At 44.9% G+C, this 140,539-nt stretch overlaps 1 protein-coding gene across 1 annotated transcript; it reads right to left on the bottom strand.

Annotated features, from left to right (window-relative positions):
- Window positions 1–19,678: 19,678 nt before the first annotated feature.
- On the bottom strand, window positions 19,679–118,065 carry IPO5 (importin 5). The gene is made up of 26 exons (XM_074989418.1): window positions 117,891–118,065; window positions 112,297–112,377; window positions 105,353–105,545; window positions 103,290–103,392; window positions 102,861–102,957; window positions 101,662–101,766; window positions 93,212–93,334; window positions 93,006–93,126; window positions 80,208–80,295; window positions 78,752–78,858; window positions 74,759–74,883; window positions 74,578–74,667; window positions 74,328–74,501; window positions 73,795–74,013; window positions 69,749–69,832; window positions 60,557–60,689; window positions 60,343–60,464; window positions 59,334–59,430; window positions 56,966–57,138; window positions 56,334–56,445; window positions 55,576–55,631; window positions 39,169–39,291; window positions 38,289–38,508; window positions 30,973–31,201; window positions 22,901–23,042; window positions 19,679–19,830 (listed from the first exon to the last, which is right to left on the bottom strand). Exons 1-26 carry the CDS (start codon window positions 117,981–117,983, stop codon window positions 19,744–19,746), a joined length of 3,297 nt encoding a protein of 1,098 aa, XP_074845519.1. The 5' UTR covers window positions 117,984–118,065; the 3' UTR covers window positions 19,679–19,743.
- Window positions 118,066–140,539: the final 22,474 nt, after the last annotated feature.

The raw sequence follows: 140,539 nt of genomic DNA, 5'->3' as shown, positions 1-140,539 counted from the left end.
GTTGACTCATATCCAGCTTCTCAACTACTGTAATCCACAGGTCCTTTTCTGCTGCACTGCTAATGAGCCAGTTGGTCCCCAGCCTGTAACAGTGCTTGGGATTCTTCCATCTCAAGGGCAGGACTCTAAACTTCTCCTTGTTTAAGAGTCTCTCTCTCCTCAAATCTCCTATTGCCTAATCCTCCAATTTGTCTAGGTCACTCTGGATCCTCTCTCTACCTTCCAATGTATCTACCTGACATCTGCATGCATCTGACAAAGTGGGTCTTTGCCCAAAAAAGCTTATGCTCCAAAAAATCTGTTACTGCATGCAGAGGTCACTGTTAGGAATTAGCAGTCCACATGAAGTGCAATGTTTGAACACTAGTCAGGGGATAGCACTGAGGAGCAGTCACAGGTACTATTCTACATACTAGGACTTTGAATTAATACTACTGACTACTAAGTGTGTACAGTAACCACAGCTAAGAGATAAATAGCAAGGTTGTGAAGTAATAATTACACAGAGCTCTGATTTCACACCTGTCCACTAAGCCACTAACTCTGTCAAAGATAGAAATTAGGTTCATTTGATATTTGTCCTAGACAAATCTATGCTGTCTATTTCTTAGCTCTATTATCCTCTAGGGCTAGGTGCTTAGAAATTAACAGTTGACAGACACTCAACTATAAGCCTGCCTGTTCTGAAATTCAAGTCCATGTCTACCCTTCTCCAGGTCCTTTCACCTGCCTTCACAAGTTACCAAAAAGTAAGTAAGTAATTGCTAAGGGTTTCAGCTAGTTCTTTTAAGTACCATATTACGAATTTCATTAAGCCCTTGCAACTTCAATACATCCAACTTATTTAAATATTCTTTAACCTATTCTTTTCCTATTTTGGCTTGTATTCCTACCTTGTTGGTAATACCGGCTATGTCTACATTACAAGATAATATTGATTTTAAGGCTTTTAGCCAATTTTACCACATGCCTGTCTTCACTGTAAATTCCATTAGCTTGATTTATGGAGCACTAAAAATCGATATATCAATATCATATCTTCATAACCTGGTGGGTGTACATTCAGATCCAAACTTAAAATTCCAAATGAAGGGTAATGAAGAAGCGCCATGTCTTTAAATCAAATTCATTAGCCTCCACAGCTGTCCCACAGTTCTTTGCTCTTCCCTCTTCCATCTCCACTGCGCTCAGGTGCACAGGAATTAGGCAAAACAACCACTTCAATCTGGCACCTGAAAGCCTGTGGCTGTAGGGTCATGCTTGTATGAGAGGCTGAATTTTTTTTTAAAAACTACCATTAGTGTGCTGTGCAGTCTGTGGTTCTGTGTCTACCTGTGCTAGCTGTCTTTTTCCTGTGCTACCTGGCGCCAGCCACTGGAACCCCCTGCACCATGCAACAGCTTTTCAGCTGTTTACATTTTGTCCTGCACCCCCTCTCTACTCTCACCTAGAGGCACCACAAACTCGGGAACTTTCCCACGCCCAGCTGCATCACGTGGCTTGATCACAAACCAATAAAAGAATGTGCTAAACATGCTGCCATGCAGCTTGTGCACAGTGACGGTCCTGGAGCTGCCCTGGGAAGTCTCCATCAGCGGCTAAGATATTGGGGGGGTGGCAGCTATTTGGGGTCCTTGCAGCTGGCTGTGGGAAGTCACCCTTGGCAGCTACAATTTTCATGGGCTGGGGAAAGTCTCCAGTTGGGAAGCCTGAAATTTTTTTTCTAACTGCTTTACTACCTCTCCCCTCACTTATAAAAAGCACATTTGATAGAATAACGAGCCTTGTGGATAAGGGAGAAGCGGTGGATGTGATATACCTAGACTTCAGTAAAGCATTTGACACAGTGTCACATAACATACTTATCAATAAACTACTCAAATACAACTTAGATGGGGCTACTATAAGGTGAGTGAACAACTGGCTGGATAACTGCACCCAGACAGTAGTTATTAATGGTTTTCAATCCTGCTGGAAAAGTATAACTAGTGGGGTTCCGCAGGGGTCTGTTTTAGGGCCATTCTGTTCAATATCTTCATTAACGATTTAGATATTGACATAGAAAGTACCCTTATTAAGTTTGCAGATGATACCAAGCTGGGAGGGGTTGCAACGTCTTTGGAAGATAGGGTCATAATTCAAAAGGATCTGGATAAACTGGAGAAATGGGCTGAGGTAAACAGGATGAAGTTTAATAAGGACAAATGCAAAGTGCTCCACTTAGGAAGGAACAATCAGTGTCACACATACAGAATGGGAAAGGACTGCCTAGGAATGAGTACAGCGGAAAGGGAACTAGGGGTTATAGCGGACCACAAGCTAAACATGAGTCAGTGTGATGCTGTTGCAAAAAAAAAAAGCAAACATGATTCTAGGATGCATTAACAGGTGTGTCGTGAACAAGACACGAGAAGTCATTCTCCCGCTCTGCTCTGCGCTGGTTAGGCCTCAGCTGGAGTATTGTGTCCAGTTCTGGGCACCGCAGTTCAGGAAGGATGTGGAGAAATTGGAGAGGGTCCAGAGGAGAGCAACAAGAATGATCAAAGGTCTAGAGAACATGACCTATGAAGAAAGGCTGAAAGAATTGGGCTTGTTTAGTTTGGAAAAGAGAAGATTGAGGGGGGACATGATAGCAGTTTTCAGGTATCTAAAAGGGTGTCATAAGGCAGAGGGAGGAACTTGTTCTTCCTTGCCTCTGAGGATAGAACAAGAGGCAATGGACTCAAATTGAAGCAAGGGAGGTTCAGGTTGGACATTAGGAAAAAGTTCCTAACTGTCAGGGTGATCAAACACTGGAACGAATTGCCAAGGGAGGTGGTACAATCTCCATCACTGGAGATATTTAAGAAGAGGTTAGATAGACGGCTTTCAGGGATGGTCTAGAAAGTGCTTGGTCCTGCCACGAGGGCAGGGGGCTGGACTCAATGGCCTCTCAAGGTCCCTTCCAGTCCTACTCTTCTATGATTCTCTCTCTTATACAAGCTAGCCAGATGCCCCCTGGAAAAAAGGGACGTTTGGGTAACATGGCAGGGGAATGAGGGAAATTAAATGTAGGAAATAAAATGTAAGATGTTGTCAGATACCTACAGCCACTTGCTGGGCATTTTTTCCCCCATGCTGAAGAATTGAAAACACCCAGAATACGAAAAGGCTCAGGGAACTGTGGGATAAGTTCCCACAAGGCACTGCTGCAACAGTCAATTTTGGTGATGTGGGTGGCAGCAATAAGTCAATTTTGTGGGGAGCCTGGGGGAAGGCAAGGATGCTCAAAAAAATCAAATTTATAAAACCCACTGTTAAAAAAAATCTATTTTAAAGTTGATTTTAGCTCTGTGTAGATGCAGTCATTGTGTCATCATTAGCCTTTTTAGTGAAGACAAATAAAAACAGGCATTAAACATTGCAGCCTTCATGATGTAATGAATTAGCTTTCCTTTGCTCTTAATGAAAGGACCTATACTTTCCTTCATCTTTCTTGTACCCAATGTATGTACACAACCCATTCTTATTGGCTTTTAGCTTGTGCTAGCCGTAACTCATTCCGGGTTTCAGCCATTCCAATCTGCTACTAATTTCTTTGTGGTAGTCAGAATCAAGTCTAAAATTAACTTTCCCTAATTATTTTCTCTGTCTTCTGAAACAAAAAAACGTTGTCCAATACATTCTCAGACTGCATTGGAAATGTGCTATGATATTTCTCAGTAGAGGTGTGGGTAAACGCCCCCATTACTATGTCTTCTGTTCTGGATATTTGTGATTTATTCTAGAAATGGCTGGTCCATCTCCTCTTCCTGATTTTCTGATCTATAGCAGACTCCCTACTATGACATCACCCCTACTGTTTTCCCCTTATTTTCGCCCAAATGGTTTCAGAGTAGGTATTATGCATAATTTAATAAACCTCACAACGTGCTAGGCACTATTTATAAGGGAAATACCAGTTTTAAAATTACTGGTTTAAAATCAGTTAGCAGGAAATCTTGATTTTAAAACAAAACATTTTAATCATGTTTCGCATTTCTACTTTAGGTATTTTCCTAAAGAAAGGTAGATTTGAAATTAAATGGAGCACTTACATTTATGGAGCACTAAAGAAGATGGAGAGATGCTGTTCACAGTAGTGACCGAAGGCACAAGGAGCAATGGTCTCAAATTAGAGGGGGTGGTATAAGTTGGATATTAGGAAATACAATTTCAGCAAGAGAATGCCGAAGCACTGGAATGCATTACCTAAAAAGAGGTGGTGGAATCACCATCCCTAGAAGGTTGTAAGTCCCAGCTTGACAAAGTTCTGGCTGGGATGATTTAGTTAGGGGGTGATCCTGCTTTGGACAGAGGGCTGGACTCAATGACCTCCTGAGGTCCCTTCCAGCCCTAGGATTCTATGATTTAAATTAAATTTGGTGCTTCTTTGTCGTAAACAGAATATGCTATATCTGTAAAAATTTCTTTAAGCAGTTATATAGCTTAATATAGGTTATGACATTTAGATTCTTGATTTTTACATGTGTATTATCTTAGAAAGATGTATTTCTTATTCACTTGATTAATTTTTGCAAGTGATTTTAGTGATATAGCATTAAAAGTTATTTCCGGAAATCTGAATTCAAGCAAATACACATAAAACAGCATTTTTAGTAGTTAAATAAAAATACCTCAAAATTGCTGGATACCCAAGGAAAAAAAAAGTGAAATTTAAATGCAAAATGTAACAGACAAAAGTATTATCTCTAGTTAGTAAGCTGACCAGTTTGTTCCCGGTCACCATGTCCTTCAAGATATTAGAATTAGAAGTCAGTGTCTCACACCTAGATTTGTTTTTATGTAGAAAAACAGAGGCAAATAAGCTCTCAAAGGCCTTGTCTCCACTATGTGGCTAAATTGGTGTATCTGAGATTCATGTAGCATTCTCAGTTTAGCAGGTCAGGCGAGGACACAGTAAGTGAATGGGAGAGCACACTTCAGTTGATTTAATTAATCCACCTCAATCAGAGGTGGAAGTCATGTTGACTAGAGAGCCATCTCCCATTAACACAGCAAAGTGTAGGTACTACTATAAAGTTGATAAAAGTGATGTCAGCTTAACTAGTGTAACTTACATCAACTTGCACCATTATTACAGACTAGAACTTAGTCTATGCTCAGTTGCTTTCTTAACTTCAAATGAAGCAGTCATTGGACTGAACTACTTGAATAAACAGACTTCCAGAAGGTGCTAATTGCTGTCAAAAATTAACTTAGCAAGAAACTCTGGTTACAAGCTTTTCAGCAGTGATTCCACTCCCCACCCCCTTCCATCAGTAGTTCTACTTTCTTTAAAACATTGGCAGAAAGCATGTACAGTACTGCTTAATATTGATTTTTTGTATACTATGATCAATTAGAATATTCTAGATTAAATCTAGGGTTTAACATAGGCTTTCAATTTCAATTTAATTTTAAATAGTCTTATTTTTAGGTGCAAACTTGCATTTAAAATCTGATTTAAATTAGATTTCTTGATTGCAATAAAAAAAGAAGTTACTCACCGTAGTAACGGTGGTTCTTAGAGATGTGTCCCCGTGGGTGCTCCACGTTAGGTGTCGGGCTTGCCCCGGTGCCGCAGGTCGGATCTTCCAAGCAGTTTCTGCCGGACCGCGCATGCGCCAGTGCGCACTGCTCCCTTGCGCGCTCCTGGCCACGTGCGCGATCCGGTCCCCGCCAGTTCCTTGACCAACTGCCTCGGATGCTCCTGCAAAACACTAAACAGAGATCCGAAGCGGGGAGGATGGGCGGGTGGTGGAGCACCCACGGGGACACATCTCGAAGAACCACTGTTACTACGGTGAGTAACCTTTCTTTCTTCTTCGAGTGTCCCTGTGGGTGTTCCACGTTAGGTGACTACCCAGCAGTAACCCAAAATAGGAGGTGGGTAATCGGATCATGTGCAGCTTGTCCCCGAGAAGACCGCTGTTGAGAGCTGGGTATCCTCTTGGAATACCCTGTGAAGGGCATAGCGCTTGGCGAAGGTGTCATAGGATGACCAAGTTGCTGCTCTGCAAATGTCTTTTAGCACAACGCCCTTGAAAAAGGCTGTTGATGCTGCCACTGCCCCAGTGGAGTGAGCCCTGGGCGTGGCCAGTAAAGGAGTCTTTGAGTTCGTAGCACATTTTTATGCAGGATACGATGTGCTTCGAGATTCTCTGTGAAGAGAGACCTTCTCCTTTTGATTTGGGAGCTAGAGAGACTAGGAGTCTATCCGTTTTCCGGAAGGACTTGGTCCTGTCTATATAGAAGGCTAGCGCCCTCCTCACGTCCAGGAGGTGTAGGCGCGCCTCTTTGTTAGAGTTATGAGGCTTTGGATAAAACGAGGGTAAAACAATAGGTTCGTTAATATGAAACTCAGGAGAAACTTTAGGAACAAAGGCTGAATGCAGCCATATGGTTACCGCCTCCTTGGAAAATACTGTGCAGGGTGGCGTTGCCATAACTGCCGCAAGCTCGCTCACCCTGCGAGCTGACATGATTGCGAGAAGGAAGGTCATCTTTATCGTAAGGAGGCGGAGGGAAACCGTGGCTAAAGGCTCAAATGGTGGTCCCGTTAGCGCACTAAGCACCAGGTCCAAGTTCCACGAAGGTGGAATCGGTTTCCGAGGGGGGTATAGGTTTACCAACCCTTTGAGGAACCTGGTAACCATGGGATGGGCGAACACCGTGTGCCCTTCCTCTTCGTGTCTGAACGCCGAAATGGCGGCGAGGTGGACCTTTAACGAGGATAGTGAGAGTCCTCCTCTCTTGAGGTCCAGTACATACTCTAATATTACAGGTATAGGCACCGAAAGGGGGGCTAACTGTTTGGTAGAACACCATGCCGTGAAGCGAGTCCACTTCTGCTTGTAGGTCTTCCTGGTGGAAGACCTCCTGCTACTTTCTAGGACTTGTTGCACTTCCTCCATACATGTGCTCTCTAGGGAGCTGAGCCATGAATTAACCACGCTTGCAGTCTCAGGCCTTGGGGGTGTGGATGCACTATGGACCCCTGGGCTTGCATAAGCAGATCCGGCGCCACCAGGAGAGCATCGGTGGACGGTCCGACATGCGAAGGAGTAGGGGGAACCATTGCTGTCGATCCCACGTTGGGACTATCAGGATCATTCAGGCTCCTTCTCTCCTGGCTTTCTGCAAGACTTTGTGGATCAGCACTGTGGGAGGAAAAGCGTAAAGCAGGGGGCCCCTCCAGGAGATTGCGAATGCGTCCCCCAGGACCCCCCCGTCCCAGTCCTGCCCTGGAGCAGTATCGTGGGCACTTCTTGTTGTGTTGAGTGGCAAACAGGTCTATCTGGGGAAAGCCCCATGCGTGAAAAATCAGTTGTAGCAGATCGGGACGGATCTGCCACTCGTGCATGAGTGCGAAACGCCTGCTCAGCTGGTCTGCCTTCACATTGTGAGCGCCTGGTAAGTACGAGGCTTTCAAGGTTATATTGTTGGCGATGCACCAGTTCCACAACCGGACTGCTTCCGCACATAAGGCACGGGACCGAGCTCCTCCTTGCCGATTTATATAAAACATGGTGGAGGTATTGTCTGTACTGATTCTGACTACTTTGCCTTGTATATGGTCTCGAAAGTGTCCGCAGGCGTTGAACACCGCTCTGAGCTCCAGTATATTTATGTGCAGTGACTGTTCCGTGGAGGAACACAGTCCTTGTGTCACCTCTTCGCCCATGTGTGCTCCCCACCCTATGTGGGAGGCATCTGTAGTAAGAAAAACCGATACTTGTGGTTGGTGGAAGGGTACCCCTGTTAGCATGTTCTTGGGGTTTACCCACCATCGCAGGGATTTGCGCACCTCTGTCGTGGGCGACACCACCCTGTGAACGGTGTGTGCTGCCGGTTTGTATACGCTCGCCAGTCAGTGCTGCATGCTGCGCATGTGTAACCTGGCGTTCTGTACTACGAACGTCGCTGCTGCCATGTGGCCCAGCAGCTGTAAGCACGTCAGAACTGGCACCGTAGGGCTGAAGGTGATGACTTGCACGAGGGAGCCGATGGCCCGAAAGCGTGTCTCTGGTAGATACACTCTCGCTGTAATAGAATTTATGCGTGCCCCTATGAACTCTGTCTTGTGTGGGGTCTATCTTTGATTTTGCCAGATTGATAACCAAGCCGAGCGAAGAGAACGTGCCTGCTGTGATGCGTATCATGCGTAGTACCTCCTCCTTCGAGGCCCCTTTGAGTAGGCAGTCGTCCAGATACGGGAATATAAATACCCCCCGTCTGTGCAGGTAGGCTGACACCACTGCCAAGGTCTTGGTGAAGACTCTGGGGGCCGAGAAGAGGCCGAACGGTAAGACCTTGTATTGAAAATGTTCTTTGCCTACCATGAACCGGAGGAATCGTCGGTGAGCCGGATGGATAGTTATGTGAAAACACGCGTCTTGTAAGTCAAGGGCTGCGAACCAATCTCCATCGTCCAGTGCCATAAGGATGGAGGCGATTGTGATCATCCAAAAGCGTTGCTTGCGCAGGTACCGGTTGAGGCCTCGAAGATCTAAGATGGGCCTCCAGCCTCCTGTCTTTTTCTCCGTGAGGAAGTATCTGGAGTAGAACCGTTTCCCTTGCAGTTGCTCTGGCACTCTTTCCACTGCCCCTATGAGCATAAGATGGTCTACCTCCTGGTTGAGTCTCGCTTCGTGGGAGACATCCTGCAGGTGGGGCCTGGGTGGAGGTCGTGGCGGTGGGACCGACTGGAAGGGGATCGCGTACCCCGTGGCTATGATCTCCAGCACCCATTTGTCTGTGGTGATCCTTTGCCACTGGTCGTAGGCGATGGTGGAATAACAGCTTCGGATGACATTGTGTGATGGTAGTGATGGCGCAGCCCTGGATCTGTGTGTCACACTTGTGGCCTTTGGCCCTGCCCCGAGGATGCATGGCTCTGTTGGGAACGTCACCTGGGAGTTCTATATTGTTGATGCTGTTGATGTCGCCCTTGCTCGTAACCCCTGTGCTACTGGGGACACTGTGGCTGATACTGGTACCGTCTTTGCTGAGGGTAGTACTTTTTCTTTCTGTATGGAGGGGTGTAGATCCCTAAGGTCCTAAGAGTGGCTCTTGAGTCTTTACTGGAATGAAGGACCGAGTCAGTTGATTCAGCAAACAGCTTCTGCGTGTCGAAGGGGAGATCGACGATCTTCGCCTGCAGATCCCTCGGTATACCCGATGTTTGGAGCCAGGACTCCCTTCGCATTACCACTGCTGTAGCTGTTGAGCGTGCTGCTGTGTCCGCAACATCCAGGGCGATCTGAACTCCTGTCCTCAAGGCCGCGTAGCCTTCTTGCACGATAGCCTTGAGCAACGGCTTCTTGTCCTCTGGAAGCGAGTCCATGAGGGAGGTTAACCTAGAGTAGTTGTCGAAATTGTGGTTCGCTAGATGCACTGCGTAATTCGCCACTCTCAACAGTAGGGTGGAGGAGTAGAAGACCTTTCTGCCGAACAGCTCTAGCTTCTTGGCATCTTTGTCCGTTCCCCGTTTTGAACTGAGACGTTTTTGATCTCTGTTGAGACGATTCTACCACCAGAGAATTTGGTTGCGGGTGGCTGAACAGGAACTCCATGCCCTTCGCCGGCACGAAGTATTTCTTGTCCGCTCTCTTATGGACAGGCGGAATAGTCGCAGGGGTCTGCCATATCATGGTGGCGGACTCCAAGATTGCTTCGTCAAGCGGTATGGCTACTTTAGAGGAGGCCGGAGGTCTCAGATTTTTAAGGAGCTTATGGTGCTTCTCTTGCCCCTCTGCTGTCCGGATGCCTTGTGTGAAGGCCACCCTTTTAAACAGCTCTTGGAACTGTTTGAGATCGTCCGGAGGACGGATGTCCCCCGGGGCCATAGCCTCATCCGGGGAGGACAGTGAGGAACCGCTAGGGTATGCCTCTCTGGACCCCTCCGGGTCCTGTTGACGGTGGTACATCCACTCGCTAGAAGCTTGTGAGGGAAAATCCCGGGGTTCCAGAACCAACTCCCCCTGAGATATCTGAGTCTCTGTCCCCGTTCGCGATTGCCCTCGGGGATACGGAACCGTCTGTGGGGATCTGTCCCTGGTAGTATGCCTATGGTGTCTATGCCCCGCATGATAGGGGTGACCATGGCAACACGGGCACTGCTCCTGGGATGGTGACCTGGACCACTCCCTTGGTGCAGACCCCTACGTCTGGGGGAGCGAGATCTTCTGGAGACATGGGATGCTGGAGAGGCCGATTTGTGATAGTACTCAAGTGGCTCGAAGCCCAAGAAGAGCGAAGGTGGTCCAAGCCATGGGGAGGCTGGCTGTAGAAATGGAGATGGGGGCTCCGGATAGGCTAGGGGTGACCCCTGCCTTCTCGGAGTCCGCAGCACGAGCGGAGGGCTCAGAGAAAGCAGCTCTGCAGCCCCGTCTGGAGAGGGACTGCGGTGCCGTGGTTTCTGTGCTGCCTTTCCCCTCCCCTGTGGGGGTGGCTCCGCCCCGACGCGTCGGGGATCTCGGCCCCGTAGTCTGCACCACACTCGGCACGCTCCTCAGCGGTGCCGCGCGGGCGGCCTCCCCCGGTGGCTGCAGGCCACCTGCCTGCGCGCTCTGCACCGATGGCGGTTAAAGAGGAACTGGCGGGGACCAGATCGCGCACGTGGCCAGAAGCACGCAAGGGAGTGGCGCGCACCGGCGCATGCGCGGTCCGGCAGAAACTGCTTGGAAGATCCGACCTGCGGCGCCGGGGTGAGCCCGACACCTAACGTGGAGCACCCACGGGGACACTCGAAGAAGAATTGAGTTTTATTTGGAAAAAACAAACTTACCCGCTTTGTGGACAGGCTTCAGTCCAGATAGCTACAGGAGAGCTGTCACAGGAAAGTATATTAGCTCCAGATTAAATAGGTCCCTTTTTATGGGGTAAACTAATAAAAAGGGTCCAATCCAGAATAAGAAGGAATTTGCCAGAATCAATTAAACCAGACAGGCCAATTAAGACACGAAGTCAACTGGGAGTTTTCCAGAACCAACTGAGACAAGCTAATGGAGACACCTGAAGCCAACAAAGAACCAGTTAGTGCTGGTTAAAAAGGACTTCCCTTCACTGTGCACAAGGAGGTGGGGGTGAGAAAGTGCTGTGGGAGATTTGGTAGAGGCAGGTGTTAGCAGGTACCAGGAAGAAGAGCTTACAGTAAAGAAGGTGCTGGGGAGGTTTGTGGGGAAGAAGCCCAGGGAATCATGACTGTGACACAGCTGACACTGGAGACATTGTAGACAGCTGTTATCACAGGGTCCTTGGGCTGGAACTTGGAATACCGGACACATCTGGTTCCTCCCCTGCTCACCTCCACAGAAATGAATTGATCTGGATAGTGGGATGCCCCAGAGGGGAAGGAGTAACTTGGAAAAGAGAACTGCCCTATTTCTGAACCACTTGAAGGGGCAGCCCCTCACCCATGCCCATCCTGGCCAAGGAGGATGCCAGCTACATAAGTAACAAGCTCTGCCCTCAGGTAAGCATCTAACCTGAGGGACATCATGACTTTCAGGCAGACTGCTCACCTCAGGAAGCGTGGGATCCACAAAGGCAAAGGAGCATTGTCACGCCACTCACCCAGTTTTCTCCTGTAGCCAGTTGCTTGTTCTCAAACATATGCCATGAAGACTAGTGAAATGACAAGATGCACAGAGGATACTGTACTACACAAAGTCCCTAAATCTGGATCAGGGCTACACTGTGGTAGGCACTGTATAAAGTAACAGTAAGACAATCCATACTCAGAAGAGCTTACAATGAATGTCAGACAAGACAGATAAACGATGGGGGTTGAAAGCAGGTAGCAAACAATCAGGATAATACGTGAAAGATGACATGTTAAGTTCCTTGATGCCTTCTAAAACAGCTAAACCAGAAAAACCAAGACTGCACCCTGCATTGACAAGAACAGGATCCCAATAGGTATGTGAATACATGCTGCTAGGAATGGTCTGATTCATAAAATCTGGATTTCACCTAACCTCTGAAGTTTGATTCTGGCATTTTTGCTTTGGACCCACCCATATCTGCCAGTTTGTCAACAAGGTCAGTACAAAAAAAACCAACACAAAACAAAAAGCTTTCCCCCAACTTATTAGGCATTGCTTGTCTGCCCCCTCCCTCCTTTTCTTGACTTCAAATTTCATATTTATTCTTCCAACATCCTTAAGATCTCTTTCTAAGTTCATACCCACAATGAAAGTGAATAACCTTAACCTTCTCCTGCAGTCTAGAGGCAAATGGAAGCCCACATGCGCACACAAATCAAAGTCTGGTGCACATAGCAATGGTTACTTCAGCAACTCACGTCTGACTAGCTGTTGAACAGAGCTCCAAAGTGACAACTCCCTTTTTACCCAACAGATGTCAGAAGAGTCAGCACTAAAAACTAGACACTCCATTTAGGATGTTGGAACTTGGAATTCATGCAATGCACTTCCAGGCACTTTCTGAAGAAGTGTCATAGCCATAGCCACTTGGTCTTTTTTGTCTAAATTAGGCAAAGATCAACTTAAATTGGTGTGAAATAGATCAAAAACAGGCTACTTTTCTTAGGTTGGGTCTACACTTGCCCCCCACTTCAAAGGGGGAATGTTAATCAGGACAACAGGAGATTACTAATGAAGTGCTGCGCTGAATAAACCTAATTCTCCCCTGTGGCAACTTTGAAGGACCCGTAGCTACACACATGCCAGCACGTCGAGTTTGACACTTTGAAGTTGCCGCAGGGGAGAATTAGGCTAATTAGGTGCTGCGTATTCAGCGCAGCACTTCATTAGTCTCCAGCTGCCCTGATTAACATTTCTCCTTCAAAGTGGGGGGCAAGTGTAGACCGAGCCTAAGAAAAGTAGCCTGTTTTTGATCTTTCATACCAATTTAAGTTGATCTCTTTGCCTAATTTAGACAAAAAAGTGGTAAATATGGCTATGACGCTTCTGCAGAAAGTATCTCAAAGTGCGTTGCATGAAGTTCCACCATCCTAAATGGAGTGTCATCTAGTTTTTAGTGCTGACTCTTCTGACATCTGTTGGGTAAAAAGGGAATTGTCATTTTGGGGTTCTGTTCAACAGCTAGTTGAATTCCAAGCTCAGCTACTTCAAACTGCTTTTACTCCTCAAAATTTTGGGGCGTAAAAGGCAATTCAAAGTGCCCAAGGCTGCATGTATGCCAGCACTCAAAAGTTGGATACTTTGAAGCTGCCGCAGGGGAGAATTAGCCTAATGAAGTGCTGTGCATTCACCACAGCACTTCATTAGTGATCTCCACCACCCTGATTAACATGCCCCCTTCAAAGTTGGGGGCAAGTGTAGACAAGCCCTTAGTGTAGTTGTAGGGTAATCCCATTTGATTCATATTTAACTTTTTTTATGAAAAAGGTTAAGCTAAAGGTGTTAGCTCATCCTGATTTAATCTTAGCTTGCTCAAGACATGACTTTTATGAAACTAATCCTACAAAAATGTGTACCCTGATAGAGGCAGAGAAAGAATCCAATATTGTAGCAGATGCATTAATAGTCACAAATTGATTCTTTCAGAGTTCAAATTTGTTCCTGTTGTGATCATGTCTAATTAACAACCAAACTTTCTGCAAGCATCCTTTGAAAAATAACTATCCTCTGTAGGCACCTCTGAAGCTGACAAAGGCTAACTTGGCCCTGATGTACAAATCTCAAAAGGCACAATTTCAGTAAAATGAATAAATGTTGCCTTGATTCAGACTTTTCTCTCTTCCATTCTGAACGGAGGCAATCCATGGACTGAACTAGCTTTTCAAATACAAGTGACAGTGTAATGTGCAATTGTACTATCTCCATCTACTGGCCAGAAGGGACTGTACTTGACTAGCAGAGTACACACAAGCATTGGCACCATGTGGAAGTGGGGTAAAAATTCTGAAGGCTTACCTTTATCCAGCCCCTGAGATCTGCAATTCTGAGATTATAAAATCAAAAACTAGAGTCACAGAAAATTACGGTTGGGAGAGACTTCAGGAAGTGATTTAGTCCTAGCACCTGCTCAAAGCAGGACTGGCTCCAATTAAATCATCCCAGCCAGGGCTTTGTCAAACTAGGCCTTAACCTGGAAGGACAGAGATTCCATCACGTCCCTCCCATCGCTTCACCACTATCCCAGTGAAATAGATTTTCTCCTAATATCCAGTCTATATCTTCCATCAAGATTGTTATATCCTGATTCTGAAGTGAAAGATGCAGTGTGGCAGACAGCAAAAGTCAGTCTCAGAATGGACACTTTTTTCCATTGTTGATTGTGACACATTCCTCACTGCTTGCTGTGCTTCAGATTGGGAAAAGATGCTCCTCCTGGGGTTTATCAGTAAAGCGGCAGGTACCGGAGATTTTCTTCACAGTAACTGATGTCTTTTCTGCTCATTTCTTTACCCCCCACCAAGCTCTTCAGAGTTTGGGTAAAACAAAACAATTATTTTCAAGTAGAAGGGAAAGCTGGTCATGGTACTAAATACCTCTGAAGCAGTGTTTCTCAAGCAGGGGTATGAGTACCCTTGGGGGTATATCTACTCATCTAGATATTTACCTAGTTTTATAACAGGCTATATAAACTAGTAAAGTCAGTACAATCTAAAAGTTCATTCAGTTAAAGACTTGTTTCTACTGTTTCATATGCCTTATGCTGAAATGCAAGTACAGTACTTTTAACCAAATTGATTTATTTGATAAGATGGTAGAAAGTCAGCAAGGTTTTCAAACAGTAGTGTGATCTTTTTTGGAAGGTGTTTAAGTGAGGTGTAACTTGGTGGTATGCAAAACAAATCTGACTCCTGAAAAAGGTACAGTAATCTGGAAAGGTTGAATGGCACCTTGTTTCAAGACCTCCAATTACCTTAGGACCACGTTTTTCCACTGGAGATACACATACCCTTAGGGGTACATGAAATAAGCTCAGAGGTATGTATAATTTTTTGAAAAAGGGGTAGTTTTTTTTAAAATAAGGTTGAGAAACACTGCCCTGGAGTATCTTCCATTCCAACAGATTAGAGTTCATAGTAAGGTACCTGCAGTGATTTCACGGCCTCTTCTTGTTATTGGACTCAGAAGAACATGTAAATTGGATGCATTGTGAGTTTGTATCAACACAGGAAGATTTCATGTCATGATAGATGTTAGTTTGGACTATTTTTTCCCCTAAGGAACCTTGAGGCCTCTAGCAATATTTAGAGGAGCCTACATTCGGTGTCAGCATCAAAACTAAGTTGCAGGAGTGGGAATCCTCAATACACAGCTATAAGAAATCCAGAGGAGTGGGACTGTGTCTTCCTTCTTCAAACAAACCTCTTCTATTTTGACATCACCAGAATAATCTTGTCCATACTCATGTAGGCCAAAAGGGCAGAAGGCCTGTTGGATGTTACATACTACTTTGGAAAAGTATTCCAACTTGGTTAGGGCTTACTGCTCCTGCTGTGAGGTTCAGCTAACCTGAGATGGGATTCTACAAGCAAAGATGGATTTAGTCTGTGGCAGCACTGCAAATCTGAATAGCCTCATATTCCTGAGCAATTTTGGGTAACATGATGTGTTTTTGATAAGCCAGTATAGTCATTTGTGAACCACATTCTGTTCCTAGTGATCTGTCTTCCCTAGTGAGCTTTCACTAGATGCAAAAACAGGTCCAGCTAAGATAGCCTAGCTCGCAGGACCACCACCAGAAACCCTGGTTTAAGAGCCACTACACATTGTCTAGTGATGGCCTGTCCTGTTTATGATCAGTTTCTTATCTAGATCTAATGGAGACCAGATGAGCTTCTGCCTTTTGCATTTTCTTGCTGCTTTTTTTGGTCAGATTTATACTGTGACTGGATAAGGAAGAAGCACTTCTTCCTCCAAAGATTCTGGCAATATGAAAGGTGAGATTTTACTGCTCTTCTCTAGCTAGTTGCTGTGAAACCTTCCTGGACCTTGACCATGCCAATGGCATGTCGTGGAGCTCATGTACAACTCTTCATTATGAAAAACTGAAACTCAGCCAGTACCTTTGGTGTTAAAATCCTTTTCATTACAGGGGCTTCCTGCTTTTGCCACTTAAGGGCCGTGTCTACACGAGCCCCAAACTTCGAAATGGCCATGCAAATGGCCATTTCAAAGTTTACTAATGAAGCGCTGAAATGCATATTCAGCACTTCATTAGCATGCGGGCGGCCACGGCGCTTCAAAATTGATGCGGCTCACCACCGCATGGCTAGTCCCAACGGGGCTCCTTTTCGAAAGGACCCTGCCTTCTTCGAAGTCCCCTTATTCCTATCTGCTCATGGGAATAAGGGGACTTCAAAGTAGGCGGGGTCCTTTTTGAAAAGGAGCCCCGTTGGGACGAGCCATGTCAATTTTGAAGTGCCGCAGCCGCCGGCATGCTAATGAAGAGCTGAATGTGCATTTCAGTGCTTCATTAGTAAACTTCGAAATGGCCATTTGCGTGGCCATTTCAAAGTTTGGGGCTAGTGTAGATGTAGCCAAGGATCTGAAATGTTAGATGTTACCTTTCCTGCTTTGGAAAGAGAGCTTGGATTAGAATTTTTTGGGTCCCTGGATTCTCAAAGTCCACAACTGAACAATCTGAATTTTGAGAATTTTTCACTCCCCCATAAAGTAGTCACATAAGGTTTACAAAGGAATATTAAAGAGACAGTCACCAAGACAAAATTTAAGTACAGGTTGATCCCCTCTACTACCCCACCCTCAGGACCTGAATGATGGTTGATGAGAGAATTTTCTGCTAGGTCAATATAGCCTAGCAGCAGTACCAACACTTCCACTGCTTACTGGGATCTTGGACAGTTAGGGGTAAATTACAACTAAACAGCAGCAAAGAACACAGAGCCAAAAATGATGACTGAAAAAACTATATGGGACCACAGAAAACTTAGACATTCACTTATGGGTGTGGCCAACTAAAATCATGTCAGATTACAGATGTTGCCAGACAAGGGTGTTCTGGATTAGTGAGGTTCAACCTGTATAGAGGAGGAAGATCAAAAGCTTTTAACTTTTGAAGTGATACAGGAAGAGGTTTCAGGGATGTTGGACAACCTCCCAAAATTATTAGTGAGGTCAGTTTAAACACAAGTTCCAGGATGGGCCTGATCATGTCCTTGCAACCATGTCAAGCTGATATCAGGTGGATATGGAATCTCAGAAGGCTGTTTAGCCTAATTCCCTTGCCCTGACAAAATGAGGGTCAACAACATGGAAGTGCACCAGAGCCCCCATTACGTGACTCATGAGAAGATCTTACCAATAGCGCTCACCTACTTGATTCAGTTGGCCTCCACTGCTGTCATAAGGAGGGGGGAAAAGAAGAAAGGAAAATCAGAGTGAATGCTCCCTGAGAAACACTGATTTTGGTCCCCTATTTATGGGTAGAAAAGATTTGTTTACTCTTGTTTGAAAAGTCAGCTTTCAAGTTAGTAGGCCAATAAATTGGGAACTTTACTGCACTACCAGAGAAAGAATGTGGCTTGAGGGCAAAAGGATTGTGTTCCAGATCTGGACTCTCATGGGCAAGTGTGAAACACATCTAGTATTTGACAGAAGTGACTGAGTTCAAATGTCTCAGATTGGGGATACAAGGTGAAGATCCATAAATAAATGGTAGAGACTGTTTTAACAATTTAAAGGCTTATTCATCATAGAATCCGATTTTAGAGTTAAAAGTTAATATTTTGGCACAAAGATTTTTATCAGACATGAAAACCAACGACCGTTGTTATAGCCAAATACTTGTACTTTTGAGACAACCAGATTTACTAAGAGACATGAGTGAAGCACTCTCTTTTAATTGGGTTAACTTATAATAGTGAGAGACAAGCTTATTCATATCTCAGTAAGGCGTGAAAGCTCATCTCTCTCAGTAACAGAAGCTGGTGCAATAAAAAGATATTACTTCACCTACCTTACCTCTCTAATATTCTGGGATTGACATGGCTACATCATCAATGCATACAGATTTGATGAAATATTTTCTCCACTGATGGCTGTAAATCCCCTGTCCTCCATTTAGCAGTGTGTAGACACTTGACTCCTGGAAAATAATTGGAGCTGTACTCAAAAGACATGAGAACACTACTTTAAAATTTGATTTGGGATAGAATATTCTTCCACAAGTGCAGCAAGTTATATTTTTATGTAGAGTTAAGCCTTCAAACTGTTAAAACATATTCATAACAGAAAGTGGATTTAATAATTAAGCATAAGATTTTGGCACAAGAATTTTTATTAAAATTCACGGGCACAACATGGGCAACAAAGAATTGGCAACTGCCCAAGCCAGAACTGAAGATGAAAGTAATGGAAGATTGTTAATGTCACAGAATCCATGACAAAATTGTATCCTTATTTATAATACGTAGGGCAGTTTTCTCCCCTCTCTCAAAGCACCAGTCTTGTACTCTTCCAGTTCACTTTAATGCATTTACACTGCTGCAAATCACTTACTGAAAAAACTAATTCTTAGGTTAGCCTTCTGGTTTAAATTTAATATTTATATAAAAAATATTAGTACAAACTGCAACTTCACACTTAAGTCTATATTTAAAGATTTTAGAAACTGTATCTCTTAGTAAGCCATATATTGCTAGTATGAGATGAACCAATAAAACATATGTGCACAAATTTTTTTCCTTTCAGATTTTTCTCGTACTAATTCTATCTCCACAAATACACCTGCATGTATTCTATTTATTCTTATTCAGTTTGCCTGGCTATCACAGACCTGTTGTACCGCTGCAATGAACAATATTAGCATACTTTTCACATCTTAAAAATACACAATTCAATCTTAAAACGAAACAGTTTATGGTAAAGATATGTAAACTCGCTGTACCAAGGGGCATGCCACTAACTTTGAGTTCTATATAATATGTACTTCAAGTCAGAAAACAGCTGAATGGTTAAAATCCAAGAATGAAGAACCAGGAAAGCAAGAAGTTACAGAAAACTTCAAATATCTTAAAATGACTTGTAATGCTTCTTCTTGAATCTTTTCACAGGAGGAAAAACAATGAATAAGAACCACACAGCACTGAACTTTTACACAAGCTTCTTATTGTATTTCAATGTCATTTATTGACAAGTGAACAAGATACCGCCAGACATGCCAAAAGACACTTCACATTCAAGGGCTGGAAGCTGAACAGCTCTTCTCATTGAGTCACTAGACAAGCCTTTTTTGGAAATCAGTGACATCAGTGAGGTCTTCGTGCTTGATAGTCATCTTCAATTTTTCATCTTTTGATCTAGTGGCTTGCTGGGTAGAAGGGCACTTTCTACCCTAAGAAAGACTCACTCCAATTAACACAATTAACACTAGATGTACAAGAAATGTTATTTGCTATAATGTACATTACTGCTGAATAACTGGTCTTAAAGCTGTTTCTTAATTCATTATATCTAATGAGAAAATTCGATTTGTTTCCTTTTCACCATCATACAGGTGGCTTATACCATTAGAAAAATACTCTTCAGTGCTATTGTAGAGTTTACAGGGAGCATCTTCAGTGTTGTGGGATAGAAACTGATTTAAACACCATACTGTAAGAGAGCTTCTTCTTGCTGCCAATGCCTGCAGGTTGCAAAAGAATGGCCTACCCACTCTACGGTTCTTTTTTGCTCAAAAACAAAACAAAAGAAACCTAAACAACAGGGTAAATGTTTATTTGGAGTTAGTTTTCTTGCAGGTAATAACTGAGGCCCTTCAAGCAGAGTTTAGGAGCCCCTGTATAGCTGCCTGTTGGTCTGCACTGAGCTGTGATATGCATTCTGTCCATAGTCCTCCAGAGGTCTGGAAAACAAATGAAAAATAAAGGTACTTTCACTGAATATAGATGTTAAATTATGTGTTAGCCATGTATTTTCATTAGTCTTTCAAAGTCAACACCTATTAAGCATATATACTTCAGGAAAGTAATAGCCATACTGACAGGCTGATAGCAGAAGGACCACAAAAGCCCCTTCTTTGGGACGATGGGGAGCTGAAGGTCACCTCCTGCCCAAAGAACAGCAATTGTGTGTGTGGTGGTGGGGGTATAGGGTCTCTACTGCTGGAGTGACAGGAGGATCTAGAGGAAGGCTTGCCTCCACTATCCCTGCTCTAACTACTGCCATTCTACTGTACTGGACCTGGCTGCTCACTCGGCCCTACAGTTTCTGCTGCAGCATCACAAGATGTGTGCACTGCCCTACCCCACCCCCTTCCTGTCTCTAATACCAAACCATTTACCCCTAACTGGATTTGGCAGGCAAAATAAAATAATCTGGCAGACACAACATGATGCCAGTTGCCTATCCTTGCTCTAGGTTATGCCAAAGAGAACAGGTGGTCCTTGCTTACACTCAGATCTGCATTGGCTTAACAAAAGCTTTTTTTAAAGCTCTATTTTAACATACTTGACTTGAAAGTCCTGGTGACTTCCTAGAATTAAAGAAGTAAAAATCATAGCCAACTAGATGGAGCCCTTCATTCTTCTAAAGGTAAGTGGCATGGCAACAATTTATACCCTACCCATTATTGTATTTTGCATTTTGATATTTAAGTTCTGTATTACTCCCAGAATCAGAGAAAACTTTTAATTTTAAATTGCTGTTCTCATATTGTTTTCTCAGGCACTCTCTCTGTCCCTCCTATTCCTGGGAGAATTCTGCACCACCACATAATACAGAATTTAAAAAGAATTCATGTCCCTCACAAAAATTTCCTTTTTCCCCCCACCACAGTACCAGTGATACAAACCTGCCTACTGCCACTAAGGGCCACAAGATCCAGCTGAGCCCAGTTCACAAATAGAATTCACTACTAGGGGAAGGAGCAGGAAGTTGAAGGGTTCCCAGTGATTGCAGTTCCTGGCATACCCTGAAGGAAGGACGCAGCGTGCAAGAAATTCCATACTGGCAAAGGACCCAGCATAATGCTATTTGTTCCTCTGGAACCCTGGGCTCTGTGCGTGCGTGCGTGCGAGCAACTGGACTGGGTGCAACTCTGACTGGGCTCTGAGGGGGGAGGCATGCAGGTGTCTGGCCCTGCAGCTAGGCTCTTGTGAGGAAATGCAATGTGAGTGATTGGGCTGGGGCTGCGCTCTGAGGATGTGGGTGTTTGGCCTTGCAGCTGGGCTCTGCAAAGGGGAGGAGGGAAACTGGAATGTTGTAAGGATTTCTTTAACTTTTTTTGTCCGTATTGTTACAGGAACACTTCCTGATGGGTATTTTGTAATAAATTGCCAGCAATTGAAATTAGCATGATTATATAGTGTTATTTTGACAGATTTTTATGTGAAATTTTGCAAAAATTTAAAATTGTTTTCAGTATTTTTAGATGCAGAATTCTCCTGGGAGTAATCTCTGCTCTTGATATTCATTGCTCCTCCATGGGAGTAGTTTAGAATGATGTAAATTTACTAAGAGATGCAATTTCTTTATAAAGTAACGTCTACTTTTTATTTTATTTTCCCATAATTCTGAAGGTGGAGGAACCTTCCCTTCCATTCATAGCTCTGCTTCATCAGTCAGCTGTATTATCAAAAATGTTCATCTTTGCCACCTGAACACAAGTTGGACAAGGTTATTGGCAAGGAATAAATTGTGTATCTGGGAGTAATGACAGACTTAGTTAAATGTGATTATATTTTCTATATGCCAACCAGAGTTTGAAGTATATTATCTACAAAACCTAATACATTTCAGGACTGCCCATCTTCTAATCCCCTACAAGTTGCACCTCCAAAAACCCAAACTCTCTCATCCAGCAACATCCATCCCTCAGCAGGATCACGGACACTGCTTGATGGAGACAGCCCCGAAAAGGAAGGGCAGGTTATCAGCTGCAAAGAGGTGGACAGCTCAGGGCTAGAGCCCTGTGGTAGCCCAAAGCAGCAAAGGGCCAGAGCCTGAGTCAGAGCCCCCCCGAGTGGTCAGGGGCCAGAGCCCTGCTACAGCCCAGGGTTGGAGCCCCAGGAGTGCGGGGCTGGAACCCTGGGGCAGCGCCAGCTGTCTGGAGTCTTCCTGAAATCACAGGGAGCCCAGGACCAGGGCTGGAACCCCATGCACGGTGCGGACCAGAGTCCAAACGCAGCCCCGGGCCAAGGCTGGCAACTCCATGTGTGTGGGGCTGGCCAGAACCCTGCTATAGCCCAGCACTGCGGCTGCAATCATGCAGCAGTAGTGCAAGGGCTGAGGCCAGAAACATGTGAAGCTGGGGCCAGAGCCTCCCAGGAGCACCGGTCCAGAGCCACATGGCAGCCCTGCTGCAGCACGGCCACAACTGCAGGGAAACCCACAGGCAGGTGGGAAGGATGGTGGGGAAACCAAAGCAGGTGCGTGGGGCTGTGTCAGGGGACTTCTAGTCCAACAAATTTTCTCATTCAGGATGGGTCAAGTCCCGACCATGCTGAGCCAGGAAGGTGCAACCTCGTACTAAATGTACAGCCTTTGCTTGCTCTTTTTATAAGACTCCCTTACACAAGCAATTTCCTCTGGCGCCCACAATGCAGTCAATGACATTGTGTAGTAGAGGTAACTAGGCAGCTTTGGAGCTGGCACTCTCACTCAGCTGAGTCTTCAACATAGAACTCCCAAGGTGGTTCTTGAACGAACCTGGGTATCATTGCTATGTAGCTGCCCAGTTTCTGGGTTATTCTAATGTATTTTGTATCTTACATAGAGTTACCAAAATTAATCTAAATTATATTTGCATAATCTCATACCAGAAATCAAGTAGGTATATTTCTTCTTGGATCAACACTGGTTGCAGCATTATGCTTATTGCACAGACTAGATTCTGAACACTAAGTTCTTACAATTCTTGCATTGGAAAAGAGCAACCAGAATGACTCCTTTTACATCAAAAAACTTGCATTCACCTGCACTTGACGAACAACATTAGCCAACCGTTTGGTGCATGGATCTTCATGTTTTATAGCTTCATGAATTTCACCATCCGCAATTATACTGAATATTCTGGGAAGATTAGAGTTGTTGTGACCAAGGACAATAGGGTTGTTACTGAAGGAAAAAAAACCCAAAAAAGTATACATATTACAAACAGGCCAGGGTCAGTATTCTAATTAAACACAAATGCTGATTTTTTGCATATAAAATAACTGCATTTCAAGACACTTCTGGTTTTTAGATTTGCACAATCATACCTGAAGTTATTCAGCATCATTAAGTGCATCTATTCTAGAAGGAAATTCTATTTTTGTCATTTTAAAATATGGCTAATTGTACAAATGCCACAATAAAGAGGACTCAAATATGAAAAGCATTAATGCTAGTCAAAAGAGTTGAGGAGATTAAAGGGAGTTATGTAGAAGTCAGTGAGAATAAGAAACGCAGATGGTACTGAAGGCAGCTGACAGGTCTAATGGTAACAGCATGGGCACACAATTATCCATCATCAGGATATCTATTAATGTCACTAGTACCATTTTCCTTTTAAACTCTGGTTCATGCTAAGATTTGATGATGAAAGGTATTCCATGAACCATTATAATCCGCTCTATGACTATAAAACAAGAATGAAATTAATCACAGAGCTGCAAGGGCCCTCAAGTCTAACCCTCTGCATTGAGGAAGAACAAATCCCCCGAGGTCAGCCCAAATAAGCTTGGGACATCCCTGACAGGTTTGTCTGACGTGTTCTAAAAAACCTTCAAAGATGGGGGTACCACAACCTCCCTTGGAAACCTGTACCAGTGCTTAACTAACCTTTTACTTATACAAAGTTTTTTCTAATATCTGGCCTCAATTTTCATTACCGCAGATTAAACCCATAACTTCTTGTCATATCTTCAGTGAATGTTGAAAACAACTGATCATTATCCTCCAATAGCTCTTAGCATATTTAAGTACTGCTCTCAGTCCCCATCCTGTCTTTTTTTCCCCAATACTAAACATGCCCAACTTTCTCTTTTTTTCCATTTTTCCTTATAGGTGTGGCTTTCTTAATCTTGTAGCATTTTTGTTGCTGTCCTCTGAACTCTCAAATTTGTCCACATTTTTTCTAAAGTGTAATGCCCCAAACACTGTACTCCAGTTGAGGCCCCACCAGTGCAGTCTTAAATTGGACAAATTACCCATCCCACTCCAGTCTTTTGTATAGCACACCTGTTAAAACACTTCACAGTTATCAGCCTTTTTTTGCACCTGAAGAACAATGGTGCCTCGTTCCATACATGATCCATTATAACTATGAATTCTTTTCAGCTGTACTACCACCATGCCAGTTTAATTCCCTATTTTGTAGTTGCACAGTTGATTCTTCCTTCTGAAGAGTAGTACTCCTCCCTTGTCTTACTGAATTTCACCTTGTTGATTTTAGGCCACTCCTTCAATCTGTCAATGTTCTTTTGAATTTAATCCTATTCTCCAAAGTGCTTGCAATCCCTCTCAGCCTCTATACACACTCACCACTCCAAGTCATTAATGAAAATACTGACTAGCACTGGACCCAGGACTTACCCCCGAAGGATTTCACTAAATATTTCCCCATGATCCTCAGTGTGACAGCAAACCACTGTTAATTACTCTGAGTATAGTCTTTCAACCAATTGTCTAGTGTTCTAGATGAATTTACATTTCCCTAGTTTGCTTATTAGACCGTTGCATGGGATTGTATCAAAAGAAAGACTTATTAAAAACAGGACCTGTGTCTACCTTTCCCCCCTGCATCCTCTAGGCCAGGGGTCAGCAACCAAAAGAGAAAGAGACTTTTTTCAAATTCAGTAAAAACTCAATTCAAGAGCCAGAATATGTGAAAACACAAGGTGGTCTGTAATAAATAACGTCAAACCATAATTTCTGTAACCCCTATTTTAATAACAGTGTATACACATATCCCACAATGCACTGCACATAAAGGCAAAGTTATCCAACATTTCAAGATCACACATTGTTTGCTATTTAGAAACAAGCTGTTCTTTGTTGGGCTTTTAGAAGTTCACCAAAAATATCTAAAATGATCGGTAGGTTGTTTTTTTTTTAATTAACTTTGCAATTATAGCATTGGGAGCCACCAAGAAATCCATAAAGAGCCACATGTGGCTCTGGAGCCACAGGCTGCAGACCACTGCAGTAGGCCAACTTCTCTCAAAGCTTTTGAATAGCAGGGACCAGCTTGCTGATTTCCTGAACTGTGTCAGGGTTATCTCAGGAACCAGAAGCAGTCCACAGACTGGTCACAGAGAAATTCTGACTCAGCAAAAGGAAATTAAGTTGATCTGGTATGACTTGTTATTGACAAATTCATGTCAGATATTCCTTATATGACTATTACCACCGCTGTCTCCTCCTCTTCCTCGACGCTTACAAGCTAATTGTCCAATATTTGTTTCAGTATCTTTTCAGTTATTGAAGATATGCTGATTGGTCTATAATTCCCCAAGTCCTCTTTGTTCCCTTTTCTAATGATAGGTACTAAATGTTTGCCCTTCTCTAGTTTTCTGGGATCGCAACAGTCCTTTGGGACCTCATCCACTCTCCATGAGTTCTCAAAACAAAACAACAAAAAACAAAAACCCTGCTAATACTACTGAGATTGCTTCAGCTGGTTTCTTAAGTACTCTACTATGAGCTTCATCAGCCCCAGCTACCTTTATTATATTGATCTCACTTTATCTCTACTGTTGCAGAGATGCTAAATTAATTCTTCACACTACTCTTCACTACAGAGGATGCAGGAGAGATTCCTGCAGCTGAGCCACTCTTCAGGTGACAAACCTAAGGAACTGCCCCCCCAACTGAAGTATCAATAGAGAATTTGGAATAACTTGTTAAGTTAGACAATAAATCACCAGGAGCAGATAGTATTCACCTAGGAGTTCTCAAGGGAATCAAATATGAAAAAGCAGAACTATTATGGTATGTAATCTATTGCAAGTCAGCCTATGTATGAGACCACTGGAGGACAGATAACACCAATTTTCATAAAAGATTCCAGACGTGATCTGGCAATTACTGGCTAAAACCATAGTAAAGGATTAAATTATCAAACAGCTAAGAGAAGAGCCAAAAACATATGGCTTTTGTAAAAGGAAGTCATGCCTCAATATTAAAATTTTTCCAGTGTGTCAATGAGCATGTGGACAAAGATATAGTGCATACAGTGTACCTGGACTTTCTGAAAGCCTTTGACTAGGTCCCATATTAAAGGGTCTTAAGTAAAGTTAGCAACAACAAGGTAAGATGCAAGGTCCTCCCATGGGTCAGTAATAGATAAAAGGGTGGGAATAAACAGTCATGTTTCACAATGGAAAGAGGTAAATAGCAGAGGCTCCAAGAATCTGAACGGGGACCTGTGCTGTTCAACATATTCATAAATAGTCTGGAAAATAGGGTGAACAGTACAGTGACAAGATTTTAAGACAATATAAAATTCCTCAAGATAATTAAATCCAAAACGGACTGCAAAAAGCTAATCAAAGGATTGCCTAAAACTGGGTGATAAGATCAATAAAATTGCTGATGAAAATCAATTTTGATAAATTTAAAGTTACACATTTTGATAAACGACCCTGAGCATACATTCAAAATTTAATTAGCTGTTTTACTCAATAGATCTTGCAATCATTGCAATAGTTCCCAAAAATTTTGCTCAATGTGCAGTGGCCCTCAAAAAAAAAAAAAAGCTAACAATTTTAAGAACCCTTCAGAAAGGGATAAACAAATACAGAAAATGCAATACTGCTATAAAAATCCATGGTACATCTACACCTTGAATATAGTGTGTAGTTTCAGTTGTCCCATCTCAGAAACAACAAAATGTGATTATAAGTAGCACAGAGATAAGCCAACAAAAATTAGGTGTATCGAACATCTTACATCTGTGGAAAGATTAAAAGACGAACTGTTTCATTTGGGAAAAGACGACTACCAGGGTGTTGGAATATGATGGAGGTATACAGAATCATGAATAGAAAAGAGTTATTTACCCCTTCATGTAACAGAACACGTAACATTAAGGGTCACCATATGAAATTCATAGGCAGCAGATTTAAAACAAGAGAAAGTACTTCTTTCATAATTCAATCAACTAGTGAAATTCATTCCAGAAGATGCTATGAAGGCCAAACATGCAACTAAGTTAAAAAAATAATTAAGTGTGGAAGATAGGTCCATCAATTAGCTAAGATGGTCAGGGACATAACCCCATGCTGCGGGTGTTCTTAAACCGCCAAATGCCACAAGTTGGGACTGGAAAACTCAATAGCAGCTATGATCTATGCATTCCCACTCCAGAATCTGGGTACTGTTGGAAGATAGGATAGAAGCCTAACAGACCACTATTCTTAAATATTCTTTAACCACTTCTTTTGGCTTGTTTTTCTTCCCTCCTGTTAATATTAAATTGTGTTGAGTATCTAGTAACTAGTATCCATTTTAGTGAAGAATGATGAAAAACAGCATAAAATACCTCAGACTCCTTGACGTAATTAATTAGCTCTCTTTTCCTGCTATGCAGAGGACCTATTACTGTAAAGGTCACCAGTTTTGCAACTTTAACATTCATGAATTCAATTATTCGTGAGCAGATGGATCACCTGGCCCCGCTGCAGCAGTAGCTGCTGGAGCTGAATTGCTTTTTTCCTCCCTCTTCACAGGGGGAATCGCCTGACCCTACCTGGACACTGACTGCTGGAGCTGAGCCGCTCCCTCTCTCCGCCTTGACGGGGGATCACGTGGCCTCACCGCTATCAAGGGGGAGGGAAGGGGCAGCTCAGCTCCAGCAGTCGCTGCCTTGGCAGGGCCAGGTGATCCCCCCATCAAGATTTCTGTCTCCCCCACGGGGAGAAAAGCTATTTGCCAAATTCAACATTTGCAAGGGTTCTCAACAATGTGACCTCACAAATGTCGAGATCCAACTGTATTTTCCTTCCTTCTAATGTATTTAATCTCCCACTGATTCAAAGAATAGATTCATAGAATCCAAGGCCTGGAAGGGACCTCAGGAAGTCATTGACTCCAGCCCCCCAAAGCAGGCTTAATCCTAACTAAATAATCCCAGACAGGACTTTGTCAAGACAGGACTTAAAACCTCTAAGGATGGCAATTCCACCACCTCTCTAGGTAATGCATTCCAGTGCTTCACCATCCTTCTGGTTTTTCCTAATATCGAATTTACACCCCTCCCCTGTAACTTGAGACCATTTCTCCTTGTCCTGCCATACGTAACTACAGAGAACAGCCTCTCTCCAACCTCTTTAGAGCACCCCCCTTCAGGAAGTTGAAGGCTGCTATCAAATCATCCGTCAGTCTTCTCTTCTACACAAATAAGCCCAAATCCCTCAGCCTCACCTCGTATGCAAGGTGCTCCAGTCCGTTAATCATTTTTGTTGCCCTCTTGTGGGCCATCTCGAATGCATCCACATCTTTTCTATACTTGGGACCCCAGAACTGGATGCAATATTCCAGATGCAGCCTCACCAGTGCTGAATAGCGAGGAATGATTACTTCTCCAGATCTGCTGGAAATGCTCCTCCTAATGCACCCCAATATGCTATTAGCCTTCTGGCTGACTCGTATCCATCTTTTCATCCACTGTAATCCCCAGGTGCTTTTCTGCTGCACAGGCAGCCAGTCCCCAGACTGTAACAATGCTTGGGATTCTTCCTTCCCACGTGCAGGACTCAGCACTTGTCCTTGTTGAACCTCATCAGATTTCTTCTTGACCAATCCTCCAATTTGTCTAGGTCACAGGGGACCTTATCCCTACATTCCAATGTATCTACCTGTCCCCCTAGCTTAGTGTCAACTGCAAACTTGCTGAGGGTGCAACCCATTCCCTTATCCAGGTCATTAATAAAGATGTTAAACAATAATGGCCCTAAAACCAATCCTGGGGGCACTCCAATTAAAACTGACCACCAACCAGTCAGAGCCGCTGATCACTATCTGTTGGGTCCAATCATCAAGCCAGCTTTCTATCCACCTTAGAGTCCATGTATCCAATCCATACTTCCTTAACTTGCAGGCAACAATATTATGAGAGACTGTATCAAAAGCTTTGCTAACGTCAAGGTCTATCACATCCACCACCTTCCCCATATCCACAGAGCCAGTTACCTCATCATAGACTCTAATCAGATTGGTCAGGCATGATTTGCCCTTGGTGAATCTATGTTGACTATTCCTGATCATTTTCCCCTCCTCCAAGTGCTTCACACCAGACTCTGAGGATCCCCTCCATGATTTTTCCGGGGACTGAGGTAAGGCTGCCTGGTCTACAGTTCCCTGAATTATCCTTCTTTCCTTTGGTACTACATATCTGATATTTCTGTCCTTGGCAGCCTGTGAGGCTAGTCCAGATGTAGCCCATCAGCTATATTCTCATGACGAGTCAAGCATCTGAGTTTAACAAAAACTGTTCTTGGCCCCGAAAGGTTCTGACAGTGTCTGCAGATGGGGTGGCAAAGGGTGTCCTATTTGTCAGGAAATGATTGTACCTTTAAGTCTTACCCATTAGCTCCCAAGCTGGATAAAACCTTCTGTAACAATTGTTTGGAAGTTTGCAACCTCTTGAGATTTTGGAGCAGATCACTACGGAATTACTTGCAACAGAAAGGTTTAATTATACCTGTTAGAAGGGGTCTCAGGTAAATGGATTATGGGTTATCCTGCTTGCAAGTCAAGGATTCAGACCACAGTATGACTGCATGTGCAGTAGGATGAATGTGACTGCACCAGAGAAGACTAAGGCTGAGAATTCAGGCAGCAAATTTTTGGCTCTCTCAGAAATAGCAAGCTTTATCAGTGACAGATTGTAAATGATTTCTTGACTGCAAGCCTTACACTGATCAGCATGAGGACAAAGATCTGTTCTCCCAGTTTTGTGACAGTGAAGTAGACATCTGATGAATGCACGGATTGTGGGCTGCCTAGCTATCTTTGAAAAGATACATCACTCAATGATCAAAACTTTCCAGAAGATTCTGGGCTTTCACATAGCATATATGCACTTCCAAGATTGGGTATCTACACTGAAAACACTGGAAGGAGAGAGAACCTATTTAGGTAGTATTAGAACTCACTGCTGCACTTCAATGATTGGGATACCTGCCAGTACTGCAAGACTGCACCAAGGGAGACACTACTATAGCAAAACGTTATTATCTGCATTGTATCACTCTTTTTCTTACACAGCTGCACTGCTGCTTCACAAACACCTGAAAGATCAAAGCACATCAAGGAACAAAGCTTTTATAATGTAAGACAAGCTGTCATTTGTTTAGCGTGTTGCTGGTAATTACAATGTCTATGCATGCTGCAATGCAGGTTAGTGATCATAGGAACAACATCACAAAACTTCTGGGAGTTTTCTTAAGGTCTCATGCTGATATGGTATCAGCACAACTTGATGTAAGATATAAGAATATTCTGAACAAGACTACTGAAAACTACTTGTCACTAATAGATAAGGAAACAATTTTTTCCACAGAAGTCATGGGAGATCCTACCACATTCCAAAATGGCAGGGAGCTTTCAGGTAACCCTGCCACCTGAGGCAGCAGGGCTCCCAAGCTCCAAATCTCCGTTAGCGACAAGGTATCCCCACAGCTCTGCAGCAGGGCAAGATGACCCTAGAGCTAGGAGCCTCATGGATATAGAGTGGCTGTGGTCCGCACCACCCACCAATCATGTACCTCCTTCCCATTCTATCATGGAAGTTTTTAGTTGAAGTCAGACAGTTAACCTCCATGAATTTTTCCTTTACTGACCTAAACTTGACTTTTACCAAAAATATCAGTGACAAAATCTCAGCCTTACTATGGGTGTAAAATAGGTTAATTTCCATACTCAAGATAATGGGTATACATCTGCTAGAGTAATACCACCTTGTGCAAGGTTATTGGAGAATGTGTATAAGAAAAATAAAGCTGACTTACCAGATATGCTTATTTTATTCATTATATCAAGACACATTTTAAAAAAAACTTACCTCTCAATGAGGTCACACAGGTAACTGAAAGTATGAACGGCTTCTTCTTTGTCTTCATGTAGTGGAAGCCATGATAACCAGTGTGGCAGGACTTCCTCAACATTTACACAATCAGGCTTGAATTTCATGATCTTCCCAACTGCTGAAATGCAGTTCTCTGTTGCATTGACATTCTCTTTGGTTTTGGCATCTGGTGATTGAATAACTCTCACCAGCAGTGGAAGTGCCTCTGTAACAGTGCAAAATTAAAAAGCCTTCATGTACAGCCAAGTTAAATGCTTGCATTTGAGCAACAGTAGTGTTTTACACTAGGGCAGGCACATACACTTGTTGACATCTCCCAACTTTTTCAGTTGTTTTCCACTCTGCATTATAAAGCTGCCGAAAATGAAAAGTTAACCTTTGAATGAAATATTGTCTATAGCCTGTCAGTTGTGTACTTATTATAGGGTAGAAATTTTTAGCTACAATGTACCATTTTAAATTACCTGTACTTTTACTAAGCCATTTTGAGACACACTGCAAGTTGTCTATATTCTCCCTCTCTCTCTCATCCACACATACACGCGCGTGCTAAAATAGACAACAAAGACAGAAGTTCAGAAGGCCAGATTATCCTATCTGCTAGAATGTTATGGATACCAAGGTGGTCTATGCAGGAAACACCAACTGTGAAGGTCAGTCTCTCAAGCACTACAAATCTCCATACTGAGAATCAATATTGAGTTTTGCTACCTGTGACTACATGGCAATCAGTTAACGAGGCATCAGAACTACCTAATTGAGAGCATGAGCTTCTTTGGGCCTGAGGGGCATGACCTCACACAAATAAAAACCACCAATAAATATGGAATTTTTTGGACAAATGGATCTTCACAAGTAATTACAGCACAGGAGGATAAATGTATTTTTAGATGAAAGGCCAGAATCAAATCTTAAATTTAGCAAACAGTTTAAGGTTCATTGTGATAATCGAATCTCTCTCTCTTTAGGCTTATCGATATTACATACATTTATAGGACTTCTTAAGAGTGGATGAACAGCATTGTTCACATATATTCACTAAATCTACAAAAGATTACTTAAGAGGTTTTCAAAGTGAGAAAATCCACCTCAAGCTGTACCGAGCATTTCTGGCTCTTTTCAATGGAATGTTAATTTCACACCTTAATGTGAAGTGCATGCAAAGGTTGAACTCTCATAGTGCACCTGTTTCTATTCACTGTCAGGCTCCAAGACAGAACAACATTTATGAACATGTGCTTATTTTAGAATCAAAACTCAAGTGAGCTATCTGGGCCACAAAGCTATATTTATAGAAGAGGAAGTTACTCACCCTGTGCAGTAATGATGGTTCTTCGATATGTGTCCCCATGGGTGCTCCACGCTGACTGTCAGCGTGTCCTCCTGCTGGCACTCAGATTCTTCTACAGCTATAGTTTCCTGCACAGCATACACTTCCTCATGCTCTGTGGCATGCGCATGGTGTGGACCCTTCCATGCCTCCTTTATCCTAGAAAATAGAGCATGAGGCTCCAAAGATGGGGAAGGAGGGAGTGAAGTAGCACACCCACGTCTCAAAGAGCCATTGTTACTGTACAAGGCGAGTAACTTCCTCCTCTTCAAGTAGTGTCCCCCGGGTGCTCCATTCTAGGTGACCATAATGTAATAGTCACACTCTGGAGGTGAGTTTGGAGCCCAGTAACAATTAGAGTTGACACAACTGCTTGATCCACTTGAATGGAGGAAGCAATCGAAGACAGAAGAGAATAGTGCTGTGCAAATGTGTTGCTCCAAGATCACATCGCCATCGTGCATATGTCCGTAAGATGTACAATTTGAGAAAGGTGGTGGAAGACAGATCTGGTAGAATTGGCAGTGACACCACCAGAAGATCTTTCCGATGAAGGGCATAAAAGGCATGTGCAGGTAGAGACCCCCCTGGAAAGCCATTGAGACGAAACGGGATGGCCCCTGAAGCACTATGTGGAGATGAGTCAAGGAGACTTGCGACAAGGCTTTAAGCAATCAACGTAAAAGGCTAATATCCAACAAACATCCAGGGAATGCCACCCCATGAGTACAGCTTCGGGAAGAATGCAGGTAAGTGAATGGGTTCATAGATATGAAAAAGGACATGAAACCTTAAGAAGGAACTTGGGATGAGGTCAGTGTGACCCTGTCCCTTGGTAAACATGGTGTAAGGAGATATATGTATCATATGATTTAGCCATTAGTTCAGCAAACCCCCCGACCCACTTGGCTGATGTGATGGTGACTAGGAAAAAAACCTTCATTGAGAGATGAAGCCAGTAACACACTGCTGGGAGCTTAAAAAGAGAGAGGTCTCATGAGGCAGTGGAGTAGATGGTTAAGATCCTAAATAGGGACCAAGGGATGTACGATGGGGGGGAAGCATTCCGCAGACCTGTCAGGAATCTTTTAGTGATAGGATGGGGGAGGAATGCCATGAAAGCCATGGCGTGCATCTGGATGGTATTAAGTGTCAGGCCAACCCTCACAGGTGCAACAGATAGTCAAGAAGGATGGGAAGAGTGTGTTGTGAGGCATAGGATAATTCATGCCCAGCCACTGGGAGAACCTCATCCATTTGCAGAGATAAGACTTACGGGTGGACTCCCATCTGCTGTCAACCAAAACCTATTTCACCCCCTTGGAGCATGCGATTTCCACATCCTGGAGGAGTTATGCCTGAAGATGCAGTCTGGGTGAACTGGGGTGAAGGATGCGGCCAAAGACTTGAGACAAGGTTGCTACAGGGAGGAAATGGATATGGATCTGCTACGGACAGTCTGTAAATGTAAGGATACCAAGTTTGTCTCAGCCATGCTGGGACCATTAAGCTCAAGCAGGCCCAGTCCAGTCTGACTGCAGCCAGGAGTCTGTGGATAATGGGAAGGGGGGGAAAATGCATAGAAGAGGGGGGTGTCCCATTTGATCGAGAAAGCGTCCCTGAGGACCAAGCTACTGAGAATATCAGTCATGACCGACAAACCACAGAGATGGGTAGGCAAGGCTGGCTGGCACTTCCTCCCAGTTAGAATGAGTAGGGCTGGAGCGCTGAGATAAGACACTCCTGAGATCAGGACTGCACCCTCCTGGGTAGGGAAGCCTGGTGTCCGAGAAATGGAAGGAACCCTGACTTCGAGGAATACCTTGACTTCAAATCTTTTGATACGCTCTCCCAGAACATTCTTGCCCATAAGTTAAGGAAATATGGACTGGATCCTTGGACTGTAAGATGGATAGAAAGCTAGCTTGACAGTCGAGCCCAACAGGTAGTCATCAATGGCTCAATATCTGGATGGCGGTCAGTTTCAAGCAGAGTGACACAAGGCTCGGTTCTGGGGCCGGTGTTGTTCAACATCTTTATTAATGACCTGGATGAGGGACTGGATTGAACCCTCAGCAAGTTTGCAGGTGACACAAAACTAGAGGGAGAGGTAGATATGTTGGAGGGTAGAGAGAGAATCCAGAGGGACCTGGATAAATTGGAGGACTGGGCCAAAAGAAATCTGATGCGGTTCAACAGGGAGACATGTAGAGTCCTGCACCTGGGGCAAAAGAATCCCAAGCATTGTCATAGGCTGGGGACCAACTGGCTCAGCAGCAGTACAACAGAAGGGGACCTCAGGGTTATGGTGGATGAAAGGCTGGATGTGGGTAAATAGTGTGCCCTTGTAGCTAAGAAGGGTAATGGCATACGAGGGTGCATTAGGAGCATCATTTCAAGCCGATCTAGAGAAGTAGTTGTTCCCCTCTATTCGGCGCTGGTGAGGCCACATCTGGAATATTGTGCCCAGTTTCTCCTCTCCCACACCCTGCCCCAGTATAAAAAGTATGTGGATGTACTGAAGCAGGTTCAGCAGAGAGCAACAAAAATGATTAAGGGGCTGGAGCACAAGAACTATGAGGAGAGACAGAGATTTGGGCTTGTTTAGTTTACAGAAGAGAAGACTTAGGGGTGATTTAATAGCAGCCTTCAGCTTCCTCAAGGGGAGCTCTAAAAAGTACGGTGAAAAACTGTTCAGTGGTGTCAGATGGCAGAACAAGGAGTAACAGTCTGAAGTTGAAGAGAGAGGTGTGTAGGTTAGATATTAGGAAAAACTACTTCACCAGGCGGGTGGTGAAGCATTGGAATGCGTTGCCTAGAGAGGTGGTGGATTCTCCATCCCTCAAGGTTTTCAAGTCCCAGCTTGACAAGGTCCTGGCTGGGATGACTTAGTGGGGGTTGATCCTGCTTGAAGCAGGGGGCTGAACTAGATGACCTCCTGAGGTCCCTTCCAGCCCTATGATTCTGAATGAACACTGCGATGAGCATAGGGACAGAGGAGGTACTGATGACTTGCAGCGCAGCAAGAAAAGCAGAGCTGTGGATAGTGCAGTTTGGGTGGCAAGTCCACATGGGTTCTCTTCGGTGCCGTGCATTCCAGTGCCAGGGACTTGGGGGAACCGGTGTCCCGGTGCTGCTTCAACTCCTTGTCCAGCACTACACAGGAGTAAGGTGGTGCCTCAGCCCTGAATGTCCACAGTGCTGAATCTAGTGTTATCTCCAAGCGAGGCTGACAGCTGGAACAGTGCTGCTTCGACGCCAACTGACTCTGGCAACAAGGGCGGGAGTCTTTTTCATTGACCTCTTATATCCAGGCATCAATGAGGGCAGAGCCAGAGGAGCTGATGGGCGAATGCATCTGTTTTAGCAGTGCCATCTTGGATGGTTATGGGGGTGCCGTAATCAACTTTTCTACTGGAGTTACCAGTGACAACAGTGCTGGAAGCCAAGAGCATGCAGGAAAAATATTCACTTTAGTGGTCAGGGTGTTGGATGAGGTAGAAGGACATGCAGAGCTTGTATCTCTGGGCTGTGGTACCAATTTGGAGGACAACGACTGCTCCTGGGCTGTAGGGACTTCTCATACAAATAGGTTTCCGGCCTGTTGGCCCTGCCCTGCCTAGCCCTTGCAGTGAGTGCAAGTTTGAGTCTGATGACCCTCAACCAGGCATACTTAATACACGATGCATGACTGTTGGAGACACGCATGGTCTTCCCTGCACACTGCAGATCACCTGAAGCCTGGGGAGCCCAGCATGGAGATGACACAGCAACTAAAACTACTAACATTAACAAACTTTAAAAAAAAAAACAAAAAAACTTGGAGTGAACTACCTACAAAGGGTAAAAAGTAAAGTAATTAACTATTTGTTTCTTCCAGAGAGAAAAGAGCTCTTTTTGAAGTCAAGAACAGTAGAACAGGAACTGAGGGGTATGCGCGGACCAGAACATGAGGAAGTGCTACTGTGCATGCATGGCAAACCACAGCTGTAGAAGAACGTGAATGCAAGTGTGAGGATACAACACCACCCAGGAATGGAGTACTCACGGGGACGCTACTTGAAGAAAAACATACATGCATTTTAAAAAGATGTAATTATATTCTGGCTTGCTTTGGGACTTACTTCTCTGCTCCACCCCACCCCACCAAACTATCACACAATCAGATGCAGTTTTCACAGTTTGCTGCCAGACTTGTTCCTTATAGTCTCTTCTCTTGTTTCCCCCCTTCTTTATTCATCTTGGATTTCCCATGCTCAAGTCTTCTTCCTCTCTAACACAACCACCCTTGTCATTTATCGGGATGTCCCAAATTCCAATCCTCGGTCTACTCTTAGGAACAAAATATGCAACTCTAATTTACAACAGTTACAACGTCTATACCAGAAAAATGTTTATTGCAAAGGTGGTCTGAAAAAATGCATTTCTGTAGAATACAGCAAAATCTATGGAAATACTGAATTTTTGAATTTACAGATTCTCCTGCAAACCATTTCCATTAATCTGAGTTATAGCATGACATTGGACCCCACACACATTAATTGTACTTGACACATCTTGAAATACCTAACAATTAGTGGTCATGGACCATACGATACTCAAATGAAGTAAAAATAAAAAGCCAAATCTGATCAAATAATCTAGACCAACTCAAACTAAAGAGACAGCCAGATGCCTGCAGGCAATGTGACTGACTGACAAAAAGGATCAATTTCTAAATTCAAAGAAGAATAAAAGACAGCCATTTCTTAAAAATAAGTCCAGGATATGAAAAAAAAAAAAAAAAAACCAATAGTATTTGTATCAATCATTTAAAAGTAGCTGAAAGGAAACTAACAAAAAGTTAGATTTCATAGATTTGGGCATTGAACTTCCTTTGTCTTAATTACAATTCAGTCCTACCTCATTCTTGTGAAACAAAACTCATCTGATGGATTCACATTACATCTTTCTGCACCCACAACAATTTCTTAATACTTGAAATGATACAGACTGCCATTTATACAGGCACTTTATCATTAATACTTCTCCTTGAGTGCTATAGGATGGAAAATTTCATTAAAAATTATGTAAACCATTCAGGTCATTGACCATTGTTATGCAGAGTAGATATGCAAAATGGCAATTGGCTTGGAATATTTCAGTAAGTTCAGAATGAGCCATATGACATTTTGTCCATACAATATTTTTGTTATTTAAACCAACTATCATATTATCTCATTTAAGCAACTTGTCTAAGGAAAGATACTTGAACTTGACCGAAACATTAACTTAGAGAAAGCACTATCCCCATGCTACAGCACCACTATCTCCAAGGTAAAGCATCTGAAAAATTGACTGCCTCTAGTGTGAAGAGGACCAGCAGATATACACTATGGTTGAGCTACAAAATTCAAAATGCAGCCTAGAGTTAGAGAGCATAGATTGACAGAAAAATCACCCGTGATCATTTTTCCTAATTTATTCCTCTCCTTTAAACAAGCAGAGAAGTGCAGATTACTTCAGTCATCATATTTACTCTTTATTACAGATTTCTGTACCATTTCTTTAAAACATACAAAACAAAGGGATCAATCTTTTAGACTTGTAGCTGCGCTCATCTTTTATAAAGTCAGTTATTGTGTTCAAGTCAGCTATTAGATACATAAGTGTGCTTATTTAAGAGCAAAATGTTTAATGAATGCATTCTTTTACACTTTTCAATGCAAATGTAAGTCGCAAAGAAAAATGTGACTAAGCAGGATATGTCCACAAATCTTGATAGCTTAGATCCCTTCCTCCATTTTTTTTAAAATAAATACTAACCACCACACTGACTGATATTTTATTCCATTACTAGAGAGAAGAGAATATGATCATTCATTAACATGATGTTCGCATTTCCTGGCAGAATATCACAATTACAATTACGTTTCTGAAATTAGCTTTACAGGAATAGAAAGATATGCATGAATATACATACCTGTGCAAAAAGGACGATAGCTCTCCCCACCAAATTGTGCCATAACTCCAACACCGTAAGCAGCTGCTTGCCTAACCTCTGGGCTGTTGTCACATATTGACTGTAGCATTGGCCTCAGGAAGTATTCAGCATATTTGAATGAGGATGGGCTGCAGTGCTCTACGATGTCATCAAAAATGCATAATCCCCACTGTCTATCTGGCCATGGCCTATGTGGACACTACATCATAAAAAAAAATTAAATTGCAAGTAATCTCAGAATGTAACTGTCAATCAACTGACATGATGTATACAAAAAGATGATTGCATACAAATGAAATGTTTATAATTACAGAATTTAAGTTCTGTTTCGAGAGTTATGTGGGTTGACCTGAATTTAACATTTAAAGAGAAATTTTGGGGGGATTGCAACACCACAAAGAAAATCAAAAGGCAAATTTTGTTTGAGGTGAACAGTTAGACTAATAAATGAACTCAGATGACTATGTTAATATAGAAGTTCTACAGCTCCACATTGCACATCTAACTATTCCTACTAACTCCCCCTCTTTTTTAGGTCTTGTTCCATGACAAACCCTTCTTCACTGAATCACTTTCTCTTTTGAATTTCAAATACCCCTCCAAAAACACTTCTGTGAAGCCTGTCAGTAACAATCTACTATAGAGGGTTAATGAAGAAATAACTGAAATAGCTGTGTGATAAAGTATCAGGTGACAGTTTGTTTTGACTATTTCTCTAAATTATAAACTTCCTGGGGAAGATCATGACTATGTTTTACACAAAATTCTCAGGGCTCTAAAAATTTACAACAGTATTATGAGATCTTATCCAGGTGCCATAAGAAATCAGAGTTAAATGGAAAGAATACAAGATACTTACAATTAAATTGACTATTAGTGGTAGTAGCTGTTCAAACCACGGCAATACCTTCTCCTGGTAGCTGCTGAATATCGAGTGCAAGATATCCGACACTTTAGTCAGAATATAAACATCGCTGTCATCCTAAGAATTAAAGATAGCAATAATATCAGAAGTCTCCTTTTTGATCAGCACTCTAAGATAAAAACACATTTCAACCATCTCTGAAATTTTGAGCTGAAGCAATTTATATTATGACACTGATAACCAGAAATGCAAATAATTTAAACAGATTTATAGCACTCTCGAGTATGTATGCTGATAGAGCTACTTGACCTTGGTTCCCAGCTATGTTATAGCAGAAGAGTTTGTTTCAAAAGTGAGAAGGGAATAACGCACTATCAAAAATGGAAGGAAAAGAAATATCCGCCATGGAATGGAAAGAAGCTACTCACCTTGGCTGCATCTACACAGGGACATGGTAATCAGCAGCCCGGAAAGAAAGGTTACTCACCGTAGTAACGGTGGTTCTTCGAGATGTGTCCCCGTGGGTGCTCCACATTAGGTGTCGGGCTCGCCCGGCGCCGCAGATCGGATCTTCCAAGCAGTTTCTGCCGGACCGCGCATGCGCCGGTGCGCGCCGCTCCCCCGCGCGCTCCCGGCCATGTGCGCGATCCGGTCCCCGCCAGTTCCTTGACCAACCGCCTCGGATGCTCCTGCAAAACACTAAACAGAGATCCGGAGCGGGGAGGATGGGCGGGTAGTGGAGCACCCACGGGGACACATCTCGAAGAACCACCGTTACTACGGTGAGTAACCTTTCTTTCTTCTTCGAGTGTCCCCGTGGGTGCTCCACATTAGGTGACTACCCAGCAGTAACCCAAGATAGGAGGTGGGTAATCGGGTTATGTGCAGCTTGTCCCCGAGAGGACCGCTGCCAAGAGACGGGTATCCTCTTGGAATACCCTGTGAAGGGCGTAATGTTTGGCGAAGGTGTCACAGGATGACCAGGTCGCCACTCTGCAAATGTCTTTTAGCGCAACGCCCTTGAGAAAAGACTGTTGATGCTGCCACCGCCCTAGTGGAATGAGCCCTGGGCGTGGCCAGTAAAGGAGTCTTTTTGAGTTTGTAGCACATTTTTATGCAAGATACGATGTGCTTAGAGATTCTCTGCGAAGAGAGACATTCTCCTTTTGATTTGGGAGCGATAGAGACTAGGAGCCTATCCGCTCTCCGGAAGGACTTGGTCCTGTCCATATAGAAAGCTAGCGCCTGCTCACGTCCAGGAGGTGTAGGCGCACCTCTTTGTTAGAGTTATGAGGCTTTGGATAAACAAGGGTAAACAATAGGTTCGTTAGTATGAAACTCAGAAAGAAACTTTAGGAACAAAGGCTGGATGCAGCCGTATGGTTACCGCCTCCTTGGAAAAACAGCGCAGGGCGGCGTTGCCATAACTGCCTCAAGCTCGCTCACCCTGCGAGCTGACGTGATTGCGAGAAGAAAGGTCGTCTTCATCATAAGGAGGCGGAGGGAAACCGTGGCCAAAGGCTCAAACGGTGGTCCCCTTTTCGCATTAAGCACCAGGTCCGAGTTCCACAGAGGTGGAAGCGGTTTCTGAGGGGGGTATAGGCTTACCAGCCCTTTGAAGAACCTGGTAACCATGGGATGGGCGAACACCGTGTGCCCTTCCTCTTCGTGTCTGAACACCAAAATGGCGGCCAGGTGGACCTGAAACGAGGATAGCGAGAGTCCTCCTCTCTTGAGGTCCAGTAAATACTCTAATATCACAGCCATAGGCACCGAAAGGGGGCTAGCTGTTTGGTAGAACACCATGCCGTAAAGCGAGTCCATTTCTGCTTGAAGGTCTTCCTGGTGGAAGTCCTCCTGCTACTTTCTAGGACTTGCTGCACTTCCTCCGTACATGTGCTCTCTAGGGAGCTAAGCCATGGATTAACCACGTTTGTAGTCGCAGGCTTTGGGGGTGCGGATGCACTATGGACCCCTGGGCTTGCGTGAGCAGATCCCGCGCCACCGGAGGGGACCTCAGTGGCCGGTCCGACATGCGCAGGAATAGGGGGAACCATTGCTGTCGATCCCACGTTGGGACTATCGGGATCATTCAGGTTCCTTCCCTCCTGGCTTTTTGCAACACTTTGTGGATGAGCACTGTGGGAGGGAAAGCGTAAAGCAGGGGGCCCCTCCATGAGATCGCGAAGGCATCCCTCAGGGACCCCCGTCCCAGTCCTGCCCTGGAGCAGAATTGTGGGCACTTCTTGTTGTGCTGAGTAGCAAACAGGGTCTATCTGGGGAAAAACCCCATGCGTGGAAAAATCGGTTGCAGCAGATCGGGACGGATCTGCCACTCGTGCGTGAGTGCGAAACGCCTGCTCAGCTGGTCTGCCTTCACATTGCGAGCGCCTGGTAAGTACGAGGCTTTCAAGGTTACATTGTTGGCGATGCAGCAGTTCCACAACCGGACTGCTTCTACACATAAGGCACGGGACCGAGCTCCTCCTTGCCGATTTATATAAAACATGGTGGAGGTATCGTCTGTACTGATCCCGACTACCTTGCCTTTCAGTTGGTCTCGAAAGTGTCTGCAGGCGTTGAACACTGCTTTGAGCTCCAGTATATTTGTGTGCAGTGACTGCTCCATAGAGGACCACAGCCCTTGCGTCACCTCTTCGCCCATGTGTGCTCCCCACCCTATGAGGGGGGCATCTGTAGTAAGAAAAACCAATACGTGTGGTTGGTGGAAGGGTACCCTTGTTAGCAGGTTCTCTGGGTTTACCCACCATTGCAGGGATTTGCGCACCTCCGTTGTGGGCGACGCCATCCTGTGAACAGTGTGTGCTGCCGGTTTGTATACGCTCGCCAGCCAATGCTGCATGCTGCGCATGTGTAACCTGGCGTTCTGTTGTACGAAACGTTGCTGCTGCCATGTGGCCCAGCGGCTGTAAGCACGTCAGAACCGGCACCATAGGGCTGAAGGTGAAGCCTTGCGCGAGGGAGCCGATGGCCCGAAAGCGAGTCTCTGGTAGATACGCCCTCGCTGTAATAGAATTTGTGCGTGCCCCTACGAACTCTATGTCCTGTGTGGGGTCTGTCTTTGATTTTGTCAGATTGATAAGCAGGCCGAGCGAAGAGAACGTGCCTGCTGTGACACATATTATGCGTAGTACCTCCTCCTTTGAGGCCCCTTTGAGTAGGCAGTCATTCAGATACTGGAATATAAATACCCCCTGTCTGTGCAGGTAGGCTGACACCACTGCCAAGGTCTTGGTGAAGACTCTGGGGGCTGAGGAGAGCCCAAACGGTAGGACCTTGTAAGTGGAGGGCTGCGAACCAATCTCCATCGTCTAGTGCCGTAAGGATGGAGGCGTTTGTGATCATCCGAAAACGTTGCTTGCGCAGGTACCGGTGAGGCCTCGAAAATCTAAGATGGACCTCCCCGTGAGGAAGTACCTCGAGTAGAACCCTCTCCCTTGCAGTTGCTCCGGCACTCTTTCCACTGCCCCTACGAGCATGAGATGGTCTACCTCCTGCTTGAGCCTCGCTACATGGGAGGTCTCCTGGAGGTGGGGCCCCGGGTGGAGGTCATGGCGGTGGGAGCAACTGGGAGGGGATGGCGTACCCCGTGGCTATGATCTCCAGCACCCATGTGTCTGTGGTGATCCTTTGCCACTGGTTATAAAATGGTCGGATGATGGCCTTGAGCACTGGTTTCGTGCCCTCTGGAAGCGAGTCCATGAGGGAGGTCAACCTAATGTGGTTGTTGAAATTATGGTTCGCTAGATGCGCTGCGTAATTTGCCATTGGCAACAGTAGCGTGGAGGAGGAGTAGACCTTTCTGCCCAACAGCTCTAGCTTTTTGGCATGTTTGTTTATTCCCCCACGTTGCGACGACTCCGCCACCAAAGAATTTGGTTGTGGGTGGCTGAACAGGAACTCCATGCCCTTCGTGGGCACGAAGTATATTTTTTTTTTTTTTTTTCGCTCTTTTGTGGACAGGCGGAATAGTCGCAGGAGTCTGCCATATCATAGTGGCAGGCTCCAAGATTGCGTCATCAGCGGTATTGCTATTTTGGAGGAGGCCGGAGGTCTCAGATTTTTGAGGAGCTTATGGTGTTGCTCTTGCACCTTTGCTGTCTGGAAGCCTTGCGTGAAGGCCACCCTCGTAAAACAGCTCTTGGAACTGTTTGAGATCGTCCGGAGGATGGACGCCCCCCGGGGCCGTAGCCTCATCCGGGGAGGAAAGCGAGGAACCGCTGGGGTACGTCTTTCTGGACCCTTCCGGTTCCTGCTGATGATGGTACACCCTCTCACTAGAGGTGTGCGAGGAAAAATCTCGGGGTTCCATAACCAGTCCCCCCTGAGATGCTTAAGTCTCTGTCCCCGGTCACAATTGCCCTTGGGGGTACGAGATCGTTCGTAGGGATCTTTCCCTAGTAGATTGCCGATGGTGTCTATGCCCTGCGTGGTAGGGGCGACCACGGCAGTATAAGCACTGGTCTTGGGAAGGTGACCTAGACCACTCCCTTGGTGCATACCCTTTGCGTCTGGGGGAGGGAGACCGTCGAGACCCTGGAGAGAGCGACTTTGCCTAATAGTCCAGCGGTTCAAATCCCAGGAAGGGTGGAGGTGGTCCCAGCCAGGGTGAGGCTGGTTGCAGAAATGGAGAAGGGGGCTCTGGGTAGGCCAAGGAGGGGGGGGACCCCTGCCTTCTAGTTGGAGTCTGCAACATAGCGGAGGGCTGTGAGAAAGCAACTACACAGCCCTGTGCGGAGAGGGGCTGCAATGCCTCCTCTTGTGTGCAGTCTTCCCCCTCCCTTGAGGAGGTAACTCCGCCCCTGACATACAGGGGATCCCGGCCACGTCCGCACCGAGCTCGGCACACTCGAAGTCGGTGCCGCATGTGCGGTGTCCTTCGGTGCCGGCAGGCTGCGTGCCTGCGCGCTCTGCACCGCCGGTTTTCCGGGGGTAGGTGGTACCGGCGCTTGTTTAGCCGCCGCCCTGCCTGCGGTGCGGGGCGGCTGGCTGATTATCGAAGGGTGAGCCGCTTGCACGTGGCTCTCCGTGCCGCCGCCGACCAGCTGTTGCTGCGGCTGGGGGCTGCTCGCTCCTCCCGTCCCGCTCGTTGTTGCTGCCGGCAGGGATCGGGCTGGGGGGCATACAGGGCATTCCGGCGTCCGCACCGAGCTCGGCACGCTCAAGGGCGGTGCCGCACGTGCGGTGTCCTCCAGTGCCGGCAGGCTACGTGCCTGCGCGCTCTGCACCGCCGGTTCCCCAGGGGTCGGTGCCGCTGCCTGCGGTGCCGCTGGTACCAGCGCTTGTTTAGCCGCCGCCCTGCCTGCGGTGCGGGGCGGCTGGCTGATTATCGGAGGCTGAGCTGCTTCCACGTGGCTCTCCGTGCCGCCGCCGATCAGCTGTTGCTGCGGCTGGGGGCTGCTCGCTCCTCCCGTCCCGCTCGCTGTTGCTGCCGGCAGGGATCGGGCTGGGGAGCATACAGGGGATTCCGGCCCCGTCTGCACCGAGCTCGGCACGCTCGAGGGCGATGCCGCATGTGCGGTGTCCTCCGGTGCCGGCAGGCTGCGTGCCTGCGCGCTCTGCACCGCCGGTTCCCCGGGGGTCGGTGCCGCTGCCTGCGGTGCCGCCAGTACCGGCGTTTGCTTAGCCGCCGCCCTGCCTGCGGTGCGGGGCGGCTGGCTGAGTATTGGAGGCTGAGCCGCTTCCACGTGGCTCTCCGTGCCGCCGCCGATCAGCTGTTGCTGCGGCTGGGGGCTGCTTGCTCCTCCCGTCCCGCTCGCTGTTGCTGCCGGCAGGGATCGGGCTGGAGATACTTTCCTCCGTTTCTGCGCTGATGGAGTGAGGGAGGCAGCTTTCCTTTTAAGGGCCCCGGAGGGTCCCTCCTGCTGCGGCCGCTCCGGCACTTCTGGCTGGAGGGCCTTGTCAAGAAGCAGCATTTTTTTTTTTTTTTTTTAAAGCCTGAAGAGGACATTGTTGGTGAGTCTTTGTGTTTTTAAGTGGGTACTTAGCACCTTCTTTGTGCCGTTTTCCCCGTCCGATGGTCTGCCTTAGCCGGAGGGCTGATAGCCCTAGCTCCTGGCCTCCGGCGCTTGTTACTGGGACTGGCTGAGCTGTCCCTCTCCTAGCTTGTTCGTTGTTGTTTTTTTTTTTTTTTTTTTTTACAAAATAACAAACGGCTAGCTTATAGTAGCCTAAGTGCCTGAAAAAAACTTTAAGAAAAAACAGATAAAGCCATTGAATACACTACTTGGCCTTAGCCTAGTTGGATTCCGTCTGCAGCCGACGGCGGTTAAGAGGAACTGGCGGGGACCGGATCGCGCACATGGCCGGGAGCGCGCGGGGGAGCGGCGCGCACCGGCGCATGCGCGGTCCGGCAGAAACTGCTTGGAAGATCCGATCTGCGGCGCCGGGCGAGCCCGACACCTAATGTGGAGCACCCACGGGGACACTCGAAGAAGAAGATGCTAATAAGGTGTGGACGTAACTTCCTGTGCCTCATTAGCATATGGCCATGTGATTCAGAGTACAGAAGAAGCTCTTCCGGACTCCAAAATAGATGCCCCGCCTGCGGGGATCTCCCAGAAGGAAGCCCTCCTTCTGGAAGCCCCCTCTTCCTCAAAATTTCACAAGTCTACATGCCTATTTTGGAGTCCAGAGGAAGGGGCATGTGCAGATGTACCCCTTGTGAAGTAACAATGCTTCTTTGAGGTGCATCCTGCTATAAGTACTCCACTCAAGGTTTTGGTGCTGACGCTGAAGATTGTAGATTTTTGCAGAAATGGTCTGTTGGGCTGTGCATACATGGTAACAATGTTAAGGTGTTAGTCACCTAATGAATCACACAACACAACCCAAACTGTACTCTAGCCAAGTTGAGAATCTGGACAATTTCAGAAAGGAGAAAGGTGGGTCATGAGCTCCCACATGCAAAACACATCTAAGAAAACCATCACAACTTAATGTGGTATTCCTGGTGGTGCTCCACTCTAGGTGACTACCAGGCAGCGTTCAACAAGAAAGAAGATTCGGAGTCATAAGTAAAGCACAATTAGGCCAACAGCTGTGTTGGGAATGGAGCTGATCACAAATGTTTAGAGAAAATGTATTCTGAAGTCCAGGTGACAGCTTTGTAGACATCTACGAAGGGGTAAACTGTGCAAAAAGGCCCTGGAGGCTGCCAAAACTTGGATAGAATGCATCCTTCCATTAACAGGGATGTTATCTCCCAGATGGTGTTGCAAGCGTATATGCATGTAGAGATCTACTTGCAAAGATGCTGTGTGGGGATTACTGCATCATTAAGCTTGGAAACAAACAGCCACTAATCTGTGGAAAGATTTGTTTTATGCAGAAAACAATACACTCATCCCTCACTATACGAGCACAATCAGCTCCGAACCTTTTTCCTCATAGGCGAAAACTCTTAAGAGGGACACTAAATTCCTACAAAAATACTCGTAAAAGTCTCTGATTGGTTCCAAGTGCTCGGAGTGGCAGCAAATGGTGCTGCTTTTGAAATGTAAGCGAGCCCGGGGTTGTGGGGGATTAAAGGCTAGGGGTAGTTTGGTGACATGAATGGGAGGGTTAAAACATGGTGGCCGGTTGGGTCTGTGAAGGGCAAGGGGGGCGGTGTTCACGCTGCTGCAGGTTGAGTCTGTGGGGCCGGAAGCGGGGTTAAGGCTGCAGCAGTTCACGTGCACAGGGGCCAGCAGGGGGTTTAAGTTTCACCAGTTTCTGTGCACTGGGGGGGTTAAATTATAGCAGTTCGGGGTGTGTGGGGCTGGCGGGGGGGGTTAAATTTAGCAATTCGGGGTGCATGGGGCCAGCCGGGGGGGGCCCCGCATTAGGTTTCAGCAGTTCAGGTGTGTGGGGGGGCTTAGGTTTCGATGGTTCAGGGTGCATGGTCCAGCAGGGGGTGGGATGTTAAGTTTCAGTGGATCTGGGTGCACAGGGGCGATGGGGTGGTTACATTTTGGCAGTTTGGGGTGTGCAGGGCCGGCAGTGGGGGGGCGTTAAATTTCAGCAGTTTGGGGTGTGTGGAGCCGGTGGAGGGGTTGGGTTAAATTGCAGCAGTTCAGGGTGCACGGGGCTGGTGGGGGAGGTTGGGTTAAATTTCGGGCTTCGGGTCCACTGGGGGGTTTAAAATTTCAGCAGTTCTGGTGTGCAGGGGGGGCGGAGGGGGCTTAGGTCTTGGCAGTTTGGTGTCTGCAGGGCCGGCAGAGAGGGTCAGGCTGCTGCGGGTTGGAGAGTAAGTCTCATATTAGCAGGGGGAGTTCACCTGTTGAAGTAGGGGAGGTATGTGTGCCTCTTGTTTAAGTGAGTACTCGTAAATAAAGTACTCATTTAATGAGAGATGAGTGTAGCTTGGATGTCCAAAGCAGGTAGGGTGGCTTCACGGTGGTCCTTGCGTAATTTGGATAAAATGTTAAGTTTATGGACTGATTAATATGAAAGGTGGTGGTTACTCTCAGTAAGAAGAAGGTTGGGTATAATCACATTGTGAATTTTGTCTGTGGAGAAAATAGTATAAAGCTGTTCAGCCACAAGAGTTCTAATCTCAACCTGTTTGGCTGATGTTATAGCTACAAGAAAGGTGACCTTCATTGATATGAGTAGTAGCGAGCACCCAGCTAAATGCTCAAACAGTGGTCAAGTGAGGATTCTGAGGACATGATTTAGATAACATGCGAGGCAGAGAAGACTTGGCTTGCTTGGACTTGACTCAGACTTGGTGTGCTTGGACTTGGCTAAGGCCTGTCCTGGGGCAGCGCTCAGTGTCAGATGAGCTCTCCCTGCAAGAGCTTTGCACCAAGACCATGGATTTGGGCAGGAAAATGACTTCTATGATATATTTCTATGCTGGAAGTGTGCTGGCTCACTTCCTGACAGATTTGGGAGTTGAGGCTTTGGTATCTGTTAAGTTCTTGCATGCAGCCTCTAAGGATGTCTCCTGAAAAAGCAACAGGGAATTCTCCACTGAAATAATTTCAAACTGCAGTTCCCAGTCACAACTGGTCCTTGCCTTCAGACTGTTGCAAACACTTTTGTGGGAGGTTTTTGTGAGCAAAGAAGTCAACAGTGGGAGTTTGCCTGAGAAGTGTCAGAAGAACTAAGGTGAGTATGGCATGAGAGGGCGCTGTGTTGTGAGCTGGTGGGGTGAGTATCTGAGTGCCTGTCTGTGACCATTTGCTTGACTGGGGCTGGTTGCTGGGACTGTTTGACCATGTCTAATGGTAAGGTGTGACTGTTTGAAAAGCGTGAATTGGGAGTGCTTTGTTCCAGTTGGACCTTGAGAGGCTGATTTGGTCTGGAGGCAAGGTTTTGAGCTGGGACACCTGGTCTGAGCTAGCTACCTATAAAAAGAAAAACTAAACAGTTTTTGGATGCAAATCAGCATTTGATACTGGAGGCACTGCATGCTGAAAGAACTCAAATGAACAGTGCAGAATAAGGAAGAAAAGCTACTCTGGTGTCCGCAAAGAAGACAGAGTTAAGTGATTTTTCCTCAGGTTCTCTGTACAAGAACTACAGAAGAAAAGGCTTTGAAAGAGAGACTTCTCAGAAGTGGGGTCAGAAGAGACATCACCAACCAGAAGGCATGGAATGCACTGCCTAGGAATGGAGATTCCACAACCACTATTCCCAAGAGGAGACTGGTTATGGTGGTTGGGGAATCCGTCCTCCAAGGGATGGAGTGAGACATCTGCTGTCCAGACTGGGAAACCCTGAGGTGTGCTGTTTGCCTGGCGCTAGAATTCAGGATGTCACTAAGTCTTCTAAGACTGATCAAGCCATTGGCCTGCTACCCCTTCCCATTTCTCCATGGGATATAAGTGATACTGCCAAGAATGACCTTGAGAGGATCACTGTAGCTGTAGCACTGAAGAAAAATCAAGGAGTTTGAGATACCAGTTGTGTTCTTGTCCATCCTCCCTATTGAAGGAAAAAGCTCAGGCAGTGATTGTTGAATTTTGGAAGTGAATGCATGGTTGTGCAGGTGGTGTCAGAGAGAAGGCTTTGGATTCTTTGACCATGAGATCATGTTCCAAGACGGAATGGCAGGAAAAGATGACATCAACCTAACCAAGAGAGAGGGAAGAGCATCTTTACTAGCAGTCTTGCTAACCTAGTGTGGAGGGCTTTAAACTAGGTTTGTCAAGGGATGGTCATCTAAGCAGAGGTAAGTGGGGAAGTGGGATACTGAGAAGAAACAAGAAAAGTGCAGAGAAGGACCCGATCTGTACTGTGAAAGTAGGGCAACCAGCTAGTTTCTTTAGGTGAACGTACACAAATGCAAGAAGGCTGGGAAACAAGCAGGAAGAACTGGAAGTCCTGGCCCAGTCAAGGAACTGCTGTGACTGGAATAACAGATACATAGTGGGAGCGTGGTGGGATGTCTCCCATGACTGGAGTACTGGCATGGAAGGGTATAAACTGTTCAGGCAGGGGAGAAAAGGTAGTGGAGCTGCAGTGTATGTAAGAGAGAGCAGTATGACTACTCAGAGCTCCAGTACAAAACAAGGGGAAAACATATTGAGAGTCTCTGGCTTAAATTTAGGTGAGAGCAATAGGGTGATGTCGGGGTGGGGATCTGCTATAGATCAGATCAAATGGATGAGGCTTTATTCAAACAACTAACCATAGCTTTCAGATCACAGGCTCTGGCCCCTGCCATCTGCTAGGAGACCAATATAGTAGTACACAGACAAGCCAGGAACTTTTGGAGAATGCTGGGGACAACTTCCGGGTACAAACGCTGAAGAAACAAACCAAGTGCCATGCTCAGCTTGAGCCACTACTTAAACAGGGTGGAACTGGTAGGGAAGCAGAAGTGGGTGACAGCCTAGGCAGCAGTGATCATGAGATGGTTGAGTTCAGGATCCTGGCCAAAGAGAGAAAGGAGAGCAGCAAAATATAGATCCTGGACTTCAGAAAAGCAGACCCTCTCCCTCAGGGAACTAATAAGCAGGGTCCCCTGGGTCACTACCATGAGGGGGAAGGGAATCCAGGAGAGTTGTCTGTATTTTAAGAAACCTTACTAAAAGCACAGGAACGCACCATCCTGATATGCAGTTTAAAAAAAAAAATGCAAAAATATGATAGGTGACCAGCCTGGCTTCACAGAGAAATCTTTGATGAGTTTCATCACAAAAAGAAAGTTTACAAGTAGTAGAAACTTGGACAGATGACTAGGGAAAGTCTAAATATACTACAAAAGCATGCAGGGGTGTAAACAGGAAGGCCGAAGTGTAGGTGGAGGTGCAGCTAACAAGGGATGTGAAAGACAAGAATGGTTTCTGCAGGCTTGTTAGCAATGCAAGGCTGGTCAGGGAAAGTGTGGGACCTTTACTGAATGAGGGAGGTAACCCAATGACATATGTGGAAAAAGCTGTAGTATTCAATGCTTTTTTGCATCTGTCTTCAAAGGCATGGGTCAGCTCCCTGAGTACTGCACTAAGCAGCCCAGAATGGGAAGAAGGTGGGCAGCTCTCAGTGAAGAAAGAACAGGTTAAGAACTATTTAGAAAAGCTGCACATACACAAATCTATGGGGCTGGATAAAATGCATCTGAGGGTTCTGAGCGAGTTGGCTGATGTGGTTGAAGAGCCATTGTGTTTAAAAAACTGTGGTGACCCAGGGAAGTCCTGGACCATTGGAAAAAGGCAAATGTAGTGCCCATCTTTTAAAAGAAAAGAAAAAAAATAATCTGAGGACCTACAGACTTGTCAGCCTCACCTCATTCCTTGCAAAAAAAAAATCATGGAGGGGGATCATCAAGGAATCTATTTTGAAGCACTTGGAGAGGACAGTGATCAAGAATAGTTAACAGTGATTCATCAAGGGCAAGTCATGCCTGACCAACGTGGTGCCTTCTATGACGAAGTAACTGGCTCTGCGGGAATGGGGAAGGTGGTGGACCTCAACTTTACAAAAACTTTTGGTAGTCTCCCAGAGTATGCTCGTTAGCACATTAAAAGTAGTATGGCTTGGATAAACAGACTAAGGTGGACAGAAAGCTGGCTAGATCGGGCTCAATGGGTAGTGATCAACAGCTCTCCCTGGTTGGTGGCTGATATTGAACGGTGTACCCCAAGAGGCGGTTCTGGAGATGGTTTTATTCAACTTCTTTATTAATAAAGTGAGTGACGGGATAGATTGTATCCTCAGCAAATTTGCATATGATCCCAAACTAGGGCAAAGAGGCTGATATGCTGGCAAGTAGAGAAAAGGTCCAGAGTGAGCTAGACAATTGAAGGATTGGGCCAAAAGAAATCCGATGAGCTTTAACAAGAATTGCGCTTAGGATGAAGGAAACCAGAGCATCACTACAGGCTGGGAACTGACTAGCTGACCAACAGTTCTGAAGAAAAGTACCCAGGGATTACAGTGTATGACAAGCTGGATATAAAGACAGTGTACCCTTGTAGCCAAGAATGTTAATGGCATACTGGGGTGCATTAGTAGAAGCACTGCCAGCAGATCTAGGGAAGTGATTATTCTCTTTTATTGGGCACTGGTGAGGCTGCATCTGGAGTATTGCATCCAGTTCTGAGCCCCCATTACAGAAAGGATGTGGACACACTGGAGAGAATCCAGCAGAGGGCAACCCAGAGGCTTAGAAGGCTGGAGCATGTGACTTCTGAGGAGAAGGATTTGGGCTTTTTTAGTCTACAGAAGAGAAGAGTGGGTGGGGGGATTTAACGCAGCCTTCAACTACTGAAGGGGGGTTCCAAAAGAGGATGGCAAGAGGCTGTACAGCGGTGACAGAGAACAGAACGAGGTGCAATGGTCAAGCTCCAGGTTGGCTATTAGGAAAAACTACTTCACAAGGAGAGTGGTGCTCTGGAATGGGTTACCGAGGCAGGTGGTAGAATCTCTTTCCCCTAGAGGTCTAAGTCCTTGTTTGACAAAGCCCTGGAGGGGGAGATTTAGTTGGCCCTGGTCCTGCTTTCAACAGAGGCTTGCACTCAACCTCCTGAGGTCTCTTCAAACCCTATGGACTGGGCATCCAAGGAGTGGCTGTCTGAGATGGGCATAAGACTTCCAACAACAGTTGCATTTCTTAAAACCTGAGGAGCCCAGCATGTTGTCTCTGACAGGCATTTTTAGTCATGGAAGATGTGACTATCCAATACAGAGCGAAATCAAAACTTATTCCTAGCTATGGCTATAAAGCTAAAGTAAAGACATAAATGGCTAACAGTAAGGGTTTTCTCTATTTATTTCAAGGAACAAAGAGTTCCAGGGGTATCAGCTATTTAGGGGTACCTTCAATTATTCCAAACTTAAGATTAATTCTTTTTTCCTCTGCAGAAATCTGAAAAGCAGCACTGTGGGAGCATTCCATCTACAACTAAGGATAGCAGAGAAAACTGTGCAGGGTCAGGCCACGTGTGCAACATGCTAGGCACTAGCGCCTCAAGACAGCTACCACACATGTACGTCTCAACTGACCACTTCTGCAAAAAATCTCCAATTATCAGTGTCAGGATCTGAAACTCAGCTGAAACACAGACACTACACAAAGAAGAAACTGGTTGGTCCCTTGTTTAATTCAGCTGAATGAGGATTTTCCTACAGCTTCCTAATGCCTCAACAGTTTTTACACTGAGGGCTTGTCTACACTTGTCCCCAACTTCGAATGTGGCATAGTAATCAGGCTGATGGGAGATTACTAATGAAGTGCTGCTGTGAATATGCAGCATTTTGTTAAGCTAATTCTCCCGTGTGCATCTTGGAAGTGCCTGCGCTATTTGGAAGCACCTTTACTCCTCAAAATTACTTGAGCCCATAGATTGAGACCAGAGATGTAAAAAAAAAAAAAAGTCCTTGATCAGGCAAATCAAGATGGAACCTCACAAACACACAAAGTTGTACTAAATAAACAGAAATTCTAAATAAATATTTATATCTATGTATAGAAGAATGACCAAATGAACAATAAGAGCAGCAAGTCCTCGCCAAGCTACACTAAACAATACACCACTCCAAGTGAAGACACAGGCAGTTAAGAAGCATGTAGAGCAGCAGCAGATTTGTCCCACCCATACATCTTTGCGCCAGAGCCCAAAGATATTGGCCGTACACGTGTGGACCCATGAATCAAAAATGCATGGGTATGCACACATCCCAGAATATCCACAGGGACACTGTTCAAAAGACATTAATGCTCTGAGTAAGATTATTCTAATGCATTCCTCTTCAGAATCTCTTATGACAACTTCATGGAAACAATTTTACATGTCAGGTTATTATTCATGGTGTAAAGTAAAGCGTTCTATATATTCTGAAAAGGAAGTGTATAGCACTAATTCTTAGTTAAAATTTATAACTTGCATTCTCTTCACAATGAATTTCAATACCTTTGAAAATATTGAAAAAAAATCTGAAAATACTGAAAACTGAATGGTTCCTCTGTAAGGCTCAAAATTCCTCAGGCAGGCCATGGTTTGTGCTAAAGGCCCCCTATTCAATTCCTGAAGTCTGGAGTAGGCCTATAATACAGAAACCCAGCTAGCATGAGTGGAAAGATACCTCTCTGGGCCCCCTTCTCCCTTATCTCCCTCACAATACCCAGAGAAGGGCAGGAAGAGCCTTGAAGTCTGGAGGGAGGAATAGCTGCTTCAGCAACTACATTCCCAGGAGAGGCCCTGCATGTGGAAACCAACTGCTAGTGCTGTATGCTGTTAATGACTTGTTTAAATCTTCTAGATAATGCTCCCAGAGGTGCTAGCGTGGAGACATCACCACATTCTCTACCCTATCTTGACACAAACTGGCCATTGTACATCTGTTTTGGTTAACATGTAGCGGAAACCACCTGTTCTAGAGATAAGCTATGGGTGGGGATACTCTGTATCCTTTTTAGATTATTGGCTTACTGTGCTCATTTCATCTTGCTGCTAGAACCTATCCAGGTGTGGGTGACACCTGGGTCATAGTTTCCCCCCACCCATCAATAATCTATACAATCAGTTGTAAATCTATTGCCTGGCAGTGCTTCACTGAATCCTGATGGGCAAACTGGCACTCCACCAGCGGTGTGTGTAATAAGCCCTCCTGCTTCCTTCATACACGGGTGTCCAGACTTTGTTCCAACAGTCTGTTAAAAGATCTCCTTACAGAGATCATACGTCACTGAATGATTATGTACAGTAACAGATTTTTTCCTCAAAATAACCATGTGTAACTTGTTAAGTGCAATCCTGGCACGCAATTTCTGCAACTTCTAGCAAGTACTATCTATTCAGACTACTTGCATCCCATTATTCAGTTGTAAGAATTTAAGAGAGCATTAACTGAAGAGCCCAAATGAGAGACTAGTTGGAATGGGCTGAGGTGCATGGATAAAAAGGCTTTTACTATAAATGTTTCCTGCTTTCCAATATAATCTTTTGGACTACTCAGAGTACCCAGTGCAGCACCCAAATAACCCAGAAGCCAAACTGCCAACATGAAATGCTTACAGTGCAGGTTGGGGTGGGGGGGGGAATCTTACTCTGATGGAGAAGCAATGCTGACTGAGATGCTTAACTGATGGCTCGCATACATACCAATACAGGTTTTCTGCTTTTTACTCTGGGGCTAGAAGCTAAAATGTCTTGGCACTGAGGAACAGAAAGTCAGGCCTCTTAGCTCTGCTTATCAGGGCCTGTCACTGGAAGGACTTTAGTACCAACTTTCCTACTCTCCTCTGGGAATTACAGCAATGTCTTTATCAGGCCTCAAGCAGCCACCTTCAGTGAGTAGCTCTAAGTCAAAGGCTCTTTAAATGTCAGCTGTTCTGGGTGTTAGATATAAAGTTTGGTTGACTAAACCTAGTAGCTTCCACAATCAGAAACAGTTAGAGGTTTCCATCTTAAGTTGTTTCAGGTTCTACAGTCTCCACTCAGTGACTAGCTAGCATGGTCCTTAACACATGATGCCACTGAAGATCCAAATGGCTTGCAGACTGCCTTTGCTCGTGTCAGCAACACCACACAGGCCCAAAAACGAAAAAGCAGGCCAAATTGTCTAAACCTTGGAAAATACCTGGAATGGTACAATGATTGAAAAGGCTTTAAAAAGCCGAATTCTATTTAGAAGAGAAACCTCTTAAAAAGACGAAACAGGTTATTAGGAAAAGCTCTGCTCTAAATTCATTCCATCAACACTTAGTATATACTTTCAAGTTCCAGACTGCAGTTTTGCACCAAAAGAAAATGCTTGCTAGAAACTTCTGAGGAAGCATGCCAAAGATGCACTTCTCAACATGGAGAATCCATATGGGCAAGTCTCAAAGGATTTGGTGCTGTTTGTTTCAATTCAGCAACATGTCACTATGGTGTAATGTCTGTCCCCACATACTTGCTGCTCAGTGCAAATTTTGTTTAAACCAACTCAAAAATTAAAATTACTTACTTCATCTTGTAATGATTCTTCAACTTGCTCATCATAGTCTTCATCTTGTCTTTTCACTAAATTAAAAAGGAAAAAAAAAATGAGGTCTAGAGGTTTCCTCTAGGATCCAACCCTACAAACAGTGCAGAAACGGCTCACAAAGATACAGTAATGGGTAACGGAAGATTCCTGAAAGTGCTGCAAGATGAAACAGTCAGAACCTTTTGTCAGAGTGAAGGAGACATTTGGAAAATAAGGACAATGCACAGAACAGGTTATATGCGAGTAAGAGAGGGACCAGAGAGAAAAGCAATCTTGTTCTGGGAAAAGTGAACAGACCCAAAAAAAAGAGGGGGGGTGCGCGGGGGAAGGCACCTAAGAAATGGGGCACCAAAAACAGTCGTAACAGTAGCACTGTTTTTGTTAGAATTAAAATCAGTTGAATGAAATTGTTCTCACAGATTTACGGTCTGGCAATTTGTAGAAATCATTAAGTGAAATTCTAAACTTCTAGTTGAGCAGCAGCATTTTTTGTAAACAATTCAAATGGAGAATAAAACTTTTGGCAGACTGTTTCAAAGGTCAAATACTAATTACAATGTGTACCTCACTTCTAGTCAGAATGCATTTAGTTTCAGCTTACTGCTACTGCATTTCACGATGAGGTAACTCAGGAGAGGATAAACAAGCAACCAGTCAACATGAGATGTTTAGAACCTCCCTTTTTAATGCAAATCATTAAACTTATTCTAATACACATAAGGTGAAAACTAACTTACCCTGTCTTAACTCTTGATTTTTAAAGTGCTCTTCTAGTTTTCCTTTCAGTATTCCTCCAAGTTCTTCGAAGTGTTCATTGTTAAGGCATCCATCTCCCATTACCTCAATGCACTAATGAAGTATAGTATGTTCAAAACAGAAGTTTTAAACATTAAACACTACTCAAATAGCAGCACTGAAATTTTAACATGTGGAAAATGACCCCAAAGTAACCCCAAATGAAACTTACTGGACTAAAGACTAGCTATAATTTAACTGAGTAACACAAAGGTGAACTATATACAACAAGAATAGCTAGGGATATCTTGCAAAGCCAGAGAATTAAGGCTCCAGTGGCTGTCCCTGGCAGTAAGAAGGAACTGGATGGGTGGTGGGTTGGTAGAACCCTATATACTGTGCCAGAGGGCTCCACAGCTGACTCAACAACAGGTACTGATAGTGGAAAAATCTTCAGACAATCATGAACATCATGTGCACACACCCCTAGTGGAATTTACATGAGAAGTTACTTGAAGTAGAATCTCCTTTACTAGTAATTTAAATTTATGGCACGTACTAAGTTTTCTTGGCACTGTTAAATGTACACAAGTTCTTAATAATGGCATAATTTCTATGAAGAAAAAAAGATCACCTTTGCAAATGAATGCATTATTTCTGAGAGTACATCTGAATCAGGTTCTGTTCCTATAGCTTTAATCAGCGCATCACACATGAAATGCCACATCTGTGTGAGGTACTCTGGTCCACGAACTCTAGCACAGTCAAGGAGAAGAGGCATAGATTCTGCTGCTGCCACACGAACACGTTTGATTATTAAGGAAATAGTGGAAAATTGAGATAACACTGAAGTTTGTTTCCTGGTGCTAAAAATCATACTTCAAAAGAGGTGCAGAATTCCCATCTTAAACTATCACCAATCACCCCGAACTTAAACACTTCTTTTCACAACTATTCAAATATTTAATCAGAGAAACTTGATATAAAAGATATGTTTGCTACATGCAAGTTTTAATATTTATCATATACAATTAAGGTTAAAAAAAGCTAGTCAGGTATTTCCTTGCCTTGTTGATCTATGCTGCCACCAATATTTATGTTTACTTAATTTTCCTTTAAAAACAAACAAAACAAAAAAAAGCAGCCATATTTACTAAAAGAACCAAACTAGCTTAGAAAGGTAGGCATAAGACATTTGTCACGTTAAGTGATTATTCTGGTACTGGTTGCATCTCTCCACTCAGGTACTCTCTCATCCGGCAACATCCATCATCCAGCATGATTTTAGCTAGCTGGATGACCACTTACCATGGTTGTGACCAGATACCCATGGTCCCACAAATAGTAACAGAGAGACAGCCAAGCTAGTCTATATACTACAAAAACAAAAAAGCAGTCCAGTAGCACTTCAAAGACTAACAAAATTAATACTTTTGTTAGTCTTTAAAGCACTACCGGGCTGCTTTTTAGTTTTGGTGGTCCCATAAAGTTTGCTTACAGCCACTAGCCCTATTTCAGTGTTCTGCGGTGTTATTTACCCCAAATGTCTTCTAAGAGCCCAGTAAGCAGTGCAAGTGATGGTAATGCTGTTAGACAAGACTGACCTTCCATGGTCTGGCAAATGCTCTGTTTTGGCATTGGTCAGGTCCCAAGGGTGCCAGACTAGAGAGGCTCAACTTCTATTTACCTGATAGGAAAAACTACAGAAGAAAAATATACACGTTTAAATATAGCACATTTTTGCCAAAGCTACCAGCCTCCTTTGATGATGCAATCTGAATAAAGCTAAGGTCTATGAGCTCAAAAACATATGCTAAATATTGAAGTTGTGAAAACCGTCCTTGTCCATCGTGGCAAGACTAAATGGCAAACAAAATATTTCAAAATTGGTTTTGGACATTTTAACACCCGATTTACCTCTTCTTCATCCTCTGAATTATGTTGTGAGGGCTTGTCATCAGATAAGGGCTGGGGGCAAACACATTTAGGGACAGTTAGAGCTGGTTTTCATTTGGACAAGAGAAAGAGAGGGATGTGCAGCAATTAAGATTCAAACTCTAATTTGCATAGATATTGGAACTAGATGTCCAAGCCAATGGACAAAATTTAAAGAATTACTCAAGTAATATTTATTGCTGGACTGACACTTTGTAATGGATCAGGCTGAAAAAATGTAAAGCTACCAACTTATAAAATACTGAAAAATTCAGTTTGCTAGAGACATATCTTCCTGACAGTAAACTGTTGAACTTGCACACTCATGAAAAGATAAGCAGAACTGAAGCTGAGTTTTTCAGTACGGTAAACCCTCAATTTAAACGACCCCCAATATAACGGACTTTGGAAATAATGGACGCTGTCTGCCAGCCCCCGCAAATAAATGCCAGAGACTCAGAGCTGCCACTGGAGCTGGAGGAGCTGCTGAAGAGGCTGGGGTCACCAGGACTGGAGGGGCCACCGCAGTGACTGAAGCCACCAGGCCCAGAGCAGTTGTGGGGGAAACAGGGCATCTGCAGCAGGGCACAGGAGCTCTCCTCCCCTAGTCCCACATGTGTCTGGAGCATGTCGGTGCCCAGCTGCCACTGCCTGCAATGATGCAGAGCACCAGCCACAGCCTCAGAGGCTGCTGGCAGGCTAGGGACAGCCACACTCTACTTTTGCACGGGTGGCTCAGAGCCAGGGGCTGGAGGACCCACAGCGTTGAGAGCTGCAGGAGGTGGAAGGAGCCATGCTGGCATTCAGCTCCTCTCCTGGTAATTGGGAGAGGGAGATAGAGGTGTGAAGGGAAGAATGAGACAGGAGGAGGAAGGGAAGGAGGGGCAGAAGACAGGAGTGAATGATGGGCTAGGAAAGTCAGTGCATCATCACACAGGATAACCATTCGGGTATAACAGACTTTCGGCATTAGCAGACACCCTTTCCCCCCATTAGTACGTAAATCGACAGTTTACTGTAGTAAAACGGCTAGTTACATTTCTATTGGTTTTACATGAAAAGGATATCATCATGGAAATAGAATTTTAACAAAGGAACCATCAGTTTTACAACTTGCTCTGTATACTCCACAAATCCTTCTTTTAATTCCTTAGCATAGCAAACCTGAAACAAAAGAATTTTATCAGTACCAGAGTAAAAGCATTACTGAACATTTCATAGATAGCGGGCAGTTGGAGTAAGGTAAGAGCTTGATGACCATATATTTTTTCCCACTAGTGGCTAAATATTTTAGACAAAATGTGTACAGAGTAAGGTCGCAAAATTCACAACTATAACACTGGCAAATTCAATTATTTGCATGCAGGGGGATTGCCCGGCCCCACCACAGCAGTGGCTGAGCCCCTGCTTCTTCCCTCCCCCTTGAAAAGGGAATAACCTGACCCCACCAAAGGAGCGGCTGCTGGAACCAAGCCACTCCTTCCCTCCCCCTTGATGGAGTCAGGCAATCCCCTGTCAAGGGCGAGGGAAGGAGCGGCTTGCCTCCAGCAGCCACTGCTGTGGTGGAGCCAGACAATCCACTTGTTAAGATTTGTATCTCCCCCAAAGGGTAAAATGCTATTCGCGAAATACAACATTTGCGAGGGTTCTCAATGCCGAACACTCATAAACCCTACTGTACTTCGTTACACACAACAGAAAATTTTTTCCTAGAGCTACTTTTGCTGATGTAAGGAGTATTCTCTCAGACATCTCCCCCAAGCAGAATTTTTATAAATGTTAACAGAACTTAAGACCCACAGAAAAAATAGTCTCCGTATTTTAAAGTCACCTGAAGAGCTTGAAACCCAAACTGCAGCGATATGTATCCAAAAATGTAAACCACCTATATTAGAATGCAAGCAGTAAGTCGAGGATAAGTTATCACTCGCCACAAAAGAAGTGTGCATGATCACACCCCTGTATCGCAAGAATAAAAAATCTGTATATATAGGACTCAGATTTAATAATATTATTAATTTAATTCTACAGAAGAACCTAGCAAGAAGTAGCTGACCAAAATTTTCTATTACCCACCAGCATCTGGCATGCAGTTGCTTTTTCTTCAAGGCCTGCAGTTTTGATTCCAAAACTCTGCTGATCTCCTAAGTTTACGAATTCCCAACCATCATCATCACTCATATTCTCCATATCTTGGGCTGTAATAGAAGGAACAAACAAATAGTTCTACAAATGCCGCCAAACCTTTTATTTCAAAGATTTTCTAAATAAATTAATAGTTATAACCTACTGTCTAGTAGAGCTACTTCAGGTTTAATTGATGCAGTCTTCATTAAAGGCCCCATGACGACAGGAAGGTATTGCTGAAATTCTTTTCCAAGGATTTTGCACATTCTAGCCCATGCAGAAATCATGTAAGATATCTGTGAAAGCAGTTTAAAGCTCACATAAACACACTCATTACTACCATTTTTCAATGTGTATTAAAACTAAAAAAGGAAGGAAATGCATTTATTTTATACAGCAGTACATAAAAACAGTGTTTAAAAGGAAATGCTATAAGTTTTGGCCTTTCCTTCCAGGTGCCACAGTTGAATGTGGATGGCCTAAGAACCACTAACCACTGTTTTCGTAACACTGGCTCTTGATACAACATTGATGTGATCTGTTTTTAGGAAACTCATGTTAATTTCTTTACTGTCAGTTGGCTGTAATATCTGGTTTCAAATCTCAAAATTACTGCCTTCAATGAAAAAAATATGCACATAATTTACCAATGTGGAGTCTACCATCTGACTACTATGACATCAAAGCTCAACCACTCTAGAGCAGCAAATGCAGGGACAGATCTGAGGCAGCTGTGGGCTGACAGCTGAGAGTTGGGAGATCAGCAGGTGCTATCCACACCCCCAGCATAATCTCTCCATTCCTACTGGCCAGATTCTAGAAACTAGCCAACAGGAGGAGATTTTGCTGGGAGCTGGGGCAAGGCATGAAACCTCCCCCACCTCCCAGTATCTGGAGCAGAGACCCCATGGAGCAAACAACAGTTTGCCACCTAGATAAGTCTCCTAGACAGTGACTGTCTCTGGCACCCCAGATGATGCCTTTTCCACATAACACAAACCCTCTACCTCTCCTCCTGCTCCCAGACCCTGCACCCCAAACCCCTGCCCCAGCTCACAACCCATATGCCTGCACCCCAGTCCTATAACCCGAGTGCCCTTCTGCACACAACCTTCATAAAAAAGTGGCCCTTGACCACTTACCAGAATCCTGGAGCGCTCCCTCCCCACACAAAAAAAATATCGTCCATCCCTGGGACAATGTACCAGCCCTCTGATAATGGGATTTCAAAAATAGGATTAAAAAAATAAGGGTCTATTTTATCCATACTCCAGCATCCCACTATCTATGCCAGAGACTAAATCACCACACAACCTGTAGTAATAGAGAATCTGATCTAAGTGGGACAGCCTTTATAAACCAGACCTCTCTCAATTAACAGCATACTCAATCCTAACCAACCAGAAACCTTTCACTCTACCGACTGGAATGAGGGCTGCTCCCTGAACTCAGTTACAAACTAACCTCTAACAGCCATCTGCACTGTTTTTAGAATTTCCCACCACCCTCAAAGCCACATTGCCTAATTTTTAGGCAACTAGGGGTTGCCACACCCCCAGGAACTACCAGTCCAAGGCTACACTGGAACTACAGAAAGGCAGAGTGGGGAATTACACTATGCTCACTGACCAATATACAGTATTATGCCTAATGTCTCAAGAGATCAAGCACATTCAGGGTTTACCATAGCCATCTTTAAGGCTGCCAAAGTCTGTATAGCATGCCTGATAAAGGTGCAGACCTACTTAAACAGTTAATTGATCACATCACTAAAGCAGACAAAAGTCAAATCTGAGAGGTAAATAAAACAGAAGAGTGGCACCATTATGAGGAATATCCACAGATGTCTGGAAGTTTTTCTTCTCGATCTATTTTCTAGGAACAAAATGAGAAAGGCACAGAAATAAAGAACACACTGAAAGCCTGCAACTTTCAAATCTTATCACCAGAACCTGAACGTCTTGGGAAGAAAAGCCAACACTCACAGTTCTAGTTTCATGCCCCATGTAAAACAGGAGCAATATCCAAGATACAGCAAAAAGCTAAAAGGTGACCTTTTCTAAAGTCAGACAAAAACCCACTTCAGCATCCAATACAACTAAAGCTGTCACTAAAAACTCCTGGAGTGGATGATGCTTTAGAGAATTACGTCCACGATTAAACAATTTTTGAGTGATGATTCCAGCTAAATTGAAGCAATTGTAGACCAAATGCCAGCACTCATAATGTACAGTTAGAATGAATTTCAAGGCAAAAAAGCTGGAGCTGTGCTTTTTTTTTTTTTTTTTTTTTTTTAAACCTTACAGCAGCCTCTGACAACAACATCTGCACACTGGTTTTGCTGTACAAAATGTCAAGAGTTCTTTCTAGATGGGTTATCAAAGCAACTGAGTTGATGCTTCACAGTAGACATTTTCAGGTGGTGCCGGGCCATGAAACCGTCACATGGAGATTACAAAAGAATGGACTCCTACACCAGGCTTGATATTGACACCAACTTGAATTAATGTACCCATCAATGACCTGTCTAGTGAATAAGACCATCTCAAGGTGGTATGGCACTGGTCTTGATTATGGAGGGGAAAACCAACTACAATAAGGATCACGTCAACATGCTTCCATTCACAGCATGCTCAGACAACTTGTGGGTAAATCTCTGATCAGTGCCTGGCAAGTGATCCAAAGCCCTGTATCGAGATACAGGTCACCAAAGATGTATCTGTCTATAGATAATCTGGGGCTCACTTTCTGCTATTCAGATGGAGAAAGCGTGCACAGAATTTAACCAAACTGGGGCACAACAAACACAGCCTAACTGTTCCATGAGAATTATCACAGGCATATTGAGGCCAACAAAAATCTGGTATGGTTTCTAGTCCTAGACAATGTATCTCCACCATCAGACAGCCAACATCAGAACATAGTCAACAAACTGATGACCAAAATACAGCAAATGCCACATTTAAAACTGTTCTGTGATAGCTGGGATGTACCCTGCCACCAACTGTGCAACAGAAATCCTATCTGGACAGTGCTGCACATACGGATATCAGCTCACTGAATTTGACAGAATGGAAGAGACAATGATTACCAGAAACTCCCACATAACCACACTCTATGAACAAGCTACCTGACTCTGGGCTGCTCACTACTTCTGCAGCCAGTTTCGTACACTCATGTGATGCATGGTTCACTATGCCAATAAAGTCCTTGCTTGGGGCGTTCAAGACAAGCTAACTGTACATCTGTGAAAGATACTGTATAAATGCCAGATGGTCGCTCTTTTCATGCTGAGGGAGGTTTTCCCAAGATGAGCACTGGTGATTCAGAAGCCAATGACTGGCTTAAGGACAGCTATTATATTTTAAACCTTGTCCTGCCCTCCCCAATTGCTATTCTTTGTTCATATATTGCCAAAATTCAAAAATGGAGCTCAAAGCAAAGTAGTAGTAGTCAGTTCTATCTGTAAGTGGTTTGTAACAAGATAGATGTTACACATCACCACATTAACCTGTACCATCAGAAAAGCAATGCCTAGGAAATCCTTTATCTTCAAGTTTCCAATCTGCTGGCTTGGATACGGGTGATGTCCCTGCAGTGGAACTACTTTTACCCTCACGGTCTCCAAAAGTCTACTTCTTACGAAGAAAATTACACAATTTGCACATTAAGATTTACTGAACCTTTGACTCCAAAAAAGGTACACAAGTCGTAATCTACCACGCGTGTTTTGAGGGAAACAAGTTTCAGATACAGTCACGGAAACACAAGACACAGGGGGGAAAAACAAAAAAAAACAAAAAAAACAAAAAACCAGAACATTTAAGAAGGTAAGGGCATAAAAGCAGGTACAGAATGACTCAAGGGAATTAATCCAGTTTTGCACAGAACTGTAGTTTGTCACAGAGGAAGAATAAGAAGGGGTGCAATAGTGCATCTCAAATGGATTGAGTTTAAACAGAACATCTCATTAATCCAATGTCTACAATCTGCAAAATACATCTTACCTTTAATACACACTCATCCTTTGATATATGAGCACAACTGGTTCCCAAATTTCAGCTTGTAGGCAAACAAACACTAAATTCCTATGAAAATACACGTAAAAGTCTCCAATTTGTTCCAAGGGCTTGCAGCTTGACATACACCAGTTGAGTTTAGGTACTTTTCTGAGGTATTTGTATAGTTTGGCACCAGAAATAGGATGTAGTGTATGTACATAGAGCAGGGATTTCCAACCTATGGGTTGGGACCCAAACATGGGTCCCATTAGATTTGTTAAAGATCGCCAGCTGTGCAGTTCCCAGATCAATGTGGCTGTTAAAGAAGCCATCTGCAGTTTCTTAATACTGCTGCCTCAGGCAGATATCTATCAATAGCAATAACAGCTGCCATCTCCAGCAATCTCTGTCACTAGGGATAGCAATTATTTTATGCCTAGGTGCTGAGACCTTAACACTTGAGTTAATTGATGGGAGCAGGAGGGCTGGGGGAGCCACCCAGCCTAGCAGCCCAGGTGAAGAGGCAGTGAGAGGAGGAGTGTCTAAGGTTGGGGCTGTTGAGGGATGCATAAGGCCGGGGAAGGTCTAAGGCTGGAGGAGGTTGGGACCATAAGGGGCAGTAAAAACCTGGCTGAGGGTGAGGTCTGCAGGGCAGGTGGGGGGTCTAATACAGTAAACCCTGGAGTTACCCAGGGGCTGTTCCAGCAACCCCTGCATAACTCAAATTTTCCTGCAAGGGGAGGGGAGCCAGGAATCACCAGGGCTGGTCAGTTTCCTGGCTCCCAGAGTGGCAGGAGCTGGGAACCAGGGGCAGGCTGGTTCCAGTCTCCCCATGGCTTGTGCGGCCAGGAAACTGATCAGCTCATGGCTAGTCAGTTTCACATTTCCGCCATTGCAGGGAAGGGAACCAGGCTAAGAGCCTTCTCCCTCTCTTCCTCCAGCCGAAGGGCTGTCAGATAGCTGCATGTCTGAGGGAAGGGAGGGAGAAGGCTCCAGCTGCGGGTCTCTTTCTTTCTCGCTCTCTTCCTCTCCGCCCCCCACCCCCAGGGACCCCACGGCTGGAGCTGAGCCAGCTGCAAGGCTGCAGGTCTCCTCACCCCACCCCACCCCACCCCCGCAGTCACGGACACCACTCATAAGTGGGGGAAGTTCACTCATACATTGAATAAAAGGTAGGTATATATGTTCCTCGTATTAGCAAGTACTCATTAAATGAGGGATGAGTGTACTGCTAGAAAGTTAATACAATCTTTTAACCTTCACTGACAGGTGAAGAAAGTTTCCACAGGGGCACAGGTATACAAAAACCATAATGGAACCTCTCAACCTGATATGGACTTCTTGTCCATCTGCTATATTTTAGCAAGTTTGCCTGTTTGATCAAGAACTCTTCCTAAACTGTAAGGCCTAGGAGCACCACATTCAGTAGTTTCCTCAATAAACCTTAATAGAGAGTTAAAGGCCAAGCAACTCTGGGGGCAAATCTGCTAGTAGGAAATATCCTGAAGAGAGGAACTTTGTTAGAATGTCTATGAAAATTCCTTGCCATCCTGTTTTGACTACTTTAACTATTTTCTGCTGGTAATACCATTATTCTTCCTCTCTAATCTACCCTGAAATGATTGTTCTTCGCAAAGCAAGCTTCTGAAGTGACAAGGGTGATGACTTCATGCAGATGCTTCACAAATGAGTCTTAGGCCTGACCTACCTGAGGGGATAAAAACCTCACAATCATAGAATCCTAGGGATGAAAGGGACCTTAAGAGGTCATTGAGTCCTGCCCCCTGCTTCAAATTTAAGGGACTTAGCTTCACCACAGGGCTCATTAAGTTGATTTTAAGAGGCTATAAGGTTGACTTTTGTAAACCCCATTTTTCAAGGAGTAACACAAAAATAGATTTTTCAAAGTCAAGCTTATGCTAATGCAGATGGCAGCATTATTAAAATAGATTTTATTTGCCTGCAAAAGTATCCCATAATGCCCCCAATGTGTGCTTTCTGGTCATTACTTCACCTCCACTACTCTCCAGGTGTGCAGGAAGCAAGTGACATCAGCCCAGGAATTCTGAATTCATTCTCTTTCTGGAGAGCAGAACTTGGAGAGCAGAGCTCAGGAGCGTACCTCATCAGGATTTAGCAGCCGAGACTGAGAAAGCTGTTTTCTGCATTTCACAGGGCTCACGCTCTCCCTCCCACCATGCAGCTCTTACATTTTAAAGCAGTCCCTGCTGGAACTGCAGATGGTCCCCCTCCACATAATGCACAATCATGGCCTCCACACCATGTTCTCTTGTTTCTCCTTGCTGAGGGCCCAGAATGAAGCAGACTTGGGGAGGGCAAGGACAACCTCATCCTCTATATAAAAATATGGCATTGTGAAAGTGCCATAAAGTGTCCTTTACTGGTTAAAATGGGGTGGGGTGCAGTTGGAGGTGCTTTCAGTAAAGGTCAAGCACACATCAGCTGCAGGGGAAGGGTGTAACAATAATTAAGTGCAAATGATTCATTTGGCTACCTGCTCTTTCACAAAGCTGTTTTTCAAAGAATCCCTGATTTGTATTGCATTGTACTTCACTAATTGCCCTGGTCATCCAGCTGTTCATAAACACTGTCCAGAACATCTGCCTCTGCCCTCTTCTGCAGCCAGTATTTTCTGAAAACAGTTGTTTTTTCTGCCTTTTTAAAAAAGTCACCCCAACAGTTCTCAGAAGAAAGGTTTCCTACACTCTCCCTGCAGGGCCACACTTCCGTCTCAAAGTGTGCAGCTTGCAGGACAATTTCCTGTGAAGTAATGGAGCTTGTGGGCCTCTCTTCCTTTCCCTCTCCCACACAGTCAGTTGAGCTAGTGCGTCTTTACCAGAAAAGGCAAGGGAATCCTTGCTATTCACAGACAAAGTAATTCTTGAGTGGGGCGAACAGGTGCTGAATGACTGGGACATGCCACGCTCTCTCAAATAGCCTCTGACGAACTCTATGGCCCATGTTGGACACATCTGGATAGTGAAGTGGGAACCCAAAAATCCTCTCTCAGTGCACCAGTAATTTTCTTCTTTGCTATCCTACTGTACCTCCAAACAGTTCCAAAGCTTAACTCTCAGTCCTTGAAACTAACAGAGGCCTGTTCATCACATGCAGATTGGCCCGACTAGCATGCTGTCAATCTCCACAGGGCTGGACTCTAGGAAGCATCTTGAGTCACAGCCAGGCCACTTTTTTTGCGGTCTAGGAAGTCTGGCTCATAAATAGCCAGCTCTGAAGGTGCCAGTCACCACAAGGTTAGACTCTAGGAAGTGTTCCCAAGTCAGGGGCAGGCTTTGGAAAATGGATGTTTGTTTTCAATGGCAGGGGGTGAGGGCAAGGCACCCTGGGATGACGACATCACACACCCACTACCACTTATGGTACATTTCCCCACCCCCCATAACAAACTGGCAAAAAAAATGCAATAAGTCTGCAGGAACTGTGGAATAGGTGCCCACAATGCACTGCTGCAATAGTTGAACTTTGACAATTTACCAGGGACACACTAAGTCAACTTTTTGAGCAGGTGTGGACTTTCAACTTCACAAAAATCTAGTGTTAAGAAGTCAGCTTTAACAAATTCAACTTTATTCTCAAGTGTAGCCATACCCTCAGTTATGGAAAAGAGTGTGGAGGCCTCAAGAGACTTTGCTCTTAACTTTAGTCATGGTCAGAGTTAAAGCGACAATTCTCTCTGCTGGAGATTTTGAAAGGGCAAAAGTAAGCTTAGTACAGGAGTGTTTAGTGTGTTAGACAGGTATACAAATTCTCTAGGGACTCAGCTGTATCAACTAAAAGAAAAAGCAGCCATGGAAAGAGCTTAGCTTACCCTGAAAACTGAACTAAGGTTTAAACATAAGGATGCAAAGGGCTGATTGTATTTTCCTACAGGACTTCTGGTAGGGAAGACTCATAATCCTATAATTCTATGCAAACTATTTATCAGTCCCATCTCTAAAAAGAGGAGCAGAAATGACTGGTAGAAATTACATGACATAACATGACAACTGTCTTCAGAAAATATCAAATGCAAAGGAGGGCAGAGGCAGATATTCTGGGCAGTGTTTATGAACATCTGGGACTCAAGGGCAATCAGTAAAGCAGAGACAAATGTAATGCGAATCAGGGATGGTTTGAAAAACAGCTTTTTGAATGAGCAGACAGCCACTGGGGGGAGGAATCTCAGTGATCTGAGCACTGGCCTGCTAAACCCATTGTGAGTACAATCCTTGAGGGGGCCATTTAGGGATCTAGGGCAAATATATTAAAAAAAAAGAAACCTGTCAAGATTGGTGACAGGCCCTGCTGTGAGGGCAGGAGACTGGCACTGAGGACCTCTGGAGATCCCTTCCAGTTCGACAAGATAGGTATGTCTCCATACAGTAAACCCTGGATTTAATGGACTAATGGAGGGGAGGGGTGTCCATTAAACCCAAAAGTCTGTTAAATATGAGTGTTTATTGCCCACCCACTCCTGCCAGGCTCCCCCACTCCCTTCTGCTCCCCTCACAAAAAAATGCCAGTGACTCAGAGCAGCCGTCATTGGAGAAACTGACAAAGCCTGCTGCCACTGTATGAGCGTGGAAGGCGTATTTTTGGGAAGAGGAACTTACACAATAGATCTTAAGGTAGAAGGTCAGGATCCAGTACAGTAAGTAAAAGATGTATGAAAATGTTATTTACTACATCTTTTCCTGCTGCCTCAGAGGTTCTGTTTTCTGACAACTTTTGTATTAATGTACTGTTGAAAAAATGCAGCACAGTAAAGCTACATTTTATTCTATCTTGTGCATTCACAAATTAAAGTCTGTTATGTTAAAGCTGATATCAAAAATGACCACTTGGGTCTACAGATCTGAAGCAGAATTTGCATTATGCTAACATTTATAAAACAGTGGCATTTCAACTCATTTAACATGGAAGTTATGTCAAAATCTTAATTCATTTGTAATCATTTTCACAGTGAAACCACTATAAAACTGTTTACGATAAGAATATAGTAAATGGGTTCAATGCTTAAGAGACTAGCATAAGAGTTGCACATAAATGAAGTTTGATGCTGATGCCTGCATTGCAAGTTCCTTCTCAAATCCTTTCATTCAATGAAATTTCACTTTTAAACCACTTCTACGCTATGTAGATCCCATGCATTGTAGTAGACTTAGGAGTGCTTCTCTGTGGCCAAAAAAACTCAGCAGCTAATTTTTTTAAACAGTTACACACTTATGTTGCATGTGGCACTTCATAAATTTTCCATAAAAAGCAAGAGAATGAAGGACATTAAATATTAGGTACCAGATACTTGCTATATAAGTGAGCATCTTCTGACATACCTGGGGGTCATCATCTTCTAGATCACTGAAGTCTGTCTGTGTCTTCAGCAACAGCTGCATCACATCTGATGCGTCCTGCATAAACTAGTAAAAATACAACATGGTGAAATTTCGTAACAGTCAGTGCTTACTTCGCGTTGAGGCACATAATACTCTATGATTTTAGAGGAATTCAGCTTAAAAGCAAACATTCCTATCACAGAATAAGATAATATACTCTTGAGACTAATCTTCCACTGAAGATGTAACCTTCGCTATGGTCAGGCGGCAGTGATTCTCAACTGTGGTCCATGTGACATCTTCAGGCCCGTAACTAGGGTGAGGCAGGAGGGGCACTTACCCTAGCTGCAGAGCCAGTGGGGGGGAAGTGGGGAGAGGGAAGGGTGTACATAGGGCCCAGCATCATCACACCTGCCACTCACAGCAGGGAGTGAATCGGGCTCAGCAGCACTATCAGGAGGCTAAGTTGTATTCAGTAGCCCTCATCCTGCAGGACTGTGTCCAGTGACTCTCTGTATCAGGCTCCCCAGCACTAGGACTGCAGCAGCAGGTGGGCAGCACTACTGCAAAGTTGAGATAAGAGGCCAGAGGACCTGGGGAATAGGGGCCTAGTGCTGCAGAGTGGAAGTGCAATAGCACATAGGGGGCAAGCTTTAGATGCGGGGGCTGGTCTCTGGATAGGAGAGTGCTAGAAATCAGTCCATCAGTGTGGGACCAGTGTGCCCTGTACAGTAAATCCTGTCTTTGTCAGGCAGGCACATTTGGCAGCCCAGTGTTAGGGTTGGGGTAGGGAATGGAAGGGGTAGAAGATGAAGGAAGAGAACAGTCTTTGGCTAATGGGGTCTTGCACCAGGAAGGATTCCCCGTATTTGTAGGGAGGCTCTGTAGTCATGCTCTCCAGGCACTCAGCCATGCCATGCCAACCATACAGTAAACTTGTTAACTTTAACAAACTAATCTTTTGACTTACTATGCCTATTTAAAATGCTCTTGGTCAACATTGCCACTGTTGAAATGAAAGGTGCTACTGTAAAGCTGTTATCCAGCACTCAATTAACCAGAAAGCTCAAATTAACTGGTATTTCTGATCTCTCCCAACACAAATCTTCAAATCTGGTAACTGGGATTAATATATTGTCAAACACGTTATACAAGTGTATGTTTCACACACTACTTTTATGCAGACGTAGCAAGACAAGCAGGCTAGTATTAGAGATTTATTGAAAAAGCAGCTGTGTTACACGGTCATTACAGATACAGTCCAAGCTCCTACACCATCTACAATGATAATTGATGCTGATGATGACCAAGGCACTGCCAAGATCCTGAAGTGCCTACTGAATCAAATAAAAATTAAATTATGTTCCATATAGCTTTAGTACTGTGTATTTTTAGTTATCTGGATGTACATCATGCCCTGCCCACAGTGATGTGCAGTGTCATAAAGTAACATACTGTGTAGAAAACTTTACCTGTACCTAGGCATTTAAAGAAACCAACCAATATGCAAGTGTAGTACTTCTACTGGATTGGTGAATACCTGCATGCTACTTTATACTTTATTCCCTTCTATTTCTTTCAAAACTGGTTTTCTATTGATAAAGTGTAATTCTCAACCACAATATTCTATTAACCGCCTCTTCCCACTCTTCCAACAATCTAGGTAAGAGATTTTATTGTGTGTTCCGCAACATACAGCAGCTTATGCAGCCCACAATGGTAACCAATGGAGAATCACTGCTGTAAGATAAAATCAGAAGCAGAAGGCACCTGCAGCGTGCACACTGGATTTGGAGGCATAAGACTCAAGTTCTACTCCAAATCATCCATGGCCTCAAATTAATCTGCACAAGTTGTACCTCTCTCATCCGGCACCCTGGGGACCTGAATGAGAAGTCAATATTGTCTAACACATTGCCAACACTTCCATTGCCTACTGGGCTCTTAGACATTTAGGGGTAAATTACAGCTAATAATAGCACAGACCACTCAGAGCCAGGACTGGTGGCTGGAAACACACTTTATGGAAATATGAGAAACTTGGCCACACTCATGGTAAGCAGTCACCTGGTCAGATTACGGATGTGCTTAGATGAGAGTTCTGGGTTACAGAGGTTCATCCTGTACTTCACTTTTCTTGCAGAGGGGGATAATGTTGATGCCCCTTTCAAAAGTGGAATGAGAGCTAAGTACTTATTCTAATTCTTAGCATTTATACAGAAAGACATGGGGATTCAAACTTTCCAGGAGCGTTTTTCCTGTCTATTCTGATTTCTTTCTAGAATCAGCAGAAGGTAGCAACATTAGCTAGTAAACATTCTGAACTGTATCAGACATCTTCAGTGCAGACACATACCAAGAATGCGCTTTACTGTGTATCCTTACACTTAGCTCATTACCATACTATGCAAATAACTTTTTGTACTGCTTTAAGCAACAGGACTACCTGCCACATTTGTGTTCTCATGCTCTCCCCACATTATTCACCTTTTTCCAAGGAATACAATATAACTGTAGTTATCTGAAAATTATTATTCAAATCTAGTGTCCCTCACATAGCCTTGTTAGTTAACAGCACCTCCATTTACCCATATGCCCAGATATCTGAATATTTCAGCCTCCCATTAGGCCAGGGTTTAGCAACCTGCAGCCCCGGACACTGCTGCCACTGATGCCTCTTGCAGCTCCCTGGCCTGCCACAGCTGAAATAACAGAACTAAACTTAATTGGTTTAACAGCCAGCAGGGCAGCAGGAGGAATCCGACTGTTAAACCAATTCAATTTAGTTCCATTATTACAGCATGGCAGGGCAGGGAGCCACCTGCGCTGCAGGTGGGGAAAGTGAGCAGGAGAGCTGGGGGTGGGGGTAGCCAAGTCTGCTCTTGCTGGAGCTGTGCAGCTGTGTGAGATGGTGGCAGAGGGGTTGTGGGGGGAGGGAGGGAGGGAGAGAGAGGTGGCAGCCACAGAGGAGCAGCTTGCAGAGCTCATTGTCAGAAGCAAGTTCATCCTGGGGGCAGCAGATCTGGGACCAACGGAGGTTAAGCTTGGGGATGAGGGGTGGGTTTGCAAGATGGATGGTAAAGCTTGCAGACTGGAGGTGGATTTGGGGGCTAAGGGGGGTAAGCAACTTTCTAACTGATACAAATGATTGTGTGTGTGCTGTTCTTAAGAGGGGTGCCAAAAAAAGTACCTTGACATTATTTATTAAGGAATGTCTCGTATTCTCTCACACACATTGTGGCTCTTGAAGTATTGATTTTGTAACTGAATTTGAAAAAATGGCTCTTCTCGCTATTTTGGTTGCGGACTGCTGCATTAGGTCATTCAACTAAATGGAAACATACTACATAACATTCCTGTTTGCTTTCACTTCCCTTTCCCCCGTAATTTCTTGCTGCAATTGCACTGTCAAGTTTCATCTGGGTTCTTACATAAAGAATACCATTCAAAGAAACATAGCAAACAGCAAGCGTGTTCTGGTGGCACTGCAAGCAGCACATGGAAGTTAGGAAGATCAATGTTTTCAGATACTTGCTTAAAAATAAAATAAAACACAAATAAACTAAGCTCCATATATCAATTTTAAAATCAGATTTAAAAAGACCAGAAAAACAGAAAGAGAAAACGTGATTTTTCTCCCTTTTCCAAAGGTTACAAAAACATTCTCTTATATCTTCCTTTTAGAACCCTAGGTGCATTAGAAAAGCTCCAACCACATATGCAGCCATGTCACAGAACTGCCCATCCAGAAGAAACAGCATCTAATATTGTGGATAATGTAGCATACTCCTGAATGTAGCAAAGAATAAATTTTAATGTGGTAATCTTGGAAATACAGACTAAAAAGCCAACATATGGGATAGAACAAAAACCATGCAAATGAAACCAGCCAAAATATTTATTTCCCTCCCCAGTTAAAAAAAAACTGGCCATATGAATGCCAGCAACAAATTCAAAGGTTGAGCAGTTAGTGAAGGAAATGCAACATAAAATTATGCAAGAAGCCTTTAAATAGATTCTCTGATTTACATATCTCAAAGACTTACCTTATCCTTTCCAACAGCAAGGCCAATTAGGCTGATGCATTCAATAGTTTTTCCTCTTAAAAGCCTGAGTTCCTTCTGTACGGCATTCTCAACAATGTGTTTCAGGGAAGGCATAAATAAATCATAGTAGGGAACAAATTTTTCCTCTGCGGTATCGGCAACCGATGCAATAGAAGTCACAACTTGTTCCAAAACCAGCTTAGTGCCTTTCTGTATTAACTTGGAATTAAAAAAGAAAGATTGTATGCCTCTAAAACTTACACCACTTAAAAGTTTAGTTTGAAATTGTGTTCTATTCCCATATGGCTGTTGGGCAGATTAATTCTTAAAATAATGTCACACTCTACACATACAGTATTACTATTTACAATTTTCAATTTTTGGATTACAGGCAGGTTCTGAATGTGCAATTCATTTCAGCTATTTTAAAAGGCAAATAATTACTATAGGATAAGAAATAGATATTTTAAACTCGAAAGGAGACTTTAGCAAAGCAATAAAAAACACCCCCAAAATCATTAAGCACATTATACCTCCTGCAATTTAATCACCATGGTGGAATGAAGATGCTTCACTAGATTATCCAGATATGGAATAAGCAGTGATTTTGGACAATCTTCAGTAAAGTTAATGAGTGCAGCAGCTGCATGAGCCTGGACACGCTGGTTGCCTTGATCTTCCATGGTCTGCAGAAGAGCTGCAATTACCTACAACAGAATAATTCATGTTCAAAAAAATTTTCCAAATAGAATATAAAATTATCTTAGATTGTCTATTACTTGCCTTCTCATGGAATTTCTTTTGGAAACCCGGGGCAAAATCTGTAGCCATTTGTCCAACAGCATTACAGGCTGCATATCTCACTCTTGGATGCTGAAATAATATTCCCCTCAAATAGTAAGTGTTTATAAAAGCAAAAGTTAAATGACAAATTTTTAATGATTAACTACTGCACGAAACTTACAGGATCCTGGAGGAAAAGTAAAACGAAGTTAACTATCTCATTTAGAATTCCCTCCATCTGTTGATGACAACCTTCTCCAATAGCTGACAGAGCCATCAAACCAGCATGCCTGTATTTCCAATCAGCTGTGTAAGAAGACATTAGATGGGGAAAAAAGGTACTCAATTTTAGAAAATAAGAACAGGGAAAGACAAATACAGAAGGTTTCGTCCTAAAAAATGTAAAAACGCCAGTCTGGATACTTAATCTATGTATTTGTCAAAACTTCCCCCCTCCACACTCTAGCATACACACAGACATACTTTTCTTCTGGCTAGTTTGCCGCTATGGGGGACAAACTCTTTTGCCCAAACCTGAATGCAGAAATTCTAAGCTACTGATGTCTTACCTCCAATGCCACCGCCTGCAAATGGCCTACCTTAAATAAAATGTGAACTAGGTAAGTTTCAGAGAAAGCCATCTTCCATTTTGTTACTGGTGATTTCCATACCCTTGTGCTCACCTTCTTCAGTGTTCAGGGAAAAAAAATAAATAAAAAAATAAAAATCTAGGTGAGAGCACTGAATGTTCCTATTCAAAGGTGAACAAAAAAATTCCCTCACCCCTCTTCCACATGCCAACTTCCTAATTAAGTCATGTACTCTAGTCAATCTTCCTAAAGTATTTTTCAAAAGAAAGGCCAATTAAAAACAATGAAGCCCAAATTTAAATCTGGGTTGAGGAATTTAACTTTGCCTTTTAAAAGTGTTTTGCCTATTAACCTAACACCTGACCCCTCTCTCCTTGACAACTTTCCTTTAGAATGGAGGATATGCAAATAGCTCAGCTGTAATCCAGTATTCTGTGCCCACAATGTTCTTGTACAAGAGGGTTTGAAAATAAAAGCAAATAAGGAAACATATTTAATTTGTCAAACACCCTGCTCTTTTCCTGCTTTGCTGTAGGGAAGAATGTAGACAAAAGTTCCCCATCACATCAAAAGGCAAGAATTTTGAATTAGTGGTACCAGACTTCCAATTTCACAACCTGCAAAGGGAACTTTGGCATTAGAGATAGTTGTGCTAAGAGCCACTCGGCCACATGCAGTGAATTGTGAGATGGATTGGGATAGTACAAAGTTTCATTTTTGCTACTAGGCATAAAACAGTGTACCCTAACCTCCCGGTTAACCTGCAGCACCAAAGTAAATAGCTGCCTGTGGCTCTCCGACCCCAAATAAAGTCAGTCAAGTAAAAAGTACTTAATTCTGCAGTGTCCAATACAATGTGCCTTCACCAGATGTGGTGAAGTGAACACATGGTGTGGCGAAGCGGCTCGTTAAGAGCTGCACACACGGAACACCCTCCGTGCCTCACCACTTGGTGGGAAAAGTGAGTGGCAGCAGTGGCGGCTCCTCCTCGGGCTCACTCGGGGCAGCACAGCTCAGCAGTTTGCAGGCAGGGGGAGAAAGAGGTGGGCGCTATGGTGATTGCTTCAAATTTTTGCTTTGGACACCACTGATTTAATTACTTCAGCACCTAGGGTTTTTTTTTTTTAAAGCCACTGTGCTCTGGTCAGATGTATTATAGTGAGGTTAAGTACACTATGAAATAGTGTAGTAGTGGAAATGGATAAATCCCAGCAGCCTTGATGGCTGATTTTTCTCATGTACTACAGCAAATCTAAAGGAGCATATACATATAGTATGATGAAACCGTCTCAGTCTGGCACTCTCTGGTCTGGCAACATCTGTGGCCCGGCATGATTTTATAGTTAGCTGGACATTCATTTATGGGTGTGGTCAAGTTACCCAGAGTTTACAGCCACCAGTCCTGGCTCTGTGTTCTGTGCTGTTCTTTAGCTCTAACTTAACCCTAAATGTCTTTTAAGAGCCTAGTAAGCGACTGAAGTGTTGGTAATGTTGCTAGACAACATTAACCTCCAATGCTTGGGCAAATTCTCTGGTTTGACACGGGTCAAGTCCCAAGTGAGTCAGACTAGAGAGGTTCAATCTGATTGCATAGAACCAACCTACCTCCCCCACAAACTCCTGTGACCAAATTTCCAGCTCCTGTGACCTCAACCTATACACCACCACTATGCATGGGGAGCCTCACTGCAGCCCTCTTAAAATAAGTGAAAAACATTCTGGATTTTCCTCTGACAGCTAGGTTAGAAAGTGACAGTTATAATAGTGGATGCTGGGAAGAAGACATTACAGGGCTTCTATTTTTGTTGTTGCTTAAATTCATTGCTTTTTCTCAACTCATTAAGGTAATACTGTGGCTCTTCCTTCCAACTCGCTGCTATAAGCATACATGTCCAGCATGCACTTACTGATGTCAGAGGGCATGAAGCCTCCGCCTACTGGGGCTCACATTCTTGCATTTTACCCCAAGGGAAAGCTTATAACCTTTAATTTACCTAAGGAACATTTGAGGAGAAAGACAAATTTCATCTTTGAAAGAAAGATTAACTGTGAAGACTTTGTTTCAGTTGATTAAATAAAATACTGGTTCTGAAGTTTTAATCAGAAAACCTTGTTGTCTCTCTTCTATTCCCTGCCTGCAAACAAGAGCTATCCCCTTCCTATTAGCCTACCAATGTCACTTCAAACAAAACACAGTAACAAGGTCTCCCTCCTAGCAGAGCACACAACTCCTGCACCTCCCGTCAGTATTGCTCAACCCAGATTATTACATCTCTGCTCATTGGAAGGATCGGGATGTAGTGACTAGTAATTCTAGTGAGCTGGAAGCACTCGTTCTCATGAGACCCAGTCCACAGCCTCTAAAGACTCCAGGTACCTGCCAGTTCTGAAGGTAATGAACACCAAAGGATTAAATAGTTTCCAAAGTATCCAAATAGTTTTCTACAAAGAAAAACTTTCATTTTAGAAATTACACAGCAAAAGAAAGACGCTAATGTTTGTGACCTAGGTCACATTCAAATCTAGTGCTGCACACTATAGCTGTACTCCTTGATGTACAGCTTTATCTATCAAGACTAAAAAGGTTTTATTGGAGTGGGGAAAAAAAAAGCAGCAGCAGCTTTTGGATGTGTTCTGACTAGTGTTAAAGTCGGAGCGGATACCCAGAAATCTGGGCACGCGCACACACACACACACAATGGATGCTTGGACTTGTGGAGATAGATGGCTGGCTAGGGTGCATGAAGGATCCACGTTGCTAATAAGATGGCTCAGTATGGTAAAATTCAAACCAATCAAAGAGAACGGTTATACTATATTTCAGTGTGGAGCTCTAGATACATGGTTATCTATATATGAGCTCTGTGTCTTAAAATATATAAAAAAAACCAATGTCAATTTATTATTTATGGAAAAAAAAAAGAGATAGGACTGAGACACCTCCAGATGGGAGTACTGTAAAAGACAGAGAAGTAAAGAGGCTAGTTTATACTGACTCTCAATGCTTTGTTAAGACGACTGAACAGTAACTTGGATGTCTCATCTAAAATAATTTCCTTGGTGCGGTCTGTAAAATGCCAAAAGCGCCAATTAACAATTATGACAATCTGTAGCACGTTTATTGAGTCAAACTCATTCCACTTGTGCTTCTAAATAATCTTCAATGCTCCACTGAAATAGTAAGCAACTTTATACTGCTCATATGCAGTTTGTATTACTAAAACCCAAGTTCTATCTAAACCAAAATTCTTTAAATGGGACAGACATTTGCCTTTGTTTATGACTAAATCCATTGAGAGTCTGAAGTTTTAAAGGGAAGTTGTTTGAACTACTCTATTACTTTTAATAAAATAGCTCCTTTAGACTAGATTATGGAAAGCAGAACAAAATTTACCACATTTTATATTTTTGAAATTTCAATTTTTCTAAAGAATAAATTACAAGTCTATCTACAATAGCAATAGAGTTGTATATGCATGTAGTAATAAGCTGAACGAATAATTAACAGAAAGCGCTACCTAGCTGAACAGGCCTTCATACAAATTGTCATTTAAGACTCTCAAACAATTAATCTAGGTACTTACGATTCTGGAGCATTTGCATAATATGTTCTTTAATCATAGGCAGAACAAGTTTCCCTCCAAGGCCACATGCCATTCTGTCCAATGCACTCTCACCAGCAACTGCATTGCTAAAGTTAGTGTTTAAACAAAAAAACCACACATGATTAATTCAAAGTTGGGTAAAAAGTCAACAAGGTCCAATGATTCATCTCCTCACTTTTGCTATGCCTGTATGATCCCTGCACACAAATAAAAGTTTAAGTTTGAATCTGAAAAATGTAAATCCTTATATTTGAAGTCTCAATTATAGAGAAACATTTTACAGCTTGAACCTCTCATTTGGCACCTTCGGGACCTGAGTGGTGCTGGACGAGAGAATTTTCTGGATTATGGGAGGTCAACATTGTCTAGCATACTACCACCACTTGCAAGGCTTACTGGGCTCTTAGAAGATATTTAGGGTAAATTACAGCTAAACAACAGAATCAGGACTGGTGTTTGTAAAACTTTATGGGATCACAGGAAACTTGGACACATACTCGGTAAGTGGTCGTCTGGATAACTAAAAATCACATCGGATTACAGATGTTACCAGATAAGAAAGTTCCCGATTAAAGAGGTTCAATCTGTATACCCAAAGCTCTTTACTCAATAATCTGCTATATATTACAGAAAACTTGTCTGTTGATCAAGAACTTCTCCTAAATGGTTAAGAGCTAGGACCACCATAATCATTATACAGCTTCCTCTTAATCATAACTTAAAAGGCTTGGTTGTGCCAGGAAAATGAGATATGCTTAAAATGGGAGTGCATCTCAAAACCAAAACAGAGAAGAGAAAGATATTTGGGGCAGTGCTCTGTTTTGGAACAGCTTCATCAATGCTTAAGGTTTGAAAGTCAGAGAAAATGTTACTGGAAACCAAAGTGACTATAGTCAACACACTTGATGGAATTCCCATTTAATAAAAAAATGGACAAATTTTAAACTTTTTTTAAACAAATCCAAAATAAACACAGTCTAATTTTGAAAGAACAATCATTTAAATACAAGATGCATATTTCTCTTTTATTCCCCCCGCATCCTCCCCAAAAAAGAACACTTAAGACTATGTAAATCTTCTAGTTTAGTTTATGTATAAAATAAAACTGCTACTTTTCTGTTCACCCTCCCTTTTAGCATCGTTCCTGTCCAAGAATAAACTGCTTCTGCTCCTTTTCTTACAGACACCAGGCTGCATGTAATTCTAGACTTCAGAATTATTTTCTGCTAGTTATGGTGCCAGTTTAACCACTAGGCTTCTATTTTCAGTTCCACTACCTGTAAAAAAGCAGAAGTATGTGTGTTCCTGGTGGTGGTGAACAGGCCAAGTGTGGGAATACAGGATACAAACAAGCTGCCTCCCTGTTTTCCAAACACCCAGGTCTCCTATATGTTATAAAGTTCCTTTTAAATGAGAGAACTGGTTTGTCAGATACCTGTCAAAATCGTCATCTTCAAGTTCATCTGCATTTGCCCAGTCTTCATCTTCTTCCAAGTCAACCATCATCGCTAACATCTGAGGAACTAAATATAAAATGAAAATATGACAGTTATCCCAAGGAAATTACTGTATATTAAAATAATATTTAATCTACAGCTCTGAATGAGTTTAGGAGTGAGTAGGAAGTCTTCAGAATATTTTATTTTACAAGCAGTAAAAATAACAGAATGGAAATTCGGAACAACCCTTTTACCACCAAAAATAAATTACAATCAAACTCTTCTAAAGAATTTTAATTTGCCAAAGACAAGATTACATGGTAAAATAAAGACTGCCAACATCCACTTGAACGGCCTAGCAATATTTGGCAAACATGCCATCAGGGTTGGGATATGCATGGAAGGTTTATGGAAACTTTGACAAGAAATCCTCTGAATTGTGGCTGATAAAGTCTCATGAGTGACTGAATACAGATGACTTATCTAGTTGTCCTAACCTCCGTTATGAACTCTGGGTGCACAGACAGTTTACCTGGCATAGATGAAAGTTTAAAAAGTTATTCACTGAAATACATCAAATTTGCCATTAAGTAATTCTCCTGATGTCTGTATATATTTAGAGGGACACAGGCCCAGTCTTCATCTTGGCAACCCACTTACTTGTTTTGGATTGCCCCAAGTGTACAGCTCTTTTTTTGCCTGGTTTTCTTTTTTGAACAAGATAAGCCCTTTAAGAAACAGGCTTCCCCCCCGCCCTGCAAATACTTTAGAACTTACAAGGAGAGCTCAAGATATAAGGAACCTTGGACACTTAATCCACCAATTGTCAACATGCCCCTCAATGCATGTAAAAAATGAAAGTTTGCTCTACAAATATGGAACTTCGCTTCTAAATAGGTTTTAATAATACCCTCATCACCACAGCACCTGAGTTCTTCCATTAAACAAGATGACTAATTTCTAATCACTTGTGGCTCTGCCTCTCAGGATGATTGTGTGTGCAGTGTAATGCTGGTACAGTTTGTATTTGCTCTTACGCTGTGCACATGTGGCCATATGTTTATACGAGAGAAGGCAAAAAGAAAGTGTCCTGCACTTCGAATAGAAGGTATTAAATTTCTGATGGTCCTTAGGGGAAAGCTCCCCAAACTGTGGGTCGTGCCCCCCCAGGAAGAGTGACCAGGGGCACAACCCTTCAGGCATGGGGGATGCAGCATGTACCAGGACAGCCTCAAAGGGTGACAAGGAGAGAGCACAACACAGCTCTCTGAGGACCCAGCTCTGCTCCATCCCAATGTCAGAGGCATGTCTTGCTCCCAGCTCCACTTCCAGCCTCAGCTCCATTCCCCATCTAGGGCCAAAGCTGAGGCAGGAATGGAGCTGAACCTGACCATGGAACTGGTTGTCTGCCACCATACCCTCTTGCTCCTACAGCCCAGCTATGGCTCCACTCCTATTATTCTTGCCCCCCAGCTTGTGGCTCCAGCCCCTGTCACAGACCCAACTGCAGCCTCCTTACTCTGGCCATTTCCCTCACATGGGTGGAGATGGAGGTGAGGTGTGAGGGGACAACTCCTCAAAAGTATGGGGACCACTGTAATATGGTGTTAGTTCCAGTATTAGACCAGTTGTTGAAAAAGCTCTTGCCTCAATGACTCTCCACTTGTAAAGAAGTTCCAATGTGCGTAAAGTGCAATTTTCAGCCAAGATCCTCTTCCTGGAACGCTATGCAGTTTTTTTATATATGCTGGACCCAGGTCATGACATCTCTTGAAAATAAGGAACAGGACCACACTTATATTGTATGCAAGCCAGTAGAGAACATAAAAATAACTTGTTTCATGTGCTCACAGGAGCCTTTGCTGCTGAGGCAGCATGCTGTAGTATTGCATGTTACATAGTACTTACTAAGGCTGATGGCTTTACAGATCAGGTTTATATTGTATTGCTGTGGTCCACAGAGGAGATGATGCAAGAGTGTAGTCTTCTAGGCTGCGTCTAGACTTACTTTGAAGGTCAACAGCTGTTATGCAGCTTTTGGCACCCCAATCGCATACCAAAAATAGACTTTGCAGCCATTGACTTCTGTGCCTGCCTGCCACACAGTTCAGAAGAAGCCCGGGGTCGATGTTGACCCTGAAACGTGCTGTTTCATGCATGTGTGAAAGGGCACGCTGGAAAATAGACCCAGAGTGGTCAATCTTCTCTGGTAAGCATAGATGTAGCCCTAGTCAATTATGTTAGAAGAGAACTTAATATACCTCACAGCCAACTTTTGCTCTTAGTATCCTTGCTTCTAGCCCATAAGAGCTACGTAGTAATAATTCAGCCTTGCTTAGGAAGGAAAAACAGCCACGCAAACTGCAAAGTATTACCAACAGTATAGATTCAAGGAAAGCACAAAATGATGAGAAGGGTAAATTTCTTGCTGAAGCTGCTTGGTCAATGAACAAAATACTGAATTATTCACAGTTGCTAGGGAGATCATCAGCCAATTACAGGATATTCTGAGGTATGTACTAGGTCCAAAGAAAACCTATACAGTTTATCTAGTCTACTTTGAAGAGACTGGAAGATGTTTTACAGGATTACCATGAGCTAAGAAACTGATCCCTGCCTCCTCCGTGCCTAGGAGAAAGGTTGGGCATTGAGTAACATCAACAATTTTCCAAACACCACATTAGACTTTGCGTACCTACAAATCTAGGGTGCTTCTAGACGATTGATTGTTTTGATGCGTGCTTTATACTCAAAAAACCAAGGATTTTTAGATGAAAGCACTTCTGTATACCAATCATTTATCTGAAAGAGGCACTGTGTTCACCACTGAGTTCTCTCCTGATAGTGCCTGGAAAAACTGATTAGTTACCACCGCTTTGGATTCAGATAACAGTGAGTAACAACTGAAGATGGTAGAAACCATTACTTGCAGATGTTGCTGTGTGAGAATCTAGCAGATTCCAGGAGCACTCAAACTGTGCACAGAGTTAACCAACTGTGGGTATGTACAGCAGCCCAGAGGAAATTGCACTTACCCTGAAAAATTGCCAGTGCTTTAATCTGCACAACAAAAAAAAAAAATATCTTGCATATCCTAACAAAGTTTTAATATGATGTTGGACTACCAGAAGTCTGTGTGTTAAGGCACTAAGAATAAGATGCTTAAAAAGGACTATAGTTGATGTGATATGCTTGAGAAACTTATGTATACATGACTTGTAAACATATATGCAATAGTGGGAGACTTTTGTACACCAGTGTTCAAGTCAAGTTAAAAAAATCAGTCTCAACTGTACACTGCTAGAACCCCGTGTGGATATAAATGTCTACCTGCAGATCCACAGGACTCTACTCCTTGAAGGCACCCTACAGCCAACGAAGAAGAGGAGGTGGAACCACTTCAAGGAGCCAGCATCTCACACCAGCAGCTCCTCCTGGCAATGTGGCTGTACTGGCCCCCAAGCTCTGCTCATCTCCTGACTGGGTTCCTAGAGTCCTGGTGCAAGTGGTGCTGGGAGTTAGTTAGTAGCATCCTTCAGTCTACGTAGGCTATGGAACACGCCCTTCGTAGTTCCGTTTGGCATCCTCATTTGCAGTGTCAGCTGTGACTGAAGACCCACACGAGAGCGACAATCCTTGCTGCATCTGTTGCATATGTAATGGTTGCCTGGCAGGTCCTTGCTGTGCTTTCTGTGGGCTCGCTTCTCCTTTGATAGCTGTCTGATCCTCAACTCACCCTTCTGAAGGCCCTTGTATAGTTCCTGCCTCCATCTGCTGCGATCGTCTGCCAGCTTCCCCCAGCTGTCTGGCTTGATGTCTACTTCCCTGAGGTCTCTCTTGCAAACATCTTTGTAGCGCAGCTGGGGGCATCCGGGAGGTCTTTTGCCAGAGGCTAGCTCGCCATACAGGATGTCTTTTAGGATCCTTCCATCATTCATCCTGTGGACGTGGCCAAGCCAGCGGAGCCGCTGCTGCCTGAGGAGGGTGTGCATAGTTGGGATTCCAGCTTGCTCAAGGACGGCGGTGTTGGATACATTGTCCTTCCACGATATTCCAACGATGCGCCTGAGGCGGCGCAAGTGGAAGACGTTCAGCCTCTTTTCCTGGCGGGCGTACAGGGTCCAAGTCTCACTGCAGTAAAGGAGGTGTTGAGGATGCAGGCTCTGTAGACTTGCATTTTAGTGTGAGTGTACAGCTTGTTGTTATTCCACACTCTCTCGCTGAGTCTGGACAGAGTTGTGGCTGCTTTTATTTAGCTCAGTCTCCAAGGACAGGGTGTCAGTGATGGTGGACCCGAGGTAAACAAACTCGTGGACGACCTCTAACATATAGTTGTCAATGCTGATTGATGGAGAAACAGCAACGTCCTGAGCAAGTACATTTGTCTTCTTTAGGCTGATGGAGAGCCCAAAGTCCTTGCATGCTTTGGAGAACCGATCCAGCAGCTTTTGAAGCTGGTATGCTGTGTGTGACACAACAGCAGCGTCATCTGCGAACAGCATATCTCTGAGGACTTCCCACCACCTTAGATTTAGCTTTCAGCCTTGCAAGGTTAAACAGTTTCCTGTCAGATCTTGTGTGCAAAAAGACGCCCTCTGTTGAAGATCCAAAGGCATGTTTAAGAAGGAGTGCAAAGAAGATCCCAAACAATGTCGGAGCAAGGATGCATCCTTGTTTGACGCCACTCCTGATGCTGAAAGCATCCGATAATGTGCCATCGTATTGGATGGTTCCTCTCATGTCTACGGGGAAAGACAGGATTATCCTGAGTAACCGTGGTGGACATCCTATCTTGTGGAGCAGTTTGAACGGTCCATCCCTGCTGACCAAGGTCGAAGGCCTTGGTTAGGTCGATGAAGGCAATAATGAGTGGCTTGCTCTGCTCCCTGCATTTCTCCTGCAGCTGCCTCAGAGAGAGGACCATGTTGACAGTAGATCTCTCTGCACAGAATCCACACTGTGATTCAAGATACACCCTCTCTGCAATCTTCTGGAGTGTGCCAAGGATGACGCGAGTGAACAGTTTACCAGTGATGCTTAGGAGGGAGATTGCACGGTAATTGTTGCAGTCGCTTCTGTCTCCTTTGTTCTCATACAAGGTTATGATGTCAGTGTCACGCATGTCCTGTGAAACCTCTCCCTCTCTCCAGCACAGGCAGAGTAGCTCATGTAGAGGTTCCAGGAGAGTGTCTGTGGCCCACTTGATTACCTCTGGTGGTATACCATCCTGGCCTGGGGCCTTTCCTACTGCAACGTTGTTGATAGCTTTCTTCAGTTCATCCACAGTTGGTTCCTGGTCCAGTTTAAAGACTAACAAAATAATTTATTAGGTGAGCTTTCGTGGGACAGACCCACTTCAGACCATAGCCATACCAGAACAGACTCAATATTTAAGGCACACAGAAAGAGAAGTTACTCACCTGTGTAGTAACGATGGTTCTTTGAGATGTGTCCCCGTGGGTGCTCCACAGTAGGTGTCGGGCTCGCCTCGGTGCCGCAGATCAGAAATTTTCAGCAGTCTGTCGGGTCGCACGTGCGCCGATCCTTCGCGCGCCTTCAGTCACATGCGCAATCCGGTCCCCGCCAGTTCCTTGACCAACCGCCCTGGATGCTTCTGAAAAACGTGAAAACAGAGCTCCGAAGCAGGGAGGAACGGGTGGGTAGTGGAGCACCCACAGGGACACATCTCGAAGAACCATCGTTACTACACAAGCGAGTAACTTCTCTTTCTTCTTCAAGTGGTCCCCGTGGGTGCTCCACAGTAGGCGACTACCCAGAAGTGACCCCAATTAAGGAGGTGGGTGTCCGCTTATGTGCGGCTTGCCCTTGATAGGACTGCTGTCGATAGGCGTGTATCCTCCTCGAACACCCGGCGCATGGCATAACGCTTGGCAAAGGTGTCGTAAGATGATCAAGTCACCGCTCTGCAGATGTCTTTTAATGCGATCCCTTTGAAGAAGGCCGTCGATGCTGCCATCACTCTGGTGGAGTGAGCCCTGGCGGAACTAGCAGAGGGGTCTTACTCAGCTCATAACACAGTCTTATGCAGGCTACGATGTGATTTGAAATTCTTTGTGAGGATAGGCCTTCCCCTTTCGACCTGGGTGCAAGAGACACCAGGAGTCTGTCCGTTTTCCGGAAGGGCTTAGTTCTGTCTATGTAAAAGGCCAACACCCTCCTTACATCTAGCAGGTGCAGCAGCGCCTCTTTGCTAGAGTTGTGAGGCTTAGGATAAAATGAGAGTAATACTATTGGTTCGTTAATGTGGAACTCTGAGGAAACCTTTGGAACGAAGGCCGGGTGTAATCGTAAGATCACCGCTTCTTTAGAGAATACTGTGCAGGGTGGCATTGCCATTATTGCTGCGAGTTCGCTCACTCTGCGGGCTGACGTAATAGCGAGAAGGAAGGTTGTTTTCAGGATACATAACCGGAGGGGTACCATGGCCAATGGTTCAAAGGGGGGTCCTGACAGCGTGTAGAGGACCAAGCCCAAACTCCATGACGGTGATAGCGGTTTCCGAGGGGGGTACAGGTTTACCAGCCCCTTTAGGAACCGTGTGACCATAGGATGGGCGAATATGGTTGGCCCTTCCTCTTTGTGTTGAGACGCTGATATAGCTGCAAGATGGACCTTTAGTGAGGATAGGGAGAGTCCGTCTTGTTTTAGCTCCAGCAGGTATTCTAGAATTGCAGTTATAGGGATGCCCTGAGGAGCCAACTGCTTGGAAGAGCACCAGGAGATGAATCGTTTCCACTTCTGCGCATAAGTCGTTCTGGTGGAAGTCCTTCAACTGGACTCCAAGACTTGTTTCACTCCCTCCGAACATGTGCTCTCTAAGGTGCTGAGCCATGGATCAGCCACGCCTGTAGGCGGAGACTGTGAGGATGTGGGTGCACTACGGACCCCTGAGCCTGCATGAGAAGGTCCGGCACTACCGGTAGGGGGAGTGGCGGGTGCCATGACATGCGCAGAAGCAGAGGAAACCAGTGCTGTCGGTCCCAGGTTAGGACTATCAGTATTATGTGTGCTCCCTCTCTTTTGGCTTTCTCTAGAACCTTGTGAATGAGTGTCGTGGGAGGGAATGCATAGAGTAGAGGGGCCCTTCCATGGCACCATGAAGGCGTCCCCCAAGGATCCCTGTCCTATGCCCACTCTGGAGCAGTACTGAGGGGATTGCTTGTTGTTGTAAGTGGAAAACAGATCAATTTGGGGAACCCCTCACTTGTGAAATACTTGGAGCAGATTGGCACAGATATGCCACTCATGCGTGAGCACAAAGCGCCTGCTTAGCTGGTCCGCCTTCACGCTGTGGACACCGAGTAAGCATGAGGCTTTCAGCGTTCTATTGTTGACAATGCACCAGTTCCACAACTGGACTGCCTCCGTGCATAGCGCACGGGATCTGGCCCCTCCTTGTCGGTTGATATAAAACATGGTGGAGGTGTTGTTGGTATTTATCCCAACTACTTTGCCGTGCAGGTATTTCCAAAAACGTCTGAACACGTTGAACACTGCTCTGAGTTCTAGTATGTTTATGTGCAACGTCTTTTCCGCAGGGGACCATAGCCCGAGTTACTTTGTTGCCGATGTGCGCTCCCCGCATCCTATGTGGGATGCGTCTGTCATAAGAAAAATTGTGATTTGTGGTTGGTGGAAGGGCACCCATACTAGTAAGTTCTTGGGATCTGCCCACCATGCCAGTGACCTGCGCACCTCTGCTGTGGGCGATACTGCCCTGTGGATGGTACGGACTATTGGTTTGTAAACGCTCGCCAGCCAATGCTGCAGGCCCCGCATATGCAGCCTGGCATTCTGTACCATGAACGTGGTGGTCGCCATGTGCCCCAACAGTTGTAGACATGTTAGGATTGGCACTGTGGGGCTATACATCATTACTTGTACCAGGGATTTGATGGTGCGGAAACGGGCATAAGGCAGGTATACTCTTGATGTAGTAGAGCCTGAGTGCCCCTATGAACTCTATATTTTGCGTAGGCTCAGTCTTTGATTTTGAGAGGTTGATAACTAGGCCCAACGAGGCGAATGTGTTTGTAGTGACGTGTATCATGCGTAGGTCCTCTGCCTTCAAGGCCCCTTTCAATAGGCAGTCGTCCAGGTACGGAAAAATGAACACACCCTGTCTGTGTAGGTAAGCTGATACAACCGCCAGTGTTTTGGTGAACACTCTGGGCGCCGAAGAGAGACAGAACGGAAGAACTCTGTATTGGAAGTGCTCCCTGCCCAATGTGAAGCAGACAAAACGTCTGTGTGTCGGGTGAATAGTTATATGAAAATACGCGTCCTGCAAGTCAAGGGCTGCAAACCAGTCTCCATCGTCCAATGCCGTAAGTATGGAGGCAATTGTAATCATCCTGAAACGCTGTTTGCACAGATGTCAGTTGAGGGCCCGTAGGTCCAGGTCTGGCCTTCAGTCTCCTGTCTTCTCTGTTAGGAAGTATCGTGAGTAGAACCCTTTTTCTCTTGGAATTGTTCCGGAACTCTCTCCACCACCCCTATGAACATGAGATGGTCTACCTCCTGTTTTAACCTTGTCTCGTGGGAGGGGTCCTTGAAGGAGGACTGGGTGGGAGGTTTCGGTGGAGGTACTGACTGGAAGGGGATCGTGTATCCCGTGGATATAATTTCCAGTACCCATTTGTCTGTGGTGATGTTTTGCCATTGAGAGTAGAACGGTTTGAGCCGATGATGGAACATGCGCTGGGATTGGCATTGAGGGATGGTCTTGATATTGCAGTCCTCGACATACCCGTCAAACTTGCTGCCTCAGGGCTTGCCCCGAGGGTACGCGACCCTGCTGGGGGCGTCGTCTGGGGGCCCTATACTGTTGCTGCTGGTGGTGGCGCCCTTGGTCATAGCTCCGTTGGTATTGTGTACGCTGAGGTTGATAAGCATAGCGCCTTTGCTGGGGGTAAAACTTCCTCCTCCTGTACGGATGGGTACATATGCCCAGGTCCTAAGTGTGGCTCTCAAGTCCTTGCTGGAGTGTAGGACCGAGTCAGTTGAATCTGCGAATAACTTCTATTTATCAAATGGAAGGTCTACGATTTTTGTTTGCAGATCTCTGGGAATGTCGGACGTCTGGAGCCACAATTCCCTACGCATTACCACTGCTGTGGCTATGGAGCCTGCTGCCGTGTCTGCCACGTCCAGGGCAATCTGAACTCCTGTTCGTGAGGCTGTGTAGCCCTCTTGGACGATCGCTTTCAGCACCGGTTTCTTATCCTCTGGAAGGAAATCCATGAGGGAAGTGAGTCTGGAATAACTGTTGAAGTTGTGGTTTGATAGGTGCGCTGCATAGTTTGCCATTCTGAGTAGCAAGGTAGAGGAGGAACAAAGCTTCCTACTGAATGTGTCTAATTTCCTCGCATCTTTTTCTGACCCTCCTGATTTATACTGGGGTGTCTTGGATCTCTGCTGTGATGATTCGACTACCAGGGAATTTGGTTGGGGGTGGCTAAACAGGAATTCCATGCCCTTGGCTGGAACAAAGTATTTCTTATCCGCCCTCTTATTTGTGGGAGGGGTGGAGGCTGGAGTCTGCCATATGTTGCTGGCTGATTCCATAATCACTTCATCCAGTGGGATGGCGATCTTAGATGAAGCCGGGGGTCTTAAATTTTTCAGGAGTTTATGATGTTTCTCCTGCACCTCTGCTATGTGAATGTCCTGTGTTTGTGCTACTCTCTTGAATAGTTCTTGGAATTTCCTAAGGTCATCCGGGGGGGGTGGGGGTGGGGGGGAATATCCCTGGGGACAACCCCCTCATCTGGGGAGGACGAAGAGGCATCACTATGATATAGCTCCTTTAATTCCTCAGATTCCTGTATTTGTTCATATGCTTGCCCTTTTGAGGATTCAGAAGGGAGGTCCAGGGCCTGTGGACCAATGTCCGCCTGGGAAGGCTGTTTTCTTCTCACGGAGTGAGACTGTGTGAAGGGGTGTTGGCGAGGTGCGGGTGGGGATCTACCCCTGGATCTGGACCCCCTGTGCCGGTGTTCAGTATGGTAAGGACAGCCATAACAGCAGGGGCAAGGGCCCAGTGATGGGAATGTGGACCATGATCGGAAAGCGTACGCATGGGGTCTAGACAAGCGTGACCTCCATGATGACGCTGACAGTGGCGGAGATGCTCTGTGATAGTATTCATCAGGATCCCTACTGGAGATTGGTGAAGGTTGTCTGAGCCAGGGGGATGGTGGTTGAAGGAACGGGGATGGAGGTCTGAAGCAGGCCATAGGAGTTGCTGCCTGGTGTATTTCGGGGGTTGGGGGGAGCTAGGTGATAACGGCAACGCGGTGACCTCCGGGGATGGGCTGCGGTGCCGGGTTTCGGCCTTTCCCCTTTGCCTTTCCCCATCCCTGAAAAGCAGGTGCCGCCCCCTCCCGTGCGGGGGACCTCGGCGCTGTTGTCGGTGCCGCACTCGGTGCCCCTATGCACGGCGACGTGCAGGTAGCTTCCTCCAGCACCGTTGGGTCCCGTGCTGGGTACCCCTGCTCTGGTGCCATCGGTGCCGCAGGGCTCAATGCTGTGGGAGTCAGTGCCGCTGATTCCGGTGCCTGCGGTGCCCCCGGTGCCAACTGCTTAATGGTCGGAGGCCCCTGCTCAGCTGTGTGCGCTACAGTCATCCCGCTTTGAGCGGCCCACAGGTCAGAGCCCTGTGCTCCGTTCGTCCTGCTCGCAGGTGTTACCGGCAAGAATCGAGCTGGGGAAAGCTTCCTTTTCTTTTGTACAGAGGTGGTTAGGGAAGCCGCCTTCCTCTTGTGCGACCCTGGAGGGCCCCTCTTTATGGGGCTTCTCCAATGATCCAGGTTGGAGGGCCTTATCAAATAAAATCATCTTTAGCCTCATTTCCCTGTCCTTTCTGGCTCTGGCTGTGAGCTTGGAGCAGTGAGGACACTTTTGTGGAACGTGGGTCTCCCTGAGGCAACAAATGCACTCGCTATGCCCATCTGAGGCAGGCATGGCCTCGCGGCATGACGCACGTTTCTTAAACCCCAGCGAGGCCATCTCGGCCCAGGTGTTTAAGTCTTTGAATGTTAACAGGCCACTTAACAGTTAATCAGTCCTGGAAAAGATAACGTTTGCAGCTTTTAGGATTGCAGACCACTTAGGGCGGCCGCCTCTGTTCTTCTCTCTCTCTTTTTTTTTTTTTAAACTATACCTACGTTTAAATGGAACAACTTTAACAGTGCTAACTAAAACTATTAACAAAATTAAAACACAGTTTTATCTTTCTCAGGCGTTGGAGCCGGAGCGGAATCCATCTGCAGCCGTTGGCGGTTGAAAAGGAACTGGCGGGGACTGGATCGCGCATGTGACCGAAGGCGCACGAAGGACCGGTGTGCATCGGCACATGCGCGACCCAACAGAGACTGCTGAAAATTTCCGACCTGTGGCACCGGGGCGAGCCCGACACCTACTGTGGAGCACCCACGGGGACCACTCGAAGAAGAACCAAAAATAGTAATCAAGGTGAGCAAATCAGAAAAAAATTATCAAGATGAGCAAATCAGAGAGTAGAGGGGTGGGGGTGGAGGGGTATCATATCCATGGATACTGTACCCAAGGGTAGACATTTGTACCCATGCAGGGCTTTGCACATTGGAATCTTCCAGTCTTGGTGCCAGTGATAAAAACCTGGAATAATACAAGTGACCCTAGAGAATGGATTAAAACATTTAAGCCTACTGAGACTAGTAATATTTAATATAAAAAGAATCCTGAACAACACTACTACACAAGGTTTGCTTCTCATACACACCAGGTAGAAGCCACTGACCACCAGTTTTGTTCTTCTATCTATGTAAAAGAGACAAGGCTAAATGTTCTTTTACTGTCTTCCTGCATGATTAACATTAATGTCTTAACAATCACAAACATAGAACAATGCTTTTTCAACTTGCAGGAGAACGAAATAGCAAGATGCCTTAATGTAATTTCCAGGGATTTAGCACGAGGCATGAAGATATAGTCAAATACCATTGTGGGCGAAGAAAAAGTCTTTCAAAGATTAGATATTTCAGTTTCTTGTCCTCTCGCAAAAGAATCTGGAAGGTGGCACAATATGTATTGAGTTATCCATATAAAAACAGTACTCTATTGTTGGGTTGTCCAGTCAAGAAAGTTATTTTTAATGTTCAGAAGCATGTGCCATGTTTTTGACAAGCATGGTGTCTGTCCCTGGACAGTGTGCAATATAGATTTTAATCAGTATTTTGGACTGAAACTTACCCCCCGTATTTAAGAATCTGAATAAGCTGCTTAATTTTCAAACATATGGCATAATCACAGCTCGCATTAACATTAACTGGGAGCTGGGGAGCATTAACAAATCAGAAAATTAAAGCCATTTTGATGCCTAAACAGAAGCTTATAACTTAGGATTTTAGTACTATATACAAACAACTATGAGAAATCCACTTATTCAAGTTTGGATTGTATCAAGTGACAGCTAAGTGAAAACACTTCAAATGATTCCCTAATATATCTCTTTCCACATAAGCATTTGATGTAGTTGCAGTGCTGTGTAGCTGCAGACTGGTGGCGCTGAAAAACAAGGGAGAAAGGGCAAAACAGCTCAAAGTTGCTAAGAAGTGTTCTTCACTACAGAGGGTATTGGGGAACTGATTTAGGGCTGGCAGGTGCTGATAAATGTTTGGAAAAACTGAAAATCCAGCAAGGTGACTATGCTAGTCAACACAGAGGATCCCTGTTCCACATTTTAAAAAGAAGTCATGTTATTAACTAGAGAACAGAAGTATTTTACTTACTAGCTTGTGCAACAATGTTTGTATGTCTTCTCAGCATCGCAGCAGCAGTCTCTGACAATGTCACTATTACTTCTAGGGCCAGTTGACGCTGCATGTTATTGAGGTTGGTATCTCCGCACAACTGCAAGCATTAAAGATTAAAGCTGAATGGTAACACCAAAAGTTTATACAACTGAAAATTGGCTATTTGTAATTTCTGGTTTTACCTTCAAGCATAGTTGTAACGTAGGTTCTAGATGTGGGCGTAAATATTTCGGAACAGTATCTGCAATCTCTACAAGGGATTTTAGAACGGAATCATCATTTTGGTAACAGGAGTCATTTACAGCCTATAAAAAAAATTAAAATGAAATTAAAACATCGGCTTTTTACTGATGCTACAAAGCCACTGGATTATGATAAGATTCTGCATTCTGTGTAAACGTTACTTCAGGCTGTTGCCTGGAGCTGAAGACTATAGGGTATATTTCTTCTGTGTGTGACTAGTACGAATTGATGCTAATGTAGATAGAGATAACATAATTGGGTGGGGGGAGAGGGAGAAAAGACACTTAACTTCACAAAAAATCAAAGTATAACAATTAGTGGTGCTTACATAGTAAAAACAGTAAAAATTGCACCTTATCAGTTTAACAGGTATAACTTTCAAAAAGCACGTCTAGCACTTCAGAACCAGCAGCTGTCTAAAGTTGTATGTTCCAAGTGATTTAAAGTTAACTAAAACATCCTTGCCTTTTAATTGTTTAGACAGTACAGTCTTGATATTGTAGTACCAAAATCCCTCTAGTTTCTCAGTCTTCCAGAAAAAATTGACCCCCTTTATCCTCACTTTATACCCCAAAAAGGCACTTCTTCCTTTGGCAGATACAAATAAAGATATATTACACAGATAAAATGTATCATTAACCAGGTTTTGTTCTTTATTACATAAGTATAGTTTAAAGCAAACAAGTTGTATTTGGGTCTCCCATTCAGACGACAATATTGCTTTTCTATGCAGTTAGGATGCCAGTGGTTTAATCTCCATCATGGAAGACAGACCATCCTTTTGCTAATTAGCACATTCCACCCATATAACCCTGGCACTTGTACAAAGTACACAGGAGTTTGATTTTTTTCCAGTGATTAAATCCCACTTGCCCATTCATTGCAAGCATAGGCAACTTTAAAGCAAAAAGTTCAATATTTTCAAGCTTGAGTATCTAAAGTCACATGTCCAATTTCATATTTTGCATAACAAATAAATGGAGGTAAGCTGGACCTGCAGGTGCTCCATGTACTTTGAAAGTCAGGGCTCTTGTATTGAGATGCCCAACTGTTAAAGAACTGAACATTAGACATCAAGGGTTGAAGTCTGAGTTAAAGGGCCTAAATCAGGTGTCAGCAACGCGTGGCTCTTCAAAGGAGCCACTTCCAGCTCCAAGAACTGATGCTGCTGCTGAACCAAAAAAGCAAAATTCAGTTGCCCACCATTAAACCAACTGAATGTAGTTTTCTTTTGTTTAACCACTGGCAGTCTCCTGAGCTGCTTGTCAGTCAGCTGCAGCAGGGAGCCCTGGAGAAGAAAGCCAGGGCAGGGCAGGGAGCTGCCTGTGTTGCACATGTGGGGAAGCATCAAGCCCGCAGGAGAGCTGGGTGGAGGGCTGGCCGAAACTGCCCCACCAGAGCTGCTCAGCTCCACTGAGACGGAGGTGGCAGCAGCAGAAAGCACCAGCGGGTGGAGCGGGGAGGTGGCAGCCACAGAGGGGCCGCACTTGCTGAGGCAAGTTAATCCTGGGGGAGGGAGGTGGAGGCTAGGGGAGCAGTTTGGGGTGGAGAAAGATTAAACCTGGGGATGGAGCGGGGGTAGGTTTGGGGCTGAGAGGGGTTAAGCCTGGGGATGGAGGGGCAGGTTTGCAGAATGGGGGGTAAAACATGGGGATAGAGGGTAGATTTGGGGGCTGAGGCAGGTAAAACCTGGAGATGGGGGTAACAACTTTCTAACTGGTACAAATCAATGCGTGTACACTATTCTTAAAATAGGGGTGATAAAAATTATGGTTTGACATTATGCAGACCGTCTCACTCACACACATTGCAGCTCTTGAAGCACTGATTTTGTAACTGAATTTGACAAAATGGCTCTTCTTCCTATTTTGGTTGCAGACTGCTAGCCTAAGTGGTTATCCAGAATGTCAACTGTGTACAAAGCCAAGCTTTAATCAGGGCTATTAATGTTGCATATCCATCCTACTACCCAATCAATCGAATGAACTTTGGCCACAGAATTCTTTTCCAACTGCTTTCAAAGGTCACGGTAGTCCTGCAACACTTCTCAGCTCCTATTTATAACATGGGATCTACATATCCTCTTATAACCACAGAATTCAACCTCATCACAGAACTATGGACTAGAATTAGTTTTCAAATATATAGCTATGCCTTAAGGTTGCAAAGGAAATCTTGAAACAAGTGCAATCAGTATTGCATTTACTGAACCTTCAGTAAGCCTCATACTGAAGCTCTGAAAGGACATGGCACAAGTGTTTCCAAACAGGTTGTTTGCAATCTTTAGTTTTCAAATGTATGGGCCTATATTAACTAGTATACTGCCAACTTTTTTTTTTTTTTTTTTTTTTTTTTTTTAGTATAAACAGGAAAATTAACCCACAATCCCTCTTTTCTTCTTTCTAGCGCCTGAAAACCTGTTTCCTACTCAGCTACTAACAGTTACGTATTATTAAAATAAAATTGTCAGACAGCTGAAATTCTATAGAACAAAAAGCTAATTTCAGTATCAAATACACATGTGCTCCTGTACTCATTTCCACACTTAAACCATTCAATTTTTCATTTAAATGGAGCTGCTGCAGGAGATAGAAATCTTGGCACCAGGATTTAGGTTCAGCTTATCAGAGTAAAATGTAGCTATTTTGATTGCTTCCACTGGCTCCAGCAACAAGCCATCTTCCTGATCTTCACAAAAAAAGTTCTTAATGTTCCTAATCTACTCCAAACTACCACTATGAAATATGAATTATCTGAAACTCACTATGGCTGCATCAAACATGGTACTACACAATTCCTTTTATCCTGCCATCTGTACCACATACCTACACAAAAATAGAGCTCAATCTGTTCCAGTCAGCTTTTCCCAAATCTACATACCCTTCAACTCCAACTCTTTTGCAACAAATACAGTGAGAAAAAAGTTATTTGGCACTTTACCAACAGAAAGCACTATTAACTGCCATTTAAAGCATCTCCCAACACAAATCTTCATCTAGGAGCCAGGATTAGCATACTGCCCAGCATGTTAAGTGACTGCACATTCTGCACTCTGTTTTAAAGAGAAGAGGCAGAATACAAGTGAGCAAACTAGTATTAGGGATTTATTTAAAAACTTAACAGCTTTCAGCACGTGATAGGGTCATTACAATTCAGTCCAAATTCCTACACCTTCCATATCTACAATGGTAACTGATGTTAATGACCCTAAGTCACTGCAAGATCGCTAACTGCCTTCTGAATCAAAGAAAGATTAAATTACGTTCAGTATAGGTTTTTTCAGTGTTGTGTATTTTTAGTGACCCGGATGTACCTCCTGCGCTGTCCATAGTGAGATGTAAAGACAGAAAACAACCTACTACACAGAAAACTTCACCTGTTGTGACAAAGCAAGGCTGGAAAGCTGCAAAAGGATCTGTGAAGACCAATATATTACCCTTAGCAGTGCTTTTTTTTGTTTTTTAAAGAAAAGAAAATAGAGGAACTGGTATGCTGCCTGCTCCTTGCCCCCTCTACCACCTAACTAGGGCTCCCGCAACTGGGGCTCCACACTCCAGCTGGGTCCCCAGGGCTGGAGCTGCCATCTGAGCTCCATGACTAGGATGCTGAAGTATTGGTACGGTGTTCCATCCAAACACAAAAAAAGCCCCGCCCCTTAGAATGTTAAAGGTCTTTTACCTACAAGTTGAGAAAAGGTCACCTCTGGTCAATTATGGACACGTGAATCCAATTAAGGATTGCCTGAGACCTTTACAAAACCCCTCCTCTAGGAGAAGCAAAGTGGTGTGAGGAAGACAGAGAGGAAAAAAGCCAGGCTAAAGGCAATAGGGAAACACATGAGAGGCTGAGCTCCTTCCCATCCGGGAGACAGACAAACCTGAGCACCTGTTAGGGGAAAGACTGACACCCTCAGGGCAACCAAATGGACAACACCTTGCTCGAGTAAGAGGTCCAGCAAAAGGTTCTCCCTGCCCCTCTTTTTTTTTAAATTAATCTCTTTTTTTGGTAGAGGATCACCTACAGGCCAACCCTTAACCCTGCCTTGAAAATAAAACCAAGGAAGCACAGGAAGGGGAACATGAACCCTCCCTGAGTGGGATTTATTACTCAAGGCCCACCATCACCTGAGAATGAAGAGTTACAGCTTGGCAAGAGGGGAAAAAAAAAAAAAAAAAAAGGTGTCTTGCCACACTGTATACTCTTAAATGCTTCAAGAAACTAACCTCTCAGCAGTGCAGTACTATTACTAGATTTGTGAGTACTACTATATTATTTTGTACTTGATTCATCTTCCCATATTCTAATTTTTTGAAAACTTATTCCATTGGTAAACATAGCTCTTAGTCTTTTGATTAACTGGCATCCTCTGCCCCCACATTACCCTAACAAGCCAGGAAAGCTTTTATTGTATAACCCAGCCTGAATCATTAGTAAATTTCCACTCTGATCATCTAGAGTCAAAAGGGACCAAAAACATTTGGACTAACCTTATGTTACAGGCCACTGAATTTTACCCAGTTAATTCTGTATTGATTCCAATAGCTTGTATGACTAAAGCATTTTTTTAGAAATACATCCAGTCTCGATTTAAGACTTCAAAGACAGAATTCGACGCTTGCCTTCATATTTTGTTCTAAGGGCTAAATTTCATTCACTTTTAACTAACTTTTCTAAATTTTGTCTGGCTTTAGCTTCCAACTATCGTCTCTTGCTATGCCTCTCTCTGCAAAGCCAGAAAGAGCCATTTAATACCCAGTATTTTATCCCAGCCAAGGTTTCCTACATAAATAGAGTCCACTCTCAATTTTACTGAAAAACTAAATAGATTGATCTCCTTACATACCAATGTGAATTTTTTGCCCAGCCAACAAATCTGTTGCTCTTTTCTGGACCCTTTCCAATTTTTCTACAGCCTTTTAAAAATATGTACACCAAAATTAAATACAGCGTTCCAGTATTAATTCAGTGTCAACAACATGTTCTGCAATATTAACAAAACAACTTATAAAAATCTATATATTACAAAGGTCAGTGCATATATGTTAATAAGGCCCTACAAGTTCAGTCCATTCTGGTCAATTTCACAGTCATAGGATTTTTAAATTGTAAATTTAATGATTTCTGATACTTAAATCTGAAGTTTCAGTGTTGGAATTGTAGGAATCTTGACCCAAAAAGGGAGTTGGGATGAGGGTCACAAGGTTATTGTGCTACTGCTGGTCAGGATCCCAGCTCCAAAAGCAGAGCCACCACCAGCAGTGACACAGAGGAGAGCATGTTATGGTATTACCACACTTACATGTGCTTTGCTGCTGCAGAGCTGGGCCCTCAGTCAGCAGCTGGCCAACTCCCCAGTCACACAGCTCTGAAGGCATTAGCACAGAAGTAAGGAAGTCATAGGCTGCGTCTACACGTGCACGCTACTTCGAAGTAGCGGCAGTAACTTCGAAATAGCGCCCGTCACGTCTACACGTGTTGGGCGCTATTTCGAAGTTGAAATCGACGTTAGGCGGCGAGACGTCGAAGTCGCTAACCCCATGAGCGGATGGGGATAGCGCCCTACTTCGACGTTCAACATCGAAGTAGGGACGTGTAGACGATCCGCGTCCCGCAACATCGAAATAGCGAGGTCCTCCATGGCGGCCATCAGCTGGGGGGTTGAGAGATACTCTCTCCAGCCCTTGCGGGGCTCTGTGGTCACCGTGGGCAGCAGCCCTTAGCCCAGGGCTTCTGGCTGCTGCTGCTGCAGCTGGGGGTCCGTGCTGCATATACAGGGTCTGCAACTAGTTGTTGGCTCTGTGTATCTTGCACTGTTTAATGAAAGTGTGTCTGGGAGGGGCCCTTTAAGGGAGCGACTTGCTGTTGAGTCCGCCCCGTGACCCTGTCTGCAGCTGTGCCTGGCTCCCTTATTTCGATGTGTGCTACTTTGCCGTGTAGACGTTCCCTCGCTGTGCCTATTTCGATGTTGGGCTGAGCAACGTCGAAGTTGAACATCGACGTTGCCAGCCCTGGAGGGCGTGTAGACGTTATTCATCGAAATAGCCTATTTCGATGTCTCAACATCGAAATAAACTATTTCGAAGTTGGGTGCACGTGTAGACGTAGCCATAGAATGATATTGCCATTCATACTTTTAGCTGCTGCTGGTGGAATGTTACCTTCAGTGCTGGGCACCTGGACAACAGCTGCCACTCTCCAACTGCCCAGCTCTGAACACAGTGGAGAAAAAGGGTGGCAACATCAACCCTCTTAAGATAACCTTGAGACCTCTCCCGTAACTCCCTTTTAGGTCAGCACCCTCAATCTGAGAAACGCTGGTCTCCTCTGTGAAATTTGTACGTTATAGGGCAAAAAACACTTAAAGATAGTTTCATAGGGAGGACCAGATCTCAGTCTGTGATGCATTTTTCACGATTAAGCATAATTTTTTAAAAGATGAATACAGGTTGAACCTCTAATCTGGAACTCTCTTGTCCAGCAACATCCATAATCCGGCATGATTTTAGTTAACTGGATGACCAGTTATCATGGGTGTGGCTGAGTTTCCCATGGTACCATAAAGTCCTGGCTCTCAGTGTTCTGTGCTGTTATTAAGCTGTAATTTACACCTCCATGTCTTCTAAGAGCACAGTAAACAGCAGAAGTGTTGGTAACGTGCTCGAAAACACTGACTTCCTATTGTCCAACAAATTCTTTCATCCAGCACTGGTCAGGTCCCAAGGGTGCCAGACTTGTTAGGTTCAACCTGTACCAGCAAAGTCTCTACTAGAAACAGATTTAATTCATTATTTTTACTGCTCAAATGTTACAATAACTCTTAAGGTATCAGCCACTAAATTGAACTATGATTCTCCATGAAAATTTAGTTAAGCGTTTTACCTTAGGCCCCATTTATTAGTGTTAGAACAGAGCATGTACTTGGAGCACGGGCTAACAATGAGAGTCTCTGCGCCCAAGAACTTCAGTTTAGGGCTATTTCTACACTACAGCATCTACTGTAGCATAATTTATGCTGCGTAGGATGTGAATAAATCAAATGCCCTAATTGATGTACATTATACCAACATAAGCACAGGTCAAGGCTACGCTGACAGGAGAACTTCTGTCAACATAGCTACCAGCACTCACAGAAGTGGTTTTATTATGCTGATTCTCTTCCATCAGCATAGAATTGCTTTCACTAGAGATAACAGGAAGTCCCGTGGCACCTTATACATGAAACAGATACTTTGGAGCATAAGCTTTTGTGGACAAAGACCTGCTGTATCAGATGTATGAGTGGGGGGGTCTTTGCCCAGGAAAGCTTATACTCCAAAATATCTGTTAGCCTATAAGGTGCCACAAGACTTCTTGTTGTTTTTGAAGTTATGGACTAATTCGGCTACCCCTCTGATACTTTTCACTAGAGATGTTGCACCATTGGTGCCACGCTGCTGCTGCACTGTACAGTGAACCCTCAAGTTAAGCGAAGGTTGCTCTCCTTCAACCTTCACATAACTCGAATTTTCACACCAGTTGAGGAGAGATGGGAACCAGGCTGCAGACTGGTTCCTGGCTTCCCTGGGCTTTCAGGAACCAAGAAACTGAGCAGCCCAGTAGCTGGTCAGTTACCTGGCTCCCAGAGTGCCAGGGAACTGGGAACCAGGGGGCAGCTTGGTCCCCAGCTCCCCACCACTTAGGGGGACCCAGGAAACTGACCAGCACACAGGCTGCTCAGTTTCCTGGGTCCTGCAAGCAGAGGGGAGCTAGGAACCAGAAAGCAGCCTGGTTCCCTGCTCTCCTCCCCTTGCAGAGCTGGGAAACTGACCAGGGCAACAGCCTTGGTCAGTTTCCTGGCTCCAGCCAGGTGAGGGGAGCCTGGAACCAGAGGCAGACTGGCTCCCCTCCACTCTTTGGAGCCAGGAAACTAACCTGGGCTGCTACCCTGCTTAGTTTCCTGGCTCTACAAGTGGAGGGAATACAGGAGCCAAGCTACTGCTTGGTTCTCAGCTCCCCATCACTCTGGGGCTGGGAAACCGCTCCTGTCAGGGCCAGCAAGAGCCAGGCTGCCACCCAACAGGAGTGGTTTCCCCAGCTGCACTTTCCTGTCGGGGCAGCAGCCGCAAGTCAGGATGCCATCGCTGACAGAAGTGGTTTCTCCACTCCTGTTAGGGGTGGCAGTTGCATTAACCCAAGACACACAACTTAGTAGCACGTATCTCAAGGATTAACTGTATGTACAGATGTGTTCTAAGTGAACAACAAACTGAGAGAAAGCAATTTGGTACATATGATCAACATGCAACAGCAAATAATCACATGCCACTAAGGAGTTTACAAATCAATAGCTTATGTTTATGTCAAATTAAGATAGGGTCAGTGACAAGACACCTTCTCCATGGTTTCTTACCTGCAAGATTCCAGGTAGCAAGTCTGCAAAATGTTTCAGAAGAGGAAGATTGTGCTCATTAGCAAGTATAAATGCAGCTGCAGCCCTTGCAGACAGCATCCTGACCTAGAAGGAAGGAGAAAAATCTGTTTCAGGCTAAAATTAGAGGTTTTAATGGCAGAGAAACATTTGAGGGCTCTCATTTGAAACATTTTTTAAACTAGCTGCTAATATGACAAGACACTGCAGGAAACGTTACATTTTAGATTCACTTAGTTTGTAAATGTAGCCTCTTGAAAAAAAGTTTATTGAAGCCTTTGGTGAAAAACATAATAAACTCATTCAACAGAAATCTTGCAGAACAACCTCAGGCCTGCATTAATGTATTTGAGCAAATTTACAACAATCCCTTGTGAGCTTGTATTATTCACCATTTTTACAGATGGGAAACTGAAAAGCAAGGAGTAAATTTTTTAACACCAAGTCAGTGATTTAGTAGGCTGTCCCATTTTAAATGCAACTTAGGCATTTAAGAGGTAAGTTTGAAGCAACGTGAATCTGACTGACTTCCAACATGACTTAGGCACTTTTGAAAACATTTTCTCTCTGGGACTTGCTCAGGGTCAGAAAGGAAATTTATGGCAGAGCAGGAAACTAAACACCAGGTCTACAGTGGCCTAAACTGAATCCTAACCATGGGACCATCCCTCCCTCTTATTTACTGTATGTTAGAGACAGTTTATAGATCTGTCCACCTGCAAGTCTGTTTCTTCAAAAACTCCTCCTAAACAGTAAGAGGTCCACCAAATGTGGTATGCAACTTCCTCCTATACTAACTTAAGCAACATCAGGATTTGGCTCTACCAGGAAAATAAAACGTGCCTGGAACGGGATTGTTTCCCATGACACAGAATGAGGGGGCTACTAGGAGACAGTTATACTGTTTCAGAGCAACAGGGCACAAGGCGACAGAGATGGGGACCTAGACAGCTATAATGCCACTGGGGCAGCAGTGGGCAGGTATCCTTACTATTTGGTGTCCAGAAAAACAAGGTTTCCTTCTGAGGCCTCCCCACAGCTCCTCTACTCCCCCGCCACCCCCCACCTCTCATCCCCTAACCATGACTCTTGCACCCCATGCACTCCAATCCTCTGCCCCTTAAGGACCCAAGCAACCCCTGTTAACTGTGCTAGTAATTCTATAAAAGGACATATATTACCGTTGGATGTTCCTGATCTTGCATACACTGAACCAACATCCGCTTAATGACCTCCAAATAGTGTTGTTGTTGATTCCCAAAAATCCCAGGAAAGTTCCTGAAGATGACAAACACTTGAATTACACCATTTTAGACACACAGTAAAACCCCAGTTGTCCGACATGAACAGGACTGGGTGGTATTGGATAAAATGAAATTTTGGATAACCAGGGGTCAGATAGTGTGGGTTGTACTGTATTCAAGACTGCAGACTGCAAATTAGGCTTTAAAATATACCTCAAATCATACCCTACCCTCTTTTCTGGGTGTCAAGTAAAATATCATATACCAGAATATAAACAGGATGCATAATCAGTTGTCCTATCTTGAATTTCTTACAAGGGTAAGATGTGGTTAAAAACCCAAACGCACTTAGGTCCACAAGCATACCAAAAAATATGCAGAGCAGCCTCACGCAGTCCTACATTCTGAGAGCTGACAGAATCAAATAAGAACTTCAAACCTTCTGGCCATTGGTTATTGCCATCCTCATCTAAAAAAAAATAGGGCAAATAAATGTTAGGATGCTTTAAGTCTCAAATGCAACTTACAGTGGGTTAATTTAGTCACTGCAGTGGAGTCCAAAATAAATATAAGGATTGTCACAGCCTGTCACTGCTGCTGCAGGCCCCTGTTCCCCACCCCGCCCCACCCCCGCCACTGCTGCACAAACTGCCCTCCAGCTGGAGTTGCCACTGCATCTGGGTTCATGCCGCAGGAGGAGCTGCCCTCCCAATGGTGGGGCATGTGCGCAGAGGGCGTGACACATGGGCGGCTCTGACAAGCCGCTTCACCACACCGTGGTGTCCAGTTCACCACATGTGGCGAATGGAAAGTGTACTGGCCACCATGGATATAGTGGGATATCAGTTGTGCAAAGGTTATGCATACTTTTCCAACATTCAACTAAATGAGAGCTATGAGCATAATTTCAACAGTTGTGAACTGGTCCATTTTCTGACTGCATAAGAAAAAAAATTTAAAAGATTCTTTTTTAAATACAAGCCCAAACCAAATTAAAAGATATATGTATAAATCCTATAGCAAACTATTCCAGGAACAGAAGAAAGGTAAAACTAAAGGAGAGAACTATCAGACAAGAAAAAACATTGGAAGGACAGACAACAGCATTTACTTTTTATGAATAAATGTTTACATATACAGTAAGAACTAATATAGTAGGACAAAGACTTTACTGAAAAAGTGAAACTTAAAAACACACCAAATCCCAGTTATGTTTCTTTCTGTAGTTGCCTCTACAAGGATAACTAGGGCCTTACCAAATTCATGGTCCATTCTGGACCAATTTCACAGCCACAGGCAATGTACCCTTTAATTTTTTTCATCTACAGGAAATCAATTTTGTTATGTGCATCAAGGCATGTGCAGAAGTTTGGGGTGTGCAGGAGAGTGAGAGTTTTGGCTGGGAGTGAAGGTTCTGGGGCAGGGTTCAGAGTATGAGAGGGGGCTCAAGGCTGGGATTGGGATGTAGGGTAGATGAGGCTCCAGATGTGATGAAGACTTCCCCTGTCATTTTAACAGCTTGGGAACAGGTGAGAGGAGCCTCTTCCTGGTCACGGCAGCTCCAATGGGCTGGGCTGGAGGAGGGATGCTTCTCCTCAGCTGCAGCAGCTCTGCCTGGGCCAAACAAGGGGCACCTCTATCTGCTTGCACAGCCTTGATAGCCTGCTGCATGGCCACATCACTTAGAGCAGGCGTGTCCAACCCGCGGCCCACGGGCCGCATGCAGCCCTGGACAGCTAGTAATGTGGCCCCACAAGATCGTAAATTTTTAACATCATCATGTGATTTATATACATTAACTATATTATATATTTTATATGCGGCCCAATACAATTCCTCTTCATTCAATGCAGCCCAGGCCAGCCAAAAGGTTGGACACCCATGACTTAGAGGGAACTTAGGGCTGGGGAGAACAGAATTTCACTTTCCCCAGCAGAGCTCCTCTCAGGAGAGATAAGACCCACGTCCAAATACAGGAGTCTTTTTTGCCTAGGAGCTTCCTGCAGCAGCAGGAGGTACCTGGAGGAGATGGATTTGCAGGGGAAGAGTAAATCCTGGTCTGTCCCCAGCCCAAAAGACTAGCAGCTGGAGACCAGGAAACATCAGGAGCTCTGCGCTGGGGCATCTCCTCAGGCCTCAATAGTTAGATTGCATAGGGGAGGGCATATTTCATGATCTGGGAAGTTTTTGATGGCCACGAACTTGATAGGGTCCTATGGATAACAAAGAGCACCATAGTATAAATTCAGATTAGGTTTTGTTTTTAGGCTGCAAATATAGTTACGCTTCTGTCTACACTTACTTTCTTTGCTAAGCTCTTAGCTGCTGTACTTTGAAATTCTACTTGAGATTAAGAAACAAAAACACATGTGTACAGTACATACGGGTATGTGTACACAGGTAGCAACCACTGCATATACATAACATACCTATTAAATTCCTGGCCAGCTCAGCAACAATGTCACAGATTTTTTTCCTCATACTAGACTGTGTTTCCAGCTGAATAATTAACAGCAGTTCACTTTTGATAGCAGTTTGAACATCTGGCGAAAGAGTTGGATAGACTTCCTCAAATGCAGAAGACAAAAGGCGTCGTAGAAGGACAGCTGCCATTTGTCTAGCCTATTGCAAAAAGATGGTATTTATTACTATATTTTCCTTGGGAAAAAGCCTCATAAGAAAGGTATTAGTTCAACCTTTATGAAATGTAATGTTTTTATACACAATCCATTTGATAAGCTGTTTAAATTATTTACTTGAAAAGGAAATGAATACGTAGTTTAGATGTACGTTTGTCAGCAATAAAAATCTGAATCTCTTCTAAAATACAGCACTGTCTCTAAACAGATTAGGTTTTCAAAATTAAAACGAGAAGCATCGGACAATCCTCTATGTTCCCTATCTGCATCAATCTGCTACTTACAGTCATAACAATACTTGCATTTATATAGATGTTGACCAACACTAGTCAGGGTACCACATTTCTAAGGGCACCATGCTGTCTTTCAAAACGCATTACAATGTTTCAGGGACACCTCCCTCCCTCCCTCCCCCCCCCCCCCCCCCCCCCAATAAGGATAACGATTCCCCAAGTGTTCCTAAACAAACGTTTGTCAAAAAAAATCACTTCTGAAATTTTGTACTCTTCTCCCACAAGAATTATAACATTAATTTTGGTATTCAGATTCAAACATTGCACTCATTTGAACTCCAACACTTTCAGCCATGTTCTTAACATTATGCAGAAGCTTAAGTCTCATTTAGTGAGCTCAAACAAAATACTATATAACTGCAGGGACACTAAAATATGAGCAAAAAATGACAAAAATATGACAAGTGCTAGTGTATGTGTAATTTTTTTTTTTTTGGCTAAGCATAATCAAAGCTTCTTTCATATAAAAGTTACAGAATAGCTGTTTTGAGTCTATGGTGCATGGACCTGTGGGGGCTCACAGATTATGTCTTAGTGGCCCATGAAAGGTTGCGATTACCATAGATCAGTGTTTTCTCCACCTGTGGAGTCTAAAATGTCCAAAGGGGTCCACAACTCCATTTTTTTAAGTTGTTTGCAAATGAAGAAAGACTGAATCATATTGCTGTTTCTCAGTTATTCCAAGGAATAATGAAGAAACTGTGAACTTAAATGTTTGTTCACAGATGGCAGGGCTCTCCCACAAAACATCAGTATGGGTAGACATTTGTTTTCAATTTGATTAATAAAATACCTGGATCAATGGTTAGAGGAGAAAGGTACAGTAGAAGACAGATTATCTGGAATTAGGATAACTGGCACCTGCTCAGGTGGAGCTGAGGCCGGCAGTGGCAGCAGGGCCAATGGTCATGGACAGTGCTGGCTGCCCAGCAGGGCAGGCTGTCCACTGGCAGAAACAGGGTTGGGGATCAGCTGCCTGGTCACATGGTCCCACTTCAAAATCCTCACTTTTGGTTATCCAGTACCCCCAGTTCCACAGTGGTGCCAGATAATACAGCTTCTATTGTATTATGAGCATCCTAGCTAAATTCAAGATTGCACAGAGAAAGTACATGCTAACTGCTTATGCTAAATGAAAGGGCCATTCAATGTGAAGTGGCTGGTAATACCTCTGCTGTCACAGGACAAAAAGGGGCTAAGTGGTTTAGATTGTATGAAATATATCTACCTGACATCATGAATATGGGCGTTCCAGAGTGCCACAAGTTGATTTACGACTTATTACAACAAGACATATCACAAGATATGAGAGGTCACGATCTGATTAAACCCACTGCCCTACCCAAGTATGTATACAAGTGTTTATTAAGTTATGAGATACTGCTGCATGGTTCTTACTGAAACCTGTGTTAAGGACATAAGATGACAAACTACTCCCACCCGGGTGCTCAACAACCATTAATCAGCAGGGGAGTTGTAATCAAAGAGTTTGCAATTCAATGACAGTTGCACAGAACCACTGCCCAGCTCTGACTTAGAAAAGCCCACCAGGACACGCCTAGACAAGTGTCTGCTAGGTAAATGAACTAAGATATAAAACAGGGAACAATGCTGCATTCCTTGGCCTCTCTGCACTGGAAGCGACAAGACAAAATCTTCATCTGAGGAAACTTCAACAAGTCTGTGTACTAAGAATTGTAACATCCAACGGGGTCAGAGAATTGCCGACTCTAAGTACTATCTAGTCTAATAAGATTAAGGATTTTAGACTGTGTGCTTAGTTTTATTTTCTTTGGTTAACTGATGTGATGGCTTGAGTCACAGAGATCCCCTTCAAATTCTCACCTGAGAGCTGATCATACCAGAGCCTGACTACCACCTTTGGAGTACCCCACCACCCTATCAGGTTGAACCAGAACCTCTGGTCTCCTGTAGCTAAGGCACAGAGCTGGGGACACAGCCCACAGCAGAGCAACACAGAGAGAGCAGCATAGCTATGAGAAGGCTCTATCACAGGAAGTGACAGCACCCAAACGCACAGCCATAATAGGAATAACACCTAAAATAAATCCATCCCACTGTGCATAAAGTTTATAGAGTGTGCTCTTAAGATGTTTTCCCCCTTTATCAATGAAAGGGAGATATGCACAGCTGTTGTCCACCCCAAGTAACATTTATACTAAGTTTAGCAAAAAAAGATTTATTAAATATAAAAGTAAGATTTAAGTGGCTGTAAGAGTCAACACGCTAAATAAAGCAAAACAGGTCAGCTAACCTTAATACGCCAAGAAACATTACATGCAATTTCAATCACCTTTCTCACAGGCTAGGTAGCCTCCTAGTTTGGGCCCCATTCTTTCCCTGTTCAGTCTTAGACTTTTTCAGCAACCATATTGTGGATAAGCAAGGGATGCTCTGGTGTCTCGCAACTGTCAACTTCCCTATTGTTTGGTTCCCTGTTATTAAGATTTTGCCTGAGGCAAGAATACTGTATGTTCAGCTTCATCTCTTTCACACCCACACAGAAAAGTACCACATTCAAAAAGAAGTTCCAGCATCAGGTGATTTGGCAATGTCTTGACAGGACCAACTACAGTCCAGTCTTAGAGGAAGAACAAGATTATTCACAGATCATTACCTTCAGCAGCAGGCCACTGAGTTTCTTGAGTACCACTAGTAGCTTTCATTAGGACACCTTGAATAACAAACATGTTGACACTTCATATTTCTAACTTCAAATACAGGAATGATACAGGTGCACAGAGAATATACACATTCAGGGGACTACAAGCTCTTCATTGATTACATGTCTCATTCTGCATAAAGCATATCTGAGGCATATTCCAAACCATTTTAATAAAAGCTATGGGGAGGCTACATCACATCTGACATGTAACCTTTCTGTAGGCAATACATTTAATATTTCACCTAAAACAGTGTGGTCAGGTTGATGTGATTGAGAAATCTCAGCTCGGGTACAAAGGCTGCAGCATGTCCTGTTCATGCTGAAGGAGGGGAGGACTGGGTAATAAACATACTGGTCAGGATCCTGACCAGGGCAAGACAGTATAGTGTAGAAAGTGCTAAGCTAGGGAGCCAGGAGGACTTGTCTGGTACCAATTCTACATGTGATTTTTGAGTGGCTTTGGGAGCAGTCATGTAATCTAACTGGGCGGGGGCTCCACATGCTTTTGTGCTGAGTGGTAGCAGGACCTGGAGGAGTTTGCTCCTTGTCACTAGCAAAGCACTGAAAGACAGCCCCAGCTGGAGAGTTATGGGGGCACAACAGTACCCCATCCTGGGGTCCTATCACAGCCGTGTCTTTGAGGACTATGACTCAGTGTCTCACAAGGTTATGAAATTGATCTCCCAGACTTGACTTTTAAAAGTGTTTTACAGGGTTCCTTTGAGGATGAGGATGGATAAGTTACACAGAATGACTGCTTTCAACTTGTGTGTCTAACATTCTCAGACTGACAAAGTTGCAACACCAGTACAGACTTGAAGACTAGATTAAGATTAGAGAAGAAAATGGCAAATGAAGAATTGACTGAACATGTATCAAATGTAGAGTAAGATCCTGATGCTAAACATTGATTCTGCTGCTGAAACTGGTAATGTAAAGCAAGATACTTGAAGGGTTGCTCTGCTGCGCACCTGGCATAAGCTTATTTAAAAATGACTGTCTTTTATAGTTGCTGTATATTTTATTTGTTCAGAGTTTTTCTAACTGTTCAGCCTCAAATTAGTTTAATATTTAAATATTAAACTAACATTGTTCTAATAAATTAGCACTTTGAAATCCTTAACCATTACTAACTACCTACATTGTTTGAACAGTCAACTGACCAATTATTTTCAAACTGGTCAAATGTCCAACTCTACAAATACATCATGCAAAGTTAATAAAGAAAGCAAGCCAAATGAAATATCAAGATCATAACTTTTCATAAGTATATCTCAAAAGCTCTTTATAAAAGGAGGTTTAAGTGTTATTACCCCCACTTTTAAAGATGGGGAAACTCAGATGTGAGGTCATACCACCAGGTCAGTGGTAGAACAAGCACCAAAAGCCAGGTCTGCCAAGTTCCAGTCCACTGGTTTTCTGCACAGTGCTTCATAAATAAGCTATTATGTTCACAGGTGTTACAGAAACTCCTAAAATAGAATTAGTGTAACGAGTTACTGCATTGTTCACTCATGCATGCAACTAGGCAGGACCTACGTCATATTCACAGAGATCTACTTTCACCAGGGACTTTCCCAAGAATTTCAGGGCTGTGTGTGTATTTCATAACTCAATCATATTCTATGAAAGGAAACTTCTACAATCCATAAAATCCATAACTGGATCACAGAGAATCCTACCCTGAATCCTGCCTGTGGATCCTGTCTAGAATTACAATATCCCTAGTTGTTGAAACCAGTGATCCAAGAACTGTTAGCCAACAAAGTGCATAATGAGGATGACTTATGAAATATTCATCCCCTTTCAAAGAGAAAATGATTGCGAGTAGCAGTAGGATCAAAGTTCAAACTAAAAAGAGGAAGCTAGAATGAGCCTACACAAAGAGGGCCTCAACGTGCGTGGTGGCGGTGACTGCTGAGGCTTGAGAATGCCAGAGACCCTTCTAAATAACAGGAAGCCCCCACCCCTAAACTTTTTAAATATTACACTATTTAAAAGGATTCATAGTAATTTTTAAAATCTGTCCATTAAAAATCAAACTGAGGGTCCATTTAAAAATGAGTAAACAGTTTAACAGTTTTCATCTATCATTCCACTTTGTTTTAAAAGTTATTTTGTAATTAAGTAAAAGTCAAACAACTCCATGTTAAAATTTGATAAATAGCAACTTATTTTAAAGAAGCTAAACACAGATTCAAAATAACCAGGGCATTAGATCTTTCTGAAATGATTTTTAATTTTCTCAAGCTAGGTTCATAGTTCTCCACTTGGTGTGTCTATGTATCAAAGTAGATTAATTACTTTTGAACTGAAGGATGTTTTGCAACACGCAAACATTCCCAAAGTGAGTACCTGAGAGGCACATTTTGTTAACTTTTTATATTAAAGAATACAAATCACCTATACATGTAATGCCTGAAAGTTACACAAACCCAACTGAACTAATGCCATTCTAGCCGACCAGCTATAGCTGAATTTTTTCCCCTAGTAGAGCACAAAATTCATGTGACTAGATAACACTTCCCCCACCAGTTAATAAACTTAAATGCAATCAAACAGACCTTAAGCAGTCTTCCCAAGCAATTCACTTTCCACCTAAAAACTTTAGGGCTATGTCTACACTAGAAGCATCTGCCGACAGAAGTTACTGTCGACAGGGTAATCGACAGAACCTCTGTCAGACTGCATCCACACACAACTTGCTCTGTCAACAGAGAACTGCCAGACTGCACTGCCCTCTGGTGCCAGAAAGCGGAATGGCAGTTCTGCAAAGAGGGCTGCCTGGCAACGGGACATCCTCTCTGTCAACAGATGTGTCTACACTGTCAACAGTACTCTGTCCAGAGATGATTATGCCTCAAATTTTTGTGGGATAATACTGTCGAGGAATATGCAGTTCTGTCGAGACTGTCAACAGAATGTGGTAAATGTGTAGATGCTCCATGAGTTATGTCGACCATCAACAAAACTCTAGTGTAGACCCAGCCTTGATATTTCAGACTAAGGGTAACACTTAAAAAGAGGGCCTCAGAGTGAAGTAATTTATCAACCACAGCTATAGGTGACAAAAAAGCAGTCCAGTAGCACTTTCAAGACTAGCAACGTAATTTATGGTGATAAGCTTTCATGGGACAGACCCTCTTCTTCAGATTATAGCCATACCAGAACAGACTCAATATTTAAGGCACAGAGAACGAAAACAGTAATCAAGATTGACAAATCAGAAGAATTAATTATCAAGGTAAGCAAATCAGAGAGCAGAGGGGCAGAAGGGAGGGGAGTCCAGAATTAGATAAAGCAAAGTATGTAAAAGAGCCTCTATAATGAGCTAGAAAATTGTCATCCCAGTTCAAACCACGTGTTAATGTGTCGAATTTGAATATAAAAGAGAGGTGACATTACTACAATACACACATATGCTCATGCAATAATAAATATTGTTAATAACCTTTTGTAGGAAAAGGGACCATTAGTTATTTCAGCGGATACCACTCACATGCAGGAATCATGGTAAGTAGAGGCACTCAATGTAAATCCCCAAAAACAGAACTAGTAACTAGGAAACTCAAAAAGATAACATAATAAATCCCACTGGCACTTAAATATAATGAATTTAGGGATGTTAACGTTTAACTGATAAGCCTCACCCTAAACGGATGAGGCTTACCAGAGACGGTTAACCCTCATTGGGGCTACAGCTATCCTGTTAGTACCACAGAATGAAACTTTGCAGAATGATTCTTAATACAAACCTCCTCAGCAGCAGCAGCATTCCTGATGGCTTGTAAAAGGAATGTGATCTTGGACTGCCCTGGGATAGTCTCATATGTTTCCTACATATATTAAAAAAAAAAAGTACAAGTTACTGCCAGCAACTTATTGCTGGAAAACATACAAAATCCATTAACATTAAAGATTTTAATTGCTCTAAGTGGAGAATCCACTGCAAGTTATTAAATAAACCAAAAGGATAGCACATCATGTACAAAAAATTAAGTTGTTGAAGTACACTCTGACAATGCAGGAAGTATTTGGAATAATTTGTAAAATTAACAAAGCTTGGCAATATGAAATCTTACCTCCCTGAAAGCTGAAAGAAAACTGCCTTATAAATTTCCAGAAATATTTTACTGTAATTCTAACTCAGGCTTGCAATGAAGTTTTATTTCTAAGACCTAAGATTGGGACCAAATATCAGAAATTTTGTAGACAGAAGAATAATGTAACCCAAGTGTGAATTTTCAACTGATTTCAGATGCTTGAACAAGTTTTATACACCTCACTTTAGCAGTAACATTTTCAGAAAGAAAAGCCAACATGTAATCCCTTTAAAATATATTACCCATTTTTCCACTCAAATTCTAACAAAGGTCACACGTGTAACACGTGTAAATACGTCACACAAAATTTTGGACCTCTGCTCAAAATGCAAACCTGCTCTGATCAACCCCATTCTCAACAAATCCACCAGTGACTCTTCACATCTACTGTCTGTCACGCTCGTCCCATTCATTGTAAACCAGTAGTTCTCAAACATTTCATCTTGGCAAACACTTTCACACAGCATGCTTCTAAGTGCCTTCCTCCCTTACAAATGAAAAACATTTTTAATATAAGTTCATAACCCCATTTAAAATGCATAGATCTTTTCTCACCACTTAAAATACATTTTTATTGAATTGTTATAAGCAGAAAGGTTGTTTTTTTTTTTTATAACTAGTTACTATTTAATACTGGGGGTAGGCATGAAAAAAAAAAAACCTCACAACAGACTTAGCACCCCACTGCCATCCACCCTTACTTACTTATATGCTGTTGCCAATGCTGCCTTCAGAACTGAGCTCACCCCTATACAAACTCTGAACTCCTGATGACTTTCCCCTTTCTACAGAAGAACCTCAGAACTACAAACACCTTGGGAATAGAGGGCTTAAAATCTCAATGTCTGTAACTCCACAAAACCATTGCAAATTATTGCTCAATGGTTTACAACTGAACATTAACTAAATGCAGCTTTGAAACTTGAGTATACACAATTTTTTTTGTAGTTTATTTTTAACAATACTACTTTTGGGTTTTGTTTTTTTTTTGGTCTCTGCTGCTGCTTGATTGCATACTTCTGAGTCCATGATGCATGTGGTTGGCTGGTTAGTTCACAGTTCTGTTATTTATAACTGGAGGTTCTATTGACTTCATTAGGTTCAAGCTTCTTGTTCTGACTGCCATGGGTTTTAACATGACTTACCCTTCTACCTTTTAGATTCTTCATATGTCTACCAATCTCTCATACCCTCCATCACTAGTGTGCCAACCCCCACCCTCCATTTGTCCAATTCATCTGCAACCATCTTCACATTTTCCTTCAGACCATCTTCTACACATGCAATGCTCTTCTTGAACTAAACTAAGATCCAGCACACACCTCCTTCTTCAAATCCCCCATTTCCACTTCAATACTTTCAAAAAGTGGCTGAACAACAAGCAGGGAGGAAGGCCACAGGAGAAAAAAAGTACTTTAATTACTATTTAACCCTTCATATTACTTGTTCTTTTAGACCAGGGGTCAGCAACCCCCAGCACAGGTGCCAAAAGTAGCACATGAGCAGATTTTCATCTGCACATGAGGTGGGAGCTCAACCCTGACCCTCCTCCCACGAGCAGCCAGGAGCTTGCTCAAAGCCATGCTGCCTGTGGATTAACAAAAGACCAGCTAATGCTACCAACCACCACCTAAGCACTAAGGCTCTGCACCTTAATTTGTCAAGGAAGCTGTTGTAAGTAGGACTATCAGGGACTTTAAAAAGTATCACCAGCACTCCAACTGTATATAAAAGTCAAATTTCAGCACTGCCCCAGAAAGGTTGCTCACCCCTGTTTTAGACTGTGAGCTTTTGGAGGTAGCGATTATATATTGGAAAGCACCTAGCTCATTGTAGGCACCAAGAATTTAATAGCATTTATCACCAGGGTATTGAATACATGTAAACATTTTAGTATTTTATCATCTACATTTGCCACCCACCCTCCACATTTCATCCTTACTGGGGAATAATATTCCAATAACAATCTTAGTAGATGCAGCAAGACAAATACATTCGTGGACACACAAAACGTAAACTAGAGAGATCCAAATTCTATGGCAAGAAATACAATATTCCTTGAGACTGGATGGAAAAAAGGGAAGGAAACAGTTTTTAGCAAGATAATTTGAGCCAACTGAAACATACATGCACCTCCCAGCATAACTTGAATTTTCACGCAAATCAAGGGGAGATGGGAGCCAGGCTGCAGGCTGGTTCCTGGCTTCCTTGGGCTTACGGGAGCCAGGAAACTGTCCAGCCCACCAGGTCTGGTCAGTTTTCTGGCTCCCAGGGTGGCAAGGAGGCTGGGAATCAGGTGGGAGCCCAGTTCCCCATCTCCCCTGCCCTTGCCAGACCAGGAAACTGACCAGAAGCCTTGGTCAATTTCCTGGCTCCAGCCTGTGGAGGGGAGTCGGGAACCAGGGGCAGCCTGGCTCCCGGCTTTCCTCCACTCCTTGAAGCCAGAAAACTAACCAGGGCTGCTGCCCTGCTCAGCTTCTGGGCTCTGCAAGCAGAGGGGAGCCAAGATGCCACCTAGTTCCCAGCTCCTTGCCACTCCAGGGTCCAGGAAACTGCTCCTGTCAGGGGCAGCAACAGTCAGGCCACTGTTCCTGACAGAAGCACGGAAACCACTCCTGTCAAAGATGGCAGCCTGACTTGCAGCTGCTGCCCCGACAGGAGCGGTTTCCCACTCCTGTCAAGGGCAGCAGTCACATTAATCCAAGACTTGTGCAACTTGGTTGCGCATATCTCGAAGGTTCACTATATAGCAATATATATCAAGTACATTATATTAAGTATATTTTTCCTGAGATTTTGAATTGAAGAGTTTAGTTCTAACAGCTATTACCACTCAGTAGTAACACAAAAGAAAATCATTAATGATAGGTAAAGTGATTGAATGGAATATAAATTTTACATGTTAGCAAGTACAAACATGTGAAATGCAGACAGTGCACTACAATGTATTTTTCATATGTAACAATTTGTTAAATACCTATCAAACTAATCAGTTAATCCTCAACTTTCCTTTGAGATAATTATTCTCATTTATACTGATGGTGTTTTCCCTATCGTCCTCATCATCGTTGTCTGATGCCTCTCTCACTATTCCTTTCCAATGTTCCCTGTCCACTGTGGAATGGCTTACGTTCCGCAGAATAGCTCCACATCAACCTGCTAGATCATCCATGACAGGGAAATGGTGACAAAGTTATCAAGTGACTTGCCTGAGCCACAAAGCAAGTCAGTGGCAAAGCAGGGATCAGTAGGGAATCAAGAGGAATATTTTGATATTTTAAGGGTCTATTACGTTTGCACAACAGCTGTCCAATGTCATTCTTCACTAATTTCAAGCCACTGACACCTAATATTAGTGTAACAAACTTGGAACACATATGTAATTACACTTCATGTACAAAGCCTGACCACACTAGGATGGCTAAATTCTGGAAAACGAATTCTAAGATAGCAGTCATAAGATTCAACAAGCACCTGAGCATTAGTTCCTGTACTTGTTTGAAAAGGCTGCTATTTGGAGATTCTGGAATCTAAGAGCAAGCGCCATACTGGAGCACAAGAACAAAAAGGATTTGTATACTTGTGTACAGGCTATAAAAATGCACAAGAGCATGAATCGAGTCTTATATTAATGGTACCATTTTTCCTGGAAGATGCTTTTTGTCACTTAAAAATCTGCTTACTCGAATTAATAAAAGATCTTGACCTTAAAAGTAAGTTAGCTACAATATGAAAACCAGACATAAAACTCCCTATTTGGAAGCAAACTCTTTATAAACCATACAAGCTGTCCATTTTATTTAGCCCCATTAAACAATATTTTATAATTATACAATTTTCCACTATGTTTTTGTTAATACATTCTATGCCAAGAATATACCCTCAGATTTTTTTAAAAATCTAATTCATGCACAGGTGTAATTTTTATATACTTTTGGGCATCCAAATGGGAAAATCAAGTTACACAATTATGTCCTCAGTCTATATTTTACCACTATATTACAGAACATGGAAGGATGATTTGCCACTGGTGACTTTAACTACCTACAAACAGTGTTTGGAACTTCAGTGAGCTCTTAATATGTATGAGCAGAAAGAAAAATAACCAGAGACTGGGTTTTAATTTTGGTACACACAGAAAACACAATTATTCCTTATGAAAGAATGTGCTGAACTCTGCTGGCCCGCTACTGCAATGGAAAAGATAAAAGATTCAGCACAGCCAATCAATGGGAATTCATGCTAAACCAGAAGTTGGCATTTAATTCAATAGAAGAGAGATTTCCCCATTAGGTTGACAATAGAGACTCTTAAGTACTGCAGGGGAGAGAGAATTAGCGGAGCTTACCAATTACAAAGCATTTTTTTGCTGAAGTGACACGCGAAAAGTTTTGGCTGATAATAACGCTCACTATGTAGAGAAATGAGTGGTTTAGGCGAACTCTGCTTCCCAGCTGCTAGTGGTCCTACACAGGGCAGCAACTGGCAAGTGAGAGACAAGACAAACACCACGAGAGGAGACCAAAAAAGCGAGGCTCTCAAATGGACTTCTCAGACGAGACCGACCCGCGCACTCCGGGACAGCAGCCGAAGTGCAGACAAAACACATGCACCCCAAGTGCTGCGGGCTCCTAAGACTGAGCTACGGCCGAGGGGGACGGGGAGGATCACTGTCGTGGATGGGGCGAAGTGATCCCCCCGCATTTAGCCCGGGCAGACTCCCTGGCCCCCTCCTAGAACGCAGCTCCTGTCGGCCCCCCACCACCACCTCTCGAGCCCTTAAGCTTCCCCGCCCGGCTCCTTCCCACACAGGCAGGTCCTGAACACGGGCCTCGGACCTCTGCGCGGCCCCGCCGGGGAAGTCAACCCACTGAGCTGCCCCGCCGGAGACCGTGGAGGGCCCCAGCTCGTGACCAGGGCAGACTCCGGCAGCCGCGGAGCCGCGCGGCGGGGCGATACCAAACGCGGAGGCCCGTGGCCCTGCGAGGCCCGAAGGGGCGAGCCGCGCTGCCAGACACACGCCGGGGACTGAGGTAGCGGCGCAAGCCGGCGGAGGGGGCGAGACCCACGGACAGTGGCCCTTTGAGGCCGACGCAGAACTAACGGCCAAAACGGCCAGCGCGGAACAGCCGCGCCCGCCAGTCACCACCCCGGCGCCTGCTCACACGTGGGGCTGGGCCGGCCCCGCTTCCTGCTCCCCTCCGACGGCTCAGGGCGCCTGACAGGCCGGCGCGGGCCTCCCTCACCTCGGCCTGCTTGCGGACCGCGTTGTCCGGGCTCAGCAGGTTGCCCAGGAGGAGGTAGAACTGCTGCTGCTCCTGCTCCGTCGCCGCCGCCATTGCTGTGAGAGGAAAAAGAGAGAAACCGGCCGGGCAGGGCGGGCCAAGGAAGGGAGCCGGCCTCGCACCCACCAAAAGGAGGCGGAGCTGCCACCGCCGCGCTCTTGTCCGAGCTCCCCTCACAGCCCGTCCCTCGCCGCCTCGTTACGGAGCGCCCATTGGTCCCAGGCGGAAGCGGTTTCCTATCCGATTGGTCCGTGGCCCCGACCGAGTTGCTGATTGGAGGAACCCTACAGCCCTCCGGCGGCTCCTTCTCCTCTTTTGCAATTGGGCCGCATCCAAAAGAGAGGCTCATGCGAGAGAAGCGCTCATTGGCGGAAGCCTCTGACAGCCCCATTGTGATTGGTTAATGGTGGGCTAGTGGCGTGAAGGGTGGGAGAATATAGCGTGTAACCGCGTTAGGGACGGGGGAGGGGAGGAGGAGAGAGGGAAAGCGCGGGAGATCTGGGGTCCCTCCCACTGTTGTGCCGACCCCCTTCTTACCTTGGTCAGGGCGTCCTGGGCAGATCTCCGCCACCCTGGCCCCTCCCACCTCCCGCCTGAGAAACGAGCGGCTCTGGTGGCAGCCTAGGCAACGGTCCTGCTTGCAGGGCAGCCTCCGCCCCTCCTCCCCCAGCTGCCTCTCTGCCTCCCGAGTGACACCCGATACGGATCACGGGGCCCCACGTCCCTGCCCTGCGTGTGACTGGGGGGGGGGGCTCTAGCCCAATGTCTAGGTGCCTTGGCGTCCGGATTTCAACCCAAACGCCCAGTCGAAACGGGATCCTGGCGGCTTCGGTCACAACTCCCCAGCCAGGGTGTTAAACATCGGCCTGTTCGTGCTGCAGAGCTACAGCGGCCTAGTGCCCCCCCTGCCCTGGCACCAGCCCGTCCGGCTCCTAGGAAGGGGGGGCATGGGGTTCTGGCCAGTGGACGTTGGGGTGGGGGAGGGGCGGTGCACAGGGAGCTTCCTAAATCTCCTTCCCACCTAGGGCTAGACCCGTGGGGTATTTCGGAGGCGCAGTGCAGAGCCAGGACACAGGGAGCCTGCCTCACCTGTGCTGCATCGCTGACCAGAATCTGCCCGAGCTAAGCCCCAAACCCCGGGGGCTCACAAATCTGGCCCTCTCCTTCTCCCCAAGCCCCTACCTCTGTCCTCACCCCAGAGTCCTTGTGCCCCTCATGCATCCCAATCCCGCGTCAACCCGCAGCTCCCTCCTGCACTCCAAATCCTTCAGCCTACCCCCGCAAACGGAGACCTGTCCTGCACCCTGAACCCCTCATCCCCAAAACCACCCCAGAGCCCCTTCCTGCACTCTGAACCTCTAATTTCTGGTCCACCTTAGAGCCTTTATCTCCAGATAGAACCTTCACCCCTCACACACCTCATCTCTCTGCCCCAGCCAGTGAAAGTGAGTGTGGATGAGGGAGTATAGTGAGCAGGGGTGGGGCCTTGGGGAAGGGGTAGAGCTAGGGTTTTCAGTTGTGTGCTGTTCCAAAGTTGGCAACCCTACACATCCTAACATCCCAAGCCACTCCAAATGGGGTCACACAGTCCTGTGGCCCTGCTCCTGTGACAGGACTTTTCTGTTCACACAGTCCTATAGCCTAACCACCACCATATGACAGTGACAGGGGGTCACCCAGACCTGCATCCCTCCCCTTCCCCCTGAGCAGGGATCAAACAACAGAGCTTCTCTGTCCCCTTTCAGAGACAATAAATGGTGAAAGTCACACCCCTCCATGCCCAAGCCCTTTCTCAGTGACAGAGTCACATAGCCCTGTGTTACTGCCCCCTCTCATGTTGAATAGTAACAGAGAGGAAGCCGTGCTAGTCTATACACTATCAAAACAAAAAGCAGTCAAGTAGCACTTTAAAGACTAGCAAAATAGTTTATTAGGTGAGCTTTTGTGGGACAGATCCACTTCTTCAGACCACTTCAGATGATCTACTTGACTACTTTTTGTTTTGCCCCCTCTCAGTGATAGTCACTGGCAGTCTGTGACACAGACACCCCGTTGGCAAAGGGCTCCCCATTCTTTGTAAGCAGCTCTCATCTTAGATCTGACAAACTCATTCCACCAGTGTACTATTACGAGGGGTTTTGGGGCTAAGCCAAGGGAACCAATCCTGGCCAAGATGCTTAAAACTGGGCTGCTTACAGTCCAGGCGGGGATTTCCTTCTCAATAAGACAATCCAAGCCAGACACAAAAATATCTCTGCTAGCCCCTCTGGCCAGCCAGAAGCTTCACAAGCAAACCTACTGATTCTCCAGCAGTTCCTCATGCCCAAACCAGCAACCCTCCTTACTCAGGTGAGAGGTTATGAGAACCTATTTCACTAAATCCACACAGATTCTTCCAGCCCCCAATGGGACCAGCCACATTCCCAGGTCAAGATATACTTAGATCTTACCCAGAACAGCATGCTGTGCCAATCCTTTAGAATCTAAAATCTAAGGTTTATTGATAAAGAGAGAAAAATTGTTAAAGTGGTACATTACACACATCAACTAAAACTACTGATGCAAGCCAGCGATGGTGCAAGCTGCTAGTCTTGAGAGTCTCTCCTTCTGATGAATGGGCCCCCAGTCGAGATCGGCGCAGTTCATGAGGACTGAAGAACAAGATGGTCTGTGCCAGGGACATATTTATAGATTTGCTCTGTGGAGGGAAAAATCCTTTCTTCTTCACAGAGTCAATGGAGGACCACCTGATCAGGTTTCCTGTTGTGGCATTCCGCCATTGGCTGCTGGGTTAGCCAGTATGTCTCAGTCAATTTCCATAAGATGTGGAATCTATGTCTGGGTATCTGGTCTCTGTTCTTTTGTTCAGCCATGTCACCTGACTGGGGAGGTGATCACACCTTCCCTTGTGAGTCTCAGCACTAAAACGTTTCTAAGGCAAGTAGAAAGCCAATATCTAAAACTTTACATACAAACATGGCACAGGTATACAAGTAGCATAAAGAGATTCAGTGAATTACCAGCTTTCAGTAGACGTCTCATTTGGCCCACTTGACACAAGATTTGTTGCAAACCTAGTACAGAGATCCCAGAAATGGTTTTATAACTATTTAAAAATCCAGTAACCACAACCAGACACATATCTTGCATGATATTTATCCATAAGCGATGTCATGTGAGATACAGGAAGTTGATAAATGTTTATAGCACATAATCATTGAGGGAGGCATTATGAGTAACATTTAAGGAATAAATTAAAGTATTATTGAAACTGGCTTTTATGGAGCTGGAGTAGAAATTAGTCACCAGGATGTGATGTGCCTATTCACATAAGGAGTTCTCACTCCAGTCCTCTCTTACAAGCTTGTGAGGTAATGCTACGCTCAACTGGCTAGCTTTGGTTTTTCCCATAACTATCACTAGAAAACCACAAGAAGCACCCCCAAACCAGCAAAACCTATTGGAGGTAAAAGAAAACAGAAAAGGAGCATTAGAACAGACAGAGCTTTGTTCTGTTGGTGAAGAGAAACAAAAGGCTGTCTTCAGTATTACAGAAAAGGAAGCAGCACTCTTCATTCATTCATTGAGGAAACCTCTTCGTGAGCAAACGTGCTTTCGTGAATGTTTGGATCCTGTTTCTTGTGAAACCAGCCAGCTCTTTTTTGTAGATGAAAGGCAACTATTGATAAAAGTAGATCCAGGTTTGTGTTTTGTTATTTTGTTTTGTGGTTTAACCAGTTTCCATCACTTTTTCTCATTTTTAGTTAACTCCTTATCTTTCTTAAATAAACCTACTTGTATTTTATTACACATGCTCACAAGTACTGTGTGTTTTACAGGAATGATGGCTTAAGGAATAACTGGTAAATTAGGACACAGCCCACCTCTGTGTGCAGAGGCTTTGAAATTTCTTTGCATAGCCAGTGGCAACTTGGGATGGGTATCATTAATACCATGTCTCCTGAACTAAATGTTCCTTCAAAAGGTCTTCCAAAAATTACAAGCAAGACTAGAAATATTTCATTGAATGACATCCAGGAAAATCTTCCATGCTTAGAAAGTTGTGACACACACTTTGCACTAGTGTAATACATCCAGAGGTGACCATTGCGAGGATTCCAGGGAGGGCATGGACAATGTGCACCTGCCCCATCCCCTGCTCTGCCCATGTTCCTCCCACTCCTACCCCATTCCACCATACCCCTTCCTTCCCACACTTCCTCTGCCCATGCCCTGCCTTTTCTTGCAGAAGTGCAGCACCACTTCCGGTGAGTGCAGGGTAGTCTGTCCCCCCACCCCTCCTTCCCTGAGCTTCATGGATTGAGGGTAGCATGAACTGGGAAGCTCATGCTGCTCTCAGGCCAGACTGCTGCAGGGGTGGGGTGGAACTGCTCCCATGCTCATCGGAAGCACTGTGGTGCGGATGGTGGGTGCATGTGAGGGGTTGACACTGGGGATATATGTGGCCCTCTATGTACACACACCCCACACACACTGAATGTGAATACAGCTACACTAGACGTTTGCATTGATGTAACTACATTAGTGCAAATTTACAAATCTGGACCTAATGTGTACAAATTCAAGGACTAGATTCACAAAGGGACTGTGGTGCCTAAATCCAACACTGAGATGTCACTGGTATTCATTCATAATACCAATGCTCAGCTGCTGCTTCACTCTGTAGGTCAGGGGTCTCAAATGCAATTTACTTTAGGGCCTGTGCCAGTCCCCAGACTCTCCTAGCAGCCCAGCAGGCACCCTCTTCTGGCAGGGCTTGGGGAGGGGATGTGTCTGTGCACTCCCCACACCTCTGATGTACGTCCTGGCCCTGCCTGCTGGACCATGCACTTCCCCCATTCCCCAGCATCCCCCAGACCTGCCACCACCACTGCAGTGCAGCAGGCCTAGGTGGCTTCTGGCTACTAGTTCCATAATGCTGGCACATCCCTGTGGCCCAGGGAAGCTGTGTGCCGAGCCATCCCATTCATCGGTCTAAGTTGTGAAACTGTTATCGATGATTTGTTCACAAGCCCCAGCCATGTCCTCGTATTGGAATCCCCTGCCCCCAGCTGGGGTAGCCAATAGCGAAACTCACTCCCTGCACCACTGGCTGCAGAAGCACGTCTGCCCAGGTGGCTCCCTGGCCAGCGCTGTTCACATTGCAGCAGAGGCAGCTAACACAGCTTGCCAGACTGAACAGCATCCTCTAACTGGGTGATGGGGGCCTGGGTGCTGTGGAAGTCATATGAGTCTCCCTCCCCTCATGTTTGGCAGCCACGTGGGCCTGATTAAATAATTTTTTCAAAATATTTCAGAGGCCAGATTGGGGCAGTACTCAGGCCATAGAAGTAGGGCAAGTTTGAGATCCCTGCTCTAGGTACCTTCTGCCTGTAGCCATGCACAAAACTGCCTATGTCCTGAGACAACTGAGCTGTTTGGTATATAATTCACACTTAAGCACTGACAGGATTCAAAACTGCATTCCCCCACCTGTCTCACCTTCAGCATCTGATTCAGTAGACATGCTCAGAAGTCAGAACTTAAGCTTAGACTCAACATTGTCACACCTAAATCGCCCTGTGAATTGAACAAAACATCTGTATGACTAGCCTGGCCGGTGAAAGTCTACCTGGGGGCTATATCTCCAACTGGGATAAATTCAAATAAGTGAGATTTTTAAATGTCTCATAACCTACATACATAGCAAGTATTTCCCACCTCCCAAGATATAAAACTAACTTGAACGCCTTAAAACTGATTCAAAATGAGAGAACATCCCTCCAAATGAGCAAGGCTTGCAAGCTCTGATTAAAACAAAAAAGCAGTCCAGTAGCACTTTAAAGACTAACAAAATAATTTATTAGGTGGTGAGCTTTTGTGGGACAGACCCACTTGTTCAGACCATAGCCATACCAGAACAGACTCAATATTTAAGGCACAGAGAACCAAAAATAGTTAAAGGTTGACAAATCAGAAAAATTGTAATCAAGGTGGGCAAATCAGAAGAGCAGAGAGGCAGTGGTGGGGGGAAAGTCAAGAGTCAAGTAAAACCAAGTAGGTAAAAGAGTCCATATAATGGCCCAGGTAATTGGCCTCCCGGTGCAAACCACGTGTTAATGTGTGGAATTTGAATATAAAAGAGAGCTCCCCACTCTCTCTTTGCAGGTGATTGAAGAAGTGGGTCTATCCTGAAAGCTCACCACTTAATGAATTATTTTGTTAGTTTTTTGAGTGCTACTGGACTGCTATTTTGTTTTGATACTAACACGGCTATCTCTCTGTTACTATTCAAGGTCTGATTAGTTTGTTTGGCATACCTCTGTGTTTTTGTCTCTCTTGACAAGTTACATGAAAGGTTAGAGACTCATAACAACATCTACACATTAGTCCTGATACAAGTTGAAACTCTCATCTGGCAACCTCTGTGGTCTGGAAGGACCATGGATGTTGCTGGATCAGAGCATCTGGACCAGCAATCCCCAACTATCCAGAACCAGTGTGGCTGGCGGGCTGCTCCTACTGGTTGCAGGGAGCCCCTCTGGCAACTCCACAGCCGGGAACCAGGCCAGGGCCGGGGAGCACCACTGCAGGGAGCCCAGCTAGGTCTCGGAGCTCCACAATGGAGGAGAGCCAGGATTGGGAGCCCCACCATGGGGAGGCTGGCTGGGGCCGGGCACCCTGCTGGCAACTCTGTGTGGTGGGGAGCCAGGCTAGGGAGCCCCACCAGTGGCCTCACTGCAGTGACCCCAGGAGGAGCAGACAGCCAGGATGGGTGACCCCGCAAGATGGGCTCAGAGGCCTGACTTCCCCTGGTCTGGCAATTTCCCTTGTTAGGGACCTCTCAGGTCCCACGGGTGCCAGCCCAGGGAGTTACAGCCTGTATTAGAATCATGTTTCTGCTATTCTTTACCTTTCGAACCTGACACATAAAGAGCATTTGGGGGTGGGGAGGATCAGCAAGTTGGTCATGGGATACAGAAACATAGATTAGGACAGAAATAAGCTGCCAGCCCCAGCCTCTCTTCCGCAGCATCTTAACCACTGCCAGGTTCTTAGAGTCTGCCAGCCCCAAGCTTCTCCAGTATCCTCACCACTGTCTCCTGGCCCCAGTCTCTTTGTTCAGATAAAAAGCAGTCAAGTAGCACTTTAAAGACTAGCAAAATGGTTTATTAGGTGAGCTTTCGTGGGACAGACCCACTTCTTCAGACCATAGCCAGACCAGAACAGCATTCTGGTCTGGCTATGGTCTGAAGAAGTGGGTCTGTCCCACGAAAGCTCACCTAATAAACCATTTTGCTAGTCTTTAAAGTGCTACTTGACTGCTTTTTGTTTTGATAGTGTATAGACTAGCACGGCTTCCTCTTTGTTCAGATAGTTTGAGTTCTTATGCACATTCTAACTCCTCAGCTAATCCATCTCTCCTCCCCACTACCTTTTCTCTCACCCACTGATTACCAGTCTCAGTTTTCACCCTCTGATTCTTCACCCAGATTTTACCCTCTGGTCTGCACCTTTATCAGCCTAAAGATCAGAGTGTTTGGATATAACGGTTTGTCTCCTCTATTGAGAGAGCAACATTGCAGTCATTGATTCATGGTGGTCAATTTAGTGGGTGACTGCTGAATGTACCACCGATTGCTCTCCTGTTGCCTCTGGTTCTTCACTAGAATAAGAAGCATTAGGTAAGTCAATGGGAGAGGTTCTTTTGTTGGCCTATCCTGGTATAAATACCATATTATAGCAGACCCTCAAATTTCGCTGGGTTTGCAGGAGTGAGAAAACTGACAAGTCCACCAAGCCTGGTCAGTTTTCTGGCTCCCAGAGTGGCAGGCAGTGGGAACCAGGTGACAGCCTGGTTTCTGTCTCCTTGCTGCTTGCGGGACCCAGGAAACAGACCAGCATAAGGCTGGGACTGTTAGAGTTAGGTTGGAGTGTTATAACTTTTGTGCGATTTCTTTAAATAGACTCTATTTTATATTCTGTTTTCACAATGGATTCTCTGTATGGTTTCCATTCTGAAAGATGGATGTGGATGTGAGCTCGTCTTCTTCCCCCAGGCAAGGCGGTAAAATTAAGATGTGAAAATTAGGGCGGGGAATTGACCTTAGTCTGTCCAGAGACAAGAGCATATATAAAGGGTTAGAGCCTGCCCTTCAGGGCCTCAGTTTTGTTGCTTCCTCTGTTGCACTCTCTAGTACCCCTGTGAGAGCTGGTAGCTAGGGTGACAGCTGCATGCTGCTAGGTCTCATAGACCAGTCTGACAGAGAACCAGAGAGAGGCCAACTGATAGCTAGGGCAGCAGTCAGAAGACTGCTAGGCTTTGTAGATCAGTCCATCTTAGTTTCTCTCATTTTATTTCTTGTTGAGGAGACTTCATATACACTCACACTCATCCCAGAAGGTCATTTCCTTTAGGCATTCCCCACACAGGATGGCGAGTCAAGTGTAGAAGAAAGAAGACGGAGGAAAATCATACCCTTGCTTGACTGTTCCTGTCTCCAGCCTGGAACATCCCTGAAGGCTAATCCCTGAATTCGCCTTTCGCCTGGGAAATGGTACTGTCTGATTCATCTCTTCTCTGTAATTTCCTTTGCGGGTTTAACTACGCTAACATCCGAGCCACTATTTAGTGTATTTTTTATGTTATAGGGAGGCCTATTTCAGTTACTGTGTTGTATCACATCGTTTATATAGTTAAAATAAAACCTTGTTATCTTTACTCCACTACCTTGTCATAACTACACAACAACCAATGATAGAGGCGGAGAGGGTACAGCTTTGCAGACTAGCCCATTTTCTGAGAAGTCTGTAATTCTAACTTTCTCAGGCTAACAGTACTGCCAGTGCAGGGAAGCCGTGAACTAGAAATCTGACCAGCAGGTGGCTGGTCAGCTTCCCAGGTCCCACCAGTGAAGGGGAGCCAGGAACCAGGCTGCCACTTGGTTCCCATCTCCCCACTGCTTGTGGGACCTGGGAAACTGACCAGCCCTGTCTTGGTCACACTGCAGACTAAGGTCAGTTACCCGCCCTAATTTTCATGCCTTAATTTTTCCACCTTGCCTGGGGGAAGAAGATGAGCTCACATCCACAACCATCTTTCAAAATGGAAACCATACAGGAAATCCATTTTGAAAACAGAATATAAAATAGAGTCTGTTTAAAGATATCACACAAAAGCTATAACACTCCAACCTAACTCTAACTGTACCAGCCACATGCTGGTCAGTTTCTGGGGTCCCACAAGCAGCAAGGAGACAGAAACCAGGCTGTCACCTGGTTCCCACTGCCTGCCACTCTGGGAGCCAGGAAACTGATCAGCCTTGGTGGACTTGTCAGTTTCCTGGCTCCTGAAAGCCCAGCAAAATTTGAGGGTCTACTATAATATGGTATTTATACCATGATAGGCCAACAGAAGAAACTCTCCCATTGACTTACCTAATGCTTCTCATCCTAGTGAAGAACCAGAGTCGACAGAGAGTTGGGAACCAAGCATCAGTCTGGTTCCTGTCTCCGCACCACTGGTGGGGACCAGGAAACTGACCAGCCCTACTGGTATTACTAAAGTGACATCAGAGATAGAAAAAGTAACCAAAAAGCTACTTGAGTAAAAGAGCAGCTGCTTTCACTTCTGGATACTTGAATACAATCAAGACATGCCATGCGCGCGCGTGCATGTACACATACATACTTTTACTCAAATAGTTTCCAGAGGGATACCAGTGACTTTTACTGAAGTACACCCCCTTTCCCCAGCAGCTCTACTTTTATTCAAGTAACTTTTTGGATACCTTGTCCGCCTCTGAGTAAAATGCACATAAAGCAAGGGTACAAGAAGTGAGGTGCATGCTGATTGCACACAACATTGAGTGTAAGAGCTACACACTCCTCAGCAGGGCCAACAGCCACCATGGACCGTGGGTCAAGTTGGGAGGGGGTCGCAGCTCCACACCTTCGGAAGGGACAGGGCCAAAGGTATAAGGGGTAAGACTTAGGGCAGTCAGGCCTTAGTTTGGAGGGGTGGGGTGGGGACTGGTATTGGCAGCAGTGACCAGCCTGGTCTCAGCTCATTCTGCTCTGCCCTGCAGTCTCCTAACGTTGCTCAGGTAACGGGGCAGGGGACAGAAAGAAGTGGGGCAGGGGCTTGGTAGAAGCTGGGAAATGGCGGTGGGGAAATGGCAGGAAGAGGCAGGCCGGGGCAGAGTGAGGAGCTGTCCCGGATCATACACTGTCCAGAGACAGCCCTGCTTATCCGTATTTCTGCTCTATACAGTAAACCCTCAAGATGTGCAATTTTGAGTTGCACTTAAAGTCACATTAATGCGAGTGAAGCGCAACGCAAAATCCTGCTCCCCCCAGCCCTGGCTCAACCCCCCTCAGCCCCAGGTGGCCCCAGTTCAACACCCCTGCGTGCAGCTCCGGCTCACCACCCTTGTGCGGCTCCAGATCACCCCCCCGTGGCTCCGGCTCACCACTGCGGCGCGGCTCTGGCTCACCACTCCCACACATAGCTCTGGCTCAACTCCACCCCCTGACTCCTGCAGCCCTAACCCATCCCATGCTTAGCTCCCATGCCCCCCTCTCACAACCCCAACCTGCTGCCAGACTTAACCCTCTGCAACTTCCCCACCCCAAGCCCAGGACTTACCTTTCAAAAGGAGCTCCAGGTACTCCTGTTGCTTCCCCGGCTGCAGACGGTGAGTTCCACCAGGGAAAAAAACTGCCCCTGACTTACACAAAATTCAAGGTACACAAGGGATTCCTGTTTTGTATACAAGTTGTTCAGTGCATCAGGCCTACTTTATATGATATTGATTGATATTACATAGAACATATATTCACTAATTACCATGCATTTGTTATAATTAGCTTATTACTTATGATTTATTATAATTAACAATAGCTAGTAAAATTTACACTTTTTTGGGGGAGGGAACCCTAACAAATAATATTATTTATTTATTTATGTATTTATTTTGTAGTACAAATAATTCCTTCCTCTAGTGGAGAGTGGATGATGTAACATAAGGAGAAGTAAAACAGTATTAAACTTGGATAATGTAATATTTTGTAATACAATTTCAGAGGTGTTTTGTTGTGGAGTTTTCTTGCAATTGTATTACGACTAGAATGAGAGAAAGAAGAAAGAAATAATGGATGGAACCATTACCAAAATAAGGTGAGAAAAATTTGATATAGTAACTGCTGAATGTGTAAATCTTATTACTCGGTGGAAGATTCATCTCTGTCAAATGATAATACATATTGTAAATTCCTAAAAATTGCTCTTGTAACAGCCAGCTAGCAAGAGGTTTGAAGATCAGCATACCTTCGATAATAGCTGTAACAGAGTAGTGCTTGCCTGAAGTTGAAGAATGGCACTAATTGTAAAAGAGGGCAATTGATGATGAGCTTTTGTTGTGTCTAATGGAAGTTTTCAAGCGATCAGATGTGTTAGTTTTGAACCGCTTCATTCATCGTTTACTTAGATCTGTGTCTCCTCCAGCATTCTTATTATTCCCACAGTTATACTGTACTGAAATGGTTAAATTGTAAATGAATTATGAATGAGTGATCTCACTTTACAGCAAGTATATTTTAGTCAGACTTACAAGGAGGCCTAATTGAATAGCTCTATATTTTTTTAAAAGTTCTCTTTTCTTTAAGATTAGTGAAAGGTGAAAGAAGACAGATACTACTGCTAAATAACTTACGTAAATGTTCTATTGTCCATAGTATATTTGCTACTTTCTTCAAAATTTGACTTATATTGTGCTTTGTTATTCTTATTATCAAATACCTATGAGTGGTTTGAAAACGTAGACAATCAGTGCAAAGGTAAGTATATTAGCATTGTAGGGTTGAATTCAGCAGTCCTTAATCAAACAAAATTCCCAAAGCCAATGCAGTAAACATAATAACTGAAACTACTTTTAATTTTTTTTAAATTCCAATTTGTTTTAAGTTGTTGTTATCACCTTCGAAATCAATGCTTCCAGAAAAAGAAACAAGGAAAGGTTCTTACAGATAATTACAGCACTTAGGGAAAAAGGTAATTTAGAATGAAACATACGTGATGGTTGCCTTCTCAGATATCAGTGTTGTTTGAAATGCAGAATGACTTTCCTCTAGTTTAATTCTGTCATTTCCTGCTAACATGGGGAATCTCAAGATTCTCTAAATAATGTTATTTTTATGGTAAATAAGCTGTTTTTTTTAGATGTCAGTTTAGTTATTTGAAAAAAAATTTAAATGGCAAAGTACTTTTTTCTTTAAAAGCATTTAGCTCTGCTGTATGGAGATACTGGGTATGGATCCCAAGTACTGGCAGGTCTGATTTTGAATCTATACACAGAGCTCATTTTTACACTAAAAACTTATGCTTATATATTAGGGTTGGTTAGAGCTGTGATTTTTGTGATAGTTCTGTAAATATACTGATATAAAATATAAAATATACTGATATAAAAATGATTCTGCTGTTATAGCTGATTTCAGTCAGGGAGCTGTTACAGCTATCCTGGCAAAGGCACTTTTTTGCCAGTATATCAGCTAGGAGGGTTTACCAGCAAATAGTTATATTTTAGATCATAGTTGTGCAAAGTGGGGGTGCAGGACCCCTTAGGGGGGCATGACATTTCACAAGGGGGGGTGCATCATGATCAACTGTTGGGTCTCAGGTTCATCCATCTCATTAAAAATGTTGAAATACGTTACTGTTTTCATGTCTGTGTGTTCACATTTATATACTGATTAATAAAGTTTTACATTCTACATACTTATTTTCTTACACCTGCTGAAAGGATTTTTTTTTTCACATGAATATAACTGAAATTTCTGTCAGGTTGGATTACATTTAGACTGGGGGTGAGGGCACCCTTCTAATTGCAGGGATGACGTAAAAAGTTTGCTCACCCCTGGTGCAGAGCATGCCTCAGATTGTGGAAGAATAGCCCTCAGCAATTTTAAAGGTTAAACTCCATTGTTATTCTATTGTTTTCTAAAGCAGTAAAACCTGGAGGCTAGTGGAAATGTTTGAATTACTGGGTGTCTCTCAAAGGACAATGATATGACCTACATTTGTGGAGATAGCTAAGGGTTTGTAAATTCTCAGATTCACAATGGCTGTGTCTATACCACTCCTCCCTTTTGGAAGGGGTATGTGAATGCAGCGGATTGAAAATGCAAATGAGGCACTGATATATATATTCAGCTCCTTATTTGCATAATGGCAGCCACTCACTGCTTTGAAAGTGCTGCTTTTGGAATGTAAAATAAGTGTGTAGATGGGACTCCTTCAAAAGGAAGCCCCGTTTTCGAAAACTCCCTTCTTCCCATTTTTTTGGAGGAAGATGGGAGAAGGGTGCTTTCAAAAACAGGGCTTCTTTTTGAAGGAGTCCCATCTACATGGTTATTTTATGTTTAGAAAGCAACACTTTTGAAGCAGTGAACGGGAGCGGTAGGGTAAATGCCGCCAATGAGTAATACTCAGGCTTTTTCAGAGTCTTGAGGAGGAAATTTAGTTTTGTATGGAAAGAAAATGAATCTCCCACTAGTTTACCAGTAGGTGGCATCTTTAGAGCAGCCAGAGATGTTACTTGACCTCCAACAGTCAGGATGTTGACTAGTTTGATACAGCCAATAGTTAACAGTACAGCAGACCCTTGAGTTATGCAGGGACTGCGCTCCTCACAACCGCCGCATAACTCACATTTTGCGTAAGCTGGGGGAGATGAGAACTAGGCGGCAGCCTAGTTGCTGGCTCCCCTGGGCTTGCAGGAGGTGGGAAACTAAACTGACCAGCCCACTAGGTCTGGTCAGTTTTCTGGCTCCCAGAGTGATGAGGAGTGGTTCCCGTCTCCCCGCTGCTTGTGGGACCCAGGAAATGGATCAGCACATGACTGGTCAGTTTCCAGGGTCCTGCCCGCACAGGGGAGCTGGGAACCACACTACCACTTGGTTCCCATCTCCCTGCCACTGGCAGGACCAGGAAAAACGATCAGCACATGGCTAGCCAGTTTCCTGGGTCTTGCCAGAACAGGGGAGCTGGAAACCGGCTGGGGGAGCCTGATAGGCAGATAGCCACAGAGCAGCTTTGAGTTGTGCTCAACTTGCGTTAATGCAAGTTAAGCACAACTTGAAGTCATGCTTTTCGAGGGTTTACTGTAATGGTGTGGTAAATACTATAGATACTTTTAGTTCATGTAATAATTCTTCACAATTTCAAGGATCTTATGGCATACTTCTTTTTTAACTTGATGATATCTTGGTTAAAGCTATTGATAAATAGAACAACATGAAGAATTTGGAAGCCATCTATCACAGATTCCAGCTTCAATATTCATTGTGGAAATCTGGTAGGAAGAACGTTTTAAAATTGAAGATTTAAGGTATACAGTCCAAAGCAGTAGTATGACCCAGGGTACACCAAGCTCTTTCAGGAGGTACATCAGCTCATCTAGACATTTGCCTAGTTTTACAACAGGTTACATAAAAACACTAGTAAAATCGGTACAATTTAAAAGTTGATTCAGACAATCACTTGTGTTTCTACTGCTTCATATACCTTATGCTGAAAGGTTGAATGGCATTTGTGTCAAGATCTCAGATTACTTTAGGACCATGTTTCTCCACTGATGAGAATACCCTTAGGGAAGTCTGGGGGTACTTGTAGTTTTTATTAAAGGGGCACTTTACAAACAATGGTTGAGAAACACTGACCTAGCCCACTCTGTTTCCCAAGTTTGCATCACTCAGGGGCACCGAGTGGGTGGGGTTGGTAGCTCTGCTTCTTGCCATCATAGTGAAGCAGAGCAACCTGGCTGGGAGATATGGAAGATCTGAGCAGGCAGACAGGTGACTCTGCTTCCTACAGCTCTTGCCACTGCAGTGAATACAATGACTGAGACCCTTGCTGCCAGTCCTTAGGCCATGCAGGTAGTCCCCCAGGCCACCCTGGACCTGTGCATGAGGTTAGAGCTAACCTCAGTCCATACGATGGTTTGGGTATCCACTGTGGGGCCTGGCATGGCCACTCTGAAGTATCCTCTGGACAGGATGGCTTTGCTTGCAAAATTGTTTCAGTTTGAAGGAACTCTAATAAACTAACCCAAAACACCTGCACACTGTTTTATTTTTTATAGGATAAAATTCTGAAGTAGGCCATGATATTTGCTAAGAACCACTGTTCCAAAATGGAGTCTGGTAAGCCTCCCCACCACAGCCACCTGTGGAAGGCATCCCAGTTGATGTAAATAAGTCCCTAGGCAGCCACATTCCAGAAAGGGACCCTGCAGGGAGGGGAACTGGACTATAGTTAAGAGTGACTGACATGATTCTTTCCCTAACTTCTGCTTTGATTCTGCATTACCCACTGGCTTTGATTCTGTAGAGATAACACAAATGATCATGTTCCTGGGAAGATTACATCAGGATGCCAGATGAGACATCACTGCTTTACACATCAGTGTATTACAGACGAGATATCACCACTTTACACATCTTGATGACTGCACTCTTCAAAGGACTTGTTTAGAGATAAAATGTTCTGTAAACTGCACACTGAAACTCTCTGTAACTCCCAGCTTGTTCATTAATTCATCTTGATTGCTCATTGATTGTTGGTTGAGTATGCTCATTTCCTGACGGTCTGCTCCTATTCTTTCCTCTGCCTATCAGCTCTCTATATAACCACTCATAACTTGATGCCTGTCAGTGCATTCTGAAACTCAGCCAAGTTCAGAATCACTCCGCCAGTTGGTTGTAATAAACTTGTGTTGCTTCACATACAGTATCCAGACTTTATTCCAACATTTGGCATTAAAAATTTGTTCAGAAATTTTATTTTAAAGGTTAATATATGCTCAAAATTGGGGTGAACTTTTTATTTTAGGTTAAAAAGGCAACCAAAACACCTAATACAATAGGGTCTCAACATTCGTGTGGGTTCGGTGTTGTGAACCTTCACAAATGTTGAATTTCATGAATATGGGGAAGCTGAAGCTGCCAGCGCTACCCACCTGGAACCCCAGCTGGTGGCGCTCCCTGCCCGGGGCCCTGGGGAAGCAGTGGCTGCTGGCGCTCCTGCCTGGGGCCCTGAGGAAGTGGCTGCCACCCGCGCTCCCTGCCCTGGAGCCCCAGGCTCAGGAATAATTGAATTAGCGAACCTGAAGTTCAGGAATGTGGGAACTTTACTGTATGTCAATTTGAGTCAGATTGTTCTTGAACATCACTTGTTTTGTGTATACGCCCACGCCCCAACCCCCATAAATGAAAAGAAACCAAACTACAAAGAGCCTGGAGTTTTCCTCCCCTTGCTTGCAACATTTAAAATGTTTTCAAATAAATTAATGAATATGAAATACATGAATTCGAACAAGAATTTAACTATTCCAGCATTTTACATTAGTGAGGACTGTGAAAAACTAAGTAAAGTACATATTAATTTAAACTATGAAATGATCAATACATGATTTAATATACTTATGAGATCTATAAAAATGGTTAGCTGTTCATCTAGTTTAAAAAAATAGCCAAGACATGTTATAGCAACGAAGGGTCCTGTGGCACCTTATAGACTAACAGAAAAGTTTTGAGCATGAGCTCTCATGAGCACAGACTCACTTCATCAGATGCTATGTTATATGTTCAGAAGATATGTTATAGTAACTTGACTCATGGGGTCTCCAAATGCTTCACAAACATTATGAAATAGGGATTCCCAACACTCTCATAAGGTATTATCATGACTCTTTTGCAGTTGAGGAAACTGAAGCACATGGAGGTTAAATCACAAAATGTCAGAACTTAAATGGAATGCTGTGCTCTCTACAGGTATCCTGTTCCCCAAACACCTGCCCACACCTTCAGCTCTTGAAAGAAGGTAAAGTTCTCTCTTTAATTCCCAAGCTTTTACTATTTTGTCAGAATAGCCAAGTTTACACGTGCTGGCTACTTTGAAATAGCCACGCCAACTTCGAAATAGCACCCGCCGCATCTACACATGACGGGCGCTATTTCGAAGTTGAAATCGACGTAAGGAGGCGAGACGTCGAAGTTGCTATCCCCATCAGCAGATAGGAATAGCGCCCTACTTCGATGTTGAACGTGGAAGTAGGGCACGTGTAGACGATCCGCGTCCCTCAACATCGAAAGAGTGGGGTCCACCATGGCGGCCATCAGCTGAGGGGTTGAGAGATGCTCTCTCCAGCCCCTGAGCTCTATGGTCGCCGCATGCAGCAGCCCCTTAAAGCTCCCCGTCCCCTGCGTTCCTGTGCAGGAAGCTGAGAGCGCATGCAGGCGGCAGCACTGCCATGCGGCCAGCCTGCACGCCTGCAGCAGCCCCAATCCACCACCCCCGCAGCGATGGCCGCTCTCCAGCCCCCCAAGCGCCCCCAGGGCACCCTCCCCAGGGGGAGCCAGGGCTCCCAGCCAGCCAGCCAGCCAGCCAGGGAAGAAGCAGCAGGGCCCCTCCTGGACGGAGGCTGAGATCCAGGACCTGCTGGGGCTCTGGGGCAAGGAGGAGGTGCTCCAGGTAATGGGGAGCAAGAGGTGGAACGTGGATGTGTTTGCTCGGCTGGCCGAGGGCCTGGCTGCCCAGGGTCACCCTGCCCGCACTCCTGACCATGTCAGGAGTAAGGTTAAGGAGCTGCGGCAGGGTTACGCCCGGGCCCGGGATGTGGTCAGCCGATCTGGGGCCGCCCCCGCCACTTGCCCCTTTTACAGGGAGCTCAGGGCCATCCTGGGCCCCCGGTACACCTCCTCCCCCCCGGCCACTCTTGACACCTCGGCCGACGAGCCCCAGCAGGCCCTGGAGATGGAGTCCACCCCGGAGGCAAGCCCTGCACCCCAGGGGCCCCCCCAGGAGCCCACCCCTGGGATGCTGGAGGAGGAGGAGGGGGACTCCTCCAGCGACGGGGGGCTCTGGATCGCCATCCCATCCCGGAGCTCCAGCAGGGCGTCTGCCCAGTGGGTGTCCCCCGACCGTGGGAGCGGACCGTCAGTTATGTACCCCCGCCGGTGCACACCCCCGGGGTTAAGGGGCGGGGACAAGAGACATGACCAGGGCCCTCCACATGCCCAGATGACCATGGCCCCAAGGATAGCAGTGGCATGTCCCACAGAAGAGTGCATCAGCCCCTGCCCCCCAGCAGGACAGCATCATGCCCCATCCCTAGGGAAGGGGGAGCAGAACCTAGGGTCCCCTGGGGGGGTGGGACACCCATCATCATCATCAACATCTCCCGGGGACGGGGATGGGGAACCAGCAGCAGAGGGGTGGGGGGACAAGGGCCACGGGTCGGTGTCCACACTAATGGCTGTCTCCACTCTTCTTCCCCCGTGTTCCGCAGCTGCACCATCGGAGGGCCTGGAGAGTGCTGGCGAGGTGTCCGTGGTCCCGGAGAGCCCACCGGGGCCATCCCAGCAGGCCAGCCCCTCAGCGGAGCACCGAGCAGCCCCAGGACGGGGCCGATGGCGGAGCCAACAGAGGACGGCCACAGCCCCCCAGCTGCTCGCTACCCTCCGGCGTCAGTTGGAGGTGTTGGAGCGGCGCCTGTGGGTGGAGGAGTGGCAGCTGGAGCTACAAGAGCGAGCACTGGCCTGGTGCCAGGAGGCTTGGGAGGCATTCATGCGCACCTTCGAGCGCATCGCTGAACACCTGGCCCCACCATGCCGCGCTGCCCGCCGCTCCACCTGCCGCTCTGACTGCCATCCCACCGCCGTCCGCCACCCTGGGGCCTGCCGCCGAGGGGGACCTGGGGCCTGCAGACACCTGCTGGCCATATCTGCCAGTTCGCCGGCCCCCACCCAGGTTCGGCCAGGGCTCTGGCCGAGGTGAGGGTCGCGCCCTCCAACCCCGGGCGCCAGACAGTAGAGGTGCGGGGCCGAGGACGTGCCCCCCCCGCCTTTGTACATATCCCCCATTATTTGTATATAGTTTGTGTTGGACCCCTGTTCTGTTATGGTACCTGCCCCGCCATGTAAATAGTTCCCCCCTTTTTTCTATATATATATATATTGTATTAATAAGAGATTTCACTGTTTGGTTTCAAAAAATGGTCCATTTATTTGCAAGAAAAGTGGGGGTGTGTGTGCTCTTGGGTGCTCTGTGGTGTGGGCGTGGGGGCAGGGAGTGTTGTGGAGGATAGGGGGGTGCACTATGTGGCCTGCCACCGTTCACCCCGCGGCCTGGTCGAAATGGGCCCGCAGGGCGTCCCGGACCCGGATCCCCTCGGGGTCCACCTGGCGACTGGGGGCAGCGCGTGGCTGCACGTCAGCCCTGCCAGCCTCCACAGCCCAGCCCTGGAAGAATGCCTCCCCCTTGCTCTCAACCAGGTTGTGGAGTGTGCTGCACGCGCCCACAACCTGGGGGATGTTGGTGGGGCCTGCATCCAGGCGGGTGAGGAGACACCTCCAGCGCCCTTTGAGGCGGCCAAAAGTGCGCTCAACCACCTGGCACGCATGGTTCAAGCGCGTGTTGAACTGCTCCTGGCTGGCTGTGAGATGGCCCTTGTAAGGGTGCATGAGCCAGGGCCAGAGGGGGTACGTCGTGTCTGCGACAACGCAGAGGGGCATGGTGGTGTCCCCCACAGGGATCTCCCACTGGGGGATGTAGGTCCCTGCCTCCAGCCAGTGGCACAGGCCCGAATTCCTGAACACCCGGGCTCCCCGCCATCCCCAGGTCCTCTTACCTCCATGAGGACGGCCCCGACGGTGGCCTTGCCCATGCCAAACTGCTGCCCTACGGATCAGTAGCTGTCTGGAGTGGCCAGCTTCCAGACAGCGATGCCGACCCATTTCTCGACCATGAGGGCACGCCGCATGGAGGTGTCCTGGTGCCTCAGTGCAGGGGTGAGCCACTGGCAGAGCTCCAGGAACGTCTGCCGGCTCATGCGGAAATTCTGGAGCCAGCGGTCGTTGTCCCACTCGCCGAGCACCAGCCGCTTCCACCAGTCTGTGCTCGTGGGATAGCTCCACAGCCAGCGGCGTGTGCGGCGGGGGGGGGTCAGAGGGCAGCAGGGTCTGGGATTGCTTCCTCCTGCCCTGGGGGCAGCTCCTCTTCCATGAATAAAAGGTGATCAGCTGCCTCCTGCATGGCACTGAGCAGGGCAAGCACTGCTCCTGCAGGGGTGGGTGTGTGGACCTCTGGCTGCTGCTGCTGCTGCTGCTGCTGGGGGTCCATACTGCTTCGACAGGGTGTGCATGCTTGTGGCTCTGCAGACCGCGTGCTGTGCAGGCTGAATGTGTCTGGGAGGGGCCCTTTAAGGGAGCGTCTTGCTGTTGCCCTGGAAGTGCTAGTCCACCCTGTGACCCTGTCTGCAGCTGTTCCTGGCACCCTTATTTCGATGTGGGCCGCTTTGGCGTGTAGACACTCCCCTGCAGCGCCTACTTTGATGTGGTGCTGCCCAATGTCGACATTGAATGTCGACGGCACCAGCCCTGGAGGATGTGTAGACGCTATTCATCGAAATAGCTTATTTCGATTTCACTACATCGCAGCTGCTGTGTTCCAGGTAAACCACCTCCATGAGAAGCAACGAGCTGGCTGCACAGGGGCTACAGCAGAGGTCAGCAGCCCCTGGCATGGGTACCCATAGTGGCACATGAGCCAATTTTAATCAGCACATGAGGATGGAGTTCAGCCCTACCGCTCCACCCCCCTGCAGCCAGGAGCTTACTCAAAGTCATTCTGCATGTGGGTTAATGAAAGACCAGCTAATGCTACCAAGCACTGCCTAAACAATAAAGCTCTTCACCTTAGTTTGTTAAAGAAGCTGTAGTAAGTAGGACTATGGGTGACTTTAAAATGTATCGCCGGCACTGGGACCATACATAGAAGTCAAAAGGTCATATTACGGCACTCTGCCTCAGAAAGGTTGCTGACCCCTGGGCTACAGCATTGTAGTGCCAGGGTGGACACTTGCTGCATTGTAACTGGCTTCTGGAAGTGTCCCATAATCCTTGCAGTGGCCCACTCTGCTCATCGTTTTGAACTGTGCTGCCCTGCAGGCATGCTCATATCACTTTCAAAGTTCTGTTTCAGACAGCCTGTATGCAGTGCAGATCGCTCTGGGGCAGAGAGCAAACCACTCAGGTGGAATGCTCATGCTGTTGAGCACAGAGGCTGGGGTGTGTGTGTGTGTGTGTGTGTGTGTGTGAGAGAGAGAGAGAGAGAGAGAGAGAGAGAGAGTGTCTGCATCTGCGCTATGAGATAAATTCCAACTTAAGGCAATTAGCTTGATATTACAATGTCTCTGTCTTCACTGAAAATACCATTAGCTCAATTTAGGGAGTGGCTAAGATTTTGAGGTGACTTGACTTGGTGGATCATTTCAACTGTCTCTGCAGCCACAGACCCCACATCCCCCCCCGCTGAAAAATATTTTGGGGGGCTTTCTGCCACTGTGGAGAAGTCTGCCAGAATGCTATGGAGCTGAGGGAACTGTGGAATAGGCTCCCACAATGCACTGCTGCAGCAGTCAATGTTTGGCGTTTGAGTGTGGCAGCAGTAAGGTGGCTTGGTGGGGAGCTGAGGATACTCCAAATTGAATTTATAAAACACAGCGTTACAAAGTCAATTTCAATACGTTCTAATTTATCTTGTAGTGTAGACGTAACCAGAGAGAGATTGCTATGTAAAGAGGCAGGGAGAGAGGCAGGGGGGCTTCCCCGCCTCAGGTCAGGACCTTTCCTGCCACTGTCTGAACTTAAAAGACAGCATGCTGACATCCTCCACACACACTGCAAGTCTCCTCGGGCATCCTATGCTGGATTTGATGGGGGAAAGCAGTTAAGTGACAGGGGCACAGGGCAAAGAGGAGAAAGCAGGGGTGGGGCTCTGGAGGAAAGGGAGAGCCCGGGGTTGATTTTCAGAAATTAGGCAACCCTGTGTGAAGATGAAGCACCAATCCTCCTGAGGAGTACAAGGGGCCTGCAAGATGACCAACTGAGGCAATGGGCTGAAGAATGGCAAGGAGAGGGAGCAGGCTGAAAGAGCTAACCCCTAGAACAGCCAAGAGAAGACGCGTCCAGTGGTGAGTAGAGGGGCCTGTGACTGCCAGCTGTACTGAAGCAGTTGTTGTGACTGCTAATAGGTGCCTTGACACTAAATCTATCAGCCAACTAATATAATTCCCCATTCGCAAGTGTGCTGGAATCTTTGTTGGAGTATGCAGGGGCCAAGGCCCCCACTCCCTTTCTGTGGCTGGCTGCTCTGGTGGAACCCACTGCCTCTTTTCTGATGCTACAGTGACGCCTGGTGGGTGAAAGGTGTAATTACAGTGCCTTCCTGACAGTTATTCTGCAAAGGAAAAAATTGGGGTGGGGGAGGCCTGAATTCTGTGTGTGTGTTTCTTTTGTTAGAAAGTGCCCTCCTGGTTCTGATGCCATTGCCCATACGGTGACCATATGCACTATGCATCCATTTCATGTTCATACAGCTAAGATTTGAACCAGAACCCTTTTGTTCTCTAGGTATTTACATGTTATTAATGTGAGAAGGTGAAAGGAGAACTTTTCCAGGTTAGCCCCCACATGGACAAACCACTACGTCTTGGCTAAGTTGATTTCATATGAAAGTATCCACTCATTTTGTTAGCCCTGGCCTTCTT

This window comes from Carettochelys insculpta, chromosome 1 (assembly GCF_033958435.1).
Source record: "Carettochelys insculpta isolate YL-2023 chromosome 1, ASM3395843v1, whole genome shotgun sequence".
Classification (NCBI taxonomy): Eukaryota; Metazoa; Chordata; order Testudines; family Carettochelyidae; genus Carettochelys; species Carettochelys insculpta.
This window is presented reverse-complemented; position numbering and strand designations above follow the sequence as displayed.

Excerpts from the sequence above, each read along its gene's own strand:
- IPO5 (XM_074989418.1), bottom strand. The coding sequence starts at position 117,983 with ATGGCGGCGGCGACGGAGCAGGAGCAGCAGCAGTTCTACCTCCTCCTG. Across the intron at positions 93,335-101,661 it reads TGCTACCTGGAATCTTGCAG|GCTGTAAATGACTCCTGTTA; the intron begins GTAAGAAACCAT and ends TTTTTTTTATAG. Across the intron at positions 31,202-38,288 it reads CTATCGTCCTTTTTGCACAG|AGGCACTTCCACTGCTGGTG; the intron begins GTATGTATATTC and ends GCACTGTTACAG.